Source organism: Canis aureus, chromosome 3 (genome assembly GCF_053574225.1).
Source record: "Canis aureus isolate CA01 chromosome 3, VMU_Caureus_v.1.0, whole genome shotgun sequence".
NCBI classification, from domain to species: Eukaryota; Metazoa; Chordata; class Mammalia; order Carnivora; family Canidae; genus Canis; species Canis aureus.
Window position 1 is genome coordinate 5,918,335 of NC_135613.1, and position 129,994 is coordinate 6,048,328.

Genomic DNA, 129,994 nt, shown 5'->3' on the forward strand with positions numbered 1-129,994 from the left:
GCCCATATAATAGTGTCCCTGGCAGCAGGGACGGCAGGGCAGCAAGCGTGACCCATTAACACATCAAGAGGATGCCAGGGGACAGCATCACTAAAGCCCTGCTTTGATTTTTTCCAGGCAGGAGGGGGAGGAAGCCGGCGCAGAGGCTGTGTTCTGAATCCAAAGCCATCTATTTCTATGCCTTCAAAAGGGAAAATCATCTAAGCCCTCACGAGGGGAAGGAGCGAGAAGACGGAGGGAATGAGCGGCTGGGCAGCCAGGCGGCCAAGAGCAAGTGCGGGCCGCGGATCTGGGGCAGGGGACGCTCCCTGGGCCCCCGCGGACCCCGCAACTTGACGTCGAGGCCGAGTCAGGTTTTCTCAGCCTCAAATTAGCTCCTGTAAGCGCTTATCTTCTTTCCCCCCAATTGACTTTAATCAAGTGCTTCAGAAGCCGGGAAATATTTTAAGTTAATCAGGCCCTTAGCGAGGGCGCCTGGGGAACGCGGGGGAGCTGCAGTGCTCCCGCCCGCCACGCTCGCCGTCCCTGTCCCTGTAGTGTGTGTGCAAGCCTGCACACTCGGCTCCCCACTCAAAAGGAGGCGGAGGAAGCACGGGCCCGTGAACCTGGCACACGACAGCAGCTCGTACCCTGCTCCTCTGACAGTGGCCGCCAGGGCCCTTCCCCACCACGGGCTTCACGGGGCGCCCTACCAGAGCATTCCAACCCGTGCACGGAACCCTCGGATCGGTTCTGAGGACCCCCACACAGGGCCCTGGTGTCAACCCAACCAGGAGCCCGAGGCCTGACAAGACGGTACATGCCTGAATGCCAGGGGCAACCGCCAACGCCCATGGCCCTCAGGAGGTGCCCGGTGCTGCTTCCCATCTGCAAGTTCCCTGCTCACACGGTCCATTAATATCAATACGATTATTACTCCCATTTTACAGATGCGGAGGCTAAGGAACCCCCCCTCAGAGATCTTCCCAGCTCACCTTCCACAGTGCTTGCGAATCTGGGGCGCTGCGGAGATCCCGATCTGGACGTTTCCCCGCACCCGCGGCCCAATCAGGGAGACGTGCTGGTCATGGGCCACGAGGGACACACCCTGGGGCTCCCGGGAGGGCAGGCAAGGGTGAAACAGACTTCCAAATCTTAGGTCGGATGGCCCAGAAGCAGACCTGGAGGTGAGAATATGTGTGCAAGGGATTCATTAAGGGGGAAGGACAAGACACAGCTCAGCAAGAGGAGAAAGATGAACCAGAGAAAGGGAAGAAGCCAAGCAAAGGCGTGAGTGAGTCCAGGTGGGGTCCCAGCTTCCGCGGACCTCTGGAGCACACGTGACCCCTCAGAGGCTGTCCTGCCTCCAGGGGGGAGCTGGCCTTCTGGACCCCAGCGCTGGCTGCTCCTTGACTGCAGGCCGCCCGGGAGGCGGTGGGATTTCCAGGCTCCCGTAGCCCAAGGGAAGGCCCCCTGGGAGAGTCACGGGTACCAGAGTTAGGGACACGGTCTGTGGAGCTGGGTGCAGAGTCGGAAAGACCGATCTGGGTGGTCTGGGCAGCACCCTGAGCGTGTCCACTACAACCTATCTGAATCTCGAGGCTTCTCATCTAGCTGTGCTGTTTCAGGAAAGTTGCTTAACCTCCCTGAGCCTCAGGATCTACGTCTGTGAAATAGGAATAAAGATTCCTATTCCTCCCTCACAGAGTTGCCGGGAGGATTCGATTCAATAAAACGAGCACGTCCCGTCAAAAATCAGCATGGGTTCCAGGAGGCAGCATCACACCAACTGCAGTAAAACCACCCCCAAAGACGCAGGAAAAGACAAAACTCCACTGAACGGCCACGAGTAGAAACTCATGAGGACTCGCAAATGCCCTCCTGAGGCCCACCCCCTTCCTCCTCTGGCCCGGAGGAAGATGTCTGGTACCAAGCCCTCGGGCTGGGACCGTGCAGCTGGATCATGCCTCCCCCCCAAACCCCCCCACTACTCCCCTGGAAACAAGCTCATGGGAAGAGTTGAGAGAGATCCCCACGCGTAGCCGACTACCCCCTGCGCATCAAGCCTCTGGGACCCGCATCTCTGTTGCCATCCAGGACAGCGCTGATAGTTTGCCAGCAGGGCACCATCTGAAAGATGGAGTGGGTCCTGCCTACTGAAAAGGACCTACCTGAAAGTAGGTCCGGGGGCCTCTGCTGGAACTCTCCAGCTGCACTGCTCTAGCTCTCTGATCAGGTGGCTCTGCTCACACCTGAGCTCACCTTCCCGAGGAACCCAGCTCTACTGAGCAGATGGGTAAAAGCTGACAAATTCTTATCAAATTTTCACAGCTCAAATTGTTCAGTTGCACTGGAAATGATTAGTAAATAGAGGGAGAAAGTGTCAGGCCCAGAGGTGGCCGGCAAGCTGGGGGGGACTGAAGGCAGTGCCCTGGCAGGGGTGGGGGGTGGAGGCCTCACTGAACTCGGAGCGGGGCCTCCTTCCAGGACTCGAAGGGCCCGGTGGGTCTCGTGCTGAGCGTCCAGGAAGCGCGGAGGGCCGAGAGCAGCTGACTGCCCCGTGGTGTCAGAGAGAGCTGTGCCCTTGCCAACGGCAGGCAGAGGGCCCGAGGCCAAGGCCACACCACCGAGCAGCTGGGGGAAATGGGGGAAGCCACGCCACATCCCCAGCCTTGGTTTACTTAGTCCACCTAGCCAGCACGAGGGCAGAAACCCGGGTATCGGCCGCACCTGGGGCCTCCTCGGCGCTTTATTGAGCGCTGGCTCCCAGAATCCTCTCCGGCAGCCGCATGCCACCGCGCCTTCCGCCCTGGGCTGCTGGGCCGTCTGCTTTACAGATGCAACCTGAACCGGGAGCCTTCCTTCCTGCCCGGGACGGCGGGCCCTCCCTCCCGTTACCCAGATGCTGACGCTAAGCCCCAGAATCAGTGCATGACCGTCGGAGGCCGCAGCCCTGTTGCAATAAAACATTCTTGTGGTTGCTGGAGGAATTGTTTTTTCCGTCAGGGATATGAAAGGAGAAAGCTTAATGTGTCTCATTTTCCTGGAATGTCTCCTTCAGATGAACTATTTGTATGTTGATGGTCTGGCCTCCATCCCCTACACACACACAATCTACAAATCACACAGGGACGTGAACAAAACACTCAGCCACATTTGGACCCTTGGCGTGGATTTTTGACAACTATCACTCCCTTTGTACAAGATTTCTTCCCTCTGGTTGTTAAAAAGACAAAATCTATTATTTTCCTTAAGCTCGGTTGCCTGGAAGTATAGAGGAGCTATAGGACCCTACAGAGCTCGAGTCTGGGATTGGGGGCAGGAAACCAGGAGAAACACATAGGGTGGGGGTGAGGAGGGGGTCCCTTCTCTCTTTTGGATCAAGATATTCCTGCGGGATAAAACCCGAGGAAGCAGAATTTGGACATAGCCTGGCTCAGGCCAAGCCAGGTAGAGAGAGCCAGCGGCCGAGGCTGGATTACCGGGCACGTGATCTGAGGATCTGAAGCAGAGGCAAAGCAGAACTCCCGGGACAGCCTCGCTCTGCCCCCGTGTAGGTGTAGACTGGTCACCAAAGAAGCATCGTCGTCTGCCCTGAATGGGACTCAAACATGAGCAAGAGCGTACGACCAGGATCTTGGAGAGATTTGCTAGGAACAGCCGAGCATGGAGGGGAGAAAACCCACCAGACAAAGACAGTGCACGAGTCCTGCTCGAAGCTAACAGAAACCCTGGCATTTTATCAGGCAGACGTCTTCTCCCATGGCCATGCTAGGACAGCAAACTGGGAGTCTCCTGCAAGCTCATGGGTGAACCAGAAAGAAAATGGAGCAAAGAGAGGACGGAAGCAAGAGGTGGAGCGTGCAGGAGGAGACTGGGAGAACCAGAGCAGGGAGGAGGCCTTCCCAAGGCCAACAGGGTGCAGCCTGCCTATGTCAACTAGAGAGCCGCCCCGGGCATGAGGTCAGGTAGGGCAGGCAGGGCTGCTCGCTGATGGGTCCTGGGACTGGAATTTCCCAGACTTGGTCCCAGATCCCTTCACTTACTCTCCACGGGGCCCTGACTGAGCTCCAGGTACGTCAGCCACCTCCCAGGTTTCCGTGCGTACCAGTGGACTCACATGGGAAAGCACCGATCACGGGTCCCGGGACCCAAGAGGCATCCTTGGTCCCCACCACACCCCTGCACGGCTATGTTTCTGCTGAAACCCTTGCCGGGTCCCACAGAGCTCATGTTCCTTCTCTGTTGCCACCGGCTGCTGATAGGCTCTAGAGCAGCAGCCCCTTTAGCAGAGTTAACTACGACAAGGAACCCCAACGAGAAAAGCCCCACGAGTAGAGCTGCACTGGTTGAAGTCAGAAGACAGAGCTCAGGCCCTCGCCGAAGCGCTCCCCAGCCCACACCCCAGCGCCAGCCTGGCGGGTCACTCACAGAATCCAGGGCTCTACACGCCCAGCTTGGGAACTGTGGATTCAGGATGACTTTTCACAAAGGAACGGCTCCACCAAAAATGACGGAATGACTTAAACACTCGTGCGGTTACTTTTCAGACGCAACCTGATGAGGTAGGTTTTGCCGTCGGGTCCATCTTACAGATGGAGAGACTGAGGCTCGTGAGCTCATCCAGGGACGTACACATGATGGGTGATAGAACCGGGTCGTAAGCTCAGACGCCCCCACTGTGAATCCACTGTTCTTTCCGATGGCAAAGTTCCTGAGGGGCCCTTTTGGCCTCCTGCAGAGGAAGCAAGGCTGAGACAGCGGGGTGGCCCGTCTTCCCAGCTCCCTCAACCCGTCGCCCCCAACTGCCACCGCCACCTGCTTCCTTTCAGTGCCAGAGGCTGGAGCCCACAGGAGCCCTGGCACACGGCGCGCAGACGTCCCTGGGGGCGCTCAGCTCGACGCAGGCAGAGGCGCAGGCCGCAGTGCTGGTCCCCCCGAGGCTCCCCTTGTCATCTGCAGCCCTCCCTGCGCCCGCCCTGGAACGCAGAGCCGAGGCAGAGCCGAGGGCTCGCACCAGGCCATCCCACAGCGTCGGCTGCTCCCAGGCCGGGCATGTCCCCGATCCGGTCTGCATCATAAACATGTCTTCCCCAACCCAGGGCTTGGCCCAGGGCCTGAGGACCCTGACAAATAGCCCCAGAATTGTAGCAATGACGGACTCGGGGCAAGAGGCAGACGCATCACATACGCGGCAGGAACACGGCCGTGTCGTGGGCGCCCGCCCTTGCTCAGTTCCGGGGATGGGGAAATGATAAGACACGTGTCCCTGAGGACCCAGAGAGTCTGTAGAGGTCACTTAGTCCCGCTCATCCATTCAAGATATGAGAAAACTGAGACCCAGAGATGAGGGCTTGCCCCGAGATGCCCCCGTGATTGAAGCCACCAGGGCCCCTTCCGCAGACTCCTCAAGCTGGGGCGGGAGGCTGTGTGGCTGGGGACCTTGGGGCCAGGCCAGGACGGCAGCGCACTGAGGCACATGACACAGCCGCGGGGCTGAGGAGCCAGCCAGAGGCTACCAGAGGCAAGACCTAGCTCGCAGCCCTGCAGGACCCTAGTGTCCAGGTCACACATCACGAGTCATTTTCTCTGCACGTGGCTTGCAAGTCCGGGGGCATCACCTTTCCATCTTCCCTTTCCCGGAGTGGATGCCGGGAGCTGGGCCTAGCGATGTTTGCATTTGAGCAACAGTGAGAATGGGTGTCGGCAGCCCCCCGGCCGGGGGGGGTGGGGGCTCCTAGTAAGATGAGGAAACGGAGCAGGCTGTCTCCAGGCGAGGGAGAGAAGCAGGGAAGGCCCAGGACGGACTGGGGTGAACAGCAAGGGAAGGAAGTGCACGGGACACAGGACTCGCTGCCACTGGGGCACTGAGGTACAGTTTGCAAAGTCAGCTGCAGGCGACGGCTGGCGTCTCCTGGCCGAGGAACCGAGGTCCCCCCCGGGGGTGCCTTACTCGCTCTGTGACCTTGTGTGAGTTACTCAACCTCTCTGAACTCGAGTTTGCTTACCAGCAAGACGAGGCCCGCTTCCGCAGACTTGCCATGCGCCCTGGGTGAGCCGCACGCCCGAGACGCTCCGCAGAGCCCCGGCAGCCCGCAAGCGCTCGCCCGCCCCGGACAGCGTCATCGCTCGGCCAGAACTGGGAGAGCTGCTCACGCCGGAAGAAGGTGGATGGAGAAGCTGCGTTCTGGTCTTTCTCACGATCTCAACGGGTCCGCCTTGAACAGGTAACACTCACCTGAACCACAAAGGGCCGCTCTACCCTGACCCGTGGAATTGGGAGTTCTGGCACGGAGGGCAACGCGCGGCATCCACCTCTCGCCTTCCGCTGTCAGGGTAACATGTAATTAGTATCTTATTTAAAGATATGCGAATATCTAGGTCAGCTAACTTGAAACCCCTAGAAACCACGTTGCGTGTGCCCCGGTTTTTCCTCGGGCTTGAGTCTTCTGCAAATGGGAACCCGTGCCTGCGTTACAGAGATAGTTTGAAAAAACAGGTTCTGCTGCTTTAAAAAAAAAAAGAACAAAGTTTGAAAACCACCAGCCTAGCTAATAGTACCTCTAGGTACAGGTTCACGCCTCTGTGACCCCCTTGCAGTCGCTTGGCTCCAGAGGAGATGCCCCTCTGAGGACGCTGAGCATCCAGCCGGTTGAGACCAAACCCCGGGAATGACGGCTAAAGAAATGCCAGTCCCACCTCTGATACTTGTTGGTAGTAAACAAGGAATGCGTGATGGAATTATTTCTCTGGTTTTAAGAGACACTCCTTTCTGACCGCAGAGGCACTGCTGTCAATTTAACGGAGCCAAATTGAGTTCATGGAGAGAGAGGGCCTCCGTTTCAAGGACTGCAACCTTTGAAAATGCATTTAAAGGGAAGAGAACAAGGTTTTTTGATGTGAATAGCCAGGCGTAGGAAAGGTGACCCTGCCAGGTCAGCTGTTAATCTCTCCCAGGTAGGAGGCAAGGGTCACCCTCTGCCCCAAAATATCCACATAGGCCCATGCTTGCCGTCCAGGCCCAGGGCCAGGTTTTTTAATCAGGATATACTGAAGTGTAACACCTAACGGTCTTTACTAAAGACAGAAAAATCCCCTCAAGCCCAGAGAGCAGCTGACCCGGGAAGAAATCCCCTGACCACCTAGGACGTGTCTTCCTTGAAGATACCGTATTTATTTTTAGTAGGAGTGCTGCGGAGGGGAGTCCTTTCCACTGCTTGATTTTTGTGTGTTTTTTAAAAGAACTCTTAAAACTTCACTATCTGAGAATTATTTTCCTTCAACACATTTATATCAGGATTTTTTTTTTCCCCAGAAACAAACACTGGCTAACTTTTTTTTTTTCCAAGAAAGGAATTTATTGGAAACAAAGAGGGTCGCTCACAGAATCGAAAGCAAAAATGTAAGTGTAGTATGCCTTGGGAAGGAGGGAACTGGTGGCTTATCTTTCAAGACTGTAGGGGGACAGAGTTGGCCTCCCTCACCTCCCCCTGCCCCAACTTTGGGCAGAGTGATTGACAGGTCCTCCCAACCATATATACCAAAGGAAGGGGGGGTGGCTCGATTTCTCCATGGGGAAAAAAATCACACTTAGGTTTCGACAATTTATCACGTATGTGTCTCTTTCCGGTGAGAAATGGTGTTTAGTCAAACTCCCAAACCTCTGGGAAAAGTTGGGCATTCTATCAAAATAACAGCAGAGGGAGGTGGGGGGAAGGTTCTCTTTATCTCCTTCCATCTTAATACATACTCTGGATTAGATGCTGATTTATTTGGCACTAAGGGCTGCTGTTAATCAGTTGTATGTCAGCGATCATTTCCAGCGACATTTGAATTATAAAGCACGGTGGGATTAACTGCACTTTTGCAAATTACCTCTTTATAAAAGTATGAGTAAACCTGATGTGCACTCCGGGGGTGTCATCATTCCCCCCCCCCCCCCCCCGTTTACATTCGCTGTGATTCTGGGGGTTACGACAAGGCTTGGTTTGAGCTGATGAATCTGGTTGGACCTGTTTAACAAGGCATCCTGAAGAGACCTGGGACTTCCTGAGCCAGTTTCCAAAGTGACAACCACAGACTTCTTAGGGTCACACCTGGCGGGAACCCCAGCTGAACCTGGCGATGGTGCCTGTCCTCCCCCCCACCCCACCCCCATCCTAGAGAAGGGGCGCCAGGTGGCCCGGGGTCCGGAGGCTCTTCGGCTAGCTGGCCCTTTCAGTGAGGATCAGAAAGTCCGGAGCAGCAGGAAGCAGGACCCGACACTCCTTGGATTCCTAATAGCTTCCAGGGATTGTTTCTGGCTTTTCTGGGGCTTCCCTCTCGATTCTATACACATTAATAGGGGAAAAGACAAAACAAAGATTTAGAAAATCATGAAAAAAACAAAGTCAAAAAACAAATGACCCACAACCCCCCGGAGCCCAGGGACAACCACCATCAGCGGTTTCAGACCCTTGCTTTCGGCTTCCCCCGGGGCCGAGGGGGAGGGCACGCAGGTGGGTTCACCTGTGCTGTTCGCAATACTTAATGTGGAACAAATAAGGAATAAATAACTAAATTTATGTGCATAATTAGGGTCATAATATATGCATACTCTTGCATCCTGCGATTTGTCACTTAACACGATATCGTGCTTCCCCGTGTCATCCTCGTCTTCAAAAATCACATTATTATAATTTGCGCTTCAATTTTAAAAGTGATAGAGGCCCTTGGTGAGGAGCTTGGGGCATGCGGCACGGCGTGCGGCCCTGGCAAGCTCACGCTCCTCTCTTGCTCCAGCCTATGCACTTCACTATTTCCTATTCCTAAGTCAATTTGTGTGTATGTGTCTGTGTGTGTGTGCGCTCGCACGCGTGTGCATATTGAGGCATTCTTGCACACATGCGTTTGTACAGCTTTGCATTCCTCCTCCTTCGCTTACCATTCACTCACATTACTCATGCGGCAAGTTTTTTGTGTGTGTGACTTAAATGCTGTTTTTAAACCTCATCGGAATGACAAATCAATATTGCATTATACGGTAGTACCATATTTTGCCTCTCCAATACCCAATTTGGGGACATTTGGGTTGTTTCTGATGTTTAATATATGATAAATAGTGCTGGAAAGAACATCTTGTCCCATGAAACTTTATGTCTGTCTCTAATGTTTTCTGGGATCTTTGGGAAATTAATTAAAAACTTTGGCTCAGTTTTATGTTAGGCTTCGAAGGCTGTCATCGCTGCCCGCCCCCAGTGCACCGAGGGAATACTGAAATTCTCACTGGAGTGGCAAGTGACTTCTGTTTTGATAGGATGCCTCCATGACAGCGCACTCACTACCAGCTGAACCAGGTCCTTGCACACTTACGAATCACAAACAAGGTCCTTCCTTAAACTGAAACGGAATTTAGTGCTTCCTACCAGGGACATGCAGAACTAGTTAATGCCTTCTCCGTGGGTTCTTCAAATATTCAGACATTTCTCTACCCCTTCCTCCTCCCGTCTAGTAAACCTGAGTCATTAGAGTTTCCTTCTGAAGCCTGGACGTTGGGGCCCCCGCCCGTCATGGGCCCTGTCCCCTGGCTTCCCCCGGTGCTCACATCCTTCTGGGAGACAGGCCTAGCCTCTGCAGGGTGACCCCTCACTCTTTCTCCAGCTCACATGGGTTTAGGAGAATGACCCTTCAACCCACTATAATTGATGTGGTGTAGATGTGCCAAAGCCACCCCCCGGGGATGCTTGTTGCACCAGGGTTAAATTCACCGACCACCTCTGCAGTCCTGGTTCTTGGCCTTACTCCAGTCCCCATCAGCTGTGTGATCTTGGGCACGTTCCTGAACCTCTCTGGGCCACCAAGGTTGTAGGAAGAATGAAGTGAGACGATGCATGTGCAGCATTCACAGGTCTAGGGTTGGCCCTAGATGCTGTGAGACTACTCTGGGCATAGAATTCTGGTGACCAATTCTCCACTGGGCCACTTTAGGGACAACATGGAAGAAATAATGTCATTCAGTGCCCCCTTTAGACCCTACAGGGACAAACTCTCTGGTCACAGGGTGCTGTCGAGTGGGGAAGAGTATGATGATGAGCTCACCAGACAGGACTGCTGTGTTTGGACCTGCTTATCTAGAGCGTCACTGTCATGGACACAGGGACTGTAAGTCAGACGTGCCCAATACATAGGGAGGCTTCAAGCATGGCTGGTTCTAGGTCACTCACTCAGCCCTGCTTCTGAGATACTGAGCAGCCTATGCACGTGTGTACACACACACACACACACACACACACACACACACCCTTTTCAGGAGAAAACTCCCAGATCTAGGACCTTAGGACCTATCATAAGCTCTGGAAATGGAACAAATAAAAGCCCAAGAACAAAACAGGACAAAGGAAACAGGCCTTGATTTAGCATTCCAAAATAAATGGCATTTTGCATGCTTCCATCTGGTCAGAAATGGACATGTTTGTAAAGTTTGATTATGATGCAGTTTGGAGAGACGAATGAAAGAATGGCTGGAACCACCCCGGTGGCTCTGGAGATGGGTCTTACCGCTCCCACCATCTCCAGTTCTGATCCAGGGGCACACAGCAGCCATACAAGGTGCGGCTCGGGGGGAGAACAGAGGGCCTCGTGGCTTCCCAGCTCTCTGAAAAGCCACCAGGCCCACAGCTCCGGTGACACAGGGACAAGCCATGTCAGGAGGGGCACAGCTGCCTAAATTCCCTTAACTCGGTGCCTCTGGACAGAGCTCAGTGAACAAAGGTGTTGAACGCAGTGTCTTTCAAACTTCGTTTAAAGCATCACCATCGTCCGTCCCTTTTGCTCTTACAGTTGTTACTGCTGCGATGCCCGTGTCCCGCCTGTCTGTGCCCCACTGGGGCACCGAGAGCCCAGAGGGCTGGTGCTGCGGCCCCCGTACGTCCTGTGCTGAGCCCGTGCCTTCGCACGGCCTTCCCTTCCTGCCAGGAGGCCTCTCCCTGCCCTATTCCCAGTTCTCACCGCTTCTCCCTCTGGGGTCCTAGCCCCCTGCCTCTATCCCCGCCCGCCCACAGGCCTCATGGCCTCTCCCCAAACGTGGCCACTCTGTCCCAAGTACTGCACTGAGTATGTCACCAGCATTTGGCCCCCCGGCTGCCCCGCAGCCCCCGCCTGAGCGATGGGGGCACCATGGTGGCAGATCCACTACTCGCCCTTCTGTGACCTTGGGTAGTTTGCTTCCTCCCTCCGTGGCCTTGGTTTTCTCATGTATAAAATGGGGAGCTTGGATGACATCGTCTTTAGGACCCCTTGTAGTTCTAAAACATAGTAATTCACAGTTTCTTCCTTTAAAAACAAATGCCCCTCACGGGCTGGTGTTTTTGGTTTTGTTTCTGGAATGGAGAACGTGTTAAGAACATTGATCAAATGGACTCCATGATGTAGCCCTCAGGGCCTCCAGAAAGCAGACTGGACCTAAACCCAGGGCCTCGCTGCAACTGAATTTACAAGACAACTTCTAGGCCTGCACTCCCGAGAGCTGAAAGGACACGGGCCCTACAAATAACAGAACCCAGGTGGAAAAACGGCTCTGCCACCGACGAGGACCACCTTCCTGAGTCTCCTGGGCCTCGGCCTCCTCGCCTGTAAAATGGGGATAAAAGTAAACTTCCACAGAGGACTGTGGGGAGAAACAAAACACAAGGCGTCGGTAAGGTGCTGGGCACGCCGCCTGCGTAACTACTGGTGGTGGATAGTGCCATCGTCGCTGCTGTCGTCACTTAGCAAAGCCACGGCTTCGAGGGTGGGTACGGGGGCCCTGCCCATGCAAAGCCTCTTTGGTGCTAACGTCACCTCGGGACAGACCACGGGACAGACCTCTGACAGCGGGGCGGACCCTGTTGCCAAAAGCCAGATGCACTTTGAGTCTTAATTCAAGGAAGACCCAAGGAGCTCACCCATTTTTTTTGAAATCACAGCCTGAGGGAATCGAACCCCCAGACCCACCCCTGGGGGCAGCCGTGGCCTTGCTTCCCGCCTCGAGGGTGTCCACACTGAGACAACACGACCCTCTCTGAAAAGCAGGGGAAGGTCTACACCAGTGGCGGCCAGGCCATGTCCTGGGGAGGGGAAGGGAGGCGGGGGGGGGGGGTGCATGTCAGCCTGCAGCGCAGGGCTACAGTGGGGCCTGGGCCGCCGCCGGAGACTGGGGCCCCTGAGAACCCGGAGGAGCACCCGCCCCAAGAAACAGGAGCAAGTAAGGCGAAGGCGCGGCACGGACACCTTCAAACCTCACTGCCTAACTCTGAAGGACGGATAGTCCGGACAGTCGTTCTCCTCCTGCGGGTTCCCTGAGAGCCCTCGAGGGCAGCTCTTCCCTCAGAGGGGAGGGACCAGGGCAACACCTCATCGTCTCCCACTACAGCCATACCTGCTACCGCCAGGAGCCTGCAGGCCCTGTTCCCCTAAATACCTCCGGAAGATCAAGTGGGCAGTGTGGACAGGTGAGCATGGAAACCCGACGGCGGCGTCAAAGCTACCTCACCGCAGCGCTCCATGGACGCACCGACAGATCTACATTTTTGGAAAAGCTTCTCTCCCCCGTCCTTAAAAAAAGCAAAAAAAAAAACAAAAACAAAAACAAAAAAAAAACAGTAGTTAATAGCACGATTCAAACTTTATTTTATTGGAAGTCAGTTTGTTTATTGAACTGGGTTTGGGAATTCCCAGACACGGTGAATAACGAAGGATGCGGAGATTTTGTTTTTTTAAAGCCCTGATTAAGGGGCGCCCGGGTGGCTCAATTGGTTGAGCACCTGCCTTCAGCTCAGGTCATGGTCTCAGGGGCTCCTGGCTCAGTGGGGAGTCTCTCTCCCTCTGCCCCTCACCCCACTCGTGCTCTCTATTGCTTTCTTTCTTTCTCAAATACATAAATAAAATCTTAAAAAAAAAAAAAAAAAAAACTAAAGCCTTGATTGAGAACATGAATTTGGGGCAGCCCGGGTGGCTCAGCAGTTTAGCGCCAATTTTGGCCCAGGGTGTGATCCTGGAGACCCGGGATCCAGTCCCACGTCGGGCTCCCTGCATGGAGCCTGCTTCTCCCTCTGCCTGTGTCTCTGCCTCTTTCTCTCTCTCCTCTCTGTGTCTCTCATAAATAAATAAATAAAATCTTTAAAAAAAAAAAACAAAACATGAATTTGGCTACCAGGCCAGGGTGTTCACAGCCCCAGTGGCACAGAATCGCCCGGGCAGCTGTCAGAAAGCCCAGTACCTGACTCCATCCCGGCAATGAAATTGGAACCCCCGTGCAGGTGACACAGTGCGGGTAAACCAAAGCCTGACTCTCCAGCCGCCACCGAGAGGGGTAGCGACCGCCTCCCCCGCTCACATGAGGGAGAAGCGACGGGCCGATGTCGTAGGGCCATCGCAGGTTGAGCAAGCCAGCTCGCGAGGCCTGCACAGGCACGGCCGGCTCCTCCCCAGCCCGGCCGGGCGCCGATGCCCACACCGAGCCACGTGCAACACCCGACGTCGCTGCACAGCTGGTGGCCCTTGCCTGGGCCCCGTGACCTCAGCTGTGAAATGGTGCAATAGCTGTGGTGACCCCAGAAAGTGCTTCTGAGCACTTGGTGATGGGGTTCTGTAAAGCTGAACACACGCACGGCCCAGTGCACACCAATACTTGGCTCTCACTGCCAGAAAAGTGAGGAGTGACCCAGCAGTGCCCCATCAGAGAGGTGACGGTGACTTGCCGAAGGTCACCAAGCGGACCTCAGACGGTCTCTCGTCTCAAGTCCATATAGTCCCCTCCTCACCAACCTCCTCTTGCGGGGGCCTGGGCACCTCTCCCCGAGGGCGTCAGCCTGGCAATCGAGGTCTCGGAGGTGGCCTCCCAGCAGCCTTTCCAAGCCCACTGCCACTCGCGCGGCGCCCCGGCACCCACGCCTGCACGTGCCTCTGCCAGAGCCTGGTCCGGGGCCGGCCCCCCGCGCCCCCACCCCGTGATCCGCCCTCTGGACATCTGCTGCTCTCCCTCCGCTGAGGCCCTGCAGTTGTGTTGGTGTCAGATCCTGGAAGCGAGTTCCAGGCCCAGCCGTCCCGCCGGACCGTGTGGGCTCCTGGCCCTGGAACCTCCTCTCATTCCTGATCTGGCCGCTGCTTCACTCCTACGACCCGATGCCTTCCGGCTTCAACTGGGGGTTGAGAGAAACATGTTGTCGTAAATTGACCCATTTGATTCATAAGAGATGTCACAGACATACTTAACACTATTAATTTTCCATGCGATTTGGCTGTGAAGTGTTTGGCAAACTGTCCATGAGGAGTTTTTGACAGTCAGTCATGCTGGGAATTTGGGGCAGCAGATGGGTGTGGTTGGCAGCATACGGCTGAGTGTAGGTTCGGTGTTTATGCATTTTTACAAACTATGACTTTATATTTAAGCGTAAAGAAGGGAAAGAATTCAAAATTAAGTTGTGCATTTTGAGGACTTGTGTTCACGCTTTTAAACAAGAAGCAAGTTTAGGGCCGCAGACAGGGCCCTGGGGGAGGGGGAGGAGAGCAGCAGGGCCTCGGGCTTTGGTCCCACCACCGCCACCACCCGGGATGTGACCTTGGGCCAATGAGTCCCTCTTTCAGAGTCTCTATTTTCTCGTCTAGAATATGTTTGATGTTTGTTGAAGGCCTGACATTCCAGGAATCACTGGATGCCAATTCAGTGGGGTCTGGATGCTGCTATTCATTCTCTGGGACCATCATGGAGATAAAAAGTTTGGAGTTCTCTCCCCCTAGAATGACCTCTGTTGTTGACCTTTCTGCCCCATATGCTTTCTAAACGTGATGGACTGAGGCCCTATGCTTTTTGGATTCATTTGACAGATTCTAGACCATCTTTCCAATAAGGAACATTGTCCTGTAGGATCTGAGCTCCGGGGAAACAGGTCGGACTCCATTTGTTTTGTGGAGATACATCTGGGCCTTCACTATCTGGTAACCCCCAGGGCGACTACTCAATCTTGGCTCTTAGAGATCAGCCTATCCAACAACGCCTTATTTTATGGGGGAAGCAGGGCCCAGGAAGGAAAGTGACTTACTCAAAGTCATAAAGGGCAACGGGGTAGGGCTGGGGCAAAGATCCATTCTCCTGGGTCAGGAACCACCCTGCTAGACACACTGTGCTATGGAACTTACTGTAGGCTTGGCTGGGGTTGCGGAGAGATCTTAAGGGGTTGGGAGGAGGGGTTGATACAGAAGCATGTGAACCCTTCATCCCACCTCTCTTGAAGTCAAGCAGGTCAGAGTGGAAGGTATTGGAGGATGTCTGACCCTATGTTCCCCATCCTAAAAGGGGCAGGCAGTGAGCCCGGAGCAGGAAAATCTCAACCTCAACAATGTTGGAGGTATTAGTGGTATCTGGAGGTGAGGGTCTTTGGGGGGTAACTCGGGTCCGATGAGGTCATGATGCTGGGACCCTCATGATGAGAGCAATGGCTTTATGAAAAGAGGAGGAGACACAGGATCTTGCTCTCCACTCTTCACCCTATGAGGACACAACAGGAAGACGGCCATCTGCGAACCAAGAAAGGTGTTCTCTCCAGATACTGGACCCGCTAGGACCTTGATTTTGGACTTCCGGCCTCCAGAACTGCGAGCAATTCAGGTTTGTTATTGAAGCCCACCAGCTTATAGTCATTTGTTGGAGCAGCCTGAGCCAAAACACTGATCTCAGCGCAGCTCTTCATGTCCTAAGTGAAGAGACAGAGACTGAGACCCAGACAGGGTAAGTGGCCTTGCAAAGGCACACAGGACCCAGGACACCGGGCCAAACCACAAGTTTGTCTTTCTGCCCCACCTGCTTTCTAAAGGGTCAGAAAGTTCTTACCCCTACGGGCACATCCAGAAAAGGCCAGAGCCGCTGCACACATCCTCCGAGGCACCAGAATGCTCAAGTCCGGAGGGCTTGAAAGATTTCTTGTTTTTAAAAAAACCAAAATCGAAAAACGCTGTCATTTTCTTTAAATACATTCTTTTGAATAAAACATCTATTCTTGATGCCAGCAGCAAGCTTCGAAACATGTTCAAGATGACATGATTGATAACAAGAAGGCTTCTTCAAGATGTTTCTAATTTCATCTTCCCGCTTAAAGAATGCGAACTTTCTAACATGATGTATGGTCTAATAAGAAGGTGTGCTCGAACCGGAGTTATTTATTTATGCTTCCATCTCTGACAGATGAATATTAACTACTGAGAAAATTGTAAAGCCAATTAGTAAAAGCTGAATAACGTCCATATGAGAATGGGAGCACAGAAACACTAGTCACTTCGCATCCACACGTGCCGAGCCGCAGACACTTCCTGCCTTCCTCTGGGAGGTGGGGGCCAGGCAGGGCTTGGTGGCTCCTCCCCCTCCGGGGAGCCCTCAGGTTGGCCCTGATGATGCCCAGCCTCTGGGATGCCCAGGGGAGAGGCACCCCTGCTCCCAAATTCCCTCCATGCAGGCCCTGCAGAAAAATCGCATTGCTGCTGGCCGTGTGACTTAGCCATTGGCCTCCAGGACGGCAGGCAGGTGAGGGAGAGCATGAGAAGCTCCAACAGTGGGCTCCTCCGCTCTCCTCGGCCTCTGGGAGGGGGTCTGCTGTGGGGGGGGGGGTGGTAATAAGCTGCCTCGCCCCCCATCTCCTCCTACTCCGCTCTGCTCCTCATGCCCACCCTGCTTGCAGGAGATGTGCGTGCTACACATCTTTCCTGAGCACCTACTACGTGCCAAGCACCAGAAATATGAAACAGGCACAGTCCCTCCCTGCCCTCGTGGGGCTTCCGGTCCAGAAACACTCCAGCCATTCCGCAACACCTGGGGGCCCTGTGAGGGAGTGCGCCCCGTGGGACAGTGGCCTCCGCATCCGGTGAGTCCACCTCCTTGCTGAAGCTGAGAGAGGGAGGCGGAGGGGCCGGCGGCAGCTTCCAAAATTCACAAAAGGTTAATTTATCCAACATGTGCTGCAAATGTTGTGTTCAGCTTCCAGAAATGAAGAACCAGCAACCTGAGCTTTCACTTGAAGGTTGGAAATTATTCTTTCCCCCAGCATCCCGGGCACCAATCTGTCATCTTGTGTTCTGTAGCCCCCTGCTAATTTTCAATAATTTCTTGACAACTGCTTGCTCCATATTAACACAACAACACCAGGATGCGATGATCCCAGAGAACAGTGGCCTTCGAGGGGTAGAGGGACGTGCCCCCGCTCCAGCCACCCCTCACTGCCCTGTATATTTAGCCAATGATCAGATCTGCCTACAAACTGACCTGCATGGGTTTTGTTTTGTTTTTTTTTTGTTGTTTTGTTTTTTCTCTATTGCAAGTATTTTGTCTTTAAAGGAAAAGGCCTCTCTCCAAACCTGAGCCACCAATGGTGTTAAAAACCCAGCAGGGCTGTCACTTCCCTCTGTCCCCTTGCTCCCCTTGCCTTGTCTGGGGGCCTCACTAAAGTAGGGGAGTGAGTTTTCCATTAAGACTTCCCTGCTTGCTTGAAGAGTCCCAGGCAACAAACTGCAAAGAAGGAACAGAGATCAGACCTGGGGTTGTAGAATCCTGGCCTATCTGGGCCGAGAGGAACCTTGGGGAGATTCCCATCCTACGCCTTGATTTTTCCCTTTCCCAGGGAAGGACAGTGCCTCCACCCACAGAGGAATGTCAGGCCTGGCCCACAAACCCACGAGAGCCCCTTGACCAAAGCACACTGCTGTTCCACACTGGGCCACCTCCCGGCCCCAGCTCACCGTCCTGGGATCTAACACCCGAAAGAAACCGCAGAATTCCTGGGAACTAAGAATCCAGCCCCATGCGTACGATGGAAAACATTAGCAATTGCAGGCAGGATGTTCACACAGGTCATTAGGTAGAGCCTGAACCCCCTCTGGCCTACGGTCTCTGGTGTTCCAGAAGAGACTACGTGGAGTTTCAATTTCTCTCTGGATGTAAGTACAGAATCGGCAATGTTACAAGGTCTTTATCATGACCGAATTAATTAGCTTCGCTGCATCCCCACCTAACAAAACGCAAGAGGTCCAAGTACCCAGTTTCCGCCCACGAAATCCATCCTTAAGTTTAATGCAAACATTGTTCTTCATTACTCAGCTGGATCTTCTCTGAGAGGAACTTCATTGTAATATGATTTGGACAAACCCGCAGAATAATATTAAAACCATAAACTATATGGAAGTACATATGATGGCAGGCAGAGGGAGAAGTCGGGAACCCTGAGAAGTTATTATCAGGCTCCAAATTTAGTGTCGCAGCGTCTAACTACAACTCATGGTGTTAACAGACTGTTTACGCATCTTTATTTCTTGTCGGGAAAATAGTCGTCTCTTGTCACGTTGGACCGCCTGAGTGTCCGTCTTCTATCAGAGACAACCAACATATGTAATTTCATATGTGCCTGCGCCCATCATTTAAGTACAAAAGGACTTCGAATTCAAATTAATACGCTTGTTCAGGATACCAGTTTTGAAAACCTCAGCACAGTAGTCAACCAAGAACATTACATGACACACACGACTTGTCCTGCCTTTTTTTTTTCCGTGGTTAAGCCTGAAGGAGAGAGAAAGGAGTGTTTATCATTACAAGTCACTTCCAAAAGTGTACAAGTGTCCCTTTCATCATTATAATTTGGTGATCAGCTCCATTAACATGGAACTATCTGTTGGTGGGAAGTGAGACTTTTTTATTTGTCATGGAATTTGCAAGAAATATTACCGGTCCCACCCGAGTCCTTGGCCCCGTGTGGTTCTTATGGATTTGGGCTTTGGTGGTGCACCAGGACCCAAGAGATGGGGAGATGAGGAAATGGGCCAGACAGAGAAGGACAAATATTTGCATGTTCTCACTTCTATGTGGAAGCTGAAAAAAGCCAAACTCGTGGAAACAGAGAGCAGAACGGTGGTTTCCAGGGGCTGCAGAGTCGGGGAAGTGGGGAGATGCCGGTCCAAGGGTATGAACTTCCAGTTATAAGGTGAATAAGTTCTGAGGGGATCTAATGTACAGTGTGACGATTTTGGTTGGCAAAGCTGTACTGCACACATGAAAGCTCCTAAGAGAGTAGCTCTCAAACGTCTTTATCACAAAAAGAAACGGTAATTACGTGAGGTGACGCAGGTGTTACCCGGCCCTGTTGTGGTGATCACTTCACGACATATGAATGTATCGAGTCATTTTTCACACCTTCCACTTACACAACGTTACAGGTCAATTATATCTCAGTAAAGCTTGGGAGGGAGATTTTTTTTTTTTTAAAGAAAGAGATTATATGTAATTGAGGGTCAGAGGGCAAGCCGAAGTGAAGGGGCGGGAGTTCAACGTAGGCAACGGACTTGGAGAACCTACTTGTACTAGTTCCACCACTTACTGGTCCTGTGACTGGTGGTAACGCAGGTGACACCTGACTGCGATTCCTACTGGTCTGCAAACCCAGGCCAAGGTATCACCGCCTTCACGGCCTTGTAGAGGTGAGTGGCTGGAAAACGCTCACCAACAGCCTGGATCGTAGCCAGAGCTCAATAAATGTGAACTGTTTACCCCTTCCTAACACCTGAGGGTCCTCCCTTCCATCTTCCATCTTTTCATCTCTTTAGCACTCCCTCCTTCTGCCTTTCAAACATCAAAGTGACTGGATTTCATGGAATTGTTGGGTCCAAATCTACATGTGGTATTGATTTTACTAATGACTCCAAACTGCCCTTCAAAAATACCAACGTACTTTGCATTTGGTGTGCACACCCTGCCGACAAGAGAAACCACTAAGTAATTTCGAGACCATGAGCAAGTCACTAAGTGTGTGGAAGCTTTCGATGTGTATTTATTCTCCATGAAAGAAAATGCAGTCATCTTGATAGCTATGAGGAGTGCTGAATACATAGAAATACATTATTCTTGCTCAGTCACCTCAAAAACATAGAAGTGGGGGTGATAATGCCAATGCCCCCCCACCCATCTCCCTTCTCTCCTTTGTCTTGACCTTGCCTATATTTCCCCGAAAAACAGAAGGCCTCAAAGCAAGTTCTTGCATTGTCCCTTGTCATCCACTTGAGTTGGTCCCATCTTCCCCTCTTCCCTCGTCTCCCAGGCTCTCAACCTAACACAGACCAGTCACTCCCTGTGTGTCGGGACTCTGGCCTCTGATCTGTCTTCAAATTTTCACACCTCCAGTCCTCCCTCCCCGGATGGTCCATCCTGCACCACCCACCACCACCCCCTCCCCCTCTGAGCGTTCCCATCAGTACGAAAGCACTCTCGCCTCTTAAAAAAAGAACACTCTTTCCTGACCCCATGCTCCCACCGCCTTCACCCAGGAGGTGTCTTCCCACCAGTTCTGCTCCTACAACCTGTCTATTAGCAACTCACTCCACTGGGGCTTCTGCGCCCACACCTCCGTGGAAACTGCCTCCTCCTCCGCCCAGACTTGAGAGTTGGCATGCCAGGGTTCAGCCCTCAAGCCTGCTAGGGGCCATCAGCCCTCTTCCCTCCACACGCACCACCCCTGAGCACACAGACCCATGTGGGCTCCGACCACAAGCACCTGCAAATCTGCTCGAGAGCCTGTTCTGGTCACCGGAGCGTGCTCAGCTCACACAGGCACAGGGACTTGGCACCTCCTGGAAGCAGCCCTCACCCCGTGACGGCCCAGCTCACTCACCTGTTGTTGTGGATAACCTTCACGTTCTACGATATGGACCAGGGCCCCAAGCTAGGTTGAGCCCCACTGATTATTTAACGCTCCCTTGGTCAGGGAGACTGCATTGTGTCCCCCCAGAACTCACGTTCAAGCCCTAAGACTCTCTCTCCCACTCTCGCAGCCCCACTGCACGAGGCCACAGCAAGGGGGCAGCCACCTGCAAGCCAGGAAGACAACCCTCCCCACAACCTAACCGCCGGCGCCCAGATGCCAGGCTCCCAGCCCCCAGAACTACGAGGAGTAAATCGCTGATGTCCAAGGCGCCCGGCCCATGTGTTCTATTCCAGTAGCCTGGATGAACACAGGGGTTTTAGGGTTAAAATTAACAGACGCCTGAGCCAGCTGATTTAAGGGCAAGGTCCAGGCTGGAGACAGAAACCCAGGAGGCCTCAGCCGATGGCCACGGGGTCAAAACAAAAGGGGAATAAGAGACTTCCTACCTCACAGGTGGCTGCGGGGCTTGACATAGGTACTTCACAGCGTTTGCAGCTGGGGAAGCTAAGCTAAGACGAGCATCCACTCGCCTGGCATTTTTCTACCATTAAAGATTGTTTTTATAAGATTTACGGACCCAGCAATAAAGAGGAAGGTGAAGTTTAATTGTGCCTTCATATTCAACTAGACAGAAGGGCACCAATAAACCTTTGAAATGCCAATGCCAGTGAGCACTCTTCCGTCCTGGGTTTGTGACTGCTGCTTCCTCCAGTGCTGCTGGCTGGTCTCCAGACTTGGTTTCCCCGAAATGACGTTCTCCCAATTTCCCAGCAAGAAAGAGAGGGAAATTGGGGCACCCGGGTGGCTCAGTGGTGGAGCGTCTGCCTTGGGCTCAGGTCGTGACCCCGGGGTCCCGGGATCGAGTCCCACGTCGGGGTCCCTGGGACGTTCTCCCTCTGCCTGTGTCTCTGCCTCTCTCTCACTCTCTCTCTCTCTGTGTCTCTCCTGAATAAATAAATAATCTTAAAAAAAGAGAGAGAGAGGAGGGAAAAGGAAAAATCTGGGGTTTGGGTTGCAAACCCCAGAAGCAGAGCCCATGGCAGGAGTCAGTGTGGGAAGCAGCACAGTGCCGAGGAGGTGCTAGGAAGGATGTGACATCAAGCAGAGATGAGCCTCCTCCCCTGGGGAAGCCCTGGAGTACGAACCGCACCCCAGGTCGGTCACAGCTGGCAGAAGGAGACCAGCCGTGCGTGCTCCCCTCCGTCAGTCGATGGAACAGGCCACCAGGGCAGAGAGAGGGGGTACAGCCCAGGGCAGCTGGACAACAGCAGCCCCCGTCTCCCTGAGGGCAAGTCTGCGGGGACGGGGGCAGCTGTGAGTCACCGGCCCCCACCACTCACGGCAGCTGGAAGGCGGGTGCACCTGCTTCTCAGAAAGGGGGTCTGGGCAGAGGCCAGTCATGTCCACCGCGGAGAGAGGGAGGCGGGGAGGAAGAAAGGAAGGGCGGTTGCATTAACTGCACATCCGAGACGTGCGCTGGGGGCTTTCCTTCTCATTACTGCGACCTTCCTGGAAACCCAGCAAGGTCAGTGGGCGGGCGTTACTAGCAGGCCACTGGCAGGAAAAAGGGAGAGTTTGTCTGAAATTTCAAAGGAACAATGAAGTGACACCCCCCTCCCGCCCCAGAAATGATCAACCAATGTGAGGAAGCGTCAGATTATTCACTTTGAAAGACCAGCCCCCAGGTCTCAGACGGTCCCAATTCTAGGATGAGGGCGAAGGCATCACACCTCGACTTCCCATGCTGCTCCAGCTCTCCAGGCCTCAAGTCCCAGAGCTGTCACATGGGCATGGCATTAACTGACCACGGTCGGCCGACGCTCTCCAGGGCGCCCACAGCCTGCTCTCGGGGACCTGGGGACGGTACCTCAGGTGGCAAAGGGGACTTTACAGGTGTGATTACATCAAGGGCCGTGACGCAGAGATGACCCTGGACTATCTGGTGAATTCTAAATGTAATCGCAGATGTCCTCGGAGAGAGAAGCAGAGGGAGATTTGCAGGAGAAGAGGAGGCCATGTGACAGCGGAAGCAGATTCCGAAAAGGAAGATGCCAAGCCTCTGGCTTCAAGGTGAAGCAAGTGTCCACAGGCCCAAGAGTACAGCAGCCTCTAGAAGCGACAAAGGCAAGGAAATGGACTTTGCTGGAGCCCCCAGAAGGAACTAGCCAACACTTTGATTTTAGCCCTTAGAATTGAAAATAAATTTGAATTATTTCAAGCCGCTGGGTTTGTGATAATTTGTTAACACTGGACATCGGTTTACTCTTAGGAAAATCATGAAAATGACTCACACGCTAGTGCTCTCAAGGCCTGGGGTAGGGCCAGGCAATAGCGGAGGCTGGGGTGGGGAGGCCGTAACTCTGGTTCCCCAGATCCACAGCTGCTGGAATCCACTGCCCTCTGGAGGAGTCCTGAGTGTTCCCACCGCACAACCTCCCCCTCAGCCAGGACCTGGGCAGGAGGAGTGTAGGACATGTCTGTTGATGGCAAATCAGGCAGCCTGGGTATGGATAAGGCTCGGTTTGATGTGGGCCAATGACAGGACGTGCACCCATGGGAAGATAAGGAGGCCTGCAGAATGAATGGGTGTGGGGACACCTGGGTGGCTCAGCGGTTGAGCATCTGCCTTTGACTCAGGGCGTGATCCTGGGGTCCTGAGATCGAGTCCTGCATCGGGCTCCTTGTAGAGAACCTGCTTCTCCCTCTGCCTGTGTCTCTGCCTCTCTCTCTCTGTGTCTCTCATGAATAAAGAAATAAAATCTTTAAAAAAAAAAAATGAATGAATGAATGGGTGCTGCCCCAATGAACCATGCCAGCAACGCTAAGGCTCTTTCATGGGCCTGCAGAGCCCCAGCTAAGAGCAAGAAGTGGAGCCAAGGAAGGACAGTTGTCCATGCATCTTGGCTGCCAATTTGCCCTGTGACTGCAGACAAGTCTCCCCCCCTGCTCTCCAGGCCCCCATCTCCCAGTCCGTGTGAGCTGGGTGATGCCCAGGGAGCCAGCCTCCTCTGATGCTGGGAAGCCCCAGCTTCCTGGTCAGGCCTGCAGCCAGCCAGGCTGACCCTCGTGGACACTCAGAATTTACAGGCTCACAGAGCCAAAGGCTCAGGGAGTGCAAACCCTGGGGCCTCCAAAACACAGACGAGAGCAGCAAGACCAGGATGGCACTGGCAGACGAAATCTATTTTATCTAAAACCAGACCAAGGCAGCCTACAAAATGCAGAGTGCACGTATGTCCTAAACCAAAAGAAACTAAATGGAGCGTTCCAGATACACGTACAGCAACAGGAGCAGCCCACTGTAGTCAGAAAATACACGCACTGGTTCCTAGGAGAGGCAAGTGATTCAAAAGGGGCCCAGGGTTCTGGAGTCTTCTCAATGATAGTACTGTCCAAGGAGCTTCCCAAAATTCCATATCAACTGCCTGGGAGGAGAGAGGCCTCGTAACCAGCATGGAGTGGGCAGGTGTGGTATCTGCATCTCTAAGCGATGCCCTGTGGCCAGCTGGGGAGCTGACTTTGGAGAAGAAAACACCTGCTCAAGGTCAGGAAGCTACAAAGTGGCTGAAATGGGATCCCACATCAGGACTACTAACCCTAAACCCCAAGCTTCTAGCTGCCGGCAAACTGCAGAGACAAATTCAGACAGCGCCCCCCATAGTAGACCAACCTGAGTCATTAACAGAAAGTTCCGGAGGTTGTAGCACATGGCAGAGCTTTGGAATGGCCGTGGTACTGGAGGTCATCACGCTTGCCCCAAAACCAAATGTCCATTGCTCTCTCAAGGACAAAAACGAGGACAAAAGGACCAAGCGTGGCGTGGGATTGTCCTTCAGGAACCTCCAAGGCCAACCAGGCACAGGTTTGCTCTCAGAAAGGACTTTTTTATGGGTCAGAGCTGAAGGGGGAATGGGAGATAGTGAGCCTCCCATCATCACAAGGGATGTTCAAACAGAAGACCTTTCCAAAACCCGACTTGACCCTGTCAGGCCTGTCCCTGGTGCCTTCCAGGCCTTTCCCGGCCCCCCACACACCCCCTGGCCACCAGCATCTGCTCTCCACGCTGGAACCTCTTACCAAGTCCAGGCCTCTCGGCCTTCAAACACAGCGGCCCCTCAGCTGCAATGTCCATGAGCCCCTGTTACTGCTCAGGACTCGCCCCTGCCTTAATCGATCTGCTCAAACACCTCTCCCCTGCCAGCCGCACCTCGAGCTGGTTCGGGGACATCATAACCTCCACACTCCCGTGCAGTCAACTGTGTACTTGCCTCCTCCCGCATCTCTTCGGTGATCACCCAACAGCAGTAACCCTGCTCCCCCCACTGCCCAGCGCCCCGCCAACTCCAAGAGCACTTCTGTCAGAGTTCTGCATGACGCTGGCTTGATGGCCGGACCCCTAAGCCAAGCTTGCTGCCTTCCCGGCTTCTGGGCAGCAAGCCAGCACACCCCGGCTCTGCTCCCTGGAAGGGAGAAAGCTGGACCTGCTCTGCTGGAAGGTGTGGTCGGAGGCTCATCGGCTCATCTCGGAAGCTGAGACCCTAACAATTCTACTTTTAAAAAAATTAAAGGGATCCCTGGGTGGCGCAGCGGTTTGGCGCCTGCCTTTGGCCCAGGGCGCGATTCTGGAGACCCGGGATCGATTCCCACGTCGGCTCCCGGTGCATGGAGCCTGCTTCTCTCTGCCTGTGTCTCTGCCTCTCTTTCTCTCTCTGTGACTATCATAAATAAATAAAAATTAAAAAAAAATATTAAAAAAAAAATTAAAAAGCTCAAGGAAGAAATCATCAAGGAGCTCAATTGGGAACCTCTGAGCTCAGAAATCCTAAAAGTCAGTGATATTTTAAAAATAAGAAGACTTCCCCGATTCTCCAGGGACACACCAAGGTTCACGAGTATCCAGCCATTTGCACTTCCTCCCTCATGGAGATCAAAACACATCTACCCAGCCTCCCCCCGGACCCCGCGGCTTCAACACCGAAGCCAATCTGGCACGTGGCCGTATGGGCCAGATGGCTAGCGTTGCTTCAAGCAGGATACAGTCCCACTCCTTCCTCAGGACGGTAGTGTGGGGGCTGGCTCCTGGTGGACGGAAGCAACAGCCCCCCCTCTTCCAGGGAAATGCACAGGGACAGTTGCCCAGGCCCCCGACATAAGCCAATTCCAGCAGAATCTCTCTGATCAAGTCGGCCCGTGGAACAGCCCAGTGAGCTCTCATGGGGACACAGGGACACAACCAGGACGCTGGGCTCCATAACAGCCCCCACCCTCACACTTACGCGGAGCTGTGTTATTTGCAAATGGCTCGCACACCTCCCCTTCCAGGTAGGGGCCCCAGAACGCGGCAGGGAAGACGCCGTTGGTATCTCCCTGGTTTCCATGCAGAGGCCAAGTCCCGGAGAAGGGGAAGCGGCTTCCCCAGACGGCCTCCTGATTCCCAGCCCCAAGCTCCACCACCACGGCCGCCGTTACCATCTCTCCAGCACCGCGTGAGGGTTCCGTGAGCGTCTGTTCCACTGAGCTCAATTTAATTTTATTTCTGCAGTGAAACCAAGCGAAGATGGCTCTTGCTATTGGTGCTAACCTATTTTAGGGAGCACAAGATAAGGCAGTCAGACCGCGGGTGGGCATCCTGAACGCCCCACTTATGCCCCAGCAGAGGCTTAAGCACATCCCATGGACAGAGCCAACTGCACCCCTACAGCCACAGAACGACCCCCCTTCCCTCTGGGGTCCACACAGCTGCCAACGGGCAAGAGCAGGTTTTGAACCCGGGCACCTGCCTGCAAAGTCCCAGCCTCATCTCCCAGCGGAGACTTAACTCGTTGCCCATCCCGGCCTCCAGTCTAGTCTTTCAGGGTCCCTTTGGCCCTGGGGCTCCATCTCTCAGGTTTTCGGCATTGATCTCTTGTTGCTCACCTCCACTGAAATAGCGTGGGGTTGAACGATGGTGTATTTGTCACCTGTGCCTTAAGAGAAGGGTGTGAGTGTGAGTCACACGTGGGCTCGCCCAGGAGGACCTGGGTCTTCAACGGTCTTCTCCATCGATCCCTGGCACTGGGATCCAGAATGTCCCCGGGGCACGGTACTTGGGTCCCAGGCCTTCCTCGGTGGCCCGGCTCGGGAAGCGTGATGGGGGACTTGGCAAGGAGCAGGTGCACAAGAGTTTCTGCCAGGACAGCTCGAGCAGTACAGTCTTTGAGTCCTCAAGGGCTCTGATCTCCAAAGTCACTTGGAAGTTCACACTGCACGGCACGCGAGTGGCCCACTCGCTGCAGAGAAATAGATGGGCCGGTTCAGGCAGACGACCAACGGGTTCCAACGAGGCGACACAAGCTGCAGGCTGGCCCCCGCCCTGGGCAGCTCCCACGCGTCCCAGTCCTCCCAGCCAGGGGCAGGTGGGAACAGGCCCCGCTTGCTCTCATCACTCCACTGGGCAAGGCCCTCCTGTGCGAGGGGCTGCACGAACGCCTCGCCCTGCCTTTTCCCCCTCACGGGACACAGCAGAGGGCATTTGTCACCATGGTCTTCCAGCCCTGGGGCCGGCCCGCGTGCATCAGCCACGAGAAGCCAGGTTGCGCCCCTGTAACAACTGATCCCCCACCACCACCACCCCACACACACACACTCAGCAGCTTCTCGCCACAAATGGTCACTTGCACTATTACGTTCAAGGCAGGGCTTCCCGTCATCACTGTCCCCAGGGCAGGAGAAGCAAAGGTAGCAAATCATCCAGGGTGATACACATGTTTTTCCTTATGTTTTACTGGCCCCAAGCAAATCAGGGCCCATGCCTAACTTTAAGGGGTCAGGAGTACTGATCTACCATTTGCCCAGAGGCAAACAGCAAGTACTTGGTGGACAGCATTTCTATCACACCACGATAGTAGAAACAAAGACGATGACAAAACCTCAAAGAAGAAAAAAAAAAAAAAAAAAAACCTCAAAGAAGTTGACGTTTATTAGTATTGACCATACACCAGGCACTGGGCTAAGTGCTCTATATCCTTTATTTAGTATTTACAACAAGGTAGATGTTACCATCAGCCTGAATTCACAGGTAAAGGAATAGAGGCTCGTGAATCGAAGGGACTTGCCCAAGGTCAGCTGGTCCACGGTGGATCCAGGACTTAGCCCAGGACCCTAAGGCACTAAGACCCTGCCGTCAATGTCTCCACTACCCCCGCTTCCACATGTATTTAGGGACACTCGGAATGAGCAAAAGACAACTCTGCGGACTTCGAGCCAATAGTCAGAAACTGCTTTTTCATCTTACCCGCACCCGAGCCAGGAGCCCTGTCATATGCAGCATGTGGCCTCCGGGCCCAGGAGGAGAGCACCCGTGTTGAATGAACCAGTTCAGATTTGCCGATCATCCAATCAGCTTGCACCAGGCCCCCCAACGGGCAGGGGTGTGACTGCCGGCCCGTTGGATCCTTGTGCCTCTCTTGGGTAGACCTCACCGGCCCCATTTGGCAGCTGAGCAATCAAGGCCCACCCCTGACTAGAGCAGGACCGTGAAGCCAGCTCTGCCGGCTCTCAGGCTGGGGTTGACCAAGAAAGACCTCCCTGTGGGGAGGCTGGCCCGGGCAGTGGGGTGTGTGGCTGGAGAGAACCGTGTCAGCGAGGGAGCCCGAGGCCACATAAACGCGGGCATGCTTCTGCAGGCCGCCCCCGCCCTTCTCAGGGCCAGAGGGAGGGCCCTGGACGGGGGGGGGGGGGCCTCCGACAGATCCCAAAGCCCCCACTGGACACCCCTTCCCCTTAGCGAAAGGCAGTTGTGCCTGCTGGAGTCCTGGGAAGGCAGCATGAAGTGCCCACGGGGCAGTCCAGGGCAAAGGGGGCGTGCGGGCCTCGGAGTCCAGCGCAGACACCATCTCTACACCTGGAAGCCCACGTCGGGACTTGGGCAACGTCCCGAGCCCTGGTTTCCACAAACAGCTGGGAGGATCTCCCTGAGGGTTCCACCCTTGGCCTTGTTTCAAGAACTATTCTCTGATGAGCTCAAGCAAAGGCCCTGGGGCGAGAAGAGGTGAGTGGAGGGGGGGGCGGGGGGTGGGGGGGAAGTCAGTGAATGAAAGTCCAGGGACAGTGGAAGGCAGCCAGTGGCTTCGAGCCACCTGCGCCTGCGGGGGAGCATGGAGCCCCCCCCCCCGCCCCCCGCTAGTGCCTCGGACTCTCCCTACTGCCCACAACAGGAGAGCTCGTACTCTGCCAGGCAGGAATCGAGGGAAACGGGACGAGCCCCCAGGCCCGCAAAGGCAGGAGCGTGTGTGCGTGTGCATGTGTGTGTTGGGCGCATGAACAGCAGGTATGAGAATGTGAGTGGAGGCCAAAGAGCAGGAAAGGGCATTTCTTTCTGATTCTTTTGGTTTCTATTCCGATTGTGAGGTCAATTCACACCATGACAGATTCAGACAACACAGAAACTACAAGATGCCCGCGGGTGTCTCACCCCTCCTCTGGCACTTCTCCCCCAAACAGGCGTAAGCTCTGTTAACATCTCCATGAGGCTCCTTCCAAATGTGCTCTGCGCTTCTGCGTAGGATTTTACAAAGCAGGACTCGGTCATCATTTCTTACGGGCTGCCCACGAGAGTGATGGCAGGCACATTTACAGAGCACGTCCTGGGGCCACGTTCTGTCCCAGGTGCTGGGGGCAGCTGTGAACAAGAGGCGCGGCCCCTGCTCTGCGGGCACGTCAGCAACGCCCTGCCACTTGTTTCAACCCTCACTTACCAACACATCATGGACCATCATCCAAATCATCACCTATAAATCCCCTACACGTTTTTTTTTAAGATTTATTTATTTATTTTTATTTATGATAGACACAGAGAGAGAGAGAAAGAGGCAGAGACACAGGAGGAGGGAGAAGCAGGCCCCACACCGGGAGCTCGACGCGGGACTTGATCCCGGGACTCCAGGATTGCGCCCCGGGCCAAAGGCAGGCGCTAAACTGCTGAGCCACCCAGGGATCCACCCCCCCCACACACATGTTTTTAAACGGAAGATTTGGTTGCATTTTGTAAGTACATTCCCTTTGATTTGACCAGCCCCCTACTGATGTAAATGCCAAACTACTTTCCAAAAAGAAGCCTGGGCCGATGTACTTACCCATGGAGAGTAGGTAAGAATGTCATTTTGTAGCAGCCTTGACAGCACTGGGTTTTATTAATTTTTTTAGATTTTGCCAATCATCTAGGGGGGAAAAAAGATTTTTGTTTTGATGTTAAGGGTTCTCTATTACCAAACTCAGTCTTTCCATAGAGAGAAGCAGGAGGTGGTGAAGTTTGGAGTGGGGATGACAGGTTCCAAGCAGGATTTGGGGGAAAGGCTACCCCTCTGGGTAGCAGGCAGGAAAAGCAGCCATGGTTCCCTCTCCTTTTCCACGGAACTGAACTCTTCATAGAAAGGGCACGTCCTGACCTTGAAAATCCCCCTTTTTGGTTTCCCATTAATGGGCACATCATCTGCTAATCAGGGTTAATGGCCTCCATCCACTGCAAGGACGAGGAAAGCATAAGAGGAAGGAGAGTCAGGTTCAGGCGAGAGATTAACACCTGTTGCTCCTCAGCACAAAGTGCTGCAGCAGCTGACCTGTGGTTTCTTCGTCCTGATGCTCACAACAATCAGAGCCAGCGCCCTGGTGCTTGAGGGCAGGGCTCCAGGCTGGCACCTCCCCCCACACCCCCTGCAAGCTCTTACACCGAGACAGGCCACGTGGCTGGTGCTCAAGCAATCCCCCCAGTGGCCTGGCCCGATTCCTGACAAGTGTTAGCAACACCTAGAATTCACGAACGGTGGCTGAGCCCCTGAAACGCACCACCCGCACCACAGCTGGCACGTGGGAGCCTGTTGGGAGAGAGAGCAAATCAGAGTCGACTGGAGAACTTTGCACTGATGGAGCAGTGGGGGCCGGTCCCGTCCGGGGAGGTGTTCAGGACCGAGAGAGACTGGGGCCTCGGCGAGGGCTGGATAAACGGGGATGAGAGGAGAGAGCACAGCAGGCAGGGGAAGGACGCAGACAAGGTCCTAAGTCTTCTAGCGCTGCCAGGTGCCCTGTCGGTGATGTGCCGTCACTCCTGCCACTCAAGGAGGCCACCGTTGAATATTCACGAGCGCTGCCGGCCAGGCACTGCCGCTTGACATAGTGGGAGTCTTTACACCACAGCAATCAGCAAATACTGTGATTAGGCTGCCTTACCAACCAGCACATGACAGTTTATAAGTGTGCACGATTATTATAGGAAACCACAGAAGGGCTGAAGCAGGAGGGTGACTCGTCAGGTTTGCATTTGTGAAGGGGTCACTGCGGGGCCAGTGTGGGAGGGACAGTGTGGGGCAGGAGTCAAAGCAGAGACAGCAAGGAGGCTCCTCTGCTTGTGCAGGCGAGTGATGAGTGATGTGGAAAGGAGCCACGGGACAGCTTCTATTGAAGAAGTAGAACTGATGCCCTGGGGGCTGCTGGGGTGTGGGGAATGGGAAAGGGAAGCCTAAAAGGCCATTGGAGCTTTAAAGGATGAAAAGCCTTTCTCAACTTGGCAAACATGTAACCTCTATCTGATCTCCCAGCCACCCAAGGAAGAAGGAAGATGTGGGAATGCGTTCTAGAAAACCTGGAGGGGCTGGTCTGGGGCGGGCTGGCAAGAGAAGGGAAGCGACCCCCACCCCGTCACCTCTTTTCCTTCCTCCTCCCCCTCTTCCTCCTTCCTCCGCTATCAAAGCCCTGGAAATCTGACGCTTAAATATTCCTGTGGTCCTGCCAGCAGCACGCAGACTGCCTTAGCTCCAGTGGTCCAGCCCACCATTTGCATCTCGGCTGGAAACCCCGAGTCCCTCAGATGCAAACGCCCAAGGTTTAGGATCAGAGCCTGCCATTAAAAATACATTCCTGAAATCCTCCTCTCCCTGTGCTGTCTGCTCGGGGGCATAAACCACAGGAAAGTTCAGGAAAAGGGAATAGGCAAAGAAAGCACAGATGCAGTCACACTGACCGAGGGCCCGAGCTTGGACCTGCCCCCAGGACCCCTGAGAACCTGGGTCTCCTCTTCTGAGAAGGGGAACTGTGGCCCCCACCCCGCGGCTTATAGGCTCTTTGGGAAGATGAAGCACAGAGGAGAGAGGTGGGCCCTGCACGCAGAGCCTGACAGCAGCAGGCACCCATTCCAGGTAGTGGGTCCGCGGAGACAACGAGGATTCTAGAGAAAGATAAGCCTGCGGTCTGGCCGACTCTCCGGCAGCTGTGGGCCCCTGGACCACTTACCTAACTTCTCTGTACTACGACCTCCACCTTACGGCTATTGTCTTGGGCCAGCCGGCTTGCCTCAGTGACCGAATCTGTGAGGTGGAGCAATGCAAGGCTCATTGCAAGGTTTAGGTGACACCCAGCCTGACACAAAAGTGCTTTGAGAAGCCCTTACTACGCAAATACAAGATATTATTCAAAAGATTCTTTTATAGACTTTGGCGGGGGGAGGAAAAATCTGTAAAACCTAACAAAACACTATTCGTTACTGTTTCTCCTTTTTTTATGACTTTATTTTATTCATGACAGACAGAGAGAAAGAGAGAGAGGGAGAGAGAGAGAGGCAGAAACACAGGCAGGGGGAGAAGCAGGCTCCACGCAAGAACCCGATGCAGGACTCGATCCCGGGACTGCAGGATCGCACCCTGGGCCGAAGGCGGCGCTACACCGCTGAGCCACCCGGGCTGCCCTTTGCTGCTGTTTCTAAGCCCAGAATGCTAGCACTCGCAAGTGTGCATCCTGTGTCACCCCAAACACAAATCTGTTGCACTCCTACTATGTGCCAGGTGCTGGGCCAGCCACACAGACATGAAGGGACCCGCTTCCCGGACCACACAGGCAAGGGGACAGATGATGCCAACCAGCGGGTCAGCCAGAGGACGGAGCCAGATGCCCCAGGAGCACAGAGCAGAGTAGCTACTTTCAGGGGAGGCGGCCCAGGAACGCCCGAACCCATAACCAAGGAGAAGTCCACACTCCAGGCAGAAGGAAGGGCCGGGTGTCACATGCAGGTCCCCCCAGCTCAGGCTGCTGTGACAAACTAGCGTAGGTTGAACAGCTTTTAAACAACCAGACCTGGCTTCTCTCCATTCTGGAGGCCAGAGGTCTGACGTCACGCGTGAACGTGGTCAGTTGTGGTGAGAGCCTCCTCCAGGTTACAGACCGCCGACTTCCCTGGGTCCTCACCTGCGGAAAACAGAGCGAGGAAGCAAGCTCCTTGCAACCCCATAAAAGCTCCCGGAGCCCATCACCAGGGTGCCGCCCCCGGGGCCTACTCACCTCCTAGTCCCATCACGTAGGGGGTTAGGGCTTGAACACGTGAATTTTGGGAGTCACAAACATTCAGTCCGTAACAACGGGGAAAAGAGGAAAGCGGAATTCAGGAACAAGCGGGGCCCTGGGAAGACCCCGGGACACAATCCCCCGGGGCCGCTGGGAGCCTGGGAGGGGCTCGCCCCCAAGGTGGCCACTGGCAGCGGGCTGCTCTGTCTCCAGTTCCCGCCCCTCCCTGCCTGCTGCCCGTGGCTCCCGAGGCATCCCAAGCACGGCCTCGGCCCTGGCCACCCCCTGGCTGAGCAGGCCCGGCGCCCTCCTGACTCCGAGAGAGTCCTGCAGCCCAGCGGTCCGTGCAGGCCCCCAGCGGGCCCGACGCCGGGCGGAAGGCGGGAGGGGGCCGGGGCGTGCGAGGAGCTGCGAGGGTGTCTGGCGTCCTCCCCAGCAGCACCTGGAGCCTCGAGAGGACTCCGGGGCAGCAGCGTGGTCGCACCTGGGACACGGGCCACTCCGGCTGCCTTCCGGGAGGGGACGCGGGGGACAGCCTGGCGCCACGACGTCAGCGGGGAGAGAAGCGGGCGCTGGAAGACCTGAAGCCAGAGGCACAGAGCTGCACCCCCCCCCGGGACCACCATCCAGACCTGAAGCCTCCTGCCTCTCCCTCCCGGCGGGCCTCCCAGCGCCAGGTCCTACGCTGGCCTGGGCCCCCACTTCCCGCCCAGAGCGGCCCGCGTGGACGCGGACAGCCCGATGGTGGGGCGAGGACCTGAGGCACAGCGCCAGCCGGGAGCCCCCCCACCCCCCGGGCGCCCCCACGAAGGACGAGGCCCACCTGCGCACCCGTGCCCCTGGGCCCTCTCCAGCGCCCAGCAGCCTCCTGGCCCCGCGGCTTCTTTCTTCCCGTAAAAGTCCTGCCTTTCTTTTTATCTTTTAACAAGGTTGCAGCAGGACTGGGGGAGGCAGCCTGAGGCCTCGGGCTACATCTGCCCTTCATTTAAAACCACCCGGACTCCTGCAAGGCCGGAAAACAAGTCTCCGAGCCTCTTTTTATGGGCTTTGTTAGATCCAAGTCCACAGTCCTTCCCGCCAGCAGACTGCGGGCCTGCAGCCCGGCTGCCCCCGAAGCCACCGTCCTGCGACCTGACCTGCCGCGCGCACCGCCAGGGCCCCCGCGCGCCAACCCGCCTTACAAGGGCCTTTTAAGAAAACCCGGAAGCTTTTTCTCTCCTCCTGGAAGCTTCAGGACTCCTCCTCCGCCCCCCAAGCCCTCCATCAGCCAGGTCCTCTCAATTCTCCTGCGATGTGCGGTTCCGGATTAGAAAATGTGTTTTTATTTTCCACTAAAAATACATGGAGGGGGGAGTTTATTGTCGTTCCTAATTACACCGAGTGATGTGACAAAGAGCATCTGGACAAAGGCAAGGCACGTTTAAAGGGGGATCTCGGTCACTGACAGCAGAATGAAGGGAAGAAGTAAGCCAGCGCCTCCAGCTCCGTGGTGCTTAGAGGGATCCGTGCCCCCCCCAGCCATCGCCCCCCCCCCCCGGGGGGCCTCTGCTGCTGCTCACTTACCAGGCTGCGCCTCACCCCAAGGCCAGGCCCACCCGCTGGGGAGGCGGCGCTAAAACCAGCTCGGGGACAGCCAGGGGGGCTCAGCGGTTTAGCGCCACCTTCAGCTCAGGGCCTGATCCCTGAGACCCGAGATAGAGTCCCACGTCAGGCTCCCTGCGTGGGGCCTGCTTCTCCCTCTGCCTGTGTCTCTGCCTCTCTCTCGCTCTCTGTGTGTGTGTATCTCATGAATAAATAAATAAAATCTTTAAAAAATAAAAAAATAAAAAATAAAACCAGCTTGGGCTGCCCCGGCTTCCTCCTTGTACTCCCCCTGACTCTGTTCCGGAAGCAGGCGGCCTGGAGAGCGAAGGCGCACTTTGATTTGGAAAGGAGGAAAAAAGAAGGCCGTTTGCAGGTGTGGAGACGAAATCGTCCAGGCAATGGGGGGGAAGCGCCTCTGGGCAGCCACGGGTGCAGGTGCGCCTCCACACGCGGCCAGGCGGCAGGAGGAGGAGTCTGTGGGCGCAGCGAGGGGTGCACCTTGCTGGAGCCCAGAAGCCAGTGGAGTGTTACTAATTCATCCCCGTGCCAGGGTCACGGAGGGGCTGTGGCTGTGAGGTTCCTTGTTATGAAAGTTAGCCACAGTTAATGGGTTTTCTTAGACCCTGTGTATATTTTATTGGGGCCAGGATGGGGAGGGAGTGGGCATTCATTATGCACGTGTGGCTGAAAGTTGCCCAGACGCTCATTCATCTAGGCAACCCCTCAGCCTGCATTTATTATTAATAATAATAGCTACCATTTAGTGCCTTCCCTTGCAGCCCAGGTGCTGCATGAAAGCACTTTACCTTTGGTATCTGATTCAGGCCTCACAGCTTCCCCGTAAGACAGACATCATGGTCCCCATTTTACTGATAATAAAGCAGACTCAAGAAAGGACGGTGACTCACCCCAAAGCCCACGGCCCACAAGAGCAGAGATTCAAAGCCAGACCTGTCTGACTCCAAAGTCCAGGCGCTTAGCTGCTCAGATCTCCAGCCTCCCTCTGCGGGTCTCTAGCCAGGCCTCAGGCTGGGTGCTAGAATAAATGTTTGATGAACGAAATGTCTCTGGAATGACAAATTACAGGTCCACCCTGAATGTACAAGCACTAAAAGCTGGATTTTGCCTTCACGCTTTGCCGTAAGACTACTACTTCCAGAGAGGACAGCGAAGGGCAGCAGGGAGCTTGTGGCTTCTCCTTCGGAACCCTGCCACTGGCATGTGACGGCCGCCCTTCACCGCCTCCTAGGGATTAGGGACCCCGTGACCCTGAGCCACAGCCATCCAGCCAGCACACACTGAGGCCAGCGGAGCTCCGTCGACCCCCAGCCAACCTGGCACCGGCTGCGACAGGTGCGTGAGCCCAGCCAAGACCCCACAGTCCCGACTGCAGAATCGTGAGCTTAGTGAATTCTGCTGCTTCAGGCACCAGGTTTGGGGTGGCTCGTTACCCAGGCAAAGCTGACTGACATGTTGCTCATCTGCTTCCCTAGAGCAGAGAAGCCACAGGAAATGTGGCACAACCCGGCACAACCCTGGTGCCCCTGGACCCGCTGGGGTCCAGGCTGCTAAACCAAGGATGTTTCTGGACAACTAGTTTTGCCCATAGCCTGTTGTTTGTTTCTCTGTTTCCTCTTCCCCTATTGGATCTAATGTTAAAGAAGGAAAATGTGGCAGACTGGAAGGCAGAGAACAGAGGCCAAGGGCTCCCAGCAGAGCCAGTGAGGAGAGCACACCCGAACACTCATGTCACAGTCTGTGTGGCGCTTGTTTTCATCTGTGAGACATCAGCTCTTTGTAGCAACCACGTAGCAGAGAAGATGCTGTGTGGGGGAGCTTTGGGACCATGGGGAGGAGGAGAAGCAAGGCCAGAGGCCCCAAGCACCCTGGTGCAAGTATCCCGGAGCTGCTGTAACAAATTACCACAAAATTGGTGGCTTAAAATATAAATGTATGCTGTTACGCTTCTGAGTCCAAACATCCAAAGTCAAGGTGTCTATAGGATTGGTTCTTTCTGGAGCTTCTAGAGAAGACCCCTTCCATGCATCTTCCTAGCTTCTGGAGCTCCCGGCCGTCCTTGGAGTCTTTGGCTGTAACTGTACCATCTGTCTCTGTCCTCTCACGGCGTTCTTCCCTGGGTCTCTGTGGGTCCTCCGTTGGTCTTAGGCACCACTGACTGGGGTTGGCACTCACCCTAAATCCAGAATGGCCTTATCTTAAGATCCTTAACTAATTATATCTGCAAAGGTCCTATTTCCAAACAAGGTCACATCCTGAGTTTCTGGGTGGACATGAATTGTGGGGTGGGGGCGAGGGGACGCTGTTCCACCCACAACCTGCTCCTCGGGTCCTGGAGCAGTGGCCTGTAGGGTCACGGTCAGAGGAGCACCGCCCTTCTGGGCCAGCCCCATCCACTCTCGGGGTATGCTCCAGGCTTGTCCTTGACCAACACAAGCCTGAGACACTGGGACACAGTCCCATCCCAGGCTTGTGCTCATTTTGTTTCAGAGGGTAGAATCCAAGCCATGTGCCTCTGCCCCAGCCACAGAAACAGCAGAAATGGGGCTTACATCTTAGCTCTCTCATTTATAGGGAAAATGGAAAGCAAGATGAAAGCTGAAAACAGGGCTTTGGGTCCCTAAATCCAAAAACTGCCTAGTAGGCCAGCTGGAGACGCCACAGGATAAACCTGCCTGGTCTCTAGGAAAGAAATACCCTAAAGCATGCATGGTAAGGAGAGGCCCAGAGCCTGGCCCAGAGCCACGCTGCCAGGCTTCCGTCCTCCCACTCAGCCCCTATCATGTGTGCACCAGCTGGGTGCTGGGACACTGTTCCTGCCTTCCTGGAACCGAAGGCCCAGCAGCAGAAGCACAGAGCTGGTGGCGGGTGGCCCAGGAGGGAGACAGGCTTGTCATGGAGACAGCGCCTGAGCGGGTGTGCACCGGCAAGTCCTGGCAGAAGGAACCGCTTGTGCGCAGCTCGGGAGGGCAGGCGAGCTCGGGGCTCCAGAATGGCAGGTCCTTGCAGCGGAGGGTGTGAGCATGCATGGGCAGGGCAGGAGGCCAGGGCACGGGGAGCGGCGGGGGGTTGGGATGGGAGCAGTTTGGCACACGTACTATCCCAGAGTGGACACCAGTGATATAGTAGCCAGGACCCACGCACGAGCTCTTCAGCTCTGCCCCTGGGGTCCTGGGAGGATGTGGACGCAGAGAGAGGCTGTAAGGACATTGCACTAAGTGGCGTGGCCCGCACCAGAGGAGCCAGGAGACTAATTCCTTGGTGCAAACCCGACCTTGAGAAAGAACTCTTCAGAAAACAGAAGCACCAACATTATGGTTTCTCAAGTGCTTCCCACTGGGCTCGGGCGCCTCGAAACCCAGCACTGTGAGCGCCCACTCGCAGGACGGAAGGCAGAGAGGAGGGGGAGAGAAGTTGCTGGAAACGTGATCGGAGGTAGTCTTGCCTCCGATGCTGCGTGTTCTTATCTCATCTTTCGACACTCCAGTTGGGCCATCACCAGACTTTTTGGTGCCTGAGACAAACCTCAAAAATCTTGAATTCTGGACTCGACCCACACACGAAATCCAACAGGCTTGCTCTGCTCGCCTTCACTGTGACCTCTGCTCCTGGGCTTATGTTCCAAGGCCTGAGGCCTGCTGTCTGAGGAGGCTCTAAGACTAGCTGGGAAGGAAGACTGCACCCACCCTAAGAAGGTAGCAGCTCCTGGAGGGGGAAAAAGAACTTGAAGAAAAATCTGGAAGCCTTCTGCCCCACGCTTCAAGTTCTTTTTAACATTACACTTGCTTGAGATTACTAATGCCAGGCCCCAGCTGCCCCATCCCCATAGTTTGAAACAGTTTGCTCCCCCCTGGCATCATTCCCTACAAACTCCAGGACTCAGTTCAGCTCCAGAGCTTGAGAACAAGCCCTCGTGGCGCCTGGGGGGCTCAGTGGTTGAGCATCTGCCTTCGGCTCGGGTCGTGATCCCAGGGTCCTGGGATCAAGTTAGCACTGGGCTCCCCACGGGGAGCTGCTTCTCCCTCTGCCTGTGTTTCTGCCTCTTTCTCTGTGTCTCTTGTGAATAAATAAATAAAACCTTAAAAAAAAAAAAAAAAAAAAAAAAACAATCCCTGAACTAGTGCTGTGCAAGTCAGCCACTCACCAGGCCTGAAATGCAGGGCTTGGGGGCCTCCTGGGTAGAGAGGGGCCCACGTGGAGGCGGGGCTCCTGGAGGCCAGTAGAGCTTGGGAGGAGACAGGACAACAAGGATGCCCCGATTCTGTCTCCACGGCCAGCCTTGGGGAGGAGCACAGAAAATGGTCCCATCCGTCCAGTCCATCCTCTCCCTTGGCACATTCCAGACCCTTCGTCCAGTACCTTAGGCCCCCTCTGCTTAAAAATCTCTCCCGTCGAGATGCAGCCCATGGGTCAGCTCCTCTGAGAAGCCTTCCTTCCTCCCCCAGGCGCACTTCTCTCTCCCCTCCTCTGCATCCTCCCAGCATGCAGCCTCCGCGACTCGCCTCCGTGCCATCCATCAGATTAACTTTGACCCCTTCTGCTCAAGGCTGCAAACTCCTTCCTACAGAGCCCAAGACTTACTCAACTGATTCATCACTGCATCCCTGACATTCGCCAGGGAGTCTTCCCTTAGTGGGTGCTCAGCAAATCTGGGGAGAGGGGAGGGGGGGCGGGAGGATGGACGCATTCAAATGATCAATATCTGTACTTGAAAAGGAAGGGTCTGGGAGCCTGGGGACAGGGAGGAACACGAGCTCTGCAGCTTTCCCTCCTGGTCAACATTCCGTGGGAACTAAGAACCCCACCACTGCTGACCTGGCTCCTCAGCATCTCGGAGACGCCCAGGGGCTCCCGACACCTGCCCCCCAAGAGCATGGGCAGTGGTGAAGACCAAGCCTCCTGCAGTGCTGGCGCGGAGGCCGTGTGAGCACAAGGAGAGCCGGTTAGCCCCTCCCAAAGCAAGCAGGAGGCGGAGGGGGCCCACGGACCACAGCAGGCCCCCTCCAGCTGCCTCTGTTCTGGGGGGGGGGGGGCCGGCTTCCACACACAGAGCTCCCCTCCTGCATGTGTGGTCCCTGAGAACAGCAGGATAATGTGATGAGACAAAGACGTCCTGGCTTCCAGCAGCGCGAGGCCTCACTTGGTCCCACGCGGCCGCCTGTCAAACAGGATGGGCAAGGAGCTGCCGGATGCCCCGCTCTAGGAGAAACTGGGGCAGTGGTTGCATTAGGTCAAAATCCTATCTCCCTGTGGACTCTTTACCCCCCAGGCTTCCTCCCAGATTGGGTCCCCTCCCATCAGCACGGCACCCCACCTCCCCTGACAGGGCTCCAGGGCGTAAGCGGGAGTGATGGGGAGAGGGGAGCACATGCAACCTCACCGGCAGTGCCCGTGTCCACCCTCAGGTCCCCTCTGCTCATCTGGCATCTCCGGTGGGTTCCTGGCACCTTGGACCACACAGCACCCACCCCACACCTGGGAAACACCCCCACTCCTTGATATCCCCAGATCATCTCCTGAGAGGGTTTACTGGGCCAGGGCAAGCTGTTCAGGACCCTCCAGAGTACTAGAACTCTGGAGTTAGGGGCGCCTGGGGGGCCCAGCAGTGGAGCGTCTGCCTTCAGCTCAGGTCCTGGGATCGAGTCCCACATCGGGCTCCCTGCGTGGAGCCTGCTTCTCCCTCTGCCTGTGTCTCTGCCTCTCTCTGGGTCTCTCATGAATAAATGAAATCTTTAAAAAAAAGAAAAACCTAGAGTTAACACTTCTCCATCCCTCCTGTCCCATAAACCGAGGCTTCACCTGTCTGCCAAATGAACTCCTTGATTTATTGGGCAACAGGACCTGATGAAAGCCAACACCCCCACGGTGTCCTGGAACACCTTCCCTGGTTGGCCTGGAGGGCCCACAGGATTAGGTGTATCTCTGACTTACTGATCCCGGATATGAAGGAATTCCCTAGAAATAATCCTCCGCTGAGATTTTAGGTAAACCCTGGGTGCTTTCAAGGGGCCCCTGAAATGGCAAGTTCGTACCAGGTGGAAAATTCTGTGATCACCCGAGCCCACCCCTGCAAGCTCCCAGGCTGCCCTGGTGACGGGAAGGGCCGGCGCCGCCCACGGGCCAGGACGAGCTTCAGAAGACACCCGAAGCTGACCTGTCAGGCTGTGCGGTCACCTGAGATAACCTTCCTCGCGCTATGGGGCCGCCGCTCCCAGGGCTCTTCCTTCCGCATTTCGCTCAGAGCCTACAGGAGACATCGCCTCGCTCTAAAGGGGCGCTGGCACACGCGCGGGATCCACGGTGGGTCTCTGTGACGGGCATCAGATGTAGGACGGACCTCAGGACCTAGGAAGTATCCGCAAAGATCTGGGGAAAACTGCAGGAAGCCTGTTGTATGGCTGCAAAATTTCTAAGATAAATTGGGCTTCCAACAATTATCACAGGGGACGGTGGCTCTCCACAGCCGGGAAACAGGTCCGCGCCTGACTTGGAGAGCAAAGGGCGGGTGGTAGGGCCACTGGCCGTGGGATAAGCCCAGGGGTTAGACCCCCTTCTTGGGCAGGTGCTCAGGGGAGCCTCCGCATTTCTGCATGAGTGAGCATCTGCAGGCCACGCTCCCTCGGGCACCAGTGGCACAGGACGTCGCAGAGGACCACTCAGGGATGCGGGGCCAGGCCTCCTCTTCGCTTTCCACCAGAGATGGGGCCTAGGGTCACTTCACCAACTGCAGTGTTACCGAAAAGGGCCAGGGTTCAGGAATCGGGTGTGGGGGAGGGCTTCGAGGTAGGCCCCGGGGGAAAGCAGGCTGGCTTCATGCCTTTAGGTCAATGGGTTTCAGACAGTGCTCTGAAGATTTCCTAAAGAAATCCACCCAGAAAAAAAAAAGAAAGAAAGAAAGAAATCCACTCAGACACACTCCAGGGAGGGGAGTTGCCCTCCTCTTCCACTGGTCACCTCACTTTTCTGCATTTTACACATTTGCACACATGAGTGTGCCTGCAGAAGACTTTTGTTTCAAAACTGGATTCTACTACCCTAAAGAAATTCTGGGGACCACTCTTTCAGATTTTCAAAGCAAAATAATGAGCTACTTCTGGCTTTATAATTACGTTGTCATTTATTTATTTTTTAATATGAAAAAGGACTTCATGAAGGTTGAGCCATCAGGTCAGGCCCTGCTGACTGTTCCAAACCAGGACTAGACCCTGCGGGCTGATTCACAGTCACATGGCTATTTGTAAGAGGACACCGCCACTTGGCAGCGGTGGCTCAGCTCTCTGAGGTGCAAGGGCTGTGCAAGCTGGGAGACACTTCTAACCTCGCGTGTGTGCACGTGTGTGTATATGTGCAAGCACGTTGTGTGCACAGTGGTGGCAGGAAGTCAGTATTGTAGGGGCATCAATTTGGGTGTTCTCCACACGTCCCTGGGCTGCTCCTGAGCTCCAGCGCTTTGCATTTCAGGAACCTGCCTTCACAATCTATGGAGCCAGTTCTGATTTGGGAAAGAATGGGGTGGGCCCTGTCCTCTGTCCGTGAGGGCCCACAGGACAGAACTAGGACCGTCTAGAAAGTTATGGAAAGATCTACCAAACGTCAATGAAAGTAAGACTCTGTGGCAATGGGGGTTGTTGGGGAAGTAAAGGCAGGCAGGGTTCATTTGCAGAGGTATGTGGATTTGACTCTCTGCTCCTGATCCAGTGCTCCACCTCCATCCTCTGTGGCTGGTTGAAAGGCAGTGGCAGGGTCAGGGCACACTGCTGAGAGTTTGGTGAAGGGAGTCAATGATGGGCTTGAGGGGATTCATGTCTTCTTCAGGGGGTGGGCGGCCTGACTCTCCAGCTCAGGCTCCTGCAGACAAGACAGCTGGGACTAGGCTCCCCCCAGGGACAGAGAGGGGAGAGAGGGGCTCACCATAGTGGGATGGCAGCATGCTGTGTTGAACCTAGCATTGATAAGACAGCTCAGCACAGAGCCCCGGGCCCCGGCTCCCTGCTCCAAAGCCCCATCCAGGGACCGGCGCTGGCTCTCCAAGAGCACCAGCCTTCAAGGGAAAATCCTGCAAAAGACAGGAGATGTGAATTTTGGCAGTGCTGTTGTGTGTGTGTGTATCTGTGTTTTCCAAAACACACAGGGTAAATGAGCCAGGATAAAAATAGACGGCAGCAAAGAGCCGGAAGTGGCTCAGCCTCACTTGCAGGTGCCAGTAACTCTCCTGCCCATCATTTCTCAGAATACAGAAGGTGTGCTTCCCCAGGAGGGACTGATGGAGGGAGGGACCAGCATTGCCACACCCAGCCTCTGACTCCCGGGATGCCCAGAGACCCTTTGTTAAATCAGAGACTAGAGAAACAACTCATGGAATGGAAGGTTCCTGCTTGGGAAGGTGGACTCCTTCCCAAACAGGAGTCTTGAGTTGTTATTACCTGATTCAAGGCCAGTGTCAGCCTCAATCCTGGCTGAGACCATTAGGAAAGATGGTTGCAAAGCAAACGTGAGCTCATTCATTAACTGAGCCAACAAGTCCTCGTGGGGAAGGAAGTAGAGGGAGTCTCCATCTATCTGTGAAATCCACTAATCAAAGGTCTGCTATACCCCAGGTTCTGTGCTAGGCCTAGGGTTATGATAGGGACCAAACACCCTGTCCTTGTCCCTGGGGAGGAGAGGCAGGAATTGACATCATTGGGTGGATATGGATGCCATGATTCGTCTAAAGAAGGCGCACTCTGGGGAGGGGAGAGGTTGGGTCTCATCATGGACACACTGAGTTCAAAGGGCCTATAGGATGCCAGACTAGAATGACCAGTGAGTCTTTAGGATTTAGGGTCTGGAGCAGGGCAGAGTCTGAGAGGCAGTGTCCGGAAAGCCAAGAGGAAACCAAAGAGAGTTATGAGGGGGAGGGAAGAGTCACTTGAGTCCATCAGTGCCGAGAGGTCAAGGAAGATAGACTCACTGAGATCTTAATGAGAAGAATGTCAGTGTCACGTCAGGGACATGGCCAAGTTCTGGTGGACTGAGGTGTGAGTAGGGGAGGCCATGGAAGCTACAAAGGTGAGGAGACACAATGGGTAGGAGCTGGAGGAGAAAGTGGGGTCAAGGAAGGTTTATGATTTGGTTCTATTAGGATGGAGGGACACGGTTTGAGGTTGTTGAGAAGGAGAGAGTAAGTTAAGAAGCAAGAGGGTCTAGAAAAAAAAAAAAAGGAGAGAGAGATTAGGAAGCCCAAGCAGGCAGGAATGTGAAGTGGAGCCCAAGTAGACTGGCCATGGTGGGAGAAGATGCTGTTTGCCTCATGTGGGAAAGGCGGAAGGGAGAGACAGCTAGGAACGCTTCCAGGTCCGCAGGCAGTTCTCACCTGTGGTCAGGGGGCATTTCTAGGAAGACCTAGGACAGAGGAGGAAATAAAAGGCCTGACCCCAACCTGCCCACAGTCACAGAGCTAGTGAGCCGCAGAGTCAGGATTCAAACCCAGATCCACGAGTCTCTAAGATCTACTCTCTTAATCCCACGGGCGCAGCAGCTTACTTTCCTCTCTGGGTCCCTTCTCCGAGTTTCCTTTTAAAAGTTCGCTCTTACTGGGAGAGGAGAAGAAGAAAGAAAAGCAAGGCGAGCTCTGTCATTCCGCTCTGGCCCTGAGGAGGGTATGAGCCCGGAGAATTAGTATAGCATTTACCACATCCTTAAAACAGGCCCGCAGTCTTCCGGGCCTTCCCCTTCAAATGATAAAGCAATTCATAAACACAAGACTTGCAGGGGAGAGCAATGAATCTCGGGGGCCCTGCTAATTAAAAAGCCCGTATTACATTACTTCCTCAAGGGCTCATCTTCTAATTTTTAGGATTATGGTACATTGATTAATTTATACAAGTTTTTAATCCCTCTGTGCTTAATGAAGTCCAGGAACATGGGAACAGGAGCATAATTGAGCTTCATATTATTTTATTAGGGAGAATTATGGTGCAATGTGTCGTGGAGAAGTTTGTGAGGGTGGGGAGGCCGCGCTCGCGCTGTTAACCAGCTGCTTTCCAAATGCCAGCAGGGACATTCCCTCGGGGGCGGGCACAGAGGGAGTTCATCTTGCTGAGCTCTGCTGTGCTTTGGCTCCCGGCGGCCTATAAGGAAAAGCGCCCGACTTCGGTATGGGGTGCTGTGCCCGCAATGGCACGGTCACCTTTCCATATATGTTCCCTCCCCTCCCCGGCACCCTATCACCCACATGCACACAACTGGCCCTGCCTCTGCCCCTGCCGCTCCCTCTGCCCCACATGCTCTTCTGTTCTCATTTCTTGATTCAGGCTCAAGTGCCATCTGGGGAGCCAGCCTCGAACCCATCCCCCTCCAGACAGAACCCACCTGTAGCAGAAGGCCTTGACATCCCCCCCCGCCCCCCCGGGGCTTCCCAGGTTTTTAAAAATCAAGAGATCTTGGGCTCATAGATCTCCTACATCTCCTGCAGGCCTAAGAGCCTGTGTCTTTGGCCTTGGGAGCTTCCACCCCAAGGGAATTTACTTAGTTACTCAGAGGGATTCAAAGGCTAGAACATTTCATAATAAACACGGTGGCTGAGGAAGAGAGAAGACAAGTTGGGAGAGACTTCCTCCCTAGAGCCCAGTCTCCCTGCCACCCAGGGTTTGCAAAAAGCCTGAACCGGGGGCGGCCGACTCGTGCTCCATCCCTGGCTCTGCCTCTAAGTCTCTAACTCACCTTGGGTGAGTTCCCTTCTCTAGGCCTCAGTTTCCCCAGCTGTGAGCTGAGGCAAGGGACCTACATCTGGCTCCTGAGGCCCTCCTCTGCAGGAACATTCAAGAATTCCAGAACTCCCCACAAATCTGCAGGATTCTGGCCCAGGGCCCTGGAGTTTGGGTCCTACCCCCTCTAGAGGCCAGAAGTGGAGTTGCAGGAGAAGGTGGCCAGTTTTTCCTGGATCTGGAAGATTTCAGGACAAATCCTTCACCCTCGAGCGCTGGCCCATCTCTGGTTCCTAAGGAAGCAGAGTCCAGAATCTGCATTGCATCTTGATTCTTGCTCCCTCCATCAGTTCAGACCTGCTGAAAAGGCACAAAGCGCTCTGTCTCACGCTCCTCCCCATGGAAAGTCTGTCACACCAGAGAAGGGAAAGAGAATTTTCTGGAGCTCTGGATGCCCCTAAAACCACAGCCTCAAAGAAGCTCATTGTTCACCAGGGAGAACGAGAGTGGAGACAGTGGCCTGGCATCTCTCAATCCCTCTCCAAGCCCACACTGCTGCTCCAATAAGGAGCATCTCCAGGGGATTTTTTTTTTTTTCAAGGAATCTGGTCACTGCCTAAAATTATTCTACCGTGAGATAGGCAGAATGGGGAATTCATGCTTGAAAAAAAAATCCAAATCCTGGGCCGTGACTCAAGGTCATATAATTCTACACCTTTGCTGGGGTGACAAGGAACTGAGGCAGAGAACGAGAGTAGCTGTCCTGGAGCAGACCGAGGTTCCTGACCCCAAACCCCATGCTAGACCCCCAAATCCCTGTCCAGGGACATTTCCTCCCACTTCAGGAAAGTTCCCAAACAGGCCTCCATCCACGGCATCCTGTGTCCAAAGTGAAGCAGAAAGTGCCTGGCGAAAGACTGCAGGGAACATTTGTCCAAATGACCATTTTACTACAATCGCGTTCGAAGCCCCCAGGTTCAGAAATGCATTCATTTCAGAGTTTCCTGTCATCATAACAATAAAACTGCCTGTTTCAATTTTATTCTTTAAAAACCAATAAAACAGAATTATCAGTGTGGTGTTTTCTTTTTCTTTAAAGTAGAATGGTTCAAGAGCCTTCCAGGGCCGGCCAAGGGAGCCTACGCAGGGGTTGGCAGGGGTCAGCTGGACGTGGAGCTCAAAGCTCAAACACTGGGTCCTTTCACCCCGGGACATGGACATACACAGGGAGCATAAAGTGAGGATGACCCTGCAAATTTCTCCATAGACGATCTCACCCAGACCTGGAAATCCCATTCATTCATCTATACAAAATTCTAAAGGAGCATCTAAAATTCTCAAGATGAGTCACTTTCTAAAGAGAAAAGCGTCACGTTCTGATGCTTTATTACAAATGGAAAACATCTACAGCCCGTGATGCATTATTAGTGGGGACCGGCTCACAAACAGTAAGGTCATTTGAAAGCAAGACTAAATTCACTTTTAAAAGAATAGTTTTAATTCTAAGTAAAATTTCAGACATGCTGAATGTCAGGTCATGAAAGCATGTACATCAGTTTCTGCAGCTGTAATATGTAGTCATATATTGGACCCCATTAAATATACATTTGGCCCCAAATCCAAACATGATGTCAAATGTCGGTTTAAATCTACAGGCCAACAAATCATGCTTTTTCATACTTCATGAAGCATCATTTGTCACTTATTACTTGGAGGAAGGTCAAAATTCACCTGTTTCCATATCATAAATATTATTTATGATTTTATTTAAAATGTTTTTTTAGTTCAATATTAATAACATATAGATTTACTGTCATTTCTTACTGGAAATCATGTTTTTAGTTTTTACCACATGAAAATATTGTTTTTTAAAATTCGAAAGTTTTTGTTTTGTTTTGTTTTTTGTTTTTACTTAAATACATGACTGTGAAGAAAATCTTCAAGCCAACCAATGTTAAGAAGTGCAGGTCTGATGAACTCACCTCCAACCACCTTCGGACGAAACCACAAAGCTGGATTTTGTCAACAGCCTCCAAGTTCTCCACACCGCAGGGTACACGAGCTAGAACATACATGGCAGATGGTGAAGTTACCTGTTGTCCATGGGGTTGGGCCCGCCCAGGAAGTACAAAAGGAGAAGGAAGGGTTTCTTCCCCCAAGAGAGCTAACAGCAACACATAGGGAGTCTGGGACCCCATATCCTGACCAAAGACGTCAACCTTTGGGTGCCTTCGTCTGCAACCTCACTAAGTCTCTAGCACATCCAGCTGCCTGGTATGCCTTGGTAGCTCCAAATGAGAGTGGAGATGGTGGCCTGGCATCTCTCAATCCCTCTCCAAGCCCACACTGCTGCTCCAACAGAAGCATCTCCAGGGGATTTTTTTCAAGGAAACTGATCACCACCTAAAATTATTCTACTGTGGGAGAGGCAGAAAGGGGAATCACTTTAAGAGCACCAAAAACTTGGACCCAATCACTATACATCACATACATTTCCAAGGGAAATGACCAGATGCAGACAAAGCTTTAAGTACAAAGATAGTCTGCAAGGTTTTGCTAATCATACCAAAATCCAAAAAGAACCTAAATCTCCCAAAGGGGATCATTCAAGTATATCACTGGTGCAAGCATTCATCGGAATAGAACGGAGTTCGTGTGGTGTGTAAGCCACGTGCACACCCATTCACACTGCCAGTTACAGAATATCAGAGCTGTGAGCACCTTGCTTACCGACATTTGTTTTATAAGGTAAAATGCATGGGGCATGAGGTTTTGAAAGGATAAGCTCAAAATTCCACCTTAAATTTGATAGTGATTAAGAGCACAAATTCTGCTGTGTGACCAGAGCTTGTGACATCTCAGGTCCCCTCATCTATACAATGGAGCTAATGAAAGCAGAATAACTGTGAGAATTAAATGAGATAAAAAATACGTAAAATGTTTAGGAAAAGCCTTGGTTTCTGTTGCAATTAACGCTTCCTTGTGGCATTATTATTGTTATTATCCTGCCTTGTTCACTTTTATTAAGATAACTGGATCTTTTATAGCCTTTGCTGTGAATATGTGTTCTCTCTGTTTTGTGAGAACCAGGACAATTTTCACTTTCTGACTCATGCTCTTAGTTAATTTCCTAACTTCTTTTTTTTTTTTTTTTAAACAAGGGACACATTTACTTCTATAACCAGAAAAAAATAATAATAATAAGAGGTGAAAGTAAGTTATTTCCCACAGAAAGCTCCCAAACCTGCCTGGTCTTAGTGGAGGGCTGGTGCTCTATTTGTGACTCAGGTGCTTTGGTGTCTCAGTTGGAAAGATCCCATTTTACAGATGAGAAAAGTGGGATACAGAAGAGTGAGAATTTTGGCCCACGGTTCCTCAGCCAATTAGTGATGGAGCTAGCACTGAAACCTATAAATCCTGACCCCCAGCTGTATGAAAATAGATTCAAAGTCCTGCTTCCTCTGTAGGTCATGGGATCCCCATTACCAGAAGCAATCAGAGACCAATGCTCACCTCTCAGAACAGCCACAGGAAAAGATTCCTTCAATGTGAACAAAGTAACCTGTCAAGATTTCTCTAGTGTTGGGATTCTATAATATAACTGTAGATATACTGGACTTTTAAAAAGCCAATCATGAGGACAGTGCCTTCCAACAAACGTATAGAAGTTCAAAAGAAAATAAAAGGATCTCACTTATGGTGGAGGAAAAAAAAAAAAAAAGAACTGTAATAGTGGCAGAGATAAACAAACCTTCCCAATGTGGAAAGCTCTGAAAGATGATTAAATTTTGTACATTCTGCCCTGCCCCTTTCCCTTCAATGGCCATGTGTGTGAGAGTGTGTATGTGTAAAGAATACTTAACATGAGATCTGCCCTCTTAACAAATTTTTAAGCATACAATTGTTGACTACAGGAACAATGTTATACAGCAGCTCTCGAGAGCTTATTCATCTTGCTTGACTGAAATAGCACTGTTCACAATAGCCAAGATGCAGAAACTGCATAAATGTCCCTGGATTGTGAGTGGAGTGTCTATTTTCTAAGGAAATGTAAGTTGCACCCTCTCAGAACTTTGAGGGTAGGAATGGCTGCCGGCTTCTTTACATGGAGGGCTCCTCTTCGTGGTCACAAAAAGCAACATAAGCAGAAATCAATCCTTCCTAATTTTCAGATGAGGAAAGGAGCTCTGAGAGGCCAAACAGCTTGCCTCAGGTTAGAAGGCTTTGGATCTCCAGGTATCATGTGGTCCACTCTGTGGCAGTGCTAAGGAGCAGCCAAGGGACAGCCTCCAAGGATGTGGGCCCTTTATCTGGGAGAGGCCAGACACCACTCAAATCAGGTCATCCTCAAACAGGCCTTGGCTGACACTTGTCAGTGGGCAAAGTGGGGGCATCTGGTCCCAGGAAATTGCAACAGAAACCATCCACAGCTCCCTGCCTCATGGTCTCTTAGGAGCAACAGAGACAAGAAAAGGACCATGTGAGAAAGAGGCTCTCCGTCCTGGAGACCTGGAGCAGGGTTCCATGAGTGTGACCAGGGAGGTGATTTTAGGTCAAATTACATGGAATCACACAAGAAAGAAGACATCTCCTCTTCTGAAGTCTCTTTCATTTTGTCTTCATTTTAAATCTATTATGGAACACTTAAGATACACAAAAAAGCATATGAAATACTGCCACTCAGGTACCTACTATTCTGCTTAAGAAATCAAACCTTATCGATATAGCTAAAGTCCCCAAGACTCCCTCCCCACTGCATGACTCTGACCTTACCTCTACCCCCAAGAAGGAACTGCTATCCCGAACTTAGTGTCTACCATTCCCATGTATTTCTTCATATTTTACTATATCCATCTGTGCCCCTAAGCAACATGTATTTCTTGGGGTTCTCCAGAGAAACAAAACTAATAGGACACACATAGGCATACAGAAAGAGATTTATTTTGAAGAGTTGCCTCGAGTGATCATGCAAGCTGGAGGCCCTACAAAGCCAGTGGTATAGTTCTAGTTCAAACCTGAAGGCCTAAGAAGCAGGGAAGCCAATGGTATTCCCAGTCCAAGTCCACAAGTCCAAGAATCAGGAGTATTGCTTTCCAAGGGCAGGAGAAAATGGATGTCTCAGCTCAGAGGCAGCAAATTACCCTTCCTCCGCCTTTTTGTTCTGTCCAGAACAATGGATTAGATGATGCCCACCAACACTGAGAAGGGTCTTTCTTTACTAGGTCTACCCATTCAACTACCAATCTCTTCTAGAAACACTCTCATGGTCATACCCAGAAATACTGTTATACCAGCTATTTGGGCATCCCTTAGCCCAGTCAGGCTGACACATAAAATTAACCATCACACACTGTCTTGTAGTTTTTATATATTTTTTAAGAACTTTATGTAAGTGGTATCATACATATGTTTTTCTTCCACAACTTTTCCCCCATTCAATCTCAAATTGACAGGATCCATCCACCTTGATCTATGTCACTCTAGTGGATTCAATTTCATTTCTGTGGCCAAATCCAGTTGACACCTGTTTTTGTAAGCAAAGTTACTGGAAAACATCCACACTTGTTCATGTAAGTATTGTCTATGGCTGCTTGATCACTAAAATGGCAGAACTGAATAGTCATGATAGAGATTGCATGGCCTGCAAAGCCTAAAATATTTTCTCTTTAGCCCTTTACAGAATAAGTTTCTTGATCCCTACCATAGAGTCGTCCATTATGACTATTATTTAGCTAATTCATTCATTCTTCTATTGATGGATGTGTACGTTGTTTCTAACTCACACTATTACAGACTATGGGCATGAACTTTCTCACATGTATCTGTTTGTGAAGTCACATGGGAGTTTCTCTAGGGTTCATGTCTATAGATGGAAGCACTGGGTCTTAGGGTTTTTGTCTGTTAAACTTTTGTAGACATTCAATTTTTTTTCCTAATTGATTTTACTAATTTACACCCCCAACAAGAATGTAAAATAGTTCTATGACACCAAGTTCACAACAACATTTGGCACTGTGGCACATTTTGTTGTTGGTAGTCTGATGAATACCATGTGTGTTCTTCCATCACTTGCCCATTCATATCTTTTGCCCACTTGCCCATGATGGTGTTTGTCTTCTCCTAATTGATTTATATCCACTTTCCATGTTCTGGATATTGATCTTTGTTGGTAATATTGCTAGTATCATCTCCCAGACAATTGGCTCTTGACTTTCAATAGACTTTGAATAGGTTTCAATATCAAACCTTTTTGATAACAGGTTTAAAATAAATACTTAGGAATAGAAATGACAGATCTCTCTTATGGTTTGTGCTTCTGTCTTGGGTAATTGTATACCCAAATGTTCAAATTCTGGCAATAAAGACAAAATGTTTTCCAAAGTATTTATGCCACTAGGGCAATGTCTCAGAAATCTGATAGACCCAGATTTACTCCAATACTAGGTATTTTCATCCTTTTAATTTGTGCCAATTGAGTGGATGAAAATAACCTTACTGTGACTTTAATTTGCATTTCCCACAGATGTTAAAGAAATACTAAATATCTCTTTGTGTGTTTACTGACCTTCTATACAGTCTCTACATACCAAATGTTGATTCATGTCTTTAATTTGGTTTCTGGAATTTTCTTTTTGATCTATAAGATCTTTTTTATATTTTTAATACTATTCCATTTCACGCTATGCATATTGTAAATATCTCCCCCCAGTTTATAACTTGTCTTTTCATTTGCTTTAAGGTGTCTGTTGAGAAACAAAAGTTCTTAAGTTTAATAAAGACAAATTTTCCAGTATTTTCTATAATCAATGCATTTTGTATCTTGTTAAGAAATCTTTCTCTACCCCTAAGGTTACCCAAGGTAAACTCTTGCAATATGTACAACAGGAGGCTATACAAAACTGTTCCTAACAGCATGGTTCATAACAGCAAACATCCTGGAAACAACCAAACCAAATGGCCATCACGGGGAGAATGTATAAACAAACTGGTATACTCACACATGGAATATTATAAAACAGTCAAATTAATTACAGTGAGACATAATAATAGAAAAATCTTAGGGATATAATATAAAGTGAATAAAGCAATTCTCAGGGCAGCCCCGGTGGCCCAGCGGTTTAGCGCCGCCTTGAGCCCGAGGTGTAATCCCAGAGACCTGGGATCAAGTCCCATGTCAGACTCCCTGCATGGAGCCTGCTTCTCCCACTGCCTGTGTCTCTGCCTCTCTCTCTCTCTCTCTCTCTCTCTCTCTCTGTGTCTGTCATGAATAAATAAATAAAATCTTTTAAAAAAGTGTTAGCTGTCATAAAGTAATTCTCAGAAGATGAAAAGCACCATGACACTCTTTTTATAAAGTTAAAAACAGTTAAATTTAAAACATACAGCTTAAGAAAACTTAAGTAGAATAAAACTATATAAAAAGAAAATAAACAGAATAGTGAGCATTTGGTGCAGAGTGATGGTTTCCTTGTGCTGCAGATAGGGAGACCATACTGTTTAGATATAGGATATTATCTCAAGGTAGTTTTTGTTTTAGATGATGTGTTGTTCATAAGTGCTCTCTGCATTATTAATAATAGTCGACCATAGCAAATAAAAGCAAGCCAAAATAATGGAGAGAGTATGCCACAAATCAGGGATTATAATTAATCCAATTCTGTCCATCTAAAATTTTAAAAAAATATTTCCTACACTGAAGTCATGAAGATAACCTTCTAAATCTTCATCTGAAGATTTTCTTAGTTTTTCCTCTTTGGTGTTTGATTCACCTGGAATTTATTTTTGTGTATGAGTTAGCAAGAGAATTGTTTTCCATATATATAATTAATTGTCCCTACACCATTCATTAATCTGTTATGTCATCTCTGTCACTAAAAGACTTGAGTAGGTGTGTGTCTGGCTTCTCCATTCTGTTCTGTTCATCTATTTCCACAATAATAGTATACCTTCTTGATAACTCTAGCTTTTTTAACAAGTCTTGGTGCCTGATAGAGTGATTCTGTACCTTAATCTTCCCCAAAGGTGCCCTCGCTATTCTTAGCCCTTTGTTATTCTATAGCCAATTTAGAATAAGCCTATGATACCCCACAATAACCTGTTCAGGTTTTTATTGGAATTATATTAAATTTATTAACTAATTTAGTAAGGAACAATATCTTTTTTTTTAAGTACCAACATCTTTTAAATAGAGAGTTTACATATCCTTGAACATGGTATATCTCTGTTTATTTAGGCTTTCTTTTAAATAAATCACATATAGCTTGTATTATATTTATTCCTAAGCATTTTATTCTTGTGCTGCTATTATAAATAGTATTTTTAATGGCTTGTTGATTATGTACAGAATACAACTGACTTATGTAGATGGATCTTATATCTAGCAAACTTAATAAACTATCTTCTTAATTCTAATTATTATCTTTAGAGTCTCTCAGGTTTTCTCTGTAGATAACCATAATTATCCATGAAGAATGCCAGTTTTATTTTCTCTTTACAGTCCTTATACCTCCTGTTATATATACATCTTGTGCTATGCTGTCCAAAGATGCCAATGTAATACTGAAAAGAAAAGGTAAGCATAAACATCCTTGTCTCCTTCTCAATTTTAAGAGAAATGTATATCTCCTCATTAAGTATGAGGAGGTTTTTAAAAATATTTTATTTATTCATGAGAGACACACACAGAGAGAGGCAGAGACACAGGCAGAGGGAGAAGCAGTCTCCATGCAGGAAGTCCAATGTGGGACTTGATCCCAGGACTCTGGGATCACACCCTGAGCCAAAGGCAAATGCTCAACCACTGAGCCACCCTAGGCATCCCGAAAAGTTTTTAATAGATTTTGGACATATATATTTTGTCAGGTTAAAGAAGTTTCCCACCACAAGGATTGTAGAAGTACAGAAGGTCCATGCCTATATGTCCCAATTTGCCAAATTTACACCTGTCATCCCAGGATAATTATTATCAGTGCCCCTTTCATCCTCTACAGGGTTCTAGTTTGGACAATAAATTATATGCTCCCTCTAACAGAAGGGTGACGTTACATGGCGATGACAGTGAGGCAATTTGATCTATGATTATGAGATAAATAAGAGGACCTTGGAGGCTTTTGTCAGCCTAGAGGCTCTAGGATGTTTTCTGCCTCACGGGGAAATTTCCAACCTCAAGTAACAAAGCAATAACGACCTACTCCTTCTCTTTGCAAATTCCTGAGGAGAAATGCTCCAGAGACAACCACTCTATTGCCCGAGTTGCCATAAGAGAAGCGAGAAACACACACAAAATGAAGTAATTATCTTATCAAAAACCCAGCACGATTGGCAATCTGAGAATGAAGCTGACAACAACCTGGCTTGTCACATGCTCTATTTTGTCACTTACATCCTCAATATAAATGCAAAAATGTGAAAACCAAGGGCTATATTGAATGGCAATGGATCCATTCTGACGCTGGGCATGAGCCACTTATTGAAGACATAAATTATAGTGCTGTCACCATCTCCCTTCCTATTTGCAAATAAATGTTGTCATCTAATTGTACAAGACTTGAAGATTGTTTAACAAATTTCTCCGAGGAAGGACTTGCAGCAGCTTGGATTCCCTGGACACTCAGATTCTATCTCTCTACTTTGCTCGTCTCTCTGCACGTGGCTCTTTTTGTTTTGCATGACAGGCACTGTTATCCCCTCTTCTCAGCCTTTCATGGAGCTAAAGCTACAAAGATCTGATGTGTTTCTTGACTGATTCCATTAAAGAATCATTAAGGATGAGAGATGGAGAGAGGCAGGCTCTAAATAAAGTAGTGAAAGGAAGGCCTTTCTTGATGCCTTGAGGGATCACCAAGCACAATCACCAAGGATCGGGGCTCTACAGCAGAGAACCTCTTCTTCCCCCACTCTATCGTGCCAGAAAAAGAAGAAGGAATACAAAGACAAGGAGCAAAGACTGAGAACAAGGCCTGGAGTTACTGGAACACTTGGGGGGTTAGTGTTTCTGAGTATGTATATGTTCATTTGCTACCTGTACATAAGAGAAAACTTCAGGGATGACAGCACAAGCGATAAGGGCAGAACCACAGTGATGCTGGCTGGGTCCAACTCATGAATTTATTCATTACCCCACAACAAACTATTGGGCACTAGCTAGTTTGGATTCTTCCAGGAGCAGACTCTCAGATAAGAATGCAAGTGCTGGATCCCCAGGTGGCTCAGCGGTTTGGTGCCTGCCTTTGGCCCAGGGCGTGATCCTGGAGTCCCAGGATCGAGTCCCACGTTGGGCTCCCGGCATCGAGCCTGCTTCTCCCTCCTCCTGTGTCTCTGCCTCTCTCTCTCTCTCTGTCTATCATAAATAAGTAAATAAATATTTAAATAAATAAATAAATAAATAAATAAATAAATAAATAAATAAGAATGCAAGTGCTAGCAGTCTGTTTGGGAGACAAAGGAAACACCTGAAGAGGAGTTTGAAATTGGTAAGAAAGAGGAGTGTGGCCAATAAGAACACCTTATCAAGCTCCCCCTATGGTGACCTCTGAGATTTGGTGCCTGGCCTGTGCCTTGGACTTACCCTGCTAGAGAGCAGAGAGCTGGGGTACTTACACACTCTGCCATTACTTGAAAGCTGCTTTTCCAGGGGTGTTAATTTCCCCATTTCTGGTCTTCCAGACAAAGGTCTACCCTGTCCCACGCCTTCAGTGGGGCAGAGAGGGCTTCAGCAACCTAAGAGAGTCCCCAGGCAAAAAAAATATAGACACTAGCAGGAAGAAAACAGGCCAAGTGACTTTAAAATGGTAAGGGTTAGGAGAGAGGGACGGGGCGCCAAGGTCTGCTACCAGATCCTACTCTTGCCAAGAGCCATGCTACATGCCCTGGCTCTAACTATGAGCAAGTGAGAGAGGGTCTCTGAGGCCATGCAGAACTTGCTGGAGACAAACAGCAGGCTATGTGTTGCTGCACTTCTCTTTCCTCTTCCCAAGACAGACAAAAGGCTGCCACAAGCCTACGCCCTGCGTGTGCACCCTGCAGTCACCTCTGCATTGCCAGGGTCTTGCACGTCTGCCTGTCGTATGTCTTCATGTCCATCCCTCCCTCTCTCGGTCCCTCTCCCCAGGCTCTGAAATGTCTCCTTCCACTTCATCCACATCATCTCATAAAAACACTGATGTTACAGTTGCATCAAAAATAACAAAATACCTAGTAATCAATTTAACCAAGAAGATGAAAGACCTAGATATTGAAAACTATACAAATAAATGGATACACCATGCTCATGGATTGGAAAATTTAATGCTGTTGAACTGGACATTCTAACCCAAGTGATATAAAGATTCGATGCAACCCTGATCAAAATTCCAATGGCATTTTCCACAGATATAGAACAAAAACATCCTAAAATCTGTATAAAACCATAAATATTCTAAATAGTCAAAGCAATCTTGAAAAGAACAAAGTTGGAGGCATCACACTCCCTGGTTTCAAAGAGTATTAAAAAGCTATAGTAAATAAAAACACTATGGTACTGGCATAAAAACACATAGATCAGTGAACAGAACTGAGAGCCCAGAAATAAACCCACACCTACAGGGGTCAATTAATTTATAATAAATGAGCCAAGAGTATACAATGGGGAAAGGATGGTCTCTTCTATAAATGGTACTGGGAAAATTGGAGAGCCACATGCAAAAGAATGAAACTGGACCACCATCTAACACAATACACAAAAATTAACTCAAAAAAATTCAGATTACAAATCTGAATATAAGCCCTGAGACTATAAAACTAGAAGAAAATAGGCAGTAAACTCTTTGGCATTGGTCTTGGTGATGGTATTTTGAATCTCACACCAAAAGCAAAAGCAATGGAGGTGAAATAAGCAAGTGGGACTAGAGCAAACTAAAAAGTTTCTGTACAAAAAAAATAAATAAATAAGAAACTAAAAGTTTTGCACAGCAAAGGGATCCACTAACAAAATGAAAAGACAACCTACTGAATAGAAGAAAATGTTTGCAAGTCATAGATCTGGTAAGGGGCTATTATGAAAAATATATTGAGAACTTATACAACTCAGTAGCAAAAGAAATCCAATTAAAAATGGGCAGATCTGAAAAGACTTTTTTTCAAAGAAGACTTACAGGTACATGACAAGATTGTCGACATCATGAATCATAAGGGAAAGACAAATCTACAGCAAGATATACCTGTTAGGATGGCTATTATCAAAAAGATTAGAAACAAAAGGGGCTGGAGAGGATGTGGACAAAAGGGAGCCCCCTATGCACTGTTGGTGGGAACATAAATTGGAGCAGCCACTTTGGAAAACAACATGGAGATTCTTAAACACAGTAAAAATAGAGGTACTATATGATCTAGCAATTCCACTTCTGGGTATTTATCTGAAGAAATTGAAAACACTAACTCGAAAAGATATATGCACCCTAATACTCACTGCAGCATTATTTACAACAGCCAAGATATGGAAACAACACAAGTGTCCTTCAACGGATGAACAGATAAAGAAATTGTGACATATACACACGATGGAATACTATTCAATCATCAATAAGAATGAAATCTTGCCATTTGCAACAACACAGATGGATCTCAAGGGCATTATGCTAAGTGAAATAAATCAGACCGAGAAAGACATATGCCATATGATCTCTCTCCTATGGAATCTAAAATAAAAAATTTTTAATTAAAAAAAAAAAAAAAAACAAGCTCATAGCTACAGAGACAGTTGCCAGCAGTAGGAGTAGAGAGGTGAGAGAAACTGGGTTTTTGTTTTATTTTTTAGTTTAAAATAAATTGACAAAAAAGTAAATAAATAATAGTGATGAACGATACCTTTATTGAGTACATACTACATGCTAGTTACTAGGCTAACTTACGGTTATTATCTCATTTAAGTCCCCTAAACAATGATACCCTCATGCTCATGCTCCCAACCCTGCTCCTGTCTCATTCCACCTGCCAGATGAGGCCTCCTTAGAAAACGACGTGACCCAAACCAAATGCAAGGTGGCCCAGGCAACTGGTCACTCCCCGCCCTGGGTGAGCCGGGCAGTGTTTACCCAGGCCCGTCAAGCCCGGCCTCTGTGGTCTCCTGCAGCTGCAGTCCCACATGGCCTGCGTCCTACAGAAGGCCCCTTCTGCTCCATTCTGGGGACTAGCCCCACCTCCTAGGCGTAGCCATGCCCCGCATCCCCCATGTTAGGGTCCCCGGAGGCAGGAGAATGGACAAAATGGCTTCTGTGGTCATTTGCTTTAGACAGATGTCACATTTTGCACCCCTTTCCTCCAGGCTTCTAACTTTGCAGCCTGAAAACGAGGGACTGGACTGAATCAGGAACCCTCGAACTCTACTCTCATAAGTCAGGATTCCACTTCTCACAGATCAGTGCATTACCTCCTTCACTGATGATGTATTTTCATGGTGCTTTCTAGACACAGTGCCCTGGTGATAAGGGAGTAGTTTACATGGTGGGGATCCAGGCACCTGGCAAGGTGGTAGGAGACTCTTGGGGGGGGGGTACATCTGGGTGGCCCCCTCGGCCGCTGGTGCAGCCAAAGAGCTCAGAGTCAGAGCTTGGGAAAATTCAGGCCAAGAAGGGTCAATGACGACGAAAGGAAAGATAATCACTCTCTACCGGGGGGAAAAGCAGCAAAGGAAGGCCGAGCTGCTTATCTTGCTTTCTGGCAGAAGGAGGGACCACCAAGGCGGTATTTCAAACACCCCTGGCCGCGCTCCCCAGCACCATCCCCCAGGCTCCTGCAGAGAGAACATCCTAACACAACTCCTCATTTTCTTCTGCACTTTTGAAGTCCAAGTGTGGTCTGGTTAATTAGATGCTAGCGGGGGCCGGGGACCCTGGGATCCAAACGCAATAAATTCCGTCTCTGAAAGACACAGAGGTCAGGAGCGCAGGAGGCTTGGGCGCCCGCTGACCTGTGGGGCATTTGCTGGGCCAGGCTCCTTAGGGTGGGGGGTGAAGGAGCAAGGGGGCAGGGGGGCAGGGGTGGAGAAGCCCGTGGGAATGCACAGTTTCAGCCACTGTCCACCCCTCGCAGGAGGCTGGCCCTTGCAGGTAACTGCCGGCCTTCCTTCTGCCTCCTGCTGAAATCCAGCCCACTGGCGCTGCTGTCTCTCGGGGGAACCCCCCTACCCCCCCCCCCGGGGCCTTGGGCCACAGAACCAGAGGCTCCTTTGCCCAACCTCTACCCCCTACTTCTCCGACCCCAACGACAAGGAAGCCCCAACATGGGCCACCCAGCCTGCGGCCTCCGGAGCCCCGGCTCCCAGCAAGGTGCACATGGAGAGCAGGTGCACTGCGGTCCGGGTGCGGGTCCAGGTGCGGGTCCAGGTGCAGGTCCAGGCCCGGACCCTCCGGCCTCAGTCTCCCCACCGATGCTCCTGCTCCGGGGGCAGCTCTCCAGGCCCTTCCCGCCCCCCTTCCTGAGTGAGCACCCCCCGCTGTCTTTGCCGGGATTCTGACCCCTTGGCCAACCCTGGACGATGCCCCATGCCCCAGGCACTCTGTGGGCTTCCTGACTCCACTACGCGTGGGTACGGAAACCCACGGAGCCCGAGGCTAACTCCTCAGGGCGCATTTTGAAATATCTCTGTGGCTTTGCTTTGTTTTGTTTGTTTTCTTCTTCCTTTGAGTGTGTTTTGATTGGGGAGCAAGGTGGTTAGTCACGCACGCGGCGTCTGCATTTAGAAAATTACTGATTCAGCAGTTTAATTACATTTGGAGGCCACTAAATAGGACGCTTTCCCTTTATTTAGACAGCCTGGATCTTCTTGGTCATGATTTAGGAATGTGATAATGCAAGTATTGCTTTATCTTGAAAACTCACTAAACCACCAGAGCAGTCTCTCCACGCGAACGGAATGCCACAGCGAGACACCCGGGTTTGGACATCCCTAAAACCCGCTATTTAAGATTTCTTGTCTGGCAAAATCTACCACCGCCTGCTGCAGCGCTGGGTGGGCGGAACCATCTCTAATTGCGGCTCTCCTGGTCTATTTCCGTAGCACAGAGTCACGCAGCTAGAATTATTCCTCACTCCTGCACCCCGGCTTTTCCATTGTTTTTGGAGAGGCCCTTTTCTGTTTTACACTTTAGCAAGAGGCAGTCTGTTGCGGTGGTAGGAGTTCTGCTGAGCCTAAAGGCCTGGACTCAAGGCCTGCTTCAGCACCGTCTTCAAGATTCAGAGACCTGAGGTAGGAAATCCCTAAGAGCTGTTTCCAGTTTAACCGCCCAATAGTCTTAATCAAGAAGGGTCAAAAAACCATTCCCAGAGATGAACTAACTCAGTGGCTTCCATCATCTGCCTACTTTTTGGATCTTAAAAATAAGTTGCTGGAAATTTCAGAGCTGTGTCTGAGAGGGAGGCAAATTATGAAGAAGGATCCTGGTCAAAGGAAATCTTCCTTCACCTAGTGGGAGGTGTCAGTGCTCTGGAGAAGGAGGGGCCCAGAAACTTCAGAGGCGGGAGAGCCTCAAAGAACCATCTTCTCTTCTTCTCTTCTCGATGCAATCCCCAAACTCCCACTGGGAACCCAGTGGAATGTGACTCAGAGCCCAGACTAAGCCTCTCCCAACACTGGGCAGGCCCTTTCCACCAGCCCACCCGTCAGGACAGAGACTTGTCCCAGGGTAAGGCTGGGTACTTGGTAGGGCAGGGCACTCCACCCAGAAGAGGAGCCTCTAATAGGTCCACGGCCTGTACCAGGAAGTTTTGTCTGGAATAAGTTTGATTCCCTATACTACTGTTGAGAGGACTCTATTTCAAAATATTTAATATCCTATCCCCAAGCAGATTCCCGAGTAGAAAGTCTGCTGTGGGCTCATGTTTCACAGTCATGTTCAACTACAAGGAATAATGATCAGAGTTCTAGCCTCATTTTCAGTAGAGCCTTGTGCCCCCACCACAGGCTGCCATCTTGCCCTCACCTCTCCTGCTTCCTCATCTATCAGGCCCTGACCATCTAGAATTTTTGGCCATATCTGTGGGTTAAAGAAGGTTGTGTGATGGCTAGGGTCTTGGAACCTGACCTCTAAACCCTCTAGAGCCACAGCCACCATCCACCTCATTGGGGTCCCCTGAGGAAGATGTGTGCTCAGTGGTCAGAGATCACAAAGATGATCTACACTTCCTACAGGCTCCTGATGAACCAGACTGGCCAGGAGGATAGCAACTTTTATTTAAGTGAGAGTCAGCAAGGGTAGTTCCCTTTCTGCTTCCCTTTCTCTGCTCACATACCAGCCCTCTACATCTCCACAGCTAGGAAAATCCAAACCAAGGAGAGGAGAAAGAAGGCATTTTTCCTTAGTGCCCTCCAAACCAGAAAGTTCTATGTGCTCACCTCATTTCATTCAGTGACCCTTTGCAGTGTGCTTTTGGCTAGATAATATGTTGAGATGTATTTCTCTTTTGAAAAAAAAATTATTAAACTGTTCTTCAAAAAGTGATTAGAGTTCTTCTGCCAGCCATAACAAAGTAACTGGAATCAGATAAGCCCTCTTGCTGTAAACAACTAGAAAACTGTACAAAACATATGAAACAACTGTTTTTCCATTATTAGATAAAAGAAAATGCAGGTCTGTGATCCATGAAGGAGAGAAACATGAGCCTCGCATTGCCCTGGCTTTCTGTTTGAACTTGCTATCCAGACCACGGAGGGGGAAGGAACCCAAACAGACCACAGCGGTCTCTGTGAGCTGAAGAGGCAAAGATCAGAGTTCTGCTGAGGCAGCTGGAATCTGTGGGTGAAATCTTGGACAGAAAGGAGTGGCACCAAAAACAGAGCTCCAGAAATACTATAAAGGTCCTCTTGAATCTTTGGTCAAATTCTAAGCTACATTTTCACAGAGCAAGACACCAAGAAACTTGGCTAAAAACAACTACTGAGTAGTTGTGAGCTGAGTGGAGATCCCACAGCAGTGGGAGACACAATGGTCCCAACCAACTGGAGTTAAGTCCCTGAACACCCTTGCCATTCAGTTAAGACTCTAGAGAGAATACACCTTATCACTCTAACTCAGTGGACTGCTTTAAAACCACCTAAGAAAGATTCTTTTTTAAAGCCTAAAATAAGTAAGCTATCTTTTAAATATAAATTGCCTATCCAGAAAAAGAATCTATATTCCTTAAAGGAAAATAACAAAAACTAAACAATGTGCCATCCATAATCTTCAGTATGTGATCAAAAATTACTAGCGATGTGAAGAAATAACATGTGATCCATAATCAAGAGGAAAAGTAAGTCAAGACAAATAGACCAAGAGGGGTAAGGGGATGGGCAAAATGGACGAAGGGGAGTAGGAGGTACAGGCTTTCAGTTATGGAATGAATAAGTCACAGGGATAAAGGGTACAGCATTGGGAGTATAGTCAATGGTATTGTAATAGCATTACACGGTGAGAGATGGTAGCTACACTTGTGGTACACCCAGCATAACATATAGTTAGCAAATCACAAGTTGTACACCTGAAACTAATGCAACACTGTCTGTCAATTGTACTTTAATTTAAAAAAAGAAAAAAAAAGACCAAGAAATAATAGATATGTTGAAATTAGCAGACAAGTATTTTTAAATAGCTATCATAAATACTTTCAAAGATTTAAAGGAAAATATAGTGAGGCAGAATAGATGCAAAATTTTAAGAGAGATGGAAACTATTAAAAAAAAAAAAAAGAACCAAAGAGAAGCTTAAGAATCCAAAAAAATATATATATCTGAATTGAAAATGTTAGTAGATTGGCGTAAAAGCAGATTAAACATTGTAGCAGGAAAGATCATTGAAAAAGAGCAACAAAAACTATCCAAACTAAGCACAGAGATTTAAAGACAAAACAAAATGGCAGACATAAATACAATCAACTAAACTTTGACAAGAGAACAAAGGCAAATCAATGGAGAAGGGAGTCTTTTCAACAAATGTTGCTAAAACAAGTGGATATCTACATGCAAAAATTTAATCTCAACATGCACCTTACATCTTTCACAAAAATAAACTCAAAACTATAAAACTGCTAGACCAAAGACTAGAGGAAAAAATGTAGGCAAATTTGTGGTTGGCAATGACTTAAAAAAGAGTATGATCTGTGAAGGAAAAAATTGCTAAGTTGGGCTTCATTACAATTAAAAATTGCTCTGCAAAAGATACTGTTAAGAGAATGAAGCAAAACATAGACTGGGAGAAAATCATTGCAAAACACAAATCTAATAAAGAACTTTCTGAAATGTATCAAAAACTCTTAAAACTCAACAATAAAGAAACAACCCAATTTATAGATAGGCAAAAGATCTAAACAGACACTTCACCAAAACAGATAGATAGATTATGGATAAACATATGGAAGATGCTCAACATCATGACATTAAGGAATTACACATTAAAACAGTAATGAGATACTACATCATACCTATTAGAATGGGTAAAATCAAAAACACAACACCAAATGCTGACAAGGTTCTAGAGCAAAAGGAATGCTCATTCATTGCTGGTGGTAGTGAAAAATGGTACAACCACTCTAGAGGACAGTTTGGCAGTTTCTTAAAAAACTAAACATATCATTACCATGGGATCCACCAGCCATGCTCATGGGTATTTGCCCAAATGAGCTGAAAACTTATGTTCACACAAAAACCTGCACTTTAATGCTTAGAGCAGCTTTGTTCATAATTGTCAAAACCTGGAGGCAACAAAGATGTCCTTCAATAGTGAATAGATAAATGGATAAATTGTATATCCACACAATGGAATATTATTAGCTCTAAAATGAAGTAAATTATCAAGCCACATCGGAGAAACTTCAATGTGTATTGCTGAATGAAAGCAGTCAATCTGAAAAGGCTACATACTCTACAATTCCAACTACAGAACAGTCTGGAAAAGTGAAATTATGGAGACAGTAAAAAGATCAGTGTTTGCCATAGTTTGTGGGGAGAGATGAAAAGGTGGAATGCAAGGAATTTTTAGGATGGTGAAACTATTCTATGACACTGTAATGGTGGACACATTTTTATACATTTGTCAAAACCCATAGAATGTACAACACAGAGTGTTCCCTAATGTAAATTATGGACTTTGGGTGATAATGACACTTAAGTATAGGTTCAAATATATCACTGTATATTTGACAAATATACCACTTTAATGCAAGATGTTAAAAACAGCAGAAACAGACAAATGTGAGTGAAGGGGTATATGAGAACTCTCTGTACTTGCCATTTTTCTTTAAATTCAAAAGTCCTCCCCCAAAAAAGTCTCTTGGTTTTTTAAATGAACTTCAGTTCCTAGGAAGCTTTGGTGTCCTATGGGGTAAAAAATTCGAGGGCCAAGAAAAGAGGAGAGAGAGTTGGACGAAGAGAAGAGGAGAGGAGAGGAGAGGAGAGGAGAGGAGAGGAGAGGAGAGGAGAGGAGAAGAGAAGAGAAGAGAAGAGAAGAGAAGAGAAGAGAAGAGAAGAGAAGAGAGAGAAGAGGAGAGGAGAGGAGAGGAGAGGAGAGGAGAGGAGAGGAGAGGAGAGGAGAGGAGAGGAGAGGAGAGGAGGGGAGGGGAGGGGAGGGGAGGGGAGGGGAGGGGAGGGGAGGGGAGGGGAGGGGAGGGGAGGGGAGGGGAGGGGAGAGAAGAGAAGAGAAGAGAAGAGGAAAAAGAAAAAGGAAAACAAGAAAAAGAAAAAGAAAGAAAAAGAAAAAGAAGACAGGGGGGCTACTAAAGAAACAGTAATGCCAAAGATTGTCCAAAATTGATGAAAAATACCACTCTACAGATCCAAGGTGGTCAACAAAATCTAAGCAGGATAAACTTAAAGAAAACCATACTTAAACACATCATAATCAAATAGTGAAAACCAAAGATAAAGAGCAAATCTTTAAAGGAGCCAAGTGTACAGGAGGGTCACCTGACAGAGAAAGAACCAGGACCCGTCATCATTGATTCCTAACCAGCAACAACACAAACCAGAAAATAATGGAATATTTTTTAAGTGGGGGAAAAAGAAAAAACGCATGTCAATTGCAATTCTAAATCCAGTGGGAAAAAAATCTTTCAAAATGAAAGTAAAATAAGCATATTTAAACAAAAACCAAGAACTTTTGTCACTACTGGATTGGACAACAAAACATTTTTTTTTTCTTTAGGAAGTTATTCAGACTGAAGGAAAATGATACCAGATGAAACCTGATCTGATCTGTAGGGCAGGAAGAAATTATTCACTGCAAACCATAAATATAGGGTTAAGTAGAAAAGACTTGTTTTTCTCACTTCTTAATTTCTTTAAAAGGCAATGAACTATTTAAAACACTAACAATAATGTATTTCAGGAAACATAACTTATGTAAAAGTAAAATGTATGTAAACAGTAGCATGGGGCACCTGGGCAGTGCAGTCTGTTAAGTGTCAGCTCTTGATTCAGCTCAGGTCATGATCTCAGGGTCCTGAAATCAAGCCCTGCCTCGGGCTCCACGCTCAGCAGGGAGTTTGAGATTCTCTCTCTCTGTCTCCTCTGCCCCTCCCACCCCTGTGCTCACACACACTCTCTCTCTCAAATAAATAAATAAATCTTTAAATAAAAATAAACAGCGACATAAAGAACAGGAAGGCCAGATGTCACTGTATCACTACAAGGTTAATAAATCATTTCAATAAGTGATTATTTCATACATGATAAGGTATTAATAAATAAGTCTAGGGAAAAATCCAATCTAATAGATAAAATGTAATACCAAAAAATGCCCAATTATTTCAAAAGAGGTCAGAAAAGGAGTAAAAGAACCAAGGGGACAAAGAGAAAGTAAATGGAAAGATGGTAAGTTTAAATACAACCATACAAATAATTGTGTTAAATGTAAAGGCAGAGCATTTCAGATTAAATTTTTTAAGTAAATGCCAAACATTGAAGTTTACAAGAGACTCACTTTTTTTTTTTTTTTTTTTAGAGAAAGAGAGTGTATGTATGCATGTGTGCCCACACAAGTGGAGTGTGGGGAGGCAGAGGGAGAGGGAGAGAATCTCAAGCAGGTTCCAGGCCCAGTCCCGATACAGAGCTCAATCTCATGACTCTAAGGTCATGACCAGAGCCAAAATCAAGAGTCAGATGTTTAACTGACTGAGCCACCCAGGAGCCCTAAAAGATTCACCTTAAATATAAAGATAAATGACAAAAAAAAGTATGCCACACAACATAAATTAACTAACAGCAGAGATGAAAGAGAGGACATCCCTAACTACACTCCAGACATTGCAAGGATAAGAAAAGACTATTCTAAATTATTTCATGCCACAAAATTTGATAATCTGATGAAATTGACAAACGTCTTGAAAAGCACAAATCACCAAAACTGATACAAGAAGAAACAGGAAATATAAAGAGCCCTATATCTATTTAAAAATTGAAGCTATTATTGAAGACCTTCCCACCAAGAAAACTGCAGGTCCAGAATGCTTTACTATTGAATTTTATGTAACATTTAAGAAAAAATAATGCCAATTCTACATAAACTCTTGCAGAAAACAGAGATAAAAAAACACTTTCAAACTCACTCTATGAGACCAACATGATTGTGAAACCAAAACCAAACCAAAGGGTAGTCATAGAAAAGAAAACCACAGACCAAGATCCTTGTGAATAGAGATATGAATTCCTTAGTAAAATGTTAGCATAGTATACATGTACATATTAATATAATTAAATAAATACAATAGTAATATATATAAAGTAATGTATCATGACAAAGTAGAGTTTATTCCAGGATTCCAAGAATATAACATTCAACTATCAATCTATGTAAGTTAGTATATTAACATATAAACTGTATGTATCTCAGTAGATACAAAAACAGTATTTGAAATTTTTCAAATTCATAAAAAAAAAACAGAAATGAGTTTTCCGCAACCTGATAAAGAATATCCACAGAAAACTTACAGCTGACAAAAGACTGAATCCTTTCTCCATAGGATAGAGAACAAGGCAAAATGCCTACTCTCACCACTTCAGCATTTTACTGGATATATTAACTAGTGCATCAGAGCAAGGGAAAGAAATAAAAGGTATACAGATTGAAAAGGAAGAAGTAAAACTGTCTTTATTTACAGGTAATGTACTCATTTATGTAGAAAATCCTAAGAAAGCTAAAAAAAAAAAAAAACAGGAGAACAAAGTGAGTTTAGCGTAGCTGCAGGATAGAGGCTCAACATACAATAACTAATTATATTTCCATATTCAGGCAACAAACAATTGGAAATTGTAATTTTAAAAGTACTGTTTATGATAGCATCAAAAAACATGAAGTATTTAGGGAAACATTTAACAAAATATATGCAAGAATTGCAACCAAGACTTGAATAAAGGCAGTTTAAGACTTAAATAAATGGAGAGATATATATGGGGTTATATATCCGGGTGGCGCAATTGGTTGAATATCTGACTCTTGACTTCAGATCAGGTCATGATGTCATGACGGAGCCCCACATTGAGCTCCCCACTCAGAGGGAGTCTCTTTGAGGATTCTCTCTCTTTCTCCCTCTTCCCATCCCCCCATTTGCCTACACGCTCACCTGCTCTCTTTCTCTCTCTGAAAAATAAACAATTCTTTTTTAAAAATGAGAGATATACCATGCACCTGGATTGTAAAACTCAGTATTGTAAAGATGGCAATTGTTCCAAATTTGATGTATAGCTGCACTGTCCAATATAGTAACCACAAATGGATCAAGCACTTGAAATGTGGCTAGTTTGGTTTAGCATGTGGTAGAAGTGTAAAATAAAACCATATTTCAAAGACAGCACAAAAAAATAATGCAAAATAACTCATGAAACATTTTCAACATCTATATTACACATTGAAATGACAATAATTGGATATACTGGGTTAGACAAAATTCATCATTAAAAATAATTTCAACTTGTATTTTTTTTACTTTCTTTAAAGTGATTATTGGAAATTTTAAAATTACATATATGGCTCACATTTGTGGCTCACATTATATTTCTAGTGAAGAGCAATGATTCATGGTTTTGTGGCATACAACAGGCTTTTTGTAGAAATTAGAGGGCTGGTTCTAAACTTTATGTAGAAGCTGAAAAAACCAGAGCAGAACAATTGTGAAAAAGAAGAAAAAAACTAAAGGATTCATATTACCTGATTTCAAAACTTATAAAGCTACAGTAATTAAGAAAGTGTGATAATGATGTGAAATTAAACACAGAGCTGGTATCATGCAGTCTGGATTTAAAATAACGTGAAAAAGTGCTGGATGTGATGAATCTCCATGAAAAGGTAATCTAAAACCATAATGAGATACTACTATACCAGTAGGTTGGCTAATTATGAACCTAATAATGTCAAAGTGCCAGGCAAGGATCTAAAGCACAATCTAAACTCTCATAGACTGCTGGCGGCAATGTAAAATGTTACAGCCAGTTTGGGAAATTCTTGGTTGGTTTCTTATAAAACAAGGCCATGTCAACCCTTGGGCCCAGAGATTCCACATCTACTTCTAGGTATTTATCCAAGAGAAATGGAAATATGTGTACAAAAAAAAAAAAAAAACTTGTACAAGAATGTTCATAAAATCCTATTCATAAAAGCCAAAACCTGGAAACAACCCAAATGTCCATCAGTAGGAAAATGGATAAGCAAACTGTGGAATAGTCATATTACTCAGCAGTAAAAAAAAAAAAAGAATGGTCTACTGATGCATGTTGCAAAGTGGATGAATCTCAAAAACATTGCATTGAGCAAAAGAAGCCACGCACTGAAGAGTACACCTTCTATCATTCCATTTACATGAAGTTCTAGAACAGGAAAAGCCAACGTACTTTGGCTGAAAGAAATCAGAATAGTGGTTGCTTCTGGTAGAAGGACTGACAGGAACTGCCTGGGAGGGGAAACAAAGCAGCTTTCTGGGGTGTTGGAGGTGTCCTATATCTTTTTTTTTAAGATTGTATTTATTTATTCATGAGAGACACACAGAGAGAGGCAGAGACACAGGCAGAGGGAGAAGCAGGCTCCACGCTCGGAGCCCGATGTGGGACTCGATCCTGGGATTCCAGGATCATGACCTGAGCTGGGGGCAGATGCTCAACCACTGAGCCACCCAGGCACTCCAAGCATCCTATATCTGGATGGAGATGTGGGTAACATGGATGTAGGCATTTGTCAAAACCAATAGAACTAACCCACTTAGATATTGTGTACCCCCATACTAAACTGAGCACTATGTGAATTGCACTTCAGTTTTTTGAGTTTCTTAGCACTACATGTTTAGCACTTCTGATGAAACAACACAGAGAATTAATTAGTGTGCCCCAACTTCATTCTTCCCCCTGCATTACCCCCTCCTCCCATGTCATAAACGTTGACAGCCTGGAGTAAATTCCTCTATACCCTCCTCTATGCTTCTAAGACTCACAAAGTCAAATCCATATTAAATAGGAAAGGGCAATAGCACTTGTCTGTGTGTGTACGTGGTTTTCTTTTGTTGTTTGTTTATTTGTTTATTTGTTTTAATGAGAGTTCCCTATGCATGTGTTTCTGCTACTTGCTCCTATCGCCTCACCATACTCCAGGTCATAGCTACACAACATCCCATTGCATGAGCAAACCACAATTTCTCTCTCTACTCACTTACCTCCACTTCTTCCATCCCAGTGATGGGCCATCAGGCTCACTCCAGTTTTTGTCATTATAAACCATGTTGTGTAAAAAAAAAAAAAAAAAAAAAAAAAAAAAAAAAAAAAAAACTGGTATAATCATATACCTCATCTCCCTGGTGCTTTTGTTTTTATAGGAGAATTTCCCAAAGTGGGACTGGTGAGTAAAAAAGACAAGTGGGTTATTTGTTTTAATAGATATTGCAGATTACATTCCACAAAAAGGTTGTAGAAATCTCATTCAGCGTTCGGTCTGATATATTTTAAGTTTCTGCAGACTGGCTCCAGAAATGGAAATAAACTATGAACATAGCATAATAATCATTTTAGGCAATTCATCTATGCTTTGAAGTGAAAAAATTCAGCAACATATCTAAAGCCACAAATAACCAAGTTATTCTATCAAAATACATTCTGAGAGGCAGGAGAGCACGATGGATGAGAGTCAACCCTGGCTAAGGAACTGTCCAAACCTGTCATGCATCCATTTCCATGACCTTGAATAATTTACTTGACCTGTTCGTGCCTGAGTTCCCTCGTTAACAGAAATGTAAACCCTAATAGTGCCTATACCATGGAAGATTAAGTAGAGATAACGCGAGGAACCTGGTACATGGAGAGTGGACAGTATCTAATCCATGGAAGGAGCTTTATAAATGTTAGTTATTATTGGGCAATTTGCTTAACTTCTCTGAATCTCTGCTTTCTTACCTGTAAAATGGGGCAAATAGCACTAACCATCTCATGGGCACATTAGAACAATGTTTATCTCAGGTTAAGCTTTCAGCACAATAGCTAATGTTATTAAAATACAATACAAACATGAAGGAGGAGCCAGGTTTAGGCAGAAATCTAAATATGATGTGGCTGGCTCTCAAACCTTCCAACACTCAAAAGGAAGCTAAGTTCCTGCCAGGCCTGTTGATGATACTGAATTCTTGGAAGGCCGTGCAAATCTTCCAGAATGCAGAAAGAAATCGATAGGCACCCTCCAAAGACTTGCTTCCCTCCATGGTGAATGATGCACATTTATCTCTTCCTACAGCCGAGTGGCTCTGAACAATTGAAGAGTCTGGAGCCACTCCGAGTTGGCGGCTCACCCAAGCAGAGGCCTTCTGCCTTCCAGGGTCTGCCTGCAACTCTGACCTTCACGAGGCCCACAAGCCCAGGTGAACAATGTGACAACTGAGGCTACCAGAAGGCTCAGTGCGGAGTGACCTGGAGTGTCAGAGGAAGTCAGTCATTCAGGTAATCTACACTGACCGAGCATTCACTGTGCCCTAGGGCCCAGACTCCAGACAAAAAGTGGGGGCACCAGGATGCAGAAAGCTTGCCCTACATGATGAAGACAAGAGACCCCCCACTGGCCACGTCCACCAGGGACTGCCATTCAGTAGAAGGTGCCTAGATTGTCAAATTGGAGGTTCTTCAACTCTGTTTATTAACTCAACTATAGATTTTTAGTTAATTTAAAAAATAAAAAAGCTCTAAGTCAAGTCAGTGATTGTATTTGGGAAAACCAAGCAGAAACATGCCTATTTTATCTCCTTACCAGGGTCAAACAAATAAACTTGGCTTTGATTTACTAAAGGCTCCTAATCCTGCTTTTTACTGAAAGTTAAATATCCCTTAGTTTGGGGACAGAATAATCAGCCCAGGTGGTCAACTAAACTGATGGTTGCTGTTATGAGCCTGGTGCCTGACGACGAGAGGTACAGAGGGAGTACTGGCAGCTGGATTCAGGGAAAGAACTCCAGAGAAGTCTGTGGCTGCCCAGGGCTGGACACTCAGGTTTGTCCATGTGCCCCGAGATGACCAGATCTCATGAAACTATTCACTCGGACCCCTCCCATAGCCTTGATTCCCACTGTGAGGCAGACTGTCCCCAAACTGCAACACTCATACCCATTCCCAGAGGGTGGTCCCACTATCAAGGGACCAAGGAAAGCCAGTTTCTGGTCATAAGTATGGAATCTGAACAAAGGATGGTGGCTGCTCTTGGATGACACTGGATCTAGCGGAGAGGCTCAGGACCTCATGAATACTCCCAGGTTCATGCTTCTGGTGGGCAATCCTCCCCAGATGCCAGGTCTATTGAATGAAAAGTATATCTTCCCCCTGGGAAGTGGGTTTCTGCCCATGCCTGGGGCCCCCTAACTGGCCAACACCACTCACTTAAAGTACTGCCTCCCTTACACCTAACGGGAGGCCGTGAACAACAGTAGCTTTCACCTCAGAGGCCTCCTGCCCACAGGAACAGAGCTACCTTTTGGCTGTAGGGCTCACACAAAACAAGATGTGATCTTTTTTGTATTTGATGCCCATAAAATCAAGTCACATTTTAATGGGCCATTTCTATGACACATGTTTTAAGTGTCTGAACATATGCATGGTGGGGGAAGGGCCTAGAAAAATATCAACCAACGATATAATATCGATTATATTGGGAAGGAAATATGATAAAACTAAATCTACCAGGCAGCATGAATAAATAAAATAAAATAAAATAAAATAAAATAAAATAAAATAAAATAAAATAAACAAAAAAAATATATTCCCATGTGTTTCACATCACATCAAATCTGGATCATGGCCCAGATTATCTGATTAAAGCCTCATGAAACACAAGTGAATTGCTTATTGATTAGAAGCTAAATGATTAAGAGTTTCTTAACCAATCTCTCCATCTCCTCCACCACCCTCACTAACTTGTCCTCCATACCCACCGTCAGTGACATTTTAAAATTATGATCACTCACCTGTTCAAACAACTTCTTTAGTTTGTCAAGACTATATAGTAAAATCCAAATGTCTGAGGCACAGAATTCAAGACCCTACTAATCCAATCCCTCTCCTAGGAAACCCTGCCTTACACCCTCTGCTTCGAGCCCCCCTAAAGATGCCTCTGTGTCCCTGAAAAGCAAGTCCCCTCACCCGGTACCACCTTCTCCATCTTTTCTATTGTTGACCTTCTATCGATCACTCAATCCCAGTATCACCTCATCCCTCATTCTTCTACTATGCCTTTCAGAGTTCCATTTCTGTATCTCTCACATTGTTTTGGAATGACTTGTCCTCTTGTGCTTCCTATTTTTTCTTTTTTAAATATTTTATTTATTTAATTATTTATTTGAAAGAGAGCGTGTGTGGGGGAGAGAGAGAGAGACAGAACATGAGCATGGGAAGAAGTAGACCCCTTGCTGAGCAGGGAGCTCGATGTGGGGCTCCAGCCCAGGACCCCAGGATCATGATCCAAGCCAAAAGCAGACACTCAACCAACTGTGCCACAAAAGGGCCCCTCCTATTTTTCTCTTATTCCATTTCCCTGACTAGAGCCTGGAGTAAGTGTTGGTAAACACTGGTGGGTGAGTGAGATGGAGAGTTGAATAAATAGCAAACAAAAAAGTCCTAGCTAATAAGATAAAGATAGGGATAGAGAAATAGAGAAATGGATGAGTGGATGGGTGGATGGATGGATGGATGGATGAGTAGATAGATAGATAGATAGATAGATAGATAGATAGATAGATACAGATAGACAGACAGACAGAATAGATAACACAGATTTCCTAGTCCTCTGCTTCTCCTCTGATCTCCAAATGATTCATATATTCTATTTTCAAGAAAGGAAGAAAAAATGTTATTTTTGTCTCAGGTAAAAATTGGTAGGATTTTTCTGGCAAAAGAAATGGGGCACAGATAGCTGACCTAATTTCTCTCCTCTCAGTGAAACAGACTGTGGCAAATCTCAGCTTGCAGAGAAGCTCCAGAAGACAGAAGAACCTCAAAAGAAGCCAGGCCTCGGCCTCCAGAAACACAAAACAACTTTACAACTGAAGCCAGCATTTCCTCAGAAAAGTCTCTCACACTCCCACATACTGCATTTCAGGGACAAATCCATCAAGAGTCTTTGAATGTTTATTGAGATTCCGGTCAGGCCACACTCACCCCACCACCCCACCCCCGGCTCTGGCCGTGTTCTGCATCGAAGACTGAGCTGTAAACTGGGTTAGTGTCACATGTCTGTGGGCCATTCCTTGCCTGCTCCTTCTCAAACATACCCCATAAACTGATATGTTAGTGGCCAAAGGCTATGCAAAATGTCCTCATTGCCACGTTTCCATTCCTACAGGAGACCAATAAAATTACTGATACTGAAAACAGGCTAAGCTGGGACCCAGGTGTTATCATGTGAGCACAATAACACCACAAGGCAGATACTATTATTAGCATCCCCCCATCTTACTGATTATGACACCAAAGCACGAGAGGTTAGGTAACTTGGTCAAGGTCCACAGCTAGTTAGTGGTGAAGCTGGGATGCCAACCCATGCACGCCTGGCCTGCCACTCCCTCTTAAGCACTACACTGAGTAACTAAGGTAGTAAGAATGCATTTTGTCTCGCGGGCCTAAATAAATCTACTTGGATATCCTACATTTTAGAAATGCAACCCCTGAATTTGTTCATTTTTCCTGACGTGTCCCTGATGCCAAGCCTAGGCAACCGAAGAAGACAAGTGGGCATCGAAAGGCCTCTGCTGGGTCCTCAGTATTCCCCTCCCCAACTCACCTCACCTCCCCCCACAAACTGAACCTTCCCTGGAGGAGAAGTATCATTGCCCATCATGGCTAAGAAAATCAAGGTCAAAAATTAAACACAGAGTTACCACAGGACCCAGCAACTGCCCTGCCATGTATCCTCCCAAGAGAGATGAAAACATCTGTGCACAAAAAGTGACACATGAATATTCATAGCAGCATTACTCATAATGGCCAAAGTGGGGAAATAATCCAAATGTCCACCAACTTATAGGTAAACAAAATGTGGTATATCCACGCAGTGGAGCCCTAGCCAGCTCTATCAAGGAATAAAGACAGAAGCATGCTACAACATGGAGGCAATTTGATGTCCTTATGCTAAGGGGAAGAAGTCAGACAACAAAGACCACCTACTGTTTGATCCCTTTGACACAAAAATGTTTAGAATAGGTAAATCCATAGAGACAGGAAGTAGAAGAGTGGTTGCCAGGGACTGGAAGAAAGAAAAATGAGAAGTAACTAATGAGTAGAGTTTCTTTTGGGGGTGATGCAAATGTTCTGGAATTATACAGCGATGGTGCTTATACAATTCTGTCAATTACAGAGTTGAAGGGGATGGATTTTATGGTATGTGAATCACATCTCAATAAAAAAATAAATATTTTTAAAAGATAAGCAAGTGCATAAAAAATGTGAATGCCCTTCAATTGTGAGAGATCCCAAGTGTAAAAACTTAATAGATGCTTTCTTAAACTTGGCGACATTCCTTAAAATGTACATACTATTACCAATAAAGAGTATTAAGGCAAAAAAAAACCTGTTCTAAAGCATTAATAATAAATACATTTCAATCAATCATGCTAGAGGAAAGGCTGAATTATCCCTCTCTCTAGGGAAATTATTATAAATTCTTTGTCATATGAAGAGGCAGTGACAGTATGCAGCCAAAGATGATAGGAGAAAAATATTAGAGACTGTCAAAAAATAATAAAATTATCTTATTTTTCTGAGTTTCTATCATTTTTTTGCATTTTTCAGTTTTTTTAATGAGTGATTTGTTACATCTCTTCTTTTCCTAAATAAAAAACTTAACTTTTATACAAAAAAAGTGGGGGGACTAGAGGTGAGGAATACAGTCTCTGGGCTGGGAGTGGCATCACATCCATATGCCTATGGCCATTTCTTTTCTATCTCTTCCTTCTACCAACTGGAGTTGCAAGACCTGCAGCAGGGCCGTGGCCGTCTGTCCCTTTCACCTGTTTTTCCTCCTCCATCAGGGCTCCAGGCTCAGGTGCCACCCCAGACCGACAAGGAATTTCATAATCTCATAACACCCCTTAGCCATCCCTACACATCCCCCCAGCCAGAAATGCTAAAACCATTTCCATTCAACACCTGCCCACCCCTCTTAATATCCCGGACAGTCAGACACAGATAATTATGAAGAGATAGATGTTGGGGGATAAATGTCACTGGTGCCATTAATTCTCCAGGTCACTTTGCAGATTTCCTCTGTTCTGAGATGGATGGTGGGTGCTGTGTTCATAATAATGGCCATCAAACCTTAGCCTTTGCTTAACATTTTGCAATTTATATGAACTTCTTTGATCCCCAGAGCTCCACGAAGTAAGGACAACAGTGTAATTCTAACATGGGTACAGATAAGAAAATCAGACTCTGGCAGGTCAAGTGATGGCCTGGCCAAAGGCTGCTGAGTTTGTATTTTAATGTCTAAAAAGTTATCTCAGTCTCTCTAATATGAATAAATATCTCCCAGGTTTAGGGGATTGGGTTGACTAACAAGAGGTTCTCTTTGAAGGCCTTTTATACATGAAGGGTGAGAGTTGCCTCCAAACACAGTTACTCATCAGGAAAAAGGCCACCTCCTTGCCCTTCGGACAAAAGCAGGTACATGTTTTATATAAAATGGATCTTCAGGGCCCCTGAATCAACAGAGCCCTCTCCTTTAAGAACCGTGAAGTCTATCAAACCTGTCGATGGTCAGCTCTCTTCCCAGACAATAGGGTAAATCAGCCTTCTTCTGCAGCCTCACTCCAAACTGACCTTGACTAGATAAAGAAAGCAAGAGTACCTAAAGAACACCACACAGGGGTGCAGCAACCGATTGACACCTTCCAAGTACCCCAGCCAGTAACCAAGGCAGGCCATCTGGCTCTTTCTCAGGCCCTCCATGAGGAGGGACTCACCACGGGGCCCCGTGTTCCTCCGAGGCTACCACTCTCAAGCACGCCCAAACCTGAGAGGCCTGGCAGGAGGGGGTTAGCTGCAGAGAGGTGAGTACTCAGTCCAGGCCCAGAGCAGCAAGTGGGAGCAAGTGGGTGAGCTCTGAACCTCTGATAAGAAACAGGACAAAGGGATACCATCCCCTAAATGCCATCCTCAGGAATATTTCCCATACAGTCCACCATGCTGATCTTCTCTGGAGCTCATAAATTCTGTATATAAAATGCATCAGGAGGGGATCCCTGGGTGGCGCAGCGGTTTGGCGCCTGCCTTTGGCCCAGGGCGCGATCCTGGAGACCCGGGATCGAATCCCACATCGGGCTCCCGGTGCATGGAGCCTGTTTCTCCCTCTGCCTATGTCTCTGCCTCTCTCTCTCTCTCTCTCTGTGACTATCATAAATAAATAAAAATTAAAAAAAATAAAAATAAAAAAAAAATAAAATGCATCAGGGAAGATTATGGACTTCCAGTTGCTCACACATGAGCTCTTCCTTTCTCTCCCCCCCCCAACTTTCTATCTATCATCTGCCTTTTCATGCTGCCTCAGAGCCCTGTCTCCACAGGTGTTGAGCATTCAAAGGTGAGACAAACTTGTAGGTGAATCCCATCCCCAACTGAAGCAGGGGCAGAGATGTTGGCATTGCTCCATTTCATCATCCATCCATCCAGCTCTCCCTGCCTCTTTCCATCCATTCATCCACTCGTTTGTTGACCAGTTATCAATAATCCCCCCTCCATGCCAGGGTCGTTGAATTAGATCAGTACCCTTTCCAGAGAACCTGACAGTCTACAGGGAGAGACAAATTCAAGAGCAATACAGAGTGACGAGTACCTCAGCAGGGATACAGAGCAGCATGGAAGGCTCCAGAAAGGAGGTTACAAGGGAGCAGGGCCCTCAGTGGTAAGTAGGAGTTGACCCAGAGGTCAAGGCAATCAAAGGACATTCCAGGGAAAGAAAATAGCAGGTGAAAAGTCAGAATCTGGGACTATCAGGGCCAAATCCAGAATTAACCTTGGGAAGAACTCTCTTTTATTGCTGGTTTGAGATAATATCTAACATAAAGTTTCCCTCATTTTCCAGTCATGGGTCCTGTTTGGGTCAACCTAAAGTTAAAATGGTAATACCAGGAGAAAGAAAAGCCATAGGGAACAACGCCATGAAGGTGGGAATGAGTAAGTCAAGTTCTGGGAATAGTGAACAAGCAAGCCAAGTCGCTTTGGTTAAATCAAACAATCCTTCTAGCCTGTAAAGGAGATGAAACTATGCCAAGCCAGTGGCTTGGCATGGGAGAGACCACGGTGGCAGCCTTTCAAAAATGAAGTGTTACATTGCTGACACATTTTCTCTCTTTCTGGAGGTCATTTAGAAGAAAGGGATACTGTCTTAGTCTGTTTGGGCTGCTATAACAAAATACCTCGGACTGAGTGGCTTATAAACAACAGGAATCTGTTTTGCACAGTTCTGGAGTCTGGAGAATCCAAGATCAAAGTGCCAGCAGATTTGGTGTCTTGAGGATGCCTCCTGGCGCACAGATGGCCATCTTTCTGCTGTGTCCTCACACGGCAGAAGGGGAAAGGGAGCTCAGTCGGGTCTCTTCCATAAAGGGCGCCAATCCCACCCATGAGGGCTCATAATCACCTCCCAACAGCCCCACTGCCAAATACCACTAAATTCAGTTAAGCCTGGAATCAGCAAAAAATAGCCAGGCCCTTGGGTCAGGCAAGGGGGCGATGGGAGAAGCCAACGAACCGCAAGCTTGTCCATTCTCCATCCTCAGAGTCCCAGCCACGGGAGTTTAAGGGTGGTGCCACGGAGTATCTTCTCCCGCAATCCGTAACCAGCAGGCCATTAAGTGCCTGCAGCTGAGGAAGACAGCTGTTGGATAGGATAATATTAATCATAATCGATCATGGCTGATCAGTGCTAAGCACTTCAGATGCGTACTCTCAAATCTCCAGAGCACCCCAGGAGAGTATGAGAAGCCTCATGATACAGTGATGGAAATTGAGACCTGAGAAGTTGCCTGCCATGGCTTGTGCAGCTTGCGAGGAGCAGACCTGGCATTTAGTCCAGGTCTGCTTTCCCGTGAGAAATCTTTGACTCACCAGTGGGGAGCCCCACTCTTCCGAGGACCTGGACAAAGCAGGCACGTGTGCAGGCCGGCATAACTGCTGTACAGTAAAGACCTGAATGAACTGGCATTGCCCCCCTGAAAGGACAGTCTTCTCCATTTCTGTATCAAAAATAGCATGCCTTGGGGCGCCTCAGTGGCTCTGTCACTTAAGCGTCCAACTGTCTGGCTCGGGTCATGATCTCAGGGTCATGAGCTCAAACCCTCTATCCAGCTCGGCACTGAGTGTGGAGCCTGCTTAGGATTCTCTATCCCCTTCCCTCTGCCCCACTGCCCCACCAGATCTCTCTCTCTCTGTCTCTCTCTGTCTCTCTCCGTCTCTCTCTCTCTCTCACACACACACACACACACACACACACGTGCATGCTCCCCTCTTAAAAAAAAAAGTATGCCTTTGTCTTATTGGAGAGATTTGAGAAGCTCCTCATTGAAAGCACCTTGTATTCATTTCCTAAGGCTGCTGAAACAAAGTACCAAAAACTGGGCTGCTTTAAACAGCAGAAATGTATTATCTCATGGTCCTGGAAGCTAGAAATCTAAAATCACATTGCTGCAGGGCTATCTCTGTGACAATTCTGGGGGTGACCGCCTCCTTGTCTCTTCTAGCTTTCTGCTATTTGCCATCAAGGCTCGGGGTCCCCTGGCTTGTAGATGCAACACCCCCATCACCCAGGGGCCGTCTTCCACCATGTGTCTTCACACCATTTCTCTCTGTTTCTGCATTCAAATTTCCCCTTTGTATGACAGTAGTCATACTGATTGGGATCCACCCTAATCACCTGACTGTACCTTGCTTACCTCTGTAAAGACCCTGTCCCCAACTAAGATGACATTCTGAAGTACTGAGAGCTAGGGCTTCAACACACCTCCTTGCGGAGCATAAATCAACCCATAACTCATGTACCTCAGCCACTAATCCTCAGAGTTGAACTTTGATTCATTTCCTGCCAGCCACTGGCTCTCCCCTATCCCCGATCTAAGCATAATTATGTCCCCACATCCCCACAGTGCTGGAGGTCATCTGGATCTACAGTCAGACACCCCATCCCCAGCTCCGACCTTCGCTCCCATCCAAGCTCCATCTCTCCTGAGCTGCCCACAGGATCTCTATGAGGGGCAAAGAGGCTTGCTTTTTTATTTTTTTTCCTGGCAATTCACTAATTTCACTTTTATTTCCACTTGCTCACAGCATCTGGCAGCTCAGTGCTGACAGCCCGGTGCCACTCTGTCATAATCAGCTCTTTGTCTGTGGCTTCCGCTTGGGTGTGTACATGCAGCTGGGGACAGTCAGCTGTTTCCCCAAACACTATTGTATGCTTAGGAAGAAAAACTTAAGTCTTTTTCATTAAGCACCATCCTTCAATATGGAAGCTGAAAGCATATCCACTTTACCTCGCTTCACCCCACAGATGTATCCCTGAGGTAATGACACTATGGTAGAGGCTCTACTATTTTTTCTGAACACTTTCCCACCCACAAGGTCTTGAAGATTAGCAGGAGGGCAGGAATCCCCATGGAGCAAAAGCAATTATGGAGGTCATAAATAACTGTGGTTAAATAACTGGCACATGGTGTCTTGGGCCAGGCCTCATTCTATTTTGTCACAGGACATCAGATGTCACAGGACATCCTTCCTGTCCACAGGCTGATAGAAAGCCCGTTATTTATACAAACACAGAGCAAGGATGACATCTGACTTCCAAGATGGCCCGTGTTCTTTTAGCCCTGCTAAGGTTTCATTTGGAGGAATGCACTACGTTCCATTGTGCCCCCGGGCCTTTGCACTTGCACTTCTGCCACCTGGAATGCTCCTTCTTCCAGTGCTACACCTTCAAGTGTCAGCTCATGAGTCATAGTCTAAAAGAAGCATTCTTCCTTCTTCACTTTATTGAGGAATGATTGACAAATATGATCACATACATTTAAAGTGTAGAATGTCATGATTTGATACACACATACATGAAGAAAAATCACCAAGATCAAGATTATTGACACACCCATGGCCTCACATAGTTTTGTGTATGTGTGGTAAGAATGCTTAATATCTATGCCACCAACTTTCAAGGATGCAGTAGCACATTATCCGTCATGGTCACCATGCTGCGCGTAAGCTCCTCAGAACTTACTCTTCTTCTAACTAAAAATGTGTATACCCTTTAACCTGTGGATGAGTGGATAAAGAAAATGTGGTGTGTGTGTATTACATACAATGGAATATTATTCAGCCATTAAAAAGCCATTTGCAACAACATGGATGAATCTAAAGAGCATTCCACTAACTGAATGAGCCAGACAGAGAAAGATCAATACTGCATGGTATCATTTATATGTGGAATCCCATAAAAAACAAAAACAAGAAACCCATTTCATAGTAGCAGAGAATAGGATGTTGGCTGCCAGGGGCAAGAGGAAGGCAAATGACCTCTATTAAATGTACACCTCTTAATAGTGTACAAGTTTTCAGTTACCAGAGAAGTTTCCTTGATGTTTCAGGTGGGGTCACCCCTCTCATCGCATCCTCTCATAGAACTCTCCACTGGGCCAATCATTTGTCACAAGTGAAATTGGCTGACTTCTCACGTGATGATATATTTAACAAGATCCTTCCTTGTATGTGCAGGGCAGGAACCAAGAATGCCTTGTTGATTTCTACCCCGCAATTCTGTAACCCCCACTCCTGCGCCTGGCCTGTAGTGAGCTCCATAAATATCTGTCAGATGAATGAATGAAGGCTCTCATCTCCATGAACTGTGCCCGCCAAAAGGGCTACCCCTTCCTTTGCAACACTCCCCGATCCCCAAGCACTTTGTTGATAATCAGAATATAACAAAGGGGGGATCCCTGGGTGGCTCAGCGATTAGCGCCTGCCTTCAGAGCAGGGCGTGATCCTGGGGTCCTGGGATCGAGTCCCACATTGGGCTCCCTGCGTGGAGCCTGCTTTTCCCTCTGCCTCTCTCTCTCTCTCTCTCTCTCTCTCTGTGTGTGTCTCTCATGAATAAATAAATAAAAATTTTTTAAAAAGAATATAACAAAGGTGTCAGGACACTCAGGACAAAAAATTTAAGACGCTCACATGACACATGATCTGTGTACAGAACAAAATGCTGGAAACTGGGACCAGGAGAAAAGTTGGTATCACAAAAGGACTGTAATCTATCACATATTAAATTGCATTATAATCAGTGTTTTATCTGTCTCCTCTTCCAGACCATGAGCTCCTGATGACAGTGACCATGTCTTACTCCTCTGTACTTTCAAGACATAGCATGGGCAGCAAATAATTGTGGGATGAATGGACTGCTGAATGGAGTCCATTAACTCTCAGGAGTTAAAAAAGAAAATACTTTGCAATGCCAGCAAATGTTACCCAATAAATTGGCTTGCTAAGATTGGATTGCTTTATAATATGAACAATTTCTGAAATGAGACACCACTAGAAAACATGTTAGAATGAAGAATTTTCTATTCTGTTTGCCATGAGGACTTTCGCATCACCTTACAAGTTTGGGAGCCCCAAATGCTATTTTCCATTCTGATCAGTCACAAAGCATATCAAGATTTATTAAACCCAGAAACCCCAACCTAAGTAGAAATCTGTACACACACCGCCCCACTCCGGCCAAAACCGCTCATGACATTTAGGAATAAACCCAGTAGCCAGGGCAACTCAGTGGTTTAGCACCACCTTCAGTCCAGGGCGTGATCCCAGAGACCCGGGATTGAGTCCGGCATCAGGCTCCCTGCCTGCTTCTCCCTCTGCCTGTGTCTCTGCCTCTCTCTCTCCTCTCTCTCTCTCTCTCTCCATATATATATATATGGATAAATAAATAAATAATCTTTAAAAAAAAAAAGTAGCCAAAAAGTAGAGGCAACATGGGGTCTTAGAAAGAGAAGAAACTTGACCTGGCTTTTTCAGAGGTCAAAGTTTCTCATATTTTATTCATCACAGAATCACTTGGTTGGAGAATGAGGAGTATATCGTGAATATCCAGATTGGCTCTCTGTTCTGAGGTGGGGCCTAGGATACTGCATTTGCAACAAGCTCCAATGTTTAGCAGATGCTAATACTGCTGAGTGTGGATCATTCAGCAGAGTTAGTGAAGGATCAAGAATCTAGAATCTAGGGGATCCCTGGGTGGCTCAGCAATTTAGCGCCTGCCTTTGGCTCAGGGCATGATCCTGGAGCCCTGGGATCAAGTCCTACATCAGGCTCCCTGCATGGAGCCTGCTTTTCCCTCTGCCTGTGTCTCTGCCTCTCTCTCTCTCTCTCTCTCTCTCTCTGTCTCTCATGAATAAATAAATAAAATCTTAAAAAAAAAAAAAGAATCTAGAATCTATTGCTTAGCTGCCCTAAATCTCAATTTCCTCCCCTAGAAGATGGTACTGGTAACCTGTCTACTTTGAGAGGTCATTGTAAAGTTGAATTGAGACCAAAGATTAACACCACCCTTGTTTCCTCTCCCTCTACTTTGGTGGGTTCATAAATTCTGGAAAGGAATCTTTGGGGGACTCTACTTCCTCACCATTTTATAGAACAGTGAAGTGAATGGAACGAGGCTCTGATGCAGGCAACTGGTCTACCTCCTGGAAGCCCACACTCTGAAGGCAACAAGGAGTCTCCTTTGGGTAAATGGCATCATTTCCATTCAGGGCCTCTCTTAACTATTTTATGTTCGGTAGTAGATGTTGCCTACACTAAAACATGACCAAAAATGTGAATAGATAAGTAAGCCAACAAACTGATAAACAGGCAATCAAACTTAATTTAAAGCTTATTATTTCACATGCATGTCATTCTCTAGCCTGAGACCTTACATCGTATTTTATAATGTATAAACAAGTAAGATTGACATTTCTAAAAGGAAGAAGCTGAGGAAGAGCAAAGCTGGACCTGGTTGTAATTGAGGTTTTAAGAAAACATTAAGCTCCTTGTCTGGACATTTAGGACCATCTATGGTATGATCCCCACCTGATTCTCTGGCCTTCCTTCTCACCACAGGCCCTTCCCACCATGTTTAGTCTATGCTACCCTACTTCCTAGTCCTGAACAATCTGTTCTGTCCCCATTCCACACAGGCCTTTGCTCACTTTGGTCCCTCAGCTGAATATTCTTCCCCACGTCCTGCCCAGGATATAACACGTGCCCATCTTCTAAGACTTAGCTCATGTACCATCTCATCAATGAAGCCCTTCCTGAGTCTCCTACAGAAGATGACCTCTCCCTGCTCTGGCCTGACCTACCATATCCGCTACAGCTTGCATTTATTTATAATCTGTTTATACTCTTTCTTGCTCCTAGACTGAGTTCCCTGAAGTAGGCACTGTGTCCTGTAGAGGCCACACCTCCATCTTAGCAGATCTTAGTCTTTGTTGAACAAAAGAATGAATGAATCTTAGTGGCAACACAACATCGATGCTTAACTCTAACACTGCCCTGGTCACACTAAATTGCAACTTTTTGCTTAGATGTTTACTTCCCTATTAGACTGTGAGCTCCTTAAAGATGCTTCTCGGCCCCACATTTTTAGCACCTGTCAATGCTCAATAAATATTTATTTAATGAATGTGGGTTGCTTTGGATTAAAGTCAGACAAGTCTCCTTCAGAATACAAAGGATAAATGCCTGATGATAAAGATTTTAAAGGGCTGTCAAGTTCATGTGTTGATTTATGGAACAAATTAATACGACAGCATCAACACTTACAGCCCTCCCCAATCAGTCTCGGCAATTATGTGTACCCAGGGCAGGGCGCAGCTGTTTGTGAGACGTGACATGAGAAAGGTCTCCCTTGGTTTGCTCAAAGGTCTTCAAGATATTTTTAGTTGACAAACAACCATGTGTCACTCATCAGACATCCCATTAAACCAAATTGTACAACTTGTTAGACAGTTTCCCATATTAGTTGTGAAGGCTCTGTGTGTGATTTCAATCCTGCTGAGTGCTGAGCCCACCCTAAAGCCAGGCATGGTGTGTGTGTGTGTGTGTGTGTGTGTGTGTGTGTGTGTGTAGAGTGTGTGTACATCTTGAAAAATACTGACCCCATGGCTTTCCTCACCACCTATGGTCTTGTTCCCCCATACCAGTACAATTTTGTACCAATTTCCACAGGGAATTAGCAACATGGGATATAATTAGCTGGCAAATTCTCTATCCTAGAACTCCTAATAATATCTAATGTTATAGGAACTATCAACATTCTTGCCATAAAGTACATTTAGAAGTTTTATCAAGAGAGGTGCACCTGCGTGGCACAGACGGTTGAGCATCTGACTCCTGATTTTGGTTCAGGTCATGATCTCAGGGTCATGGGATAGAGCCCCACATCAGGCTCCATGCTCAGCATGGACTCTATTTGAGATTCATTCTCCCTCTACCTCCCTCTCTTTCTCTAAAGATAAATAATCTTTTTTTAAGTTTTATCAAGAAAGATTATATGACACATATTAAATGTTGAGTTGTATGACGCATACAGACACTGCTAATTCTGAACCACCAGTAATGCCATGGAAACCCCATCTCTAAATACGTGAGGGAGAGCATGGGGGGCTGGAGGGGCAGAAGGAGAGAGAAGCAGACTCCCTGCTGAGCATTGAACCCAAGGTGGACTCAATCCTAGGACCCTGAGATCATACCTGACCCAAAGGCAGACGCTTAACCAACTGAGCCCCATCCAAGCACCCCAGAGGACCTTTATAAAAAAAAAGTTACAGAAAACCCAAGAGCCATTAAAAGGGGAACAGGAATTGACATATCTGTCTTTATAAAAATGTAAAGCTTCTCCAAGTTAAAATAAGTGCAAGATTAAGAGGAAATATTTATAAAATATATAACCAAAAATGGAGAAACATCCTTAATATGTTGAAAGTGCCTACAAATAAACAATAAAAAGATACACATTTGTAAATGAGTCAAATTTTAAGTAGGCAATTCACAAAAGAAGAAATATAAATGGCCTATAGGCTTGTAAAAAAAATTCTCTTTTTTGCCAAATCTCATTATGATAGAGTAAATATGTATCAAAGCAATATTTTCCCTATTGGACTGAAAACAGGTTGGTGCATTCGTGGAAAACCAGTGCTCTCATCCTTTCATGGTAGAAATTGAAACTGATACAACCTTTTTGGAAGGCAGTTATCTAATATTATTAAAAAGCACAGTCCTTAGTCATTCTATTTCTTGGAATTTCCCTTACAAAAATATTTCCTCACGTATTCAGACATACACTGCCACATGACTTATACTACTGAAATTTGGGAAGGAAATATATATTTACAGAAATAATATAATAAATATTAAAATATTAAATGATACATATTTATATGAGTGAATTGTGGTAGAAGCATCTCATGGAATATTCTTCACCAGCAGAAAGCATGAGTTGGATTTAAGTAAAAACACTATCAACAGATAGATGCCCATATCATCATGCATACTGACTGACACTTCTGATTTGAAGTCAAGACTGTGGAGTTTGCACATAACTACTTTTAGGTTATATCTGTATCTTTTGTCTTCTACACAAAGAAAAATAATTCTCAAGACCTGGGAGATGATAAAATGGAAGCATCTCATAATCAGTCATTTGCATGATCACACATGACATATGTAACAATTTCAGAACATCAATATCAATACTACCATCACTGATAGGGTTACTGAAAGTTTAAAAGACATTGGGTTTTTGTATTTTATCCCCTCATTCTTCTCCATTTTACAGCTACTCTCTAGATACACTGTCAGAGCATGTAGCTGCTAAAGACTATTCTCTTTCCCATTAATTTTATTATTTTTTATTTGTTCCACAAATAACTATACCCTTAATGTCTACCAAGGTTTCTTCTGTTAATGGCTTACTAGTTCCCCGGACAGCCTGAAGCTCATTTGTCAGTAGATTCCTCTTTATGGTCTCAAATGAACTATACTTTGAGTTCTCACCTATGTATCAGTTCATTCTCTTTTATACCTGAACTTCAGGCTTGATGGACATAAAATCCCTGGCTCACATGTGTTTTCCTCAAGCATACTAAACATGCTGCTCCGTTTTCTTCTAGAATGAAGCAGCACTTTCCAAAACTCTGCTGAGGATCTAGTGTTATTTCCTTTTAAAGTTAATAGCTCTCTGGACCTAGCTACCTGAAGGATTTTTCTTTTCTTACAATCCAATAATTTTACTAAAATATGTGTTTGGGTTGGTTGTTTTGTGTCAATATTCTCAGGAACAGGGTGTGCTCTTTCAATATGTAGTTTGAAGTCATAGCTTATAGTTTATATAATTGGATTATATTTGGGGTATTTGTTCTGTTTTCTTGTTTTGTTTTGCTTTGGTTTCCAGCTTCAGAGCCTCCTATTGTCCCTATGTTGGATTGTCTTTGCTTATCTTCAAATATGTCTCCTCCTGAAACCTTTTTATTTTTCTGTTTTCACTTGTCTTTGATTTTTAATTTCTTTCTCCTTTTCACTCTTCTATTTCTATTAAGATATTTATGGTGTTTACATTTTCTTCTGCTCCTTACAGTTTAGTCTTTAAAAAAAAAAGATTTATTTATTTATTCATGAGCAACACAGACTGATAGAGAGAGGTAGAGACACAGGCAGAGGGAGAAGCAGGCTCCTCACAGGGAGCCAGATGTGGGACTTGATCCCAGATCCTGGGATCATGACCTGAGTCAAAGGCAGATGCTTAACCGCTGAGCCACCCAGGCATCCCACAGTTTAGTCTTTATTTCTTTTTATTTCTCATCCTTTCTTGAGTCCCATCACTGTGTCTCTGGGTTTTTCTAATTATGATGTATAGAATTCTCTCCTAGCCTGTAGCATAATGTCTTTTATCCCTCTGAAATACAAAGTGATGTTTCTCTTCTGTTTTGTGGTATGTCTCTTTATTACACATAAATATCATCCTCCTCCTTATTCTCTTGTTTTCTTACAACAACTTTGTATTGGATATTGTCTTGATTCTTTTTGTGGCCCATTCTTATGTGACAGTAACCTTTCTAAACTTTTAGGAGCCATTGTTCACAAGTTAGAAACATTAACTTCATAGGGGTCCTTCTTCTATTGTTTTTGCTGTGTTTACGGCTTGCTTTTTGACACTCCTGGCCCTGTTCTCTCCCACTGCTCTTACTTGGGCTTTCTCTTCCTTTGTCTCTACTGTCCTGGTTCTGCTCAATTTTGATTCCACAATCAACACTTTCTCATGGGCACAGGCCCTCTTTTGGAGAAGTTTTAAGAGGAGTAGCAATCTAATCCCTGTTCCTTCCCTTGCCCACTCTATTGGATTGAGCAAAATCTCTGCACTTCAGCTGGGTTCTCAAATATACCTGCCATGCTCTCCAGTAAATGTGGGGGGAAGGGAAAGTGACCTAGAGCCTCTTGAGGTTTTAGCTATGTTTGGTTTTATTTCCCCCTAACAGTATCATCTATGTGTATAATCTCTGGTGTTGTTCTGAGTCCCAAGATTTGCCTGGCAGCTGCTGGGAAGGGTCAGGAGTGAGGCTATGAAGACATAGGGAAAACTGCAGGACCACCAGAATCTTACTCACTCTGCAGTTCATGACTTAAGGCATCCCTTGTTAAGGTGCAGACAGCTGGTAGAGAACTTGGTTTGCAGATTCTGAAGACAACTGCATTTAACAGGAAACACCTCCAGCAGTTCCTGGATCCATCAACCAAATAAGTGACTTTGTAATGGTGGAGTCTTAGGCAGTATGGCAGGCAGATGAAGAGATGGTTGCCATCTCTGTCATCTTCTGACCCTCACTGACTAAAGCCCAGGTTCCCAAGCCAGAGAGTGGTGGGGCTTGGTCTGGGCAGTAATTTCAGCAGAAAGAGGGTGGAGGTTGCATGTGGGGAGCAGTTTCCTTGGATGACTTGGGTGGGCATGAACCCAGAATCCTCAAGTGCTGAGACAAGCAGACATCACTGACCTTCTAGAACAGGACAAAGTCCCCTTGAAGATGGAAAAATTTGGAAAATGTCATAAAGTAAAACCAGAATCCAGTGCAGGGAGCCACTTGTACTCTTTTCTGTAACTTAGTGCAAATGCCTAAGAGGTAGGAGATTGGCCGGCAGAGAACAGGCAAAGGTCTTGCTCCCAGGTGTGACAGACTCACAGGCACCAGAATTACCTTCCTGGAGTGCAGTGGGGTAGGAGAGAAGATTGGGAGTGGAGACCCTGGGGAAGGGGACCCAGAAGGTAGCATAACGTCACAGGGACACACTGAGCATTTTCCACCTGCCTAAACAGCTACACCTCTAGTATCCTAATGAGCATCCTTAATGATGTCACCCTCATTTTTAAGTCGAAGAAATAAAGACACAAAGAAGCCAAGCGACCTGCCAAGAACCACATGACAACAACACACTTGGTTCCAAATTCTAATCCAAGTTGTCCTCCTAGCCCAGAGGCTTCACTCTTCACCACTGGGCTTTGGTTAACTTCCAGCTCTATCATCACGTGGCTGTATGACCTTGTTCTGACTGCTTAGCTCCTCTGCCCCTCAATGTCTTCATCTCAGAAATGGAGAACATTCACAGAATTATTTCAGAAATTAGATGATTCATCCACATCCCCTATGTGTCATCTCTAGCATGGTGGCTGGGGCACGGAAAGCCCTCAGCCTGAATGTGCCCACTTCTGTCCATCGTCAGCTGCCATGCATGCATCATCTTTCAAGCAACCATTAATATGCTGCCATTTCCATCTTATCTCCTTCATCCTCTTCATTAAATCTATAGAAACTGTCTCAAAGAGTTATACGGCATCCATGGAAAATACATGGGGAAAGATTACAGTTTCGTCAATGAATTCCAATAATTTCCCTCCGTGACAGTTCAGAGTGGGCAAGAAATTTGCTTTTCCTAGAGAGTCAAATGACATTTAGAGAATTATGTTTTCTGTCTTATTGCAGGGAGATAATCCATCTAACCCTTAAACATCTGACAATCACTAAACCTCAGGAAGAGACCAAGTGAAAGGTAAACCCTTCAGAACAGCCCCCAAGGACCAGTCTAGAAATCACACTCGAGACCAACTATATTGTGGAAGGGAAGGGCTGTATTGTAGGAGAGGCCCAGGAGGACAGTCAGCCTCGATTTCAAGAGGCTTTCAGTGATGTTCTAATCCATTCAGTACACTCCATAGTTAGGGAACTAGAGACCCAGGGAGGGGAAGTAACTTGTCCAATTAATTGCTATGCCTGAAACTTGTACCCAGGTCTCCTGCCTCCTAGTCTGAGGCTCATCTTGGCACATTCAGCAGCCTGTCCTTTCGGAACTGGCATTGCCCCAAAATCATAAACTAGTTATGGCTCCACCACTTAACGGGGGAAGGAGGGAGCCCTTAGTAGATGAGTTAGCCTTCATGTCCTGATGCATGAAAATAGGAACAGGACTAAAATCAGCCTCATGGACTAAAAGAGGTAAGGATGTGAACAGCCTGCCAGACAGACACAGAGGAAAGACCAGGTGAAGAGGTGGCCCTTCTAAGCCCTTAGAAGAAACCAACCCTGCAGATACCTTCATCTTGTCTCCAGAATTGTGAGACAACACCTTTCTCTTATTAAAGCCACTCGGTACCATGCTTGTTACTGCTTGTCTGTGGTTATCTCTAGGTTTGCAAGCACCAAAATTGTCCCCAGGGTACCCCTGATTTCCAGATACGCTCTCTGCCCCCATTATGCAGCAACAACCCCACCTCCCTGCCGTAACCAGGAGCTCCCCTGCCAGGATAACTCCCTTCTCTGGCAGCTAATGTACCACTATGACCAGGCAAAGGCTGTCCCTTTAGGGGAGCCCTTACTGTGCCCCCGGGAACCCAGCCCTGAGGTCCAGCAGAGCAGGAAGTTATAGGGATGGAAAACACAAAAGCCCCAGATGGGCCCCCAGGGGTGATGGGGAAAGAATCCACTCCTGCTTCCACCTCCTGGCCCCAGGTAAAGATGCCACCTCATCCCATGCTGGGGCTTGGCCACCTTCTACTTGCAAGTGGACCCCACAGGCTTGGTGTCAGTGACTGAGAGCAGTTCCTGGATCCATCAGCCTCCACCTTCTGCTCACATGCTATGGGCCGGATTCGGGGAGGGAGTCAACAGCCTGAGCTGCCATCTGATTCAAAGCAGTATTGGGCATCGTAAATAAAACACAGGCCGAGAATACATGTGTGGTGGAGCAGTAGATGTCTGGTGACAGACCAGGGTGCCTCACAGAGAGCACAGCCCCCACCCCATCCCCAGACAGCTCTGACTCCCCCCTGGCCTGGCTCTACCATCTACCTCCTCCCTGAGGCCGACTAGACCTGGAAACCGGATATTGCCAGCCAGTCACACACTGGTTCCAAGAGTACCACACAGTTATCCAGGACTTACTCTTCTGTCCAAAGTCATTCATGCAAATTCTCTGTTTTGTCTGTGTGAGCCCCCCTCCCCGCCCACCCCTGCTGTAGGCGAGGAAACAGTGACTGGAGAGAAGAGGTCACTTGCCCTCAGTGGGGGACCTGAAATCGGAATGAAAGCCATTTCCTCAGAGCCCCTGCTCCTCACATGAAAACGGGTATCCAAGAGGAGGTGGCCCTCAGAGAGAGGGGGGACCAAGCCACGCTTCCACACTCTTTGTACAAAGAAAGGTGAGATGCACGGGCTACAATGACAGCTAGCCCCCCGCCCCTCCCCGCGCTGGGTCCCCTTCCTCTTTCGCTGTACCCATCACCATCCTACCTGTTATTTCCAGCAAAACATATGTTCCATTTGCCCTGAACAATTAAATTGATCCCAAAACACTTCCCACCCTGCAGAAGAACCCCTCCCTGAGAAATCAGCTTGATGAAATCGGGTGCTGAAGTTCTGCTGGGAGAGGCCGCCCAACTCCCCACAAATGTTCTGTCTTTCAGCGCATAAAGTCAAAAGTAGCTTTCAGGAGACGGTGTTTACTCCAAACCGGGAACTAAACATTTGTCCCCCCCCCCCTTTTTTTATATATATCTTTGAGGCAGTAACACCTGTGAAGGCAACTGGGATGGCATTTACAATTATAAGCAGGTCGATGTCATTTCATCCACTGAGGTATCACATCAGGGATTGGAAAGGGCTGTTTCGGGGGTGACAGGATGTCACACGGCCCCATCGCGTTCCCCAGCCATTGGGTGGTGGGGCTGCGGGAGCTCTTTGAGAACACGGGCGTTCCTTCAGCACAATGTGTGACCTCTGCTCCGCCTCTGAGCAGATGAAAGGATAGAAGAGCTTCTGGTCGATGCTGACATTCTCCCTTATTTAATGGCTTCCATAGAACCCATTGCCTAACTGTCTTATGACCAAAATGAAAGAGAAACAGGGCCTTGAGAGATGCTTAGACGTGTCAGGTGGAGAGCTGGGATCCTGGGGCTGCGTTGTAATTAGGTCCTCGTGCATTCTGCGGCACCAAGGGTTCCAGGTCTAGGGACACTGACAGAGAAGGGGTAGGTGGGGTAGCCTACAACTGCCCCAACTGGTTCCCAGACTTGAAAGCTAGCTGGGAAGGAGAGAACACAATGAAGCAAGATGCTGGGCACAGCCCCGGGGACTGAGCACAGGTGGAGGACCGGCTGAGAAATGGTGCGATGAGGGGAGCTGGGCTTTGGGTAACTGGCAGGTCTGCACGGAGGCCCCCTCTGCCCCTCACTGGCTGTGTGACCTTGGGCCGGTTACTTTTCCTCTCTGAGCTTCAGCTTCCTCCTGTAAACTGGGGATAGGATTACCTACCTCCCAGGATCTGTGAGTGCCTCAGATCAGGTTCCCCAGAAGAAGGCCATGAGATGAGGATGTGGAGCAGTGATTTTGTGGGAAATGTCTGCAGGAAGAAGCAAGACAGAGGGAAAGGAGAATCAAAAAGAAAGATGGAGCGAGGATGCCATAGCAAGGTCTTTGCTACTTGAAGCGTGGCCCGTGGGCCTACAGCAACAACCATACCTGGAATTTGTTAGAAATGCAGAATTTTGAGGTCCACTCCAGACCTACTAAGCCAGAATCTGCAGTTTTAATGAGATCCTGCAGAGAAGTGGAAAAGCACTGGGAGAGAACCAGACTCAGAGATGCTCCATCAGGGAAGACCAGTCCTCGATGAAAGGTGCCCTGCAGCTCGGCAGGGAGGGCGGGGGCCGTGCCGGGACCTGATGGCGGCTCCGGCTCACCGCCCGCCCAGGCACCCCCTCAGGACTGAGCCGCAGGTGCTGGCCGGCGGAGGTGAAGGCAGAGGAGCAAGCCCAGAGAAACGGAGCCAACGACACCCGCCCCGGGGTGACCACTACAGACCTCGATGACTCCCTTAGGACTGCACTTCGCATCGAGTCCCTGCCCCTTCCCCCCCCCTCTCAGGCCATGAGCACCCAGGGATTCAGACAACGCCCTGCTGAGCACCCGCTTGTCCTGGCTTCATTCCTGTGGAGCAAAGGCAGGTAACTGGGCTTGGCAGGTGAAGAGGCGGGGATCTCCCTTTGAGGATCATGCATCTGGTTTGGGGTCCTATCACCCTCCTCAGCAGCCTCTGCTGATGTCACCCGGCCTTCACCCCACCCTTGATGGAAGTACAGTCCCGGGAGCTTGGAGCACAGGCACCCTTCGGCTGCTTCCAGCAGGTGGCACTGCTCTGGTCGCAGGGCCAGGAGCAGACACCTGCTTCTCCCTCTCACCTGGCATGCTCGGCCTCTTGCCCTCACCCCTACCTCAGTCTCCCCATCTTTCACACCACACTCCCCCAGATGTGGAGGCTTGCTCTGAGGCTCAGCCTACCAGCTCAGGACCAAAGTAAGGCCTGCCTGCTTCTCCTCAGCATCCCTTGCCCACTCGGGCTTGGATCCTGTTCTCCACACCCGCGAGCTGGTCAGAGCTTTCCTCCACAGCACTGACCCCTTGGACATGACCTGAAATACCCTGCTGCCTGCCCTACCCCCACCCAGCAGACACTGATGTGACGCTCCATGAGCATGACCCTGGCCATAATAACCCTTTCTTCCACCCGAGAGAAAGCTGACCAGTAGGTTGCTTCCCCAGCCTCAACCCCTTCTGGACGTGGCTCCCTGTCCCTCCGAAGTCTCGGGGGCCTGTGAAAGTCCAAAGCAACAGGCAGTGCTGGCTCATGGGTGTGGGGCTGACCTGTCTGGTCACACAAGGCCCTGCACTTTGGGTTTAATGCTCTGCTGTTGCCATCTTGCAATCCTTAATTTTTGTAGGGGTTTTCCCCATTTTCATTTTGCACTGGGCCCCCCAAATTAGGCAGCCAATTCTGATAACACATCATACCTCGTCAGACATTTGCCCCAGCGATCTAATGGACATGCTGCCCCTTACCCAAAGCAGTAGGGCGGTGAGCATTGTGTCTCCACACTCCATGCTCTTTCCGCCCTACCTCCTCTCCTCTCCTCTCCCACCACTCCTCACCCTTCCTGATCCTTCCCCAAGAGCCTACTAGTTGGCCCCTCAGCTAGGACAGCAAGATTGTCGTGGGTCGAGCGGCACACAATGGGTAGAAGAATCCATTCTGGTCCCATTAATCTCCATCTAGAACCCCATGTGTCAGAACAACTCCTTGGGATGTGAGTTTATACGTTTCATCCCCCAGGTCTCCCCTTCGCTACTCCCATTTTTTTTTAATTTTTATTTATTTATGATAGTCACAGAGAGAGAGAGAGAGAGAGGCAGAGACATAGGCAGAGGGAGAAGCAGGCTCCATGTACCGGGAGCCCGACGTAGGACTCGATCCCGGGTCTCCAGGATCGCGCCCTGGGCCAAAGGCAGGCGCTAAACCGCTGCGCCACCCAGGGATCCCCGCTACTCCCATTTGAATAGATGGCACTGGATTTTCATTCCAAAGCCAAAGATGAGGATTGGAGAGAATTAAAAAGAGAACTAGGGAACAGAGGCAGGGAGGCCTGTGTCAAGCCCTCGGCCCCCTCCGTGTGCCTGAGATTTATGCACACTGCACCCAGGCCCCATCAATCAGGCTCTGAATCCGGGGCCCTGTCAGCCACCCAGAAAGGAAATCTTGAGTGACCTGAGATTCTGGGCCAACATTTACAGCTGTGCTATTGCAGCCCAGAGATGGAATTCCCGGCCTTGGCTGTACATGAGCATCACCTGGGAGCTTTTAAATATCCACTACCACCAGATACCCTGATTCTCTTGGGTGGGACCCAGGGATGGGGGAGCCTGAAAAGCCCCCCACATAACACTCCCGTGTAGCCAAAGTTGAACGGGGCTGGGCCAGGAGCTGCACTGGAGGCATCCTGAGGCTAGGCCCTCACCCCTCTCTCTGCCCAGTACAAGTGGATCTGCTTAGCAGCACCTAGCAGCCAGGCCCCATCCACACCAGGTCAGAGGCGATCCAAACCCACCCAAAGTCAGCAGACCAAGGAACAGCCAGGGCTCTGGATGTTCTCATGCAGCTCCTCTGTTCTGGTCACACTGCCTCTGCTGGGATCCTGAGTTTCAGCCCCTGCTCTGCCCCAACTCTGGTCACTTGGATCCCCTGCTCTGTGCACTTCCTTCTGGAGGAGCCACTGAGTGTGGATGGAAGAACCTAGAAGGTTGGGTCAGAAGCCCTGTATTCAAGTTCCTAGCTCTGCCACTTACCATGGATACTCAATAATGGGTAAGAAGATGGCATGAGGCAGCAGCTGCTTGTGTCTGAGCAGGGTGGTCCCATGTGGTCCTGGTGAGACCACAGGTCAGTGAGCCCCTTTTCCAGGAGGAAGGTGGGCCCTTGACCCAAATGAAGCCAATCAGACTCACCTTCCCAGAAATGTATATCCTGAGCAAAATGACCCAATAATTTAAGAAAAATCGGTTTGCTCGTTCCTCCCAGCAGAGGTCTGCTAGCTAAATCCTGGGATATCAGGATGCCTGGGTGGCTCAGGTCTGAGTGGTTGAGCGTCTGCCTTTGGCTCAGGGCCTGATTCCAGGGTCCCGGGATCCAGTCCCACACTGGGTTCCCCATGGGGAGCCTGCTTCTCCCTCTGCCTGTGTCTCTGCCTCTCATGAATGAATGAATAAATAAATCTTTAAAAATACATGAATAAATAAGTAAAAATAAATCCCGTGATACTATGGCTCCTGTCCTTTCAGGGAAGTTTCTCAAGCAGGGTGGCTATCATCAAATAACATCAAGTGAACATACGACTAGAGACAACAAGTGCTGGCAAGGATGTGGAGAAGAGAATCCTTGTGCATGGGCGGGAGGAATGTAAACTGGCGCAGTAACTGTGAAATACAGTATGGAGGCTCCTCAAAAAATTGAAAATAGGGGCAGCCCAGTTGGCTCAGCAGTTTAACGCTGCCTTCAGCCCAGGGTGTGATCCTGGAGACCTGGGATCGAGTCCCGCGTCGAGCTCCCTGCGTGGGGCCTGCTTCTCCCTCTGCCTTTGTCTCTTCCTCTCTCTGTCTCTGTCTCTCATGAATAAATAAATAAAATCTTTTAAAAAATTGAAAATAGAACTACCCTCCGATTAAGCAATTCCACTTGTGGGAATATACCCAAAGGAAATGAAATCAGGATCTCAAAGAGATATGTGTACTGCTATGTTTGTTGCAGACTCAGTCCCAATAGCCAAGGTATGGAAACAGCCTAAGTGTCCACCTACAGATGAATGGATACACACACACACACACAAACATACCCTGAAATATTATCCAGTCATGAGGAAGAAGGAAATCCTGCCATTTGCAACAACACGGAGGAAACTCGAGGGCATTATGCTAGGTGAAGTCAGAGAAAGACCTACGGTGTGACACCACTTACACATGGAATCTAAAACCACAAAACACATAGAAACAGGGGAGGATGGTGGTTGCCAGGTGCTGGGGAAGGGGGAAAAGGGAGAGAGAGTAAAAGGGTACAAACTTTCAGCTATAGGATGAATAAGGGCTGGGGATCTAACGTACGACATGGTGATTCAAGTCAACAATATTGTATTATAGACTTGAAAGTCACTAAGAGAATAGATCTTAAAGTGTTCTCGCCACTAAAAAGAAACAGTAATTTTGAGAAGTGATGGAGGTATTAACTAACCCTGGTAATCATTTTTGCAACACGTATGTGTGTGTCAAATCACCACCTTGCACACCTTAAACTTACACAATGTTATATGTCAGTTATAGCTCAATAAAGCAGAAAAAATAAATAAAACTAAGACAATAGTAAAAAAAAGATAATAGAGGTACCACAAAGCTGGAGATCGTCCTTTTTTTTTTTAAGGAGTATCTGTGACAATTGTATATAATTTTCAAGGTTAATGGCATCTTGATTCACAATAATGAAAGTCTTGTTTATCTACATATTAGTGTCCTGAAGCTAGCTTAATTTACATAATCATAAATTGCATTTCAACTGTCCTCATCAGCTTGTTCCCTATTTGATGAAAATGTAAACAGTAATTTTATTTGGGCTCAATTGCATATAGACTGCATTTATGCAGCCTCAGAAAACAGCATTTTAATCTAACCAGCAAGTTGGGCTCATTACCAAAAAAAAAAAAAAAAAAAAAAGAATATTGGTTAAAACACCAAGTCAGTTCCCCAAATGTCTTTGAAGGCTCCAGTCATTGTATTATTACCCAGTTGGTTTTAACTGTATTTGCCCAAAGCTGGGAAAAGCTGAGACTTCACAATGAAAATGTCCTTTAGAGTCCAAGCTACAAGCAGCCAGTGGACGCCAGGATTCCAAGACGGCTGGTGGAGGGAGGCCACGAGCGTGCAGGGGCCCCTCTCTAACCGATACACCGGGTACCGATGGCGACCAAGAGCTGGGAAGGAAACTCCTCTGACAGGAGACAGGGTGACCCAGGATAAAGGGGCCAGCTCACCCAGATGAGAGCCCAGGCCTGGCCCCACCCAGAAGCAGGCTCCATGCGGGGGGCCCGACGGGAGACCCGATCCCAGGATCCTGGGATCACGGCCTGGACCGAAGGCAGCCGCTCACCACTGAGCACTCAGGTGTCCCTGGGGAGTCTTTTTTATAAGGACACTTATAAAAAAAAAGGACACTAATCCCATTCATGAGAGCACCACCCTTATGACATCATCACCAGTCACAGTGCAAGTTGGGAGGGACAGGCACAGAGTCTCAAAAGATCACCAGGAATGTCAAGTTCAGGTCCAGGGAACCAAAGGGCAAAGCAATGTGGGGGGTTGGTCGGGGGTGGTGGTGGAGCAGGACTCCCCGGGACAGCACCCATCACCCTGGCCACCGCGCCGCAGTCCCTACAGCTCCCACTGCGGCTGCGGCCTCGGCCGCTCTCTGCAAGATGTGACAAAAGCTTAAGGGAGAAGGGCACGCGTCACAGCACCTTCACAGCCCACTTGGCTCACGCCAGCTCCAGACTCCAGCAAGCAGGACACGTTTCCTGCTCATCGAGGTGCTGGCTCACAGCCGCGTCCGGCCCACTGGCGCTCACAGGCCGACGAACCCACAGCTGGGGGCAGACTCTGCAGCTGGAGAAAACGGCCGGATGCTTGCCAGGTACGCGAAGTGGACGCTCTTCTCTGCTGTGGACCAGCCTTTGTTCCCGAGGCCCAGGGGACAAAACAGGAGATTTCTCTAAACCCGGAGCAGCCAAAGTGGGGAGAGGGATGCCCCTGCTTATGGGAACTCGGAGCAGCCACGCCCTTTAGAGAAGATGCTCCCACGCTGCGGCCTCGGTGGCCCGGAGACCAGACGGGGCAGGCGGGTGCAACACAACCAGTTTCCAGGATGGAGTAACCCTGCAGGCCCGCACACCCCGCGCCTCTCCGCACACGTGTCACATCGCTGGCGCGACATCTCTCATCTTGCACAGTGCCTTCGCGACGTCTGGCACACCTGGGGCAGCCCTGCCTTGTGAGCGCGCTGCAAGCAGGCTTTCTCAAACATGCATCTCCCGGGGAGCCTGTAAAGCCACCGAGGCCGGGCCCCAATCCAAGACCCTCTGAATCTCTTTTTTAGCTAACAAGCAGCGCAGATGGCCCTGGAGACCCCGAGGAGAAAACAGCTCTTTATCCCTTATGGCCGGCTCAGGACCCAGGCTCCCAGACCCCCTACCAAATTCCTAGTCCCCCGGTCCAGAAATGCATTAGCAATAGCTTGTAGGGGCACTTTCACTCTTGACTGTAGGATAACAGCCTACATTCTAGAACCCCGCACCGTAATTTACTCCCTCAAACTTACGGTACAGGGCACTCAGTGATGCCTGAGCTCCAGCTTTCCCTGCTGAGGACAGGTAATGACCTGAACCAGGACAGCAAGGAGTTAGCTTCCAAGGTGATCTCGTCTGCAAATGTCTGCATGAACCACATTGCTCTGTGACAAACCCTGAGCCGGGACCTTTGTTTCTTGTTCCTGGACCCCTGGATCCTGCATGTTTACACATCCCAAACAGAAACACATGGAGGCTGTGATTCCTCCCCTGTGGCACCATTGCACAGGCCTGCCAGCAATAACTCGGGGCCAATGTGAAGGTGGTGAGTTCCCTGTCACTGAAGGTATCCAAGCAGCAGTCGATCTACCATATATCTGGAACGCCAGTAGCCATCAGCTGAAGCATTAGACCTCATAACCAGTGAAGTCCTTCCAACTCCAGGTGGCTTTGACTCCACGGATTTCAGATTTGACTTCCGCCACGACATCACCCAAAACATCCAAATTCTGCCTACACGGCTCTCTGATACTGAGACCGGTTTTGCACGAAGTGGTAAAATACAATTTAAATATCTCCTAAGTGTCAGAACCATGAGAAAGAAAAAAACAAATTAATCAACAAAGAATTCCTTTTCAGTGGTTTTCAAGCCAGCTTGTGTCTGTCACCAAACCACAGGTGAAATGCTAATAAAGCTCCGCTTGCAACAGCAGCATAACAATTTAAATCTGGCCTATTTTTCTAAAGAAACAGAGAATATATTTCCGCACATGACAAACTTTTTTCTACGAAAATGATCAGAATACAGCAAAGGGCTCCTGAAGCCTGGATGGAGGCCGAGTCACTGCGGGAAGGTGAGGAAGTCCCTACACCTTTCGGCCCGGCTTGAAGAGGCTGAGGACCTGCTGCGGCTCCGCAGGCTGCGTGCTGAGTGCACGGAGAGGCGTGCGCCCACCCCGAGGCGAGCCCCGGTCCTGGAAGCACAGTCTGGCCCCCTGGCTGCCCACGCCGGCGGCGCCCGCCTGCCATTCCTCACACCCTCGGGTCTTCCTCTGCTTCCATGCTGCTGCAACTTCTCTTTTTTTTTTTAATAATAAATTTATTTTTTATTGGTGTTCAATTTGCCAACATACAGAATAACCCCCAGTGCTCATCCCGTCAAGTGCCCCCCTCAGTGCCCGTCACCCTTTCACCCCCACCCCCCGCCCTCCTCCCCTTCCATCACCCCTTGTTCGTTTGCCAGAGTTAGGAGTCTTTATGTTCTGTCTCCATTTCTGATATTTCCCACACATTTCCTCTCCCTTCCCTTATATTCCCTTTCATTATTATTTATATTCCCCAAATGAATGAGAACATATAATGTTTGTCCTTCTCAGATTGACTTACTTCACTCAGCATAATACCCTCCAGGTCCATCCACGTTGAAGCAAATGGTGGGTATTTGTCGTTTCTAATGGCTGAGGAATACTCCACTGTATACATAGACCACAGCTTCCTTATCCATCATCTGTCGATGGACACCGAGGCTCCTTCCACAGTTTGGCTATCGTGGCCATTGCTGCTAGAAACATCGGGGTGCAGGTGTCCCGGCGTTTCCCTGCATCTGTATCTTTGGGGTAAATCCCCAACAGTGCAATTGCTGGGTCGTAGGGCAGGTCTATTTTTAACTCTTTGAGGAACCTCCACACAGTTTCCCAGAGCGGCTGCACCAGGTCACATTCCCACCAACAGTGTAAGAGGGTTCCCTTTTCTCCGCATCCTCTCCAACATCTGTGGTTTCCCGTCTTGTTAATTTTCCCCATTCTCACTGGTGTGAGGTGGTATCTCATTGTGGTTTTGATTTGTATTTCCCTGATGGCAAGTGATGCAGAGCATTTTCTCATGTGCGTGTTGGCCATGTCTATGTCTTCCTCTGTGAGATTTCTCTTCATGTCTTTTGCCCATTTCATGATTGGATTGTTTGTTTCTTTGCTGTTGAGTTTAATAAGTTCTTTATAGATCTTGGAAACTAGCCCTTTATCTGATACGTCATTTGCAAATATCTTCTCCCATTCTGTAGGTTGTCTTTTAGTTTTGTTGACTGTATCCTTTGCTGTGCAGAAGCTTCTTATCTTGATAAAGTCCCAATAGTTCATTTTTGTTGCAACTTCTCTTATCCACCTCGGCCTTGCTCCAAACACAGATTCAAAAAGCACCTCCTCCAAGCTGTCTTCCTGGGTTGCCATGGGGATGGTGACTACTGCCTGCTGTGCACCTGCAAGCCTCCAAATGGGTCCCCGCTGGGATGCGGATATAAAAAGATACACCCCCAAACAATCCAGCCATTTTCTGAAACTTTTGGAGATTTGGAGATTACGCTCTTGGCCTGAAAGGCATGGCCCCCTCCACTGGTCTCTGGGCCCCCATTCTGGAGTCGAGCTGAATGGGGATCAGCCCAGTTTGCCACCTTGCCATGTGGCCTCTGAGTCTCGGTTTCCCCAGCCACGACACAGAGATAACAACTCCTCCACTGACTTGTTAAAAGGTTGTGATGAAATAAAATCAGTGGAAGCACCTGACACCAAGGTTTTTCCATCAATGTCATGCTGTCCGGTCCTTGCAGGGTTGCCTACTGTGAGAGTTTAGACACTTGGTACCTCAATCTTATCATCTGTAGAAAATGTGGGCATGTGCTCAGCTTCTTATTTCACTGCTCAAGAAACAAGCTTATGCAAAATAATAATAATAATAATATTTATAATGAACTTCATGCATTCCAATATTTACTGAATAGTCCATTTATGCGCACTGTCACGTGAGTGTGCCACGGTCATCCATTCCTCCTAAACAATGCAGGAACTACCATCTGTCATTCCTAAAAGGATTGGGATGGTCACCCACTGAGGACACGCTATTAGCAGGGAAACCAGGGCCCACGGGAGAGCTAGCCCCTTGGAGGGACAGGAGGGGCCTGTACTCCGCCTTCTGCTGCCTGGTGGCCCCCCAGCGGCGTGTGTAAAAGAGCCTCACGACATCCCTACCACAATGCTCGAGGCTGCTCGTACACTTCACCATTTACAGATGAGGAAACTGAGGCTCAGAAAACCTTGCTGGGTCCGGCCCAGAGCCCTCTGCCCACCACCGGCCAAGACGCTGAAGGAGGGAGAGCTGCGTCTCAGAGAAGGTGGAGCCGGGTGCAAGTTTGTCGGGGGCGCCCAAGAGGAGCACTAAAGGTTAGGTATTCCTGGAGCACGCCGCCCCCCTCCGCCTCCCCTTCCAGAACAGGGAGGGGACGCACGAAAGGAGAAACGTGAGGCTGCTGGGAACACAACAGAACTCAAAGTCAGGCCCACTGGGTCTCCTGCGATCCCCGCAGCGCTGCAGAAGGGCCAATGTTTGAACCCACGTAGTTAAGAGAAACAAAAAGCGCAGTAGAAGATAGTTCTCAAGGGTCTTCAAGGTGAAAGCACGGGACCATGCACCCCAAGCTGCCGAAGACAGTTCCAGGTTATGCGAAATAGGGGCCAGAAGTGCCCCCGCGTGCTGTCTAGGGTACCCTGAGGTATAAGGTGGTCTCGCAACTGCTCAGCCTCGGCTCCACCTTAGACTCACCTGGGGAGCTTTGTAAACGAGATTACATCAAAACCTATGGGGGTGAGATCCAGACATTGGTCTTTTTTTTTTTTTTTTAAGCTTTCACCAGCGATTTTCCTGTGCTGCTGAGACGGAAGGCACCGTCCCGGGTGGAAGACACCGCCCTTCCTGACACGCGAAGGCGAGTCAGAGCCACAGACGGCAGCTGACAGGTGGGCCCCCAAGGAGCCTGAGCCGCCCTGGGGGAGCCGGGGCAGCAGAGGACCCCACCTGCGGCCCAGCTGCGCCTGCTGTTCATCTGCCTGTTCGTATTTATACTTGCCCGCCTGCTTCTGGAAAGACTGGAGGCTCCGTGGCAGTTCCCGTCGGTGCCAGCGCACAGCGAGCAGATCATTAGGCTCATCCGGCTCCCAGAGACGCAGTGAGGGAAGTCGCCGGTTTCACCTTGAAACAGAGAAGGAGGCCTGGGGAGACGGGTTTTTCCACACATTCCGGAGAGGTCCTGCCAGAGAATTCCATCGAGGCTACTGGCAAGAGCGGCCCCAGAGCCCAGGGTACAAATGTGTCCTGCTCGGGGTTTCCTGAACAGATTGTCCCCAGAACCGCATCCATCCTAATTAAGGCTGCCAAGGAAGGCCCCGGCCCCTCGTCGAACAGCAGGGAGGCTCCTGGGGAGACAGGGGCCGCCCTCGCCTTGTCCCAACCTCAGAGAGCAGGGCCTGTCCTCCGGCTGCTCCCCTGGGTTTGGAATCATTTTTACAGCTCTGGCACGCTCACTCCTGACCACAACACATTTCCAAGAGGAGAACCTAACGGGACGTTTGAGAGATTTCCTGTTTCTAAAGAGGGCCAGCAAACATCAGGGCAGCCAGACCTGGACAGATGCATCCTGGCTACATAACACGGTCCACTTCTCGGTGTTTTTCACACTGTATCCTTGAAAAACTGAGGGTGCATTGGGAGAATCTGCTCATGAAATACCATTTGGGAAACTTCAGAGTATACGGAAAACCTTTGTCATTCGTGGATGTAGCATTCACCATTTTGACTCGAGGGGGAAAACAGGTTACCCAATTGCTCCCTCATAAAAGTTATAATCATTTCACACACACACACACACACACACACACATAAATCTCACTGTCCTAGGATCTTCAAACGTTCTGATCTTTGCCAATCTGAAAAATGAAAATGATTACCCCCATGTAATTTTATTTTTCATCTCTTATTAGGAAGACTAAGCAATTTCTCATAGACCTCAGAAGCAGTTTACTTCCTTCTCTATGGACTCTATATCCTTTGCCCATATTTCTTTTGGGTTCATAATCCTTGCTTATTGGTTTGTAGAATCTCTTTATATATGAGAGACTCCAGCCCTTCCTCTGCAATACAGTAAGCAAACAACTTTGCAGTTTGATGTCTACATTTTTATTTTGTTTAGGGTCCATCTAGCCAAGTCTATTTGAATATAAGTAAATGTATTTATATTTTCTTTTGTGGCTTCTGGGTTTTGATACTTTAGAATGCTTTATAAGGAAAACATCTTTCATTTTTCCTTTAGTAGGAGACTTTTGAAGGGACCGAGCCAGGCCAGAAAGCATTCAGTGAAAAATATTCAAAGAAAATCATGACCTAATGTTACCCTTTCTGCATGTGAAGATCATGGTAACCAAAGAGAAAGCTGGCAAAACACAACATCCATTTTCAAGTTCTGTCCACGGTGGAGCTTCCATCTGAGGGACTATTTCTCATAAAATGTCACAATCTAGAATTCCCAGCTCCAGAGTGATTAAATGCATGTGCATACCAAGGTCCTGGTCACATTAGGGGAATCTCTTTCTATCAAACCCACAACTGCCATGTCAGTTGGGGTCTCCCAGACAACTTCACAAAGCAATAAACGCATGACACAGGTGAGACTCAGTGTCAACATATAACATGGAGGGTTTCTCTAGGGAAACTCTAAGGAATTAAATAAGTTTTCTTTTATAGATATTTAGATGTGTTCTGTTTCCCAGGGATTCCATTGCTCTCCTGTGTCACCAAACCCATACAATGGGGCTTTTGCCTTAGTTTCCTATTTGGTATTCAAATATTATCCCTGGGCATGGATGACTGCCCTGAGCCCCAGCCCGGCAGCTGGTGATCTGACATCACACCTGCCCTAGCCCACACCTCCCTGTCGTGTTGCCTTCTCCCTCCAGACAACCCTGACTCTGGATCAAATCATCCTGGTGGTACATGAGAAGACATCCACCTTTGGGGACAGGCTTTTGCCCAATTAACTCTAACTGCCCACCTACTATGTGGAGACCTATGTACATGCTGGGGAAGCTGAGGCAACAGGACAGGTTTGAGTCTCCTGGGGGTAACTGAGCCCAGAGCCTCTCCTGAGCATCAAACCAGAGACTCCCAAGAATGGACATCTGGCTTCACCCTCATCACCAGCCCCTGTTCCCCACCCCCTTCAGGTCCCCAAAGCATCTAGACTTCAAGCTGGAACCCAAGCATGTGACTGGGTATCCTGACCCTTTCCAAGGTCCTGCAAACAGAGGTGGGCCCTTGGCCCAGACTTCCTCACCTGGTTTCTAGAGCACCTCCTTGCTCTTCTGAACCCTCCCTGCAAAAAAACAAAAAACAAAACAAAACAAAACAAAAACCGTGGCCATCTCTCAAGTTTGCATGGGGTATAGAAACATCCCCTCAAATTGATCTTGTGTTTAGGAGAGCATGGTTCCTAGATCAGAGTACTCCTAGCGTGAGTGACCATTTATTAGTGCAGGAGAATGTTAAAAGCCTCAGGGAGGGTGAGCCTTGCTCCAAGGTCAAAAACTAGTTGGCTTCCAAGCCCAAATCAGAGCCCAAGCTTGCTGGTTTCCAGCCCTGTGTTGCCCCACCAACCCTCCGTGGCTCCCAGACCAACTGTCTCCCACTTCCTTGGGGGACGCGCCTGGTGAGAACTCTGCTTTTCAATTCTATCTGGGATGAAAAGAGAACGGGTTGACTTTGTAATGTCATCAAAAATTAAGCTTGATTTCCCAGCTTCTGACATCCAAATTGCCAGTGAGCTTGAAAGCCCGGGTGGAGGCTGTTGGCTGTGTGGATAGAAAGGAGCTTGCAGCAGGGGAGGAGGGATAGGGGCCTCTCAACCGCAAGAAGAGATGAGCAGGAGTGAAGGGGGGGGGTGGGCTGCAGAGCAGGTGACTGCCAGGAAGCCAGGGACAGGGCAACAGTCCATAAAGTGAGATCAGGGTAAGGGTCCTCCATTAAAATTTTAAACCACAGGCACTCCACGACCATGCACACTTGAAATGTCGTCCCCGGGAGATGGAAGCCAAGAGGCTGTTAAGGTTATTGTGTGAAGTTGCCAAAAAATTGAAGACATAATGCATCCTTTGTCCTTTGGAAATTTTTTGAAGGAAAAGTTCCCCATGACATGGAACACGTTGTACAAATGGAGGAAGGAACATAGCGCAAGCCTCTCTGAGATTGCACCAAGTGTCCTCGCTGAGAGGGTAGTCAGAAAGATCTCTAGAGTTAGAACAAACGGGCTCTAGAGCTAGAAAAACCTGGGTTTGGTCTCTGGCTTTAATGCATTTGTTCACTGGACAGGGCATAACCCCTTGCAACCTTGGTTGCCCCATTTGTAAAATGAGGCTAATCGCACTTTCACCAGAGGGTTGTTTGGGGGTTACGTGGGGTGTGTGAGAAAGGCCCTGGAACAGGACCCGACCCGGGGCGGGTCTGAGCTGGTCATGCCTCCTCTCCTTTAAAAGCCTGAAGTGGCCTTTATGACGTGCTTATCTCAATGCCTTCGTTTTTCATGTGGGGAAACTGAGTCCCAGGTGTGCAGTGACTTACCTGATGGGCCTCAGCAAGCTAGAGGCAGAATCAAATTCGATTCTTCTGATTCTCTCACATTAAGAGACATCTCTTCTCAAATACCCCCTCCCCGCTTTTCCCCAGCCGATCAACATCTCCTAGGTTTGGAGCAGGAGGGAGGGAAGGCAGGCGCCGTGGCCACTGCTGGGGATCTCCAGCACCACCGCTTTCTAAGTGATCACTGTGCGACCTCCCCCAGAGATCTGAGTCCGGTGACGGGGCCATAGGAAAGGGACAGGGGGCCGAGGGAGGGAGGGAGAAGGCTGGGGGGCCCTGCAGGGATTCCCAGGGAGACCACAGTTTGCTGGGGACATTGTTTCCGAACAAGTAGGGAAGGGGACCACATGTGGCTGTTGGCCAGGTGTGCAGGACCGAGGGCAAGCAGGACCGCCAAGGACGTGGGTGAAGGCCGCACCTTCCCAGGGCTCCCTGTGAGCACACGGCATTCACCGGGTGCAGGTGGGGGGGGGGGCTCCCAGGAGTCCAGGAACAGCAGGGGCTCGTGCTCCTGCTTCCACGATCTCCCTTGATGCAAGTGTTCTGATGCTCGAGCAGAGCAGGTGCGAGTGGGGCCCCCTCAGGCCGCGCCCTCTGGCCTAGCGCTGAGGTGCTTCCCGTAGTGAGCATACTTCCTCCTCTAAGAAGCCGAAGGCTGGGGTGGACCCCTGCGCCCCTCATCCACTCACACCCCGGCTTTACTGCTCTACAACCTGAGTGGGAAAAACACTCCGACGTTTGTCCCCTACTACTCTCACTCTCACCACACTCGTCACACTTCTGACACCAGATGTGGGGCTCTTGCACACGTCCAACAATTCTTCAACCCCAGCTGCGTGTCTCCCTGGATAGAGCATCAGGTCCCACAGATTAAGGACTCAGTCCCACAAGACTGACCCCACCTCAGATGCTAATTGCAAGTCCTGGTTGTCTCCTAGACTTCTGACCAACTGGCTATAAATCAGGATTTCTGTGACCCGCCCCCCTTAGGTTTCATAATTTCTTAGAACAACTCACAGAACTCAAAGAAACACTTAGGTTTACCAGTCTATTATAAAGGCTATGATAAAGGACAGATGATATTATGATATTATTCTGATGATATTATGATGATGATATTATCATATTATTATGATATGATAAAGGACAGATGAACACCCAGATGAAAAGATACACATGATGAGGTCCCGAAGGGTCCAGACCACACGAGCCTCTGTCCTCGCGAAGTTGGGGCACACCACCCTCCCAGCACATGGGTGTTCATCCCAGCACACCACCAACCTGGAAGCTCTCTGAGCCCCTTACTTTGGAGATTTTTATGGTGGCTTCATCACGTCCACATGATCAACCATTAACTCAATTTCCAGCCCCTCTCCCTCCCCAGAGGATGGGCGGTGAAGCTGAAAGTTCTAGCTTCTAATCATGCTTGGTGTTTTTAGCAACCACTTCCCATCCTGAAGCTATCCAAGAGCCCCACCAAGAGTTGTCTCATTAGAATAAAAGACTCCTATTATCTAGGACATTCCAAAGGATTTAGGAGCTCTATGTCAGGAATCAGGGGCAGAGATAAAATATTAGAACAAAAGATGTTCCTGGTGCTCTTATCACTTAGGAAATTAGAAGTCTTTGAGGAGTTCTGTGCCCAGAACCAGGGCAGAGACCAATATGTCTATTTTCCATCATTGCACACAACCCCAGACTCTGATTCCACATGTTGGGGGGGAGGCCTACTAGACCCCTCCAAGAAGGATGCTTGGCCTCAAGGAATGTTCTAGCTGGATGGCAAAGATGAGATTTGGAATAAGATTGTGCATTAATAAAATATAAATAGATGGTACCTGGAATGGGGGGAAAGGGGGCGATCCTAGGCACAATTCAATCCAATTCTCCAATATTACAAATGGAGACCCTGAGTGGACCAGAGAAGAGAAGGGCCTTGCCCCAGATCACACAGCTAGTTTCTGATATAATGGAGACTAGAACATGAGTGCCTCACTTAGCTTGTTCTTGTTGGTGACTAGAAGGCCCAGAGGAGGTTCCATCCGTCTCCCTGTGCACATGTGACCCTCCTCCTGAGTCCAGACTGACCCATCAGTCAGAAAGAACCATGAGGTGCCCGGGTGGCTCAGTTTGGTTGGTACATCACAACAGAATTACAAGACCCTAAGTGATGCCCACTAAGTGGTTACTACCGTGCCCCACGTAGTGTATAACTGCGTCTCACTGTGTCCATTAAAGTATTACCCTGGGGACACTGCCCACTGGTTTTTACCCTTCCCTGTAAGGCTGAAGGAGGGCTGACACTGCCTAAGCCACCTAATGCTTTCATAAACCAGAGCTCTCTGATGTCCTATAAACCCATGTGTTCTTGTGACCTGGCCCCAAGGCTCTCACCTCTTATCTTCAACCAACTGAATCACCCCAGCCCCATACCTTGTCTGCTGGACATTGGCCATGATAATGCACAAAAAAATAAATTTTACACATCGATTAAAATTTCATGGTGAACTGGCAAGGCACTTCTGGCATGCTGGGTCCAGAGACCCACGAAGAAGAGCCTTCATCCACAGGTCCATGACAGAGGGTGTTTTTAACAGCTGGCACTAGCCAACAGGCTGTCTGGGGGCTAGGGGCCCTTCCCGCGGTGGGGGCTTAGGGCAGAGATCATGCTGAAGTGGCCATGGCAGCCTGTAACCCTCCAGAAAAGGCTGTCTGCCTGAGGACTCTGATGATTTGTAATCAAATTGTGTTTCATTAAAGAAAGTGTCCAGAGGTTTCCTGTGGACTGCATTCTTGCAAATTAAAGATAATGGAGTTAACAAAGAACAACTCTAAGTCACATACCAATAGGTGAAATGTGCCCAAGGCAGCTCCATCTTTTAGGATGCTCACATGCTGGAGGTGGGCCCTGCTCATCCTGGCCCCAAATCACGGGTACCCAGTGAAAATAGCTCTGGCGCTGGCTATCTTTGACTCTGAGCCAGTCTCTGACCCTGCCTCTCATCTTTAAAAGAGGCTAAGTTTATAGGGTGACCAATGTCCTATTTTGCCTAGCACTTGGGGGGATGGGGAGGATTGGTTCCCAGGGCACAGGATTCCATTGCTAAAATCAGAAAACTCGACAAAATGGGACAAGTTGGCCACCCTTTTAGGCTTCCTGCAATCCCTGACTATGTCAACATTCTGGGATTATTTTGACTAACTCTAATATTCTTAAGAATTACTGAACTGGGGGCACCAGGGTGGCTCAGTCAGTTAAATGTCCAACTCTTGGTTTCGGCTCAGGTCATGATCTCAGGGTCATGGGATTGAGCCCCACTTTGGGCTCCTTGCTCAGTGGGGAGTCTGGTCGAGGCTCTCCCTCGCCCTCTGCTCCTCCCCACCCTCCCTCATAAATAAATCAATTAAAAAAAAAATCACTGAAGTGTAAGAACCCTTGAGCCTGTAACAAATGTGTCATGAGCCAGTAGTTTCCAGTACACAGTAGGGACTCTGCAAGTGCCCCCCTTCCTGTGTTCCTGGCCAAGGACTGTTGCCTCTGGGTGGTCTGAAACCTTGGAGTTCAGTTCTAAAAAGTCTCCAGAATGTTACCACCTGCAGCCTTCACCCCAAACCCAAAGGTTGGCAAATGTCTCTGTTCCAGATGAAGAAGCAGATGCCCAAAGCAGGTGTGTGATTTGCTTGAGGCCACAAGGACGTTAACTAAGCGAGTGCAGACTCCATCCTACGTCCTCTATTCCAAGCCCAGTGGCTCTTTGGCCAAACCAGGCTGCTGTGCACCCCACATACACACCCACGTGTGAGCCCATACCCCCAATGTATCTGGGCTCCTCTCTACCTAGAAGCACCTGCTCAGTGCCTGCTTCTTTCCTCTGGAGCACCCCCACTTCCTCTGTGCCCACTCACACCTACACGGGCACCTCATTACCCAATGCAGGGAGGGGTGGCCAGAGGCCCAGCAATCCTGTGTCCAGGTATCAGCCTCACCCCACAACAGGCCCTCCCTGTGTCATCAGGAGCTCAGTTCTTGCTCCCCATCATCACCCCCAAAAGCTGCCCAGGAGAAAGGAAAGGGCCAGGAGGGGCAGGCAGGCAGGCAGCATGAAGGGCAAGCTGCCCCACCCTGCCACAGACGGGGGCTCGGGGAGCAGAAGCCCCTGCGGCTGCACCCCCACGGAGACCCAAGCTGGGCGAGAGAAACCCGTAACTCCAGCCAAGAGGGACGGAGACCCAGGAGGAGCCGGGCCTGGGAGGAGGCGGCAGTGTGTGATTTTTAATTTACTTTTTCTTGCCCTGAGACAAAAATTAATTTGACTTGGGAAAAAAAAAAAAAAGTAACTTTTTACTTGACTTTTGAAAGTAAAATTTTTGCAACTCTTTTTCCACTTAACAGAACATTTCCTCAACTTCTAAGGCATAATGTTAATATGCGCCAAAGATGGGGAATTCCCTGAGCTCAGCTCACATATCACTGAACTGATTTTTTTCTTAATTTCCTAGTAATACTGGCTGGGTTATGCTAACAGGAGAGTTAACAGCTAATTTTGCTACAGGGAAGATAATAACAGGAAATGATCTTTAATAATGAATTAAACAGACTCCTTGGATCCTGATTCCTTTTATTAGATAAGGTCAGTGGCATCTTAAATGAGCAAATCTATCCTAGGCTGGCAACAAGATACAGAGAAAACTGTCAAGCTGACTTACAGGGGAGAGCGTGAGCTCTGAAGAGCAGATGGTAAAGAGTCTGATACAGCAGTCAGAGCATGAGCTTTAGGCCCCAAAACTGCAGGCTAACCACACCCCAGCTGTGTGAGAGCCCCCAAATCTCTGAAGTCCTCTCGTGAGCGGTTCGTGGGGATAATAATCCCCACCTTCCAAAGCTTCGAGATCATTCCTGAGCGACAGTGTGTGAAGCCCAGCACAGCACCGGGTGCCAGGCGGGTGGCCCTGGTGAACATCACCACCTCCATCTGCCCTGAGTAGGGGACGTAGTTCACGGAGCCACTTCATATGCATGATGTAGTTCAGCTTCAGAAAAACCCTCCTTAATATGGACCATCCAGACGCAACTAGCTTCATTTCAGGACGAGGAAGGTCAAACGTTGCCGCCAGAGGTGATACATTTAGCAAGAGGCAGGGTCAGGATCTTAAGGCAGCTCCTCCCATTCCAATTTATCTCATCTCTGTGGTCCCCCTTCCAACTACGCCTCTCCACTTTGTTCCAGCCATGCAGATTTCTCAGCAAAAAGTTTCTTCAGGGGTGTCTGGGGGGCGCAACTGGTTAGGCGCCCGACTCTTGCTTTCAGCCCAGGCCATGATCTCAGGGTCGTGAGATTGAGCCCCGTGTCCAGCTCTGCACTCAGCATGGAGACTGCTTGAGATTCTCTCTCTCCCTCTGCCCCTCCTGTTCCAGCTCTCTCTCTCCCTCTCTAAAATAAATAAATCTTAAAAAAAAGAAAAAGAAAAGAAAAGAAAAAAGAAAAGAAAGAAGAAGAAAGAAAGAAGAAAAGAAAGAAAGAAAAGAAAGAAAAGAAAGAAAGAAAGAAAGAAAGAAAGAAAGAAAGAAAGAAAGAAAGAAAGAAGAAAGAAAGAAAGAGAAGGAAGGATAGTTCGTTCGTTCCTGGAGTAAGCATTCAAAAGCACAACACACCCTCAACCAGCATTTATTTATTGGGCCTCTACACGTTCTGCTCTATTAATCCTACACACTGCACTATCCTATTATACCCTGTTCTTCTCTACTAAAATCATACACACACACACATACACAAAAATAGGAGAAATGGATACAAATGAAGTATCAACTGGAGTTCTTACGTTCTCCGGCAGGAAGAGTGAAACCGCGTAAAAGCATTAGGTCGGTCAGAAATCAAGGTGCCTGCACCAATGCTCCAGTGAAGCTGGATGGTGAAGCAACCTCTTTGCTCTCTTCTGCAAACCTCCCCTCCTCCCTTCTTAGCCTTTTGTTTCAGGAACCCAGTACCACCCCAAAGACGAGATGAAGGAGGCTCAGCACACACACAATTCCTGTCAAAACCGGCTGGATCCCGTATTTCCCTATAAGCCCCAGCCCCTTCCTCCAGGAAGGCTTGCGGGTTCCTGAAGGCCAGCGCCCGCTGCAGCCTCCTCTGCCTGGCAAAGCAAGAAAGCTGCTGTTGATCTCTATCCCGGCTCGAGTTTCCTGTGTTGCTGCAGCCCCAAGCACGGAGGGCCCTGCACCAAGAGGGCGACGCGCATAAGCTGGGGGGGGGGACTCTGGGCTGAGGTCGGGGCTGGCGACCCTAGTCCTGCTCCTTGCTGCATCAAAGAGGAAGCAGAGGTGTGGAGATGTAGGACGGGCCTGCTCAAGGTCACGCAGAACTCAGCTCTCCCTGCCCAGTCCCGCTCCACTGCACGGAGCGGAGTTGGCAGTGATGCCAGCAAGCCCGAGGGGGCCTCGGGGGCGGCCGAGGGGGTCGCAGGGCCCTACGCAGCCCGCCTCCGAATGCTCCCCACGCGCTTCCACACCCCAGGAGCTCCGTGCCAGCCACAGCACCCGCTCACTCTTAGCCAAAACCCATGTGCGAAGCTTCCAGTTCCCAGAAGTTTCCAAAGCGGGGGATGTAATTACGATGTTTCAAAGCAAACAAACACACACCCAAGTGGGAGGACAACATATTTATTTGACTAATTAGACGGAATTCACTGAGAGGATGTACAATAACATCGGCCTTTTTTTTTTAAGTGATTCTTATTGACATTTTCTTCTGACATTTTATTAGTAGCTCATCTTTACTTTTACTGTGCTCTCAGTAAGGTACCAAGGTGAAGCATCATAGGCTCCGACAATAAACAAGTGTGAATCACGCATCACAAAAATAGCAGTGGCTCGGGGAGCCCGCGATGCAGAGCACTGGTCTTCAGCCTGCTGCAGGGAGGGGAGGCGGCGGGCGATGATCGTGCACAGGAGGAGGCCTGCCAACTGGCTGCCTGGCTGCCAGGAGCCCTGATTCTGCTCCACCCGGCTCCCGAAGGGGCTGCGTCAGTACTGCTGGGCCCCAAGCCACTACTGGACCCCGATGACCAAGAAGGACACACGAGTCTGTAGACATGACACGCAGCACCTCCTACCGCTGCTATAGGCCGTTCATTCCTAAAAAGAGCCGAGAAAGTGTGGTCTCAATTCACAACACTGTTAATCCATGTTCTGGAGAACCTAGAATGTGTCCAGCTAAGGTGCTACCCACAACATGGATCCAACAGATCTGGGGTTCAGGGTAGTCTCTCCGAGTTCCCATTTTCTATCTGTAAGCGGAGATTAAATACCTACCGCACGGTTTGTACCGAGAATGAAGTCAGAAAATTACATAAAGTGTTTTACACAATGTCTGATGTATTCATGTGTCCCAGGAAGATGTGTTGAGGGCCGATGGAAAATACAATTATCACAGCTCAGGGAACTTCCCACCAGGACTCAGTGCGTACATAACAAGCGCCCTGTCAGACTCCATAAAAACTCAGTGCTGGAGAGTGAGGCAGGAACAGAAATCAGTGTGATGTATGGCAGGCTCCAACAGGTTGGGCGATGGGGAGCCACTGAAGTTCTTTGAGCAGAGGAGGGTGACAAGAGCTGAACTAGGCCGAGGACCAACACGGCCGGTGGCTGCTGAGCACTTGAAATGTGGCTAATCTCAGCTGAGATGTACCCTACGTGTAAAGCACATACTGGATTTCCACTTGATACAATAAAAAGAATATAAAATTACTCATTAATATTTTTTGTGAAAATCAAATGATAGGATTTTGAATATATTAGGTTAAATGAAACATGTTATTAAATAGAGTTTACCAATTTCCTTTGTTGCTACTAGAACATTTAAAACTACATCTGTGCCTCCTATCATGTTTCTATCGGACAGCATTGCCCAGGAGTGTTTGCCGGACGTATCAGAGCAAAGAGCAGTTGGAGGCAGCAACATCTGGACCATTTCATTCCAGCCAAAGTGCTCATGTCCTCTCAGCCTGGCCCTGCCTCGCCTGCTGCCAGTTCATGGAGTAATTAAAATGCCTTGAAGCAAAGAGCCCAGCCCTTGAGTGTGCTTGACAGAGATCAGAATTTTGCAAAGCTATTTCAGCAGGGAACATCCGGGAGATGTTCTCGAACACCCCACGCTGTCCACAGTAGGGCTCGGCTGCCAAAGTGCCTGGCTCTCAGCCTCGTGATCTGGTGGCCATAGCTCACACCCAGCAGCAGCCATTTCGCAGGTAAATTAAAAAGCAACCAGCATTTTCCTCTCCAACTGGCACCAAATGGATTCTCTGTGAGTACTTCTTTTGTGGAGAGTTCTCCAAAGTCTGCAAGATTTATCCCAACAGATTCCGTGAATGGTGCTCCCAGGGACAGAGAATAGACAGAGTAGATATTGCTCCCCTCCATTCAGCCTTGGTCTGCAAGCTCCAGGCTCAGACTTAAAATTAAACCAATAATGCCACTGACCTGAGTGGGGACCTTGAACCTATCTATGGCTCCACTTTTCTCCCTCAGCAGAATCTGGAAGCTGGGCTGCATGTTCTAGAACACTTGGGGTGTGTGTGTGGGGAAGGGGGGGTTAGGTGCATGTGCTTTGCAGTCAGCAGGTCTCTGTTCAAGCACTGGCCCTGCCACCTGCCAGCCATACTGCCTGGGACAGATTTCTTTGCCTGTGTGAGCCTTTGTTTTCTTTGTTATAAAACAGGAATGGGTGTAGTAGCAATCTCATGGGCTGCTGGGACGGTTAGATGATGGGGAAAAGATGCACGGTGCAGTACTTGGCACCTAGTAACCACCAAGCAAAGTTATCTAGGAAACAGACTTCACGGTTTGTTGTGTAAACATTAGTCCCGGCCTCAGGAGGCCTTGGTCAGCACGGGAGCTTGACAGCTCTTCCAGATGCTGGAGGGATTCCAATGCATCTTCCAGTACAGAGGGTCTGCACCCAGTAGAGGCAGGGGCAAAAGGGGTAAAAGTGACTCTCTTCGGAAACTGCTATCCCAGTGGGCACAACTGTGACTGGAGATCAGGAAATCTGGACAGGATCTGAACTAGGATCAAGAATATGGGGGACACTGATGCTCATCCATTATGGTATGCAGAATCCAAGATGGCCCTGTGATTCCCACCCCTGATGCACCCTCCCTCCCCTTGAATATGGGCAAAACCTGTGAATATGAGGACTGTCACTCCCCTGACTAGGTTACATTATATGGCAAAGGTAGAGATGTTGCAGATATAAGTAAGGTTGCCTTAGATGAGAATGTAGGCCCAACGGACACCTTGAATTCTGCCCTGTGAGTCCCTGAGCAGAAAATCCAGCTAACCCAAACCCAGACTCCGGACCCACAGAAACTGTGAGATAGTAAATGTGTATTGTTTTAAGCCACTGCATTTGTGGTGATCTGTTATAAAGAAAGGAAAGACTAAAACACACCCACCCAGCCCATGCTGGGCTCCACTCCGCCCCTCCCTCTCAGGTCACAGAGAACCTGTTTGGCCAACCCTGTTAATAGCCTAACCAATCAGCTGACTCCCATCCTGGACATGGGACCCAACTGGCCCTGTTCAGAGTGCAGCCCAGACATTTGTTTGGTGGTCAGACGAAGAGAACCTCTCTCCTCCCACTGCTACAAAGTGGGAATAGGTGGAGGAAGCCCATGAGGAAGCAGGCTGGGCTAGAAGCAGGTATGGGGGAAGGGTGACCACGTAACCTCCTGGGCCTGGGGCGCACGCCACTCGTAAGGCCCACCCAACTCTGGACTCTCCAGACACGTGAGCCAATAAACACCCTTCACTAACCCTATTGCTTAAGCCATTTGACATTGATTTTTCTATTCCTTAAAACCTGCAACTAAAAACCTTCTTCCTGGTACAAGAGGTGTGTTAGCATCCTCTGTGCAGGCCCTGACTGGACGCCACAGCTTCCTCCTGGCTGCTGCTTGAGTCCTAACAAGAACAATAATGCCTCATGCTCTACTTTGTTCATTCAACAAGAATTGATTGAGGGCTCTGTACGTGCCAGAAATTGCATTACTGGAATGCGGCAGTGAAGTGGCACCACGGTCCCTGCCTCGTGCACATCAGGGTCCAGTAGGGCTACAAATGAGCAAACCAGCAATTGCTAACTGCACACAGGGTACAAGGTACACGTGCTCTGGCCAAATGGCCAAATATCAAAATTTGCACCTAGTCCCTGCTGAAGCCAAATGACACCATCATGGAACTTACTTCTGGAATAAAAGAACAACTCTGGCATCTTATTTTAAGAATTCATTATTTTACACTTTTCTCATTCACGTGTTAATAACGTTTTGAACATTCAGTGTCTATGGGCAGGAACGACAGTCCTCAGGACCCACCATCAAGGTTCAGGTGGCCCTAGGACCTCGTATTAAATGCTCCCTCGCAGCCTAAGTCAGAAGAGAAGACAGATCTTTGAGGGCTGCCTCATCTTTGGCTTTTTCTTTAAACCCTATAGTTTTTATTATGGGTAAATCATATTCATCATGAATGATGGATGCAATTTTGGAGGCTTTCCTCCTATTCTGAGGTAGCAAGGTGACAAACGTTCCTAAATATTTTCTGGAAACCCTCATGACCTACAACGACTCCCTAAGAAAAATTAAATAGCTAAAAATTACATGTCATTACTAAAGTTTATTCTGTGTAACGTTATGAATGCAGGTGCACTAACAATTCTCAACTATTGCAACTGTGATATAATCTAATTTCTATTATTCTGTTCTGTATTATTATTTAAATTCTGGAAACATTAGGTAGCTCAGAAGGAAGTAATATTCTTCCTAAAGTTATCTAGCTAAGACTCCCAATATTTGTATTAACTATTACTCTATCTCTCTATTTGTCAACTGGAAATACGTTAAGATGATTTAGCAAATAAAATTCACTTGCATAACCAAAATTAATTATGGAAGCGCTTCACTCTCACCATCATTTATACCTCAAATAACCGATAAAACTTTTAGAGACAAAAAGTGACCCTGTAATACTGCAGAAGTGCTTACCTATATCTGAAAGTGAATATTCAGATATTAACAATAAATACAAAAGATGGACATCCTCATATTGTTACTCAATTGTTATATAAATCAGACATAATGATAATCTAGGCATCGCTCAATCAACGATGACTCCCAATTTCAGATTCTGAAGGTGACACTGAACCAGGCACGTGGGTGTTCAACCACGAATACCAAGGGCAAAGCCAAGCATCCGTCCCTGCGTCAGTCAGGATCCAACCAGGGAAACAGAAATCTCTTGAATGGAAGTAATGCGGAGAATTAATCTGACGAGTGTGAAGTTAATTTTATGTGTCAACCTGACTGGGCCACAGGGCGCCCAGATATTTGGTGCAGCACTATCCTGGGAGCGTCTGCGAGGGCATTGCTGGGTAAGATCAACATCTGAGTCAGTGACGTGAGTAAAGCAAGCACTCTGCCTAATATGGTGGGCCTCATCCGAGCCCTCGGAGGCCTGAATGGAACAAAAAGGCTGAAGAGAATAAAATGGTAAAGGAAAGTAGGATCCTTTCCGCCCATCTTTGAGCTGGGACAGGAGTTTCCTCCCAGCTTTGGACACAGTCTCAGGCGGCAACTACACCACGGCTCTCCTGGGTCTCCAGCTTGCCAACTGCAGGTCTTGAGACTTCTCAGCCTTCACAATCCCACGAGTCACTCCTCTATTTTATATATTTTTCTTTTATTTATATATAATATTATATTATACATATATTTATCTATAAATTACATTAAATAAAAAACTATCCTATTGGTTGGATTTCTCTGGAGAAGCCAGATGAATACAACAAGGGGTAGAAGGGCTGATAAAGCCACCAGGAGACAGTGATGTAATCCAGAGGTTAGAAAGTGCAGGAAACCGCTACCTAGCCTGGGGGGACAGAGAGAAGAGGTGATGTCACTGGAGGCTGCGGTGACCCAACGCACGTTCCTCCTAGCTGTGGCCACAGAGGAGATACAGCGTGTCCCTGAGAACCCACAGAGACACAGGAAGGAGAAATAACTCTTGCTTCTCCCTTCCTCCCACCTGCCAGTCTCCTGACACTGCTTCCCACTGGCTGAGTCCAGCTAGAAGCCAGCTGTCACGGGAGCATGCAGGAGTCACCCATGCCCCTGACTTACGTAGGGAGTGCACTGGGGAAGGGTGAGAATGGGCCTGACCACAAACAGGCCAGGACCATCACCTTCCCATAGAGTTTCTGGTCCTCACAGCAACCTCAAAAAGGAAGTGGTTCATGATCACCAAGTAACAATAGTTCAGAGAGGTGAAGTCACTCTCTTAAGGTCACACAGCTATTAGATAACGAGGTTCAACATTACGGCAACACAAAGACCTTAAAATGGACAATTAGATACCCCTGCTCTCCAAAGCACTTCTCCAGCTGCCCTAGGACTCAAGTCTTCTCTCCTCCCCCCTCCCCTGTGCCAAAAATCTTGTTCATTTCTTAGACAGATGCACATTGTGCTTCTCCATCTCCTTCAGACCACATCCTTGGGGACTCACCTTCACCCAAAGGGGCCCCTCAAGGGATCTTCCAATGCAAGAGTCTCTCCTCCAATGGAAACTTGGGTCCTAAATGTTAAAATCATTTATGTGCCCTGCTCCATGAACAAGATCCATTTGAAGTGTGTCATTAAAAATGATGGAAAAACCAATGCCCTAGACAATCCTCAGGCCTCTTTCCAATCCTTATATTGTGGTTCTAAGAAGTCCTAGAGGGAGGGACGTCCCAAGCTGGTCTCCAAGAAGGACTCCTACCTCAGGGCTGTGCAGCCAGGATGGAGGACACAGGAGTCTTTGCTCCTTTCATCAGAGGTACAGAACACCCCTCGCTCCCTCCCAGTGAACTGGGTCAGTCCCTGCAAAGCCCTAGAGCAGTACTAGGTCCACTGGAAATGCTATTCTCAGGATTATTACATTTCCATGGCAGCAAAAATGCACATGAGCACCATTTTAATGGATGCATCCCATTCCATTAAATGGATGCACGGATGGGTGATACAAGCTACTTATCCACTTCTCTATTGTTGGATCTTTAGGGTCTTTCCAAAGTTTTGCTACTCTGCCCAGTGATAAACTCACACGTAAATCCTTTGCATCTGTTGATTTAGCTGACTTCCATCATAGAAGAATAATTGCTAGTTCAAAGGCTAGGAGCTTGCTTAAATCTCAGTGCATGATGTGGAATTGTTCTTTAGAGAAATTGTACCAAACTTACTCCATGGTGGTGGAAGGAGACCCTGCAGCCTCCGCATCATCAAGTAGTTGTTTGATTGTTGTGAGTTTTGAATCCGTGCCAAGCAGATGGATAAGAAACAGTATCTTGTCATCTTAGTTGATATGTTTTCTCTCTGGCTAGCTCAGTGAAGCCCTTCTACCCCATTTCTCAGCCTCCCCCTCCCCACCCTCCATCACCCATGTCTTCTCTTCCCACATATCCAGCACAGACAAAACATCAGTCTCCCAGCCATCAGCTGAGATGTTAAAGAATAGCTGCTGCTCCCAGGGGCCTGAGGTCACTGAAGGCGCCTAAAACATGGCCATCCTGATCGCTCTCGGAATTTGTCAACAACAGTGGCAGAAATCAGAAAGAAGACGACAAACAGCTCTCTAAAGCATTCTGGAAGAAAATCTCCTGGGATTAAAGCTGGTGATGAGCCAGGACCAATAGCCATGAGGTGTGTTTCCACCTCAGGAAGGTATGGACGGACAGGAAGCCCAGCGAGGGCTGTCAGGCCCCAGGAGAACAGGAATCAGGGGGAGCGAACTCCCAGTCAAAAGGGAAGATTTCCAGCTGTGGCCCTTGAGGCCACCTGGGCAGCTACTCAGTATTTTACCCAAACCCCAGTGAAAAAAAAAAAAAAAAACTACCTTTTCAAAACTGTGGATATAATTAGTCTATTCCTGCTAGGACTGAGAAAATAATTGTGCAGCATGTCCTAGGTAACAGGGACTCTCAGCAAATGTTTACAGAATAAATAAATCAACAGAGTAGGGAAAATTGGTTTGGGATTTGTCAAAAGTTCTGATTGAACTGAACTCTCTTGTCAAGACTTAAGAGATCGTTAATGGATGCAAAAATCATTATGTTTTAACTGGCTGTTACGTGCAAGGCACTCAGACGCTCGGAGACAACAGAGAAAAGAATGGACGGGCCCTGCCTTCAAACCACTTCCAGGGTAGGGTTGTGGGTAGCAACGTGCCCTTGGGTTTCACTCTCAGCTCCCCAGTTCAATAGCTGAGGATATGTTGAGTGGACAGTCCTGGAGCCTCGGTGTTCCCATCTGTGAAATGGGGCGCTAACAGTAACCACCTACAAGGCCCGTGAGATCAAAGAGATTATATTTGCAACATGCGTGGCAGGGAACAGACAGTAAACGACAGGTGCTGTTATTTTATTTTCATCAAGAAGGAGAGAAGAGGCTCCTGCTCTGATCAGTTCCCCAGCCCCAGGCAAAGTGGGAAGGGAAACCCATGGCAGCCTTCCTTAGTGAATGCACTTAGGGCTCATCCTGTCTTCTTTCTTCTTAACTTTCACCTGCAAAGACCCCACCTCCAGTAAGGTCCTACTCACAGGGGCCAAGGGTTAGGATTTGAACATCTCTTTCTGAGGGACACAGTTCAACCCCTAACAACCAGGAACACCCTTTCCTGTGGTATCTGCACAGTTCACTCACTCTTTTGCTTCATTCCAGGCTCTGCTCAAACATCACCTTCCCAGAGAGGCTTCTGGACTCACCTTACCTGAGGTGGCGCTCCTCACCCCATGCCCTCCTCGGCTTTACTTCCCTCCATAGAACCTGTCACTTCCTGCCCTGTTACATATTTTAATGTTTGTCATTGATCTCTCCCACGAGAACACAAACTCCCTGAGAGTAGGGCTTAGTCTGGCATACAGCTGGCACTCAGCAAATGTTTGTGCGATGACTGAGCCAGTGAGTGATGGCTGTCTACTTGCTCTGTTGGGGCACTGGGGGACCCACACTACAGACAGAGAGTCTTCATTTTAGGCTGAATGTCCCCCCAAAATGTCCACATCCTAATCCCCAGAACCTGCAAACCTCACATGGAAATAGGACTTTGCAGAGGTGGTTAAATTAAGGATCTTGGGAGAATGTCCTGGACTAGCAGGCAGGTCCAACCTGTCCACGAGAGTCTGTGTAAAGGGGAGGCAGGAGGGCCAGGGACAGAGGAGACGAGACAGGAGAAGCAGAAGCTGGAGTCTATGCCTGAAGATGGAGGAAGGGCACAGAAGCCAAGGAATGCAGGCACCTCTAGAAGCTAGAAAAAGCAAAGAAACAAAGTCTCCCCTAGAGCCTCCAGGAGGAACACAGCTCTGCCGACACCTCAGTTTCAGCCCACGGGGAGCCATGTCAGATTTCTGACCTCCAGACCTATAATAAAATAGTAATTTTCTGCTGTTTTAAGCCACTTAGTGTGTGATTTGTTACAACAGCAAGAGGAAAACTAATACTCACACCTTGTTCTAACTCCCCAGAGCAGCTCCTCCTGAGGCAGCAGGTCAGCTGGCAGCAAGGATTTGCAAGTGAAGAACTGAGGTCCAGAAAGGTCAAGGAGCTTGCCCCAGGTCACACAGTTGGGGACAGGCCAACTGACAATTTCAGCCCAATTTATCTTCCTCTGAAGTCCTTGCTTTTGCCCCAGGACCAGTGTGGAAAGTGTGCACACGTGTGCAGCTTTGCATGGCCAGTGAGACCGTCTCAGCCCTGCCCCAGCTCCCAGCAGGCACCCCGAGGTCCACACAGAGACAGCCATGTAGACGGCGTTCTGCTTCTAAATGGCCTGTCCTGGCAGAAATGCATTTTGAATGATATTTGGGGACACACCTGGTCACCATACAGGCTATAGCCTGATTGTTCAGGGAGCAAGGAGAGCAACTGCTGCGATGTGCCCAGCGTCTTCAGAGGTGATATCCCACAGAGCCAACCTCCCAGAGCAGCCCCAGAGCCAGGAGGGGCTGGAACGGGGAGGGATGGACGGGAAGCCCCCAGCGCTCACGCACCACAGGGCATCCTCCTGCCGACGGCAACTCTGGGTCTCGCAACAGCCTGTGGGAGTTATTACTCCATTTTACAGATCAGGAGACAGAAACTTGAGGAAGCTGCTAAATCAAGGAGGAGATAGAACTGGGCTTTGCCTCCAGAACCTGAATGATTCAAAGACTGTTCCTTACTGGCCCCAAAACCCCCACACCCGTGACCGTGCTGATAGAGTCGAGCCTACAGAGCAGGTGTGAGCTGGGCCACTCGGCCACCCACCTGTCCGGGCCATTCCGTCACTGCCTCCGCGTGGGTCTCTAACAGCCCCCAGCCTGCTTTCCAAGACAGTCTCAAAAAGAAACTGAATCCTAGCTTCATAACCCCCCTTCTCTCTCTCTCTCTCACACACACACACTTACCGGCACACAAATGCACACACCCATATACACACATGCATACACCCTAACACATACATATTGACACTCAGAGACACACACCCACTTACACAGACACGTTCATACAAATGCACACTGACATAACCGTATGCACACACATACACACATGCCTACCCTCAAAAGTACTCACCACATGCACACCTATGCACATGTGTGTGCACACACAAGACACAAATGCAGAAACACTGAGACATATGCATGCATTTTCACCCTCACAGACTCACAGACGTACACATGTGCACATTCACTCAGACACGCACACACACATTCCCCAACACAAGCACACACACACACACACACACACACACTCACAGCTGGGCCACAGCTGCCATTCCTGCTACTCACCTGCTTGTTTATTCAGAAACATGAAACGACCCTGGCCCACTGCAGCCTCCCCTGGCAGAAAGACAGACTAATAAAACCCTCAGCTTAGCATCATCTAATCCGGCCTCCCCACCCATCGATTCCCCTCTGATGCTGCCGTCAAGCTGTCTATTTCTGCGGCATGTGCATCTGATCTTGCAGAAATCATAGGATTAGTCCCCTGGCCTTACACGCACCCTGCTCACCCCAGATGGGGTTCTCCTGGGCCTGACACCATCTCCCTGAGCCATTCTCTAGCGCAGCGGGTTCTCTCCTTTATTAGGAGGACAAGGAACAGAAGGGCCATATGTGCTAAGGTCAGGAAGGGCTCCACTACTCCCCAGCTGCAAGCATGGGCCAGATGCCCCCAGAGTCCATGGTTTCCCTTCTGCAACACGAGGATAGAGATCCCTGCCCCTGAGAACAGGGAGAAAGGATGAGGTGGAGATCTACTGGAGCCCAGACAGCAAGATAGAAAATGCCAATAAGCAAGTAGAGAAGGTTCCAGAAAAGGTATGGAGGCAGAATTAAGAGACAGGAAACACGTGGTGGCTGAATTTAATCCTGCATCTGGTCAGCTTTTCTAGAGCTGAGCACTTCCTGGGCAGTTTTGAAGACTTGTTAAAGACCCCGTTCAGGGCTCCAGTTTCAGCTACCCTGGGGTTCACTGTCACCTGTTTGCAGCACCTATTTCCAGGACCCACCAATATGAACTCAGCAAATACTCAGAAACCAGTATTTTTAAGTCAAACCATGCAAGACCTACCCTCCAACGAGGTGAAATTTTGCAGTTATGCATTCTTCATGAGATGTACAGTAACATGTTGAATCTTAAAACCAATGTTCACCATGCAACCCCTAGAGCACTTCTAGAAGGATCTGGGGCTGGAAGCAGATGGATCTGAGCTCAGAGCCCCGCTCTGCCACCTGCCTGCCAATTGAGCGGCCTTAAACAAGTTTCTTAAGCTCTCAGAACTTGCTTTTTCTCACCTATTCAAGTAGTGGGAACACCACCAGTTCCTACCTTGCAGGATCTTGAGGGGACATGCTGATGTGCCATGTGCAAAGTACCCACCAGAAGGCCTGGCACAAAGTAGGTGCTCAGAAAGGGGAGACCCTCTCCTCCCCTCTGAGCACTTACCAGCCAGTCCTGGTACAGGGTTGGGGTAAAGGCCAGACTTGAAATCAGACTCTCTCTGGCCCTGGACAGGTCACTTTGCCATGTAGTGCCTGGGTTCCCACCTACTAAGGGTTGGCTGCTCCTGGGGAAGAGAGTCCCAGCACCTCTGGTATGCCCACACTTGGGCTGAGCACCTCTAACTGTGGACAGACAGATACCCTCCGGGACAGAGACCTGGGTACTCCAGGTGGAAGTTCACTGCTCTGTTCAGGAACCATCCACTAAGGCTGCAGGTGATAGCAGGTGGCCCGATGGCCTAATGTGCAGAGCATAGGCCAGGAGGCCCCGGGACATGGTGCTGGGCACTCCACAGGCCCTGGGATGTTTTTGCAGGCATGTCCCCCTCTGTCAGCCTGGGCCCTGGCACCAAAATGGGGCAATGGAGGTGCATTTAATGAAGGGCCTTGTATGTATCCACTTCCTAGGGCTGCAATCCATGACAATTCAGAAGTAATTCATGACCTCACAGCTCTGGACAGAGGGCAAAGCCTGAAATCGCAGTGTGGGCAGGGCCACGATCCCTCTGAAGGCTCCAGGGCTGAAGTTTCTGGGCCTCTCCAGCTACTAGCAGCAGCTGGCATCCCACTCAGCCTCTGCGGCTGCCTTCACACAGGCTCTCCCTGTGTCTCTGTGTCTTCTCCTCTGCTGTTTCTCATAAGGATTCTTGTCACTGAACTTGGGGCTCACCTGGATCATCCAGGATGATCTCACCTTGAGATCTTTAACTTAATTATATCTCCAAAGAGCCTTTTTCCAAATAAGGTCACATTCTTACGTTCCAGGGCTTAGGGCACAGACATATCTTTGGGGAGCCACTAGTCAATCCACTACAGGGCAATTTACAGAGGCGCAGGCAGGCTTCAGGCAGCCCAGCAAGGGAAGGTGGGCACCCCTAGGCCTCCAGGGGTGAGGGGAGAGGGAAGGATTGGACTGCAGAAAGCTGTGAGCTGGCTGCCTGGTTCAGCCACCACAAACTCTCAGTGCAGCAGGGAGGGAGCCGCAAAGAAACACCCAGTTCTCCCTCCTGTCCCTGGTCCCCTACAGCTGCCCCACCACTGGCCAAACTGAGCCTGAAGCCAGAAGGAGGGGGAGCCCAAGTGATGCAGCCACAGCAAGCACACAGCAGCATCAAGAACTCTCTAGAAGAGCAAACATGAATATCCTGCACACCCCAGTTTCTTGCTTCAAAGTCCTCTGGGACCAACAGTCTCCTAAACAAGCATCCTATTATAGGAGATAATAGGAGAACTTGCATTTCCTTCAAGTTGCTCAGACTTGATCCTCTTGTGCCAAACTCCCGAACCCTTTCCCATGCCCGTCCTAACTCCATAATGGTCCCTGATCCAGCGCATCTCAGGACAAGGGCAGACCCCCACCCATATCCCTGCCACACCAGACAGGGAGAGACCAAATGAATAATCTTGAGGGGTAGACAGGAGAGCCTGAGGTCCTAGGACTGAGCTGGGGTGGACCCAGCAGTATGTTCTGCATTAGAGACAGAGCAAGGAGTCTGGAGCCAGAAGAGCCCGGCCCAAGCCACCAACCAGGCCGCGTGCCGCACCCATCTCTGCCCCGCACTGGGGAGCCAGGCCATTGAGGGGCTGCCAAATGAAGTCTATGGCCTGGGACCTACCAGACAAGACTCTGCCCAGATTTGCCACCTTCTCGCCAGAGGCCAAGGCACAGAATCCCAGCCCCCGGGCCGTTATGCCAGGCCCGCTCCAGTGCATGAAAAGCAACCCTGCAAATCACTCGAGCTGCTGTTTCATCAAGTGCCATGAACAAAATATACTGCAGAAATCACACAGAGGCTCTGTGGAGGGGCCTAGCAGCCCTCCAATTACTGTCACATAACCTTCTCCAACTTGATCTCCCTTATCTTATCTATAATAGATAAATGCCCAGCCCCAGGGAAGGCAAATATTTTTAAAAGCTGAGTATAATAAACCAGCAAAGTGCCAGCTGTCAGCAGCAGGAAGCAGTACCCATTAGTGGACTCGGAGCAGTCCTCATGGCCCCCACCGAGCCCCTAGTCCAGGGAAGAGTGCTCTGGAAGTCCCTCGCTCACACTGGAGAGCCCACTCTGAGCCAGGCTGGAGGAGCAGCGGCCGTGCCTGCTGTCCTCCACTAGCGGCTCCAAGTGCAGGGGAAGACTGTGTCTGAGCTGCAAGCAGCCAGCCCAGAGAAGATGTCCTTGCCCAGAACGTCGTGGGCACAAGCCCTGCATTCTCTCTCCCTGACCTCCTGTCAGCCGCTTGGAAGGGCCCGGGCAGGCCAACCAGCAGGGAGCTTGGTTAAATCCACCCTCTCGGCGGGAGCTGCACATTCTAATTTTGCCTTGGCAGAGATGGGAACAGCTGACACACCAGGCCGTCCTGGGGGAGGGAAGCACAGAGCCAGTGGCCACGGGTGGAACGCAAGAAAAGGCCGCCAATGAGCGTGCGCCACCTCCTGCCGGCCACTGAAGTACCCATTCTGCAGGCCAACGCTCGGTCACCTTCTGAGGCCATGGGGGGCCAGGCCCTTCTGTGGAGGCTGAGGGACTCCAGGAGAGAAGGGGGGCCTGCTAGAAGGGCCCCAAAGTTGAGGGGCTTCTGCCCCGGGTCCATCTGGCTCCCGATCACCACCAGGACCCTGGTGCCCTAACGGTGAGCACGGGCCTTTACAGGTAGCCCATCCGAGGTCCCTGTGAACCTTCCACTCAGGCTCAGGGACCAAGGAAACAGCTGCCAGCAGGAGGGAAGTCACCCCCCGCTGCCCGGGCCCCACTCCTGACTCCACGTCACATTACTAACCTGTCTGAGCCTCAGTTTCCTCGTGTGCAGAAAAGAGCAGCTAATAGGACCCACCTGAGAGGGTTGGAAGTCAAATGAGAAGAACCACAGGAAGCACACATGGTAAGTGCTCACCAAATGGCAACCGTTAGTGTCATTACTACTATTTTATGACTTTCTTTTTTTTTTTTTTAATTTTTATTTATTTATGATAGTCACAGAGAGAGAGAGAGAGGCAGAGACACAGGCAGAGGGAGAAGCAGGCTCCATGCACCGGGAGCCCGATGTGAGATTCGATCCCGGGTCTCTAGGATCGCGCCCTGGGCCAAAGGCAGGCGCCAAACCGCTGCGCCACCCAGGGATCCCTATTTTATGACTTTCAAATGGGGAGCCGAGGGTGCAGGCGAGTGATACCCAACAACACGCAGCAGGAAAGTGAGTGGGAGACCCCAGCCCAGGACGCGGAGCCCACCCGCCCACCCCGCCCCATCCAAAGCCTCCACGGTGCACACGGACGCAGTTCAATCACAAATCAGATGCATTTCCAGTCACCCTGGGGAGCTGTCAAGCAGCTTGCTGGACACAGCTGCGCCCAGAGCCCTCCCGCACTGGGTCACTTCAGGGAGGCTCCTGGGGCTGCGTCCCCAGCTACACGACGAGGGCGTAGAACCACACGGATGTGCCGCTCTCCGAGCAGCGACCCCGGCTCAGCCCACGCCTGGGTCCCCTCCTGTCCCACACCTCCCAGCCCCCGGGAATGGGGACGCCCTGGCCCTACTGAGTGCGGCCCTGTACTCTCTTTGCTGCTTGAGGCCAACACAAGACATGTCTAGTTGCTGGAAATTTTTAAGTCATGGAAACAAATATTTCTGGGAGAGGGTGGAACACGGGCTGTTTTCAATATGTATTTTTAGGACCCTGTACAGGCCTGAAGTCCCCCTGATTAGCTTAGAACCAAAAACACATGTGTGTCAGCTGCGCCTGGCTTAGGCGCGGGCGGGCGGCCTGGAGTGGGACGGCTCCGGTCCCCGCCCCACCGGGTCTTCCGATGTGTTGGCAAACGCCAAAGGCTCTTCAGAACAAAAAGTCAGTCCTGGGCCCCTCCTTCAGCCCGGCTCCCATTCTTCTCTTTCTCTTGGCCTTCATTCCCGTCTGGGCGTGGGGGTGGCCGAGGGCCCTTGGGAGGCCTCCAGAGCAAGGGCATCCCGCCCCGACCGCAGCCCCAGCCCCGCCCGGCAGCTGGACACAACTGCTTCCAGATGATGTGCGCAGGCCAGGAACCGCCCCGCGCGGGCTGGAGAGCCTACCTCCCTGAGACATTCCTCTCAAACCACGTCGGGAACCGTCCAGAAAGATCAGGGTATTTGCCCGGGCTGTGCCGAGCGGCCTCAGAGCCCACACCCCGTCCCGCAGCCTGCCTCAGGCACACTCCCTGGATCTGATCCCCACGGGGGGCGGGGGGACACTTCACCAGCTGACCCCGCCTCGCAGGAAAGCATGTGCATCCACGTCGCCTGTGTGCTCGTGCCATGGCGGCGTGAGGACTGTGGCTCTGCCCAGACGGAGGCCACGAGGGCCTCGGGACCGCCCGAGGCAGCCAGACCAGAGCCACCTACACGCCTTCTCTCCCTGGAGCCCCGCCACCGTCCCGTTCAGATGTGCAGCCACTTCCAGAAAAGCCCGAGGAGCCCAGAAACATGAGGGGGCTAGAAAGCAACAGAGCCAGGGGAAAACCCAAGTCTGTGTAATTCCACAGCTAAGTCCTGGGACTGTAAGCCCAGAGGCCCTGCGGACAGATGTCTGGGGTGGGGGGAAGGCTAGTCATCCACGTGTGGGTGGGCAGAGAGGGAGCATGGGTGCTCAACCCCCCTCCCACGCACACAAGTGGGGCCCTGGCTGAGGGAGGCCAGGACTTGGGGACCTTCCACACACACACCCCACACACATGCGCAAACATCCTCCCACCCCCTTCTGCTTCCTGTCCTTCAAAGCCTCCGTGGATGCTTTTGAAACTTCCTGTCTGCTTCTTTATTCTAAAGGACTCCCAGCCTTTCTGGAAGCAGACAGCATATAAATGACGACTATTAACACGTATTCATATCCCCAGACAGCACATACATGGAGACACAGATGCAGGAAGTACACAATCGCATGCATACAGTTCTCACACAGGTTGACCCACAGACACACACACACACTCCCCAGCGGAGCTGGTGTCCTGCAGGCCTGGGGGCGGGTCAGCCCACACCCCCCAGAGGGTACCAGGTATCAGTCTGAGTACAGGGTCTAGATAAAGTACAAAGTCTAGATAAAGGCGGGGGGGGGGGGGGGGGGGGAGGTGCAAGGAAAGAGACTTAGAAGGGAATAAAGAGAAGAAACAAGAGAAGGAAGGAAGAGGGGGGTGGAGGGAAGGAGGGGGAGTGAGTGCTGGATCAGGCCCCCTTTCGAACCTTAACCTCCAGGTCTGTTATCAGGCATGCAATAAATCGCCTTCTTATTAGCTGTGTGATCTTATTCAATTTAACATCTCTGAGCCTCAGCGTCTTTTTCTGTAAGAAAAAATAATAATAATACAGTAGCTGTGTCAGAAGCACAGACAGAGCACAGCGCCAGGCACGCACAAGGTACTTGGTGAAGGTGGAAGACGGACCAGACAAGGTTCCTAGACGCGCGACGAGGCCATCGGCACCCCACGCCAGGCATGTGCTCATTGCTCAGAGGATAGGAACGGCTGCTGCTTTGTG

The 129,994-nt window shown here is 49.1% G+C and overlaps 1 protein-coding gene across 7 annotated transcripts; it reads right to left on the minus strand.

Moving 5' to 3' along the window:
• Window positions 1-28,888: 28,888 nt before the first annotated feature.
• LOC144306401 (uncharacterized) lies at window positions 28,889-97,803 on the minus strand. Of its 7 annotated transcripts, none has more exons than XM_077885834.1 (5): window positions 97,666-97,803; window positions 92,573-92,660; window positions 47,242-47,321; window positions 32,766-32,876; window positions 28,889-32,002 (listed from the first exon to the last, which is right to left on the minus strand). In XM_077885834.1, exons 1-5 carry the CDS (start codon window positions 97,708-97,710, stop codon window positions 31,943-31,945), a joined length of 384 nt encoding a protein of 127 aa, XP_077741960.1. In that variant the 5' UTR covers window positions 97,711-97,803; the 3' UTR covers window positions 28,889-31,942. The 7 variants fall into 7 exon arrangements, 1 of the variants encoding a protein (XP_077741960.1); XR_013373513.1 differs by lacking the exons at window positions 28,889-32,002; window positions 32,766-32,876 and adding exons at window positions 44,489-44,683; window positions 45,442-45,616; XR_013373502.1 differs by lacking the exons at window positions 28,889-32,002; window positions 32,766-32,876 and adding exons at window positions 44,489-44,683; window positions 45,442-45,619.
• Between the last annotated feature and the right edge of the window lie 32,191 nt (window positions 97,804-129,994).

Coding starts and splice junctions, on each gene's coding strand:
- LOC144306401 (XM_077885834.1), bottom strand. CDS start 97,710: ATGGAGCCTGCTTCTGGGTGGGGCCAGGCCTGGGCTCTCATCTGG. Junction 92,661..97,665: donor AGGCCTGGGCTCTCATCTGG/GTGAGCTGGCCC, acceptor TTCTTCCTGCAG/ACATTTCCCACAAAATCACT. Junction 32,003..32,765: donor CCAGAATGGAGAGAAGCCAG/GTCTGGTTGTTT, acceptor TCCACCTCACAG/ATTCGGTCACTGAGGCAAGC.